Genomic DNA, 144,179 nt, shown 5'->3' on the forward strand with positions numbered 1-144,179 from the left:
TTCCACTGGCTAAGGGCCCTGCTCATGAGCACCTGGGTTACAAAACCCAAGTCCCTTGTTGACTCAGTGTCCTTGAATACAAAGTACCAAGCTGGGGCTTCTAATCTACTTTATATCCTAGGGCAGCACTGTGAGTACTTTTGAATGTTCTTCCCTTGCCCCCACAGGAGCAGACGTAGCGAAAGCTTCAGCACCAACCTAGGCGATGATATATGGTTGCTCCATGTAAATGCCACAGAGCCAACGCTGGCTCCATAGCGCTTGGCTTCTCTGTTCAAGCCCAAAAGGGCTGATGCAGAAGCTGCCTGGGGCAGCGCCACCGAGAGTCATGTCAATCACAGGGTCCCTTTAGTAAAATGTCATTATAGACATTATAGAGAGGTCATCCCTGGGAAAGACTGGCCACAGAAGCCGACACCTGCCAATGATCCCACGTGAAGAAGGAAGAACAGGAAGACCCTTCCAGAACCAGCTTAGGGAATCTTTCTATCCCTTGCAGTGGGAATAGGACATTTGAGGTATGCCCAGCCTGAAGCCATGTTGGTCAAAGATCTCATGGCTTTTGTGCCAAACCCCAAAGCAATTGTCCTGCACTAACGACAATAAATTTGGATTGTGCCCTGTGTCTGCTCTCCCTTCCCCCACTCCCGCCTCCCACCCCCATGCCCAATTCCTCTTTCTTCCTTACCAGGAGCTCCAGAACTACCTGGCGGAAGGTTTTACTAGTAACTTGCTGGAGGCTTTTAGCAGCAGGCAACAAGCTTCTCTCTGGATCTGAGGTTCACTCTACAGGAGGGGACACCCCATAAAAAACACCAATGCTTGTGTAGGGGGGTCATGAGCCCTGGGGGTAGCCTATTACTGTTCTCTAGCTAGACTGACATGGTATTAGACTACCTGCCAAACAAACTTGCTTTATACCCATGGACAAAGACTACTCAGATTTACCCAGAGACCTCTCTCTGTAGTTCACAAGTGCAATTATGGCAGAGATTCGGGGCTGTTCAAGGTGCTGAGAACTTGTTCGGCTCTTTCAGGACACTTATACCATTCCCTCTAAGGCTCAGGGAACACGGAGGAAGAGGGGTCACAAAGAATGTAAGAGCTTGAAAACAGGTGGAAAAGGTCGTGACATGTCTTTCTGTCTGGACTCCGAAACTGCCATCACCATCTCACGTCAGCAGCTGCCTGCTCTGGGCCTGTCAACAGTCAGCTGAGGATGGGAGAGGGGCTCATGGGGCCCTATCCTTCCTTGCTGAACTATGGGCTACTGAATAGGAAAAGGGGAAAGTCATTGGTTCCATTGCATGGTCTCGAACCCATGGACAAAGAGACAGCCCTGGTGAAACTCAGTGGTCCATGAGAATAAAGCAAAGAGCAAAGAATGAGGAATTCCGAGGGAGGAATTCCATTCCATGGGGGTGGAGCTTAACTGGGGTTAGCAAGAGATAAAGGAAGGTTGGTGGTGAGGGTAATTAGAATACATTATGTACGTGCCTGAAATTGTCAAAGAGCAGATTTCATGAATAAAAACTGTAAAATAAAAGCAACAAGTTATAGGGAAGCAGTTGAGACAACAGTCCAGCACTGCTTTGGAGGGACTCCGGATGTGTTCAGCACGATCTTTGAGAGAGCTGGGCTGGGTTATCTGCCTGTTCAGAGTTCCAGGACTGAGCAGCGGCAGTGACCCAGAGAAGCCAGTAGCTGAGGCTCTTGGTGGGAAATGGCTGTCACTGAAGGGACAGAGAGCCAAGCAAATTGCACAGAGAGCGGGTGGGAGAGCCCATTCAAACGCCAGCCCCTTAGCAAACACCACCATTCCCCGGGGCTGGCAACAAAAGTGAGGGGCAGGACCTTTATCATGGGACAAGAGTGGCTAACCAATATGGACACTCTGGGAGAGGCCCTTCTAGCTAAGGCTTAGGAATTCTCATTTCAAACTGGTCCTTCTGGGCTGTGGCTATAGTTCAGCAACAGAGCAAGTGTTTGCACAGGAGGCCAGAGGTCCAAGGTTCAATGCCCAGTATGAATACACACAAGCAAAATCCCTGACTTGCCCCTCCCACCCAGTGAGCTACCGCAGTGGCTTGTCCTTGTCCTGGTTCAGTCCAAGAAAGTAAAACTCGACAAGCCACCTTATTGATGAGAAAAGTTGTGAAAGTTATCAGATATTCAGTACCAAGGCTTTGGTGGGAGATGTGGTAACAAATACTTTTCCTTAGGGCCTAGCCTTTCTTTACATCATCTAAGGTATTGTGCAGGCTGGTTTTATGCCAACTTGACACACGCTAGAGTTATCTGAGAGGAGCAAACCTCAACTGAGAAAATGCCTCCAGAAGATCGGGCTGCAGGCAAGCCTGTAAGGCATTTTCTTAATAAGTAATTGGTGGGGAAGCACCCAGCCCATTGTGGGTGGTGCCATCCCTGAGCTGCTGGTCCTGGTTTCTGTAAGAAAGCAGGCTGAGCAAGCCATAGGGAGCAAGCCAGTAAGCAGCACCCCTCCATGGGCTCTGCATCAGCTCCTGCCTCCAGGTTCCAGCCCTGTTTGTGCTCTGTCTGACTTCCTTTGGTGATGACCTGTGATGTGGAAGGATAAGCCAAATGAACGCTTTCTTCCCTGAGTTGCTTTGGTCATGGCATTTCATCACGGCAACACTCACCCTAAGACAGGGATCCTTTACAGAGACAGTATGTTAATGAAGTCCTGTGAATCTCATCCCCCAAAGTTTATAATCTGGCTGGATGTAGTGCACATACCTTGTCTTCTCAGCGCTCTGGAAGCTGAGACAAGGCAGATGAATTCAAGGCTAGCCTGGCCTATATAATGAGACCCTTTATCAAAAAGTCAAAGACCGGGATGTAGCTTACTGACAGAGAATTTGCCTAGCAGGGGTAACAAACAGTTCAATCGCTAGTACTATATTTTTAAAAAGTTAATAGTCTCGTATTTTACCATATGACAAGGTCTTAATCAGCTAAGCAACAGAGTTGTTCTATATTTTAAATTTAAGTCTGACATCCATCTTAAATTAATTTTGGTATAGCATGGTGTTTGGGGCAGGACTCACTTCTGTATGTCATTGCTCCTCACATACTGTTGAAATTATTCACAAACCATTGGATTATCCCTCCCCCCTTGTAAGACACCAGTTGATTAAAACGATATGCAAACCAGTTGGTCAAATTTGTATGGATGTGTTTTTTAGTTGTTCTTTCTCTCACACACTCCCCCAGCTAACAGATGGATCCTAGATCCCTCACACAGGCTAAGCCAGCATTCTATCACTAAGATTTCTGTGGTCTCTTCCACTGGCCTGTATGTTCTCCCACACCCAACACTACAGTCTGAATTACCGCAGCTGTGAATTAATTCTGATTACTGGGGGGGGGGCTGTTTTCAAAATTGTTTTGGCTGTGCTAAGGGCCATACTTTCCCAAACCAGTTTTAGAATAAGCTTGTTGATATTGCTAAACAAAACTGTGTCTTCTATATTGTTTTGGTTATTTAGATGCATGTTATTTAGGTTAAAAAATGTGAAGATTTTGCTGTTTATCTCTGCTATGGGTTTCCAGTTAAATTACACAGTCATCGCGGATTGTAGCCCATGACTTCAGACTTTTGAAATGTTCGAGGATTTGGTTTATAGCCCATCACACGGTCAATTCTAGTAAAGTTTTCAAGGTGCACTTGAAAATAATCCGTATTCTGCAATTACGGAGTGGGCTATGCCTTGGCGAGATAGTGCCAGCAGTCCTACAGCCTGGAGGTATACAAATCCTTTGATGTTGCCGCACAGGCCCGTGTGCTTGGAGCCTTGTTTTGCATTTCAGAGACTTGGTTTCCTGACCTGTCCTGTGGCCTTGGGCCCTAGCAGAATGGCATCAACCAATCAGCATTCGAGCCTCTCACCCTAGAAAAGCCGCTGTCTTTGGGTTTTTTCGCTCTCTCTCTAAGCTCTCTCTCTAAGCTCTGTCTAAGCTCTCTCTAATCTTTCTCTCGTCCCTGCACTCTCTCTTCCTCTCTCCCTTGCTCTCCCTTTCTCTGTCTTTTCTCTCTCTTCCCTTCTCCCAATTTTCCTCAACCGAGTGCTCTGAATAAAGACGTGATAGGGAAGGAATCTCGTTTTCGTGGCCGTTCATTCCTGCTGGTCAGGAAGCGCGCCGCAGGCTATCCCATATGTGGCAGGTGACTTTTAATTAATAATTAATTTAATTTAATTTAATTAATAACATTAAGTCATTGTTCAAATCTTCCATTTTTACTGGTTTTCCTCTGTTCTAACAGCTGCTGAGAGAGGTGCTCAAGGCAGCCAACTGTGGTGATAAATTTGTTTCATCCTCCTTTTAATTCTGGGACAATGTTCTTTTATATTTTGCATCTCCTGTCAGGTGGGCTTAAAATATTATCTTGGTGGATCCATCTCCCCTCCCTGTTTACTGTTCTCCTTACCCCACTTTGATATTAGAATATTTATAGCAACTTTTAGGATAGGATGGTAGTTTGTACATTGTATCTTTCTCTGTGAGAGAGAGAGAGAGAGAGAGAGAGAGAGAGAGAGAGAGAAACAGACAGACAGACACTGATGGAACCTAGGGCTTCATACAGGTAAGTGCCCTAACTCACTGAGCTAAGACAGGCTGTTTCTATTTTGGCCAGGCTGGCCTTAAACTCATTCTGTCCCCCAAGCAGACTTGTGCTTATACTTTTCCTGCCTCTGCATCCAAGGATCAGGGATCAAAGGCCTTCATGAGCATTCATGAGGCTTTCAACATATCTACCTTCCCAATATTTATACTGCATGTCTTCAAAGCAATATATCATTGAAATGTGATAAATGAAATGAAATAAGATAGTCTAAAAAAAATCTAACCGGGAGCTCCATTTTTCCATTCGGTGCTGCTTCCCGATAAGTTCCCATTGAAATCCCCATCACAGCTGCTGTTGTAGGTTTGCTTCGCCTGTTACTTTTTCTCTTTTCCTGCCTCACTAAGCACTCAGCACCATTGCCTTGCCCTGCTTCTGAGTACACAAAACGGCTACCTGTAATAAACCAGCGGCGTTGAACTGTTCTCTGAGGATGGGGACTCTGCTAAAGTGGAGATCTGTTTCTCATCCCAGGAGTATAAGAAAGAACTGCAGCAGGCAGTCAACAAACTTTTAAGTAAGCTCCATGGACAATTTTGACGGACAGCATATAATCATCCTATAGCTTTTGATGGCAGATATGGAAAATATGGCCATAAAAATTTCTTTAGGACCTACTTATTATCTGTTTTCTTTCCCTTTTTGCACACATGCAGTGTGTGTGTGTGTGTGTGTGTGTGTGTGTGTTATGTTCATGTGCAAGTAAGCATGGAAGGCACCATGTGTCCTGCTTGGCCATGTTACAGCTTGAGACAGGATCTCTCGTTGAATCTGAAGCTACAGTGGTGGCCAGCAAAGCCCCAGCAATCCTCATTTCTGTCCCCCTCCCCTTTCACCCCCCAGCATTGGGGTTACAGGTACACAGCCATGCCCAGCCTTTCTTTACATGGGTGCTGGGGATCTAAACTCGGATTCTGATGCTTATACATCACCTCTCCCCTGCTTTGCTACCTCTCCAGCTTTCTTAACACTTGAGTTGTGTCTGCACATGACCCAGGGGCTATCCCTTCAGGCCCCGAATGGCTCTGTGTCTCAGCCAGCAAGCTCAGTCTTATAGGCACAATGGTAAACATGTGTCTTCCTGTGTCTGAGACACCTAGATTTAGACATGCAAAGGCCCCGAAAGCCGATCCTCTATCCTGTCAGGCCAGGGCTTTGCCAGCTGGAACCCCAAGGCCTGCAGGATAAATGTCTGCACAGGATCCCTTCTCTGAAGCCTGCCTCACAATTCCAGCAGGATCTTTCCAGAAAACTGGTGCGTTCCTTATAGATCCTTAGTTCTCTCTCTGAGGCCATACAATGTGTACGGAAACTACTCAGTCATCACGCGCTGGACGTTTGTTTCCATTTTATTGTAAATCACTGTGGTTTAGAAGTTTACAAAGTCACCTTGCATGTTTCCGAACCCTTGTTCACCATAGGAAAGGGGGTTACCACAGGAGCCCCCAAATACTGTTGTAAAGTGCATCTCTACCTCTTCTGAAGTATAGTGCTTTGAGCTATTTGAGAGCTGAAATTAACATATCAGGTTCACCTTCCACGGTCAAACGCAGAAAAAGAAGTTTGAAGGTACATCAATAAACCATGTTTCACTGTAAGCAAGAAAAGGTTCAGAAATGAAAGAAAACCAAAATAAATCTAGGAAAAATACTTTGTTAACTGGACACATAAATTTTTTTTTTTAGTGTGACCTTTCACCAAAGAAAGAACAATAAACCAACAGCTATGTCCTAAGGTGAGTAGAGACATTGTTCATATGAGATCACATCACAGATAGAATGCACACGGTGGTGTGCTCAGAAAAACAAATACTAATTTGACACTTGTTTTTCTGTTTCTCCTACAATTCTTTAACAAGACATTTTGATGGGAACAGAATTCGGAAGAGTTTCTGTCTGTCTGCTTGTTTTTGCTTAGCCTAAAGAGTTTAAAAACATACCATTTTTACATTGAAAACTGAAAGCCTCAGACCATTCAATGTGACAGGACCCTTGCTACCGAGGGTGCCTGGTGGCCTGCTGGCTGCTTCATTGTTCAACAGTCAGATTGTGGCTTCCTCTTTCTACTCTTCCAAGAATTCCTTCATAGTATGAAGCTCCTATGTCTGCCACCCTGGGGCTGGCTTCCAGAGTGGTACGGCTCAGTGAGCAACCTCACTTGGGCCCCACTCTCCTTAGAGGCTTCAAAGGAACCTTCACAGCCCATGGCATCTCTTCAGGCTGGAGGAAGGGCTCAGGACCGGCAGCATAGGGCAGCTTCCCAGTAATGCTCCCTTCCCTTGGCCCCAGGACCCAGCCAGGAGGGCTCTGGGGTCATCTAAGTACTCCTGGGGGCAACACAGTTATGAGTCCAAATGGAAACAGACGTCTGGGTGTTTGTATCTCTGTGTACCTTATACACTAAGAGCCATTTTTAAATGGGGTCTCTTCACACCAGCTTCAGCTAGGGTTATTTCTTTTGTCAAAGCTGGGATCATAGTGCAATAAGGGCCACCAACAGCTGCAGGAGACACAGGTACCCCACTTCTATGATCTCCCTTGCTCCTTACTCCAGCCCTGTGAGGTAGTAGAGCAGATCCAGTAGAGGCCCTGTGGAGAGAGGAGGCCCTCTGGAGGGAAGCACCTAGGCCCCACGGTGGCCTGTGAGCCCCAGAAGCCTGTCCTCTCCTGTGGTTCCGCAACTGCCCTCTTGCCACGTCAAACACACTTTGGGAAGACGAGGTGCTATGTGTCCTGGAGAAAGTGGGTTTCTGGGCAATTGTCAAACCACCCTGAACAAGGGTGAGTTGAGAAGGTGAGAAAGCTCAGACAAAACGAGTTTCTGCCTCAGATTCTGTGAGGAGGGAACATCTGCCTGGAGAAACGTCCGCAATCCCTGGTCAGCCTGAGCCCAGCTGCTTGGAAACCCATGGGAATTCCACTTTTGAACATTTTATCACAAGGCAGGATGACTGAGTTGGATGCCAGCTTGGGCAACATAGGAAACTTCATCTAAAATAAAACAAAATAAAGTAAAATAAAACAAAATAAAATAAGAAGGGAAAACTGGGGTCGCTGTGTGTCTACAGTAGTGGGCTGGAGAGCAGGCTTCCAACGTCCTGGTGGCATACCGTGCCATAGAGTTCCAGAGCTTCAAGCTAACGGGTGTGCTGACCATTGGGAATGAGATGGCTGTTGGTCCCAAGGCCATTCTTCAGATACTCTGTCCCTTTGCCATTGGTGTCCTCCTCATTTTCGTCTTCCTCTTCCTCTTCCTCCTCCTCTTCTTCTTCACCATCACTTCTCACATCCTGAACACTCTAGGAAAGGAAAGAATGGTCCGTGAGTGACAGCCTTCCTGAAGATTTCATGAATGTGCACACATACAGGTCTAGGTTCGAAAGCTGCTTCCATTAAAGGGCCCTGCTACCCACAGGGCCAGCCTTCACAGAGGCACGCCAGTGCACGAGTCAGAGACAGATGTTACAGACTGAAAAACGTGGGACTGGAGAGCAGGTCCAGCAGGTTAGAACACTGTGACTCTCGCAGAGGACCGATCCCAGCGCCACCATGGTGGCTCACAGTCATCTGTAACTCACTTCCAGGGGATCTGATGCCCTCTTCTGGCCTCCATGGGCACCTGACACACACACATGGTACACATATGTATGAACCTACACGAAGGCAGACCATTTGTAACAAAATAAATCTAAAAATGTTTTAAAAATAAAAATTTGATTATGGCGACCTGAGTTTGATGCCCAGGCCCCACATAGTAAAAGAGGAGAACTGACTCCATGTTTTCCTGGCTCACAGTGCCCACCATGGTACACACCCACACATGAAAGTAATTTTAAAACATCCATTTTTTAAAATAATATATGAATTGTTTTCCTTAGAAAGCAATCATTAAACAAAAGCCTCATCCTGGGTATGGTCTTTTTCCCTTTACGTTATTGGTCAGGGGGTCCCAGATCTGAAAACTACAGACTATGACCATTGTACTTAGTTGTCCATGGAATTTGTGGGTAAGACCCCATTGTTGAAGACAATATAAACTATGGTCACAGAATTGGCAAAACTCAGTCTGGTTCTGATCTGGAGGCTTCCTCCTGGAAGGCCAGCTTTCATAGTGTTGTAAGATGCTAGGCAGGTTACCAGGAGAGAAAGACAGCAACACGCCTGCCTAGTTGTGAATCCCCTGAACTACAAGATGCCAGGTGCTCACTGGCGCACTAGTGACCTGAGTGTCTTGGTGGTGCGGGAGGAACAACTCTCTGATTGGATTTAAAGGTGCTCAACAGGAAGAAACTCATGCTTGCTACTGCAAACTTGGCAAAGGATGCATGGCTAGAGAGGGGAGAGCCCACTACTATCATCTTGCCAAGTTGATAGAGTAGCCAACTGCCTTCTAAATATTTATTCTTAAACCCAAAGATTAGCCCAGCTCACACACCTTACCAGACAGGCTTCTTTTTGCAGTGAATGGAGGTTAACTCGGAAACCCACAAAGGATCAAAGCACAGGGGATAAGTGACTGTGGAATGCTCACATGCAAACATGACACTATATCACAGGTCTTCTCTCCAGGGCTCAGGGACTGTCATAGAACTGACTGTGAAAAGGTCACACGCAAACAGGACACTATATCACAGGTCCTCTCTCCAGGGCTCAGGGACTGTCATAGAAGAGGGTATGGAAAGACTACCAGAGCGTCAGGCAAGAGACAAGGGTCTTCTGGACCTGACGGGCATGCACTCATAGCTCTAAGTAGCTGTGGCTGTTTGCATAAGACCTGCATATGATCTGCCTAGTCAATATTCCAGCAGGGATGGGTGGTGGGGCTCACAAGGATCCACACTTAGTTGAGAAGCTAGAAGCAGTAGGTGGCTGCCAAGGAAGAAAAAGTCAGTTTTCCTCAGGGGCAAGGTCCTTAATAATTTGCCCATGCTACAGTGAACAGTCCTACACCCATGTGTATCATGTGTATATAGGCAATACTAAAAGACTCAGTGGGTTTGGATGGATGGGTAGATAGGTAGGGAGGGAGGGAGAGGGAGAGGGAGAGGGAGAGGGAGAGGGAGAGGGAGAGGGAGAGGGAGAGAGAGAGAGAGAGAGAGAGAGAGAGAGAGAGAGAGGACATGACATTGGGAGGGAGAGAAAGGGGTAGGAGCTAAAAGGAGTTGAAAGGGGAAATGAGGGGTAGACTTGATTAAAAGTATTCATATTTAAAGAAAATTGAAGACAAAAATAAAAGGAAACGATGTTTTTCTAAGTAAAGCATTAGTCACTGGGCATTTAATTGTCGGGATATTTTTACTGCCAAGAATTGGAGTGCTTTCTACTTTTGTTGTATAGAAAGCTTCTTCAGGGACAATCCTTAACCGAGCTGGTGCTTCTTCTCTTAGCTTCTTACAGTAATCCTGCAAGGAGCTCTCCTAGAATGACATTGCTTCTGGGGAACAGCGTGGAGTTTCTATCAATCAGACCTTGGTGTGAAAAATACAATACTGTACACCTCAGTAAAACAAAAGAACCTGCCAAATCCACTGTTGGATGTCACCTCAGGTCACCTGCTTAGCCATTCCACGGTGTCTTTCCTAAACCCAGTTTAGAAGAAGGAGAAAATCCATGGAAGGCAAGCTGCTACCTCACGGTTTTCAAGATCTGCAGATATGGAGGAATAGACCACTGTATTCTGAATTTTCCAGAAATGCAGCTGTGTGTGGTCCAGAGATTGCATTCTGTTTTGTTCAGATCACCCCCATTCCTGAAGACAGGTTACTAAGGACAAAACTGCAGGGGCATCTGAGTCACCAGACACACTGGTGTCAGTCTTCCCTTATAACCCTGCTCTTCGTGAAAGTTTGTGACCATGAAGGCGCAAGTATCTGTCAGATGTATTTTGTCACGTGCACATTTCATATGTCAATGTATGAAGTTGGTGGAAATGTCTTTTATTGCTATGCTTTTATGATGGACGCAGCATGGTGCTATTGTTTGGAATTATGTTTAGCGGTGGATTACAACACCTAGGAATTGAACTGTAGGCTGGTAAAGGCTTGTGAGTCTGGTAGAACTGAGAGTCGCTGACTCTATAAGTCAGAGGCCAGACAGGAGTCCTGTGGATTTCCTGCCCATAGGACGCTGCAAGATTAATATGCAGGTGCATGTGTGCAATACAAGGTCTAACAATATAGACTGGAAAGTCTGCTGTTCAAATAGTAATGATTTTACATGTGCTGACTTTCAAAGGACTTTCGAAGAAGCAGACTGGACTGAGCAGTCCGTATGAACAGTAAAATTCCCCATCACGGTCAGTGCACATAGGAACCATAACCTTGATTTAACAGACAGGTTTAATGTTGGTGAGTGTAGGGGAGCTGGGGCAAGGAAGTGACTTTAACAAAGCCACCACCCAGCTTGGAGCCAGATAGGGCACAAACTTGATACTCTACAGTCCCCTGCTGGACAAGTCAGGTGGTGTAAATACTGGGAGAGAAAGTGGACCCAGGAGGCCTGTGACCCAGCTCTGAGGGGGGTCAGTCTTTCCTCCCTGCCTGGGCACTGGCTGTCTCCTCACCCCCCCTCACACCCATTCTGACCTTGCCCTTGGTACCATCAGGGTTGGCTTTTAGGCAAAAAATTAAAAATAGTGAAAACATTCCCTAATAAACGATTTTTATTAGACTAGACAACCACTGACATGTTCATTATATTTCAATGAAAATCGTTGTTCATCTGAGGATGGTGGAGCACGCCTTTAATTATAGCACTCCAGGAGGCAGAGGCAGGTGGATCTCCATGAGTTCAAGGCCAGCCTAATCTATAGTGCAAGTTCCAGGTCAGCCAAGGTTATGTAATGAGACACTGTTTCAAGCAAACAAACCACTGAAGAGAGCATTCAAGGTTTCGAAGATGGCTCAATGGTTAAAGCACTTGCCGAGTAACCCTCCTGATCTCAGTTTGGATGCTCCAAAGCCTGCTTAAAGCCAGCAACGGAAGTGAACTAGTCTGGTACCTCTATGTTCCTATGGCAAGGTGGGAGTCCCCAGAATCTCGTGGGCCAGCCAGCCTGGCTTATGAAGCAGTGGGTAATTAGGAAAAACCTTGACTCAAACAAAGTGAAAGGTGAGGATGAACACCTGAGGTTGTTCTCCTACCTCCACATATATGCTGTGGTGCACATGCTTGCACGCGCGAGTGCACACACACGCAACACAACATACACTAGCACATATGCATGAATGCACATATATGGACACAAATGTTCAAGATTCAGAGGTAGAATTTGTAGCTTATTAATGATTTACAAGGCCCCATTTGCTAAGACACTGGCTAAGGGATGCTAGAGAAACGGAACTCTTCTAATGAGCTGGAGTTAGAAAAGCTAAGATAAGACCCACAGCCTATATTCTAATAACTAAATCACAACTGTGAATCCTTCAGGCAACTAAAATACCTAATAGAACACAAATCCGAATACAGGAGTGTACCCTTATGGTAAAGATCAGTGTTCTAGAGCACAACTTGTGTGCTTTGAGAGTCAACGCTTGCCATGCATCCTTGGAACCAGCCAGCTCCATTGGTTTCGCCATGCTTCTCACTTGTTGCATTCCAACTCACATGCCAGCTTCTATTTTTGGCTACTAGAACTTGTCTCATGCAGACTGGTGGCCTTGGACCTTCTACAAATCACTAAATGCCCAAGAGAGCGCAGCATGTAGAGAAGAGAGCAGGGTGGATCTGTGCTCCAGCAGCCACACGGCTGTGGGGACTCTGCATGGGGCCTCTGCCCGCCAAGGCATACGGGCACATGTTCCTCGTCTGCCACCCCCACCCCACTGCCTTGGCAATCCCTACTAAGGACTTTCTATTACTCTTCTGTTGATATTCTGACCGTTTGAGATCACTTGCTCCTAGAATTAGCAAAAACCATTCTAGCATTAAGTTGGCCTTTCTCCAAAAATGGTCTGGGTTCTTTATAATAAACAATTATCCACATTCCACAATTTTTAAGATGGATTAAAATCAATTCTGCCAGGTTTTTTTTTAAAAAATAAGTTCCCTGCCAACAAGCCCTTTGTCCCCAGAAAAGGCCCAGGAGAAGTGTGCGGTGAGGAAGGAGCCGCTGACTTCGTCAACTGAGCTCTGCGTTCCTCACATCACTAACCAGGACCAGTTTCTGGCAGATGCATTAACTGGGCACGCCGTGTGGGCAGAGAGGGCTTGCATTCAAAGGACAGACCAGATGGACATGAAATAATAGTCACTGTGAAGGAAATCCAAGGACATGGTCAGAGCATCCCATACAATAGCAGAAAGAAAAAAATCTAAATTTGATCTTCTTGCTTAAGTTCTATCCAAAACAACATTGTTCCTTACAGAAGCAGGGGCATAAAGATGAATGTACTCAAAGACTAGCTCATTCTGAGACCCAAGAGTCAAGTTCCAGTCTTGGGCATGTGAACGTCCAATTTCCCCACAACAACTTGTTGAAGAGGCTGCCTTTTCCCTATTGAGTGGTCTCTAGGATGCGCTAGCAGAGTCATGCGCCCAGAGTGTGGGAGTTTCTGTGCCCTCTGACACGACCGATGGGCGCATCTGCTGCATGTAGTCTCATGCCTGCCTTCCCAGGTGTGTGTCTGAGGTAAGTCTGGAAATGTGGGGGTAACAGCTCCAGTTCCGCTCTTTTCAAGGTACTTAGCTGCAGCATTTGGATGGACATGGCCTCTAGAATGACCTGGTCAAAGTTCCTTATTTGCAGAAGGGGAAAAAAACCCCAGGCAGCTTTTTTGTGCTGGCCCCTGTAAACAAGATGCTTTCTCTTCAGGTTCAGGGGAAGAGACAAAAGTTTCTTTTATACAGCTCCAACTTACTGATGTAAAGGAGGAGGCTTTTATTTTCTTAAATTATGAACAAAACCAAATGAAGTTATAATCAAAATTTCATTTAGCTGTAATTTAATTATTGAACTATTAAATTATAATCTGTTATTTGATTATTTCTAATTCCTGAAGCAGTTCTTTCATTTTACAAAGACTTAGAGACTTTTGCCAATGAGCTTCAAAGATTAGCTTTAGGGCTTGACAGACCCTGAATGGTGTCTTCATTTTCTAAAGCTGATAGAAACTAGAGATTTCAGGTCCTTTCTGGTGACAGCGCAGTGACAGCACAGCCCTGAGCATACTGGGGAGCTTTTGGTTTTCTCTTTCTTTCTTCCTTTTCTTTCTTTCGTTCTTTCTTTCTTTCTTTCTCTCTTTCTTTCTCTCTTTTTCTCCTCCTTCCCTCTCTTTCTCATCTTTCTCAATCTCTCTCTCTCTCAATCTCTCTCTCTCTCTCTCTCTCTCTCTCTCTCTCTCTCTTTCTCTCTCCAAACAAACAAAAAGCACAGGGTCTCTGCACAGCCTTTAGAGGATCTAAAACAGATGACAAAACCAGCCTCTGGGGATCATCAGCTAGTGATCGGGGATAGAATGACTTCACTAAACAAATACACTTTGCTCTGGAGATTAATGCTTAGAATTGCAGTACTCTCTAATTGGCAATACTGTGCTTACTCAAAGTTCTACACCCCTACCCTACCTGGGCAGAGATAAGCAGGAATATTTTCAACAAAAAGAACAAATCTCCTGGGATTTAAGGCAGGAGAGTATCTTGGCACAATAGGATGAAACCCAGAAGTTTTGTTTTAGAACTTAAATGGTACAGTTTGTTCAAATATTAGTTCCACAATTTCAAAAACAAATCCATAGAATCCACATGTGCTATTGAGAATGGAAAACTCCGTCTTGACAGGAAAGCGGAGGGTGTGAGTAGGCAGACTGAAGAGAGCACTGCACCAAAGACTCACAAACTGCACAAGGTGCTCGCTCATGGAGGAATGCAACCATACAAGGCGAAGCCTCTGTCATCAAACTGGCAATCGTGGGAAAGTGTGGTTAAAAAAACAAAACGAAACAAAGCAAGTTGAATTGGATGAAAGGAAGAAGGAAGGAGAAATCTCATACATGGGTCTTGAAGCAGCCATTGGCAGCATCCAATTCCAGGAAATTTGCCTGTCAAAGCCAGTTGAGTCGTCCACAATCATGCCCACGAGGAAGCTCACCAATATGAGTAATGAGGATATGTGCGAAGGACAGGTGCACGGTCTGTACACTAGAGAACGTGTGGAAAATTTAAAAACGCATGTCTGTGCTTATATCCAAACACATTCATGATACAAAAACACGGGTGGAAACACACTGCCCTCCAGAGTGCACACCTCTTCAGAAGAAGGGGGGGAGAGAGGGAACAGGAAGAGTTGGAATGCACTGGAATGAACTAACCTGTCTTTTTCTTTTATTTTCTCCTGAATAATTTCATTGTGTCCATAGCAAGCATTCAGTTATTTAATCAGTCAGTGAGTAAGTGAAGAAACAAATCTATAGCCCTGCAAAACTTAAGCACCATTTCAGTGTAGATGAATTAGAAATTCATATCCAAAACAGGGACCTGTCCGCTGGGCTTCAAATTCAAACATTCAAGCTAGCCAGTTTCTCAGCTGTCCAACAACCTCATCAAGTTCTTTGCTCTCCAGTCAGCTGCACTCAGATGGACACTTTGATCCAAACCCTGCAATCATCAGCTTTCTAGAAATGGTCTTAGCTACTTCTAACCTGTATCAGATCTCTATGGCCAGGTTTCAGCTTCAGAACTGGCCTGTGGCCTTGGGAGCCCTACAGCGGTCAGCTGAACTGAGGAACGGCTGAATGTGTTTTGGTCCCTCGACACCTACTAATCTGCAGACCTTGGCAGTCGGACTTGTGACAGACACTTGGACACTTCCTGCTGGACAGTGTCACGTCCCCGTCTCTGAGGAGCAAGGATGCTATTGTTGGCAAGATTTCTGAATAAGGAGAACTCCAAAATATCATGCCCGGCCATTATTTGAAGTTGGTCTATACCGGAAATTCCCAACCCAGGAGCCATGGAAGGGGTAGAAGTGATGCCGAATTATTAGTGCCCTGGGCACCTAAAGCTGTTGTGCTCATTTCTTTACCCCAGTGTGCCAGATGTGTGTCATTTTCAGGACCACGGGTGAAGGCTGGAGCTACAGTCTTGGGCTCTGACTACAGGCTGAATGTGTTTTAGCAAGAAGAAACCTTGACCCATTTTCTTCTATGAGGATCTCTCCCTCTCCCTCTCCCTCTCCCTCTCCCTCTCCCTCTCCCTCTCCCTCTCCCTCTCCCTCTCCCTCTCCCTCTCTTATAAATGTACCAACTAGCCTTGGAGACAGAAAACTGTGTGGCAAGCAGCTGGATCCTGAGCTCCCTGCAGACAGCAAGGGGCACACATGGAGGGGCAAGTGAGAGTGACTAGCACCAGCGTGACTGGTTCTGCATAAGACCCGACAAGGTGTGACCTGAAGGTTAAGTGGCAGTGGCAGTGAACAGTGGGACAAAGAGCATTTCAGGCAGAAGAAACGGATGTATGCAAAGACGATCCAGGTCATGGTTTCAGATTCACTTCAAAGTTCAACAGGAAGTCATTGGGAAGTACTGTCAGTGACAGGACAGAGAACGCACCTGTCTCCAGTGAACTTCAGTTCCAATGAAGGGACTGCTGTATTTAGAATAGCCACGTGTAGTTTTGAGTGTAATGAAGCCTTTCTTGGCTCTTGGTTGGCTAAACTTTGGGAGGCAGGGGTTAGGGTCCTGAAAACTCAGTGGTCATCAAAGCCACTGAGGCCAGTGCCTTCTAAGTTTGATGTCTTATTCCAAGAGGAATAAGGAAACTCAGATAAGGAAAACTAAAGCAAATGTAGATTTATTCAGAAAAAAGAAGAAAGAACTCCTAAGACTGAGAGGGTTCCAAGGGAGAGAGGTCCTCCTGCGTTGCCTGTCCGGAGTCTCTTATGTGTTGTATGGTGGGAATGGGGTGGGGAATGAAGTATCTCAGTTGGTGTTGATCATCTTGGAGGGTGTATTGTGGGCCAAGCCAGTAAGAAATATGTATACCCAGAGTTATTAGTCCGTTCAGGGAGTTCTGTATGGCACAGGGCTAGCTCATGAGCCATCATGTCCTTGCTTACTGGCTTAAGGAAGCTGGCTCCTGTGCCACTAGCATTGTTTGCTGCAGAGTGGAAACTGTTGGAGAGATTCAGAGTGGCCACAGAGTAGGAAGAAATACTAGTGGCCCGGAGTGCAGTGGTGTCCCGTGAGATGTAGGAAGCATGTTACATATGAAAAGCATTCTTTGGAGGCCTCTGGGATTGAAAGGGACCTTGAAGGTATCCAGTCTATTTCTATCTGAAGTTTCTGTGTTCTTCAGGAAAACCACAAGCAAAAGATGTGCCTAGCCCTGCCCATGGGTCTCCAGGTACCACCAGTCCCTGCTTTGTTCTTCGTGTGTGTGTTTGTGTGTGTGTGTGTGTGTGTGTGTGTGTGTGTGTGTGTGTGTGTGTGTTTAAATAACAGTACTGAAATCTGTCTCCTTTCAGTTTCAGCTCATGATTTCAAGTCCACCCCTTTGGGTTAGCTGGGAAAAAAATTGTACACTTATTTCAAACATTTGTTATTTTTTAAATAGCTAAAGATGGTTAATTTCTCTCCCAGTTAAATATCCCCACTTGTGATTTGGCCGCAGAGCATCCTCAAGGGCTCGTACAAGCGACGGAAGTGGCCTCTGAGTACACCGCTGGAAAGGGGGCTTGCAACCTTTGAGGGTGTGGCCTTCAGAGGGCAGGGGGGTCCTCCTAGTGGTTGGTCTCTGACTTTCAGCTGTTAAACCATAAGCTAAAGAAAGTTCTCTTTTTTCCTAAGAGCCCAATCTTGGGCACTTGTTAAAGCAATGGAGATCAGACTCATACCCCATTTCCTTCCTTTGCGCCTTACATGACAGAGTAACCACATCTCACAGCGCATGGAACACAGCCTCGTCCTTCAGCTACTCCTAGACACTCAATCCTCTTTATCTCTACTGACTAAAATCACATCGGAGGAGTCATCCTTCTGCCTTCATTTCTGGCATAATTTTTAGTACATTTTGATTCAAGAATGTATAGGATTTATTCATTATACATGTTATGTCTATTAGTTAAGACCTGATTGGTATTTCTCAGAAATATCTTCCAGAAAACCAAACCAAATAAACTTACCATGAAAAAGCAGCAACAACAGAACAACCCGCACATTAATGCAGCAGATAGGATGCTCACTCCCAGCAAATGAGTCATCTCTGCTCGCAGGGCTCCCTCACTCTCCGGGTTTGACATCTGCAGCCACGGCTTTACTAAGATCATAGCTGTGCTTTTGAAGCGCTGTAACTAGACTCGGGGCTTGGGAATCTGTGGCTCTGCAGTACCGTCAGGAGCCCAGGAGGCTGTAATGACTCATAGTGTCCCACTGTTTTGTGAATGACTCCACGTCTCAATCTGCACTTGGCAGTGAAACAAAGAAGACTATAATAAGCATTTTATGCTATTTTAAAAGCAAACTCTTAGCTTTCACTGTATGAAAAAAAGGAAACACATTCAGTCAAAGAGTTCAATTTTCCAAGCTACTAGCAAAATGCCTCCCTTTTTGTTATATTAATTCTCATTATCCAAGTTGACAAGGTCACAGGAAAACAGACCGTTGCGTTTTTGCTTTTTATATTCCTCCATGCTGGCACTCCACTAAATTTAAATTGGGTTCTTTCAACCCTGGCCACAAATGGACATTTTCTTTTTGGTGATGTGGAATTTTCTAGACCAATGCTTCTCAAACTTGATGTGCACACAAATCATCTGTGGCTGTGGAGGCTCCATAGATGCTCAGCCAAGAGCCTCCCAGTGAGCCCTGGGGTACTGTACTCCTAAGTCTTTGTAGCAAGGTTATTTGCTAAGCCACAAACCCTCTCTAGATGGTTTTTCTCCATGGAAATAAAATGTTGAAGCCAAGAGTCACCTGGACCCTTTTGAGTTTCTATGATTTCAAATTATCTTGATTTCCTTAGTCCCTACACTTCTTATTAACCGCCTAATCCACAAAAACAATTCAAAATTTGTAAGTATGCTTCACTTTATATAATAAATGGCTCTAAAAACAATGTAATAAGTTAGTCAGAGTGGCTCACACCTGTAATCAGTAAGCTGAGGAAGGAGGATCACAGTTTTTACAGCTAGTTTGGGCCACATAGGGAGTTCAGGGGGTTAGCCTTGGCTACAGAGTGAATTCAAGGCTAGCTTGAGCTTGGGCTGCAGGGTGAGGCTGTCTCCAAAAGGAACAACAAAGTCATCAGTTTCTAGAATGAATCCCGCTCTTCACTACCTAGGAGAACTTGCTCTTTTCCAATTCTGCCTTTCTCTTCTGTGCTCCGGCTGCATTCCGAGAGTTTTGTTGCTGCTGTTGTTATTAAGCGGAAATCCCCTCTGGAACAAGAAAGTGAGGATTTTGTCCAAAGGTCCATGCTTGGGAATCGCTGAAGCTGAGTCACAGAGGTCTGATGTACATACAGCTCCGATTTTAGGAGGGAGACCCAGGAAACGGAAGGACATCCTTGGGCATCTCTCTGTGATGGAGGAGACACTCATAGTCTCACTATTCAATCCAGTGAACCTCACCTGGGATGTAAATTAGCCACTCCCTTGAGGGAGGAGACCGTCAAGGATTCCGGGGTCTGGGTCCTACCTCACAGGTCTTGTTGATTTAATTATCCTGGATTGGGGCCTGGCTGTAAGCATTCTTTGGTCAAAATCTAACAGTCTTTCCTAGTGCACTGTAGTCCACAGAGCCAGTTAATCTGAAATTCTAGAATCTCATGGTATGTGCAGCATACCTTATTCTACATTGTTCTTAAGTAGGAATACATCAAAAACCATAAACACCACATATCAGGGGCTGGGGCTGTAGCTCAGTGGTAGAGCACCTGTCCAGTACGCATGAAGCCCTGAATTCTGTTTTCAATTCTGCAAGGAGAAAAAGTAAGGGCTGACTGATTGATTGACTGACTGATTGATTGACTGACTGACTGATTGACTGATTGACGACAGAGCTGGTAAAATGATAAGAACTTTCCCACAAGCTGCCCAGAAGTCCTTGAGAGGCCCTCACAGACGACTGCTTGGGCCTCTGTCACAAATGCTATGCTTTCCTTGGGTTTGAACAAAAGATTTAAATGACAACTTGGCCAAGCAAAGCAGAGCTTAGCCAGAAGTTGTTCATTAGCTTCCAAGTGGCCAACACCACACACCTTACAGAAAGGCAATGTGGCTGAAGCACAGAGGTCCTCCTCCCATTTCTGACTCGGTATGCACAGACAGCACACGCAAATATGTGTGCATCATTGGTAGCAGAGTGACAGAAAAACAGCCAAGAGATCTGCCTGGTGGTGCATTAGGTTAGATCTCAAAAAGGGGCACAACTCCAGGCTCTGTATAAAATACAGCATCATCAGGGCGGGGCGGGGGGAACTCCGAAGTAGACCTTAGGAGGCATGGCAAACACCATTTGCCTGCAGAAACAGCACTGGGGGTGGTGGAGGGCACCATGGCGCTCTCTGACGGTCTGCCATGTGGTTCTATGTGGTGAAGCCATACACATCTGGGGACACTGTCAGTATGGAAATACTGCTTTCAAGGCAGGGAGTAAGACATCTGTCATTAGAAACGACTCAGGCACAGAGGGTGATTCATTTGATGCCTTCTGGAACTGAAGAATAATGGTGGGATTTTCATTCCAGCTGCTCCCGCCCCTCCCCCACAGCTCTGCTAGAACAATGGCACAATCACCATTGCCATTTTCTTGAACCAGAGAACATGGCTGAGAAGAAGAAAATTGCTTTGCCAATCCCAGCATTGTTCCCACAGCCCTCAGTGGGAGAAGGAAGCTAGAAAGACGTGGAGACAGGCAGAATGAAAGTACAGGCCAGGAAAAACGCAAGGAGAGTCATTCCCAAAGAGAAAAAAAAGCTGTGAATTCCAGGCTTGGGCTGCACTGCTCCACAGGCTACCTCAAACCGCAAGACTGTGATGCAGCGGCCATAGGGAAGCTTAAGGGAGAGAACTTGGTACATCGAAGATACTATCAAAATTAATTTTTGCCTCTTATTATTTTCTTACATCTTTAATCTTTTGCATGTATGTATGTATATATGGCATATATATATGTATATGTATAAGTATTCATGTAAGTGTAGCCACACATATAGGTGCCAGATGTAAATACACATGTGTGCACATGTATGTGGAGACCTGAAGTTGATATCCATGTGTCTTTCCCTTTCCATTTTATTATTGATATAGGGCCTCAAAATTAAGTCCAGAGCTTGTGGATTGCCTAGCCTTGCTAGCCAGCTTGAATGTGGGGACCCCTGTGTATGTCTCCTGAGAGCTGGGATTACAGGCGGTCTCCACACAGGCTGTCTGGCTTTAGCGTGGGTTTTGGGATTCCAAAGTCTGGACTTCACATTTGTTGGCCAAAGGGCTTTATGTACTAAACCGTTTTCTCCCTCTTATTACTTTTAAGCATTGTTATAATAAAATGTATGTGTAGCTTGGAATCTATGTTTATTGGACAGCATTGCCCTAGAGGGAAAAATCAGAAACAAAGAAAGAGCCACTCAACCATTGTACTTCACTGGAACAGAAACACGCAGCCTCTGAAGTACACAGCCATGTGTTACTCAGAAGACAGCGCTTCTGAGTAACAGAAGTGACAGGAGAATGGTGATACACTGCCTTGCCTAGCTTTTTTTTCTAGTTCAAGCAACTAGAAAAGCTAGACAGGCACATTGAACAATGGGTTTTAGATTCAGCCCAGAAAGCAGCTCACACTGAGTCTTGGGAAAGGGAAACTGTGAAGAGTTCTACAGCTTCTTGCCTTCTTAGGTCCAGTTTCCAAGGTGAAGCACAGCAAAGCACCCACAGCCAGTGGTATGGTTGCAATGTTATGAAAATATCTCTTACGTTCAAAGAGACTGGAACTTCTGTTGGACCTCACAGCTGAGTTAAAAATATACCTTGAGGTCATATGAGACATAAGGCTGCCATCCTACTGTGCCTCAGTCTGTCTGTTTAACCTCCCTTTAAGGGAACAGTGGAACAACCAAACTTATGTGCCTTGAATTTCCCATGTAATCAGCTCTTACAACCTAAGCTAATGTATAGCTGGAATAGCATAATATTACATAACGTGTACTCTTCCATGACCTGCTCAATGTGTATGAGTGTTTCCCCTGCTTGTATGTCTGTGTATCATGTGCACGTGCCTGATGCGGGAGGAGGTCGGAGGGCATCAGATCCTCTGCAACCGGAGTCATGTAAAGTTGTGGGCTGGCACTTGTCGGAAACAGCAGATGGGCAGAAAGCAGCCTTATGAAATGACTATCCACCATAAAGACTGGCAGCAACTTTTGAATACTGATGGATAGTGAACATTTGTTACCAGGTAAGTTGAAGTCAATGACTTAATCCCTTGTAAAACTCTGTAAAATTTTCTGTAAAGTATTTTATTCCTTCCCTATGTAATGCTTCCTGAGCTGTTCAATAACAAAGGGAGCACCCTTTGTTAGGGACAGACAGACAGAAAGACAGACAGATACACAGTTCTCAAAGCTCTCAAGTATTCAAGTAGTCACAGATTCAGTCTCATATAACAGACAGAAGACACAGGGGGATCAAAGCAGGGAACAAATTAAAATTTGCCTGCTCTTAATTAAATGACACCAAGGGGAAAATGCTTGGACTTCTGTCCTTAATGCATTATTGGTGACATCACATTATTGGTGATGTGCATTTATTATTAATGCATTCATGGCCACTGCACAGAGGGCCAGTAAGCTGAAGAAGCCAAGTTGGAGTTCACTAAAGGCAGGAAGCAGAATTTTGTAAGGCTAACAGTGTGGCAAGGAGAGGCGGGAGCCGTGTGGGGAGAGAGCATGCCGTCCAGAGCGCAGTAAGGTCTTTTTGGTCCTGTCTGTGCAGATGATGAGGAAACTCTTGGAGGCCAGGCAAGGTCTGGGCAGGCGGGACTTGGCAAAGCCAGCCCTGGAGCTGTGGAGGGCTGTGATGTGATGTGCTGTCCTCTTCCTAGCTACAGGGAGAACTCCTGGGACATGAGCATCTAGGGGAATATTAAGGACTCAGCAGTCACAGACCACAGGTGGTTCTGGACTCACCTCCCCAGCATCTACGTCTTACAAAGATCACAGCTATTGTTAGCAATCAAGCTGCTTTCAAAAACAAAATTCAGCTCCATTTAAAAGAACACACAAAAAAATCTAGCATCTAACAATTAAAAATTCAAAATTGTTAGTTTTGAATTAAAAACAAAACCACAAAATTTGCAAACTTGGAAATATGGCACATACCCAAACAGAAATTCAGTTAGCACAAACAGACCCAGAAATATGAAACTTGAAGGAAAGTTAAACTATTCACAAAATTGTTCAAATAGTTAATGTAAGAGCAGGAGAGGTAGCTCTCAGCAGTTAACAGAATTTATTGTTCTTTCAGAGGACCTGGGTTCAATTCTCAGCACCCACATGGCAGCTCACACTATATATAATTCAAGCTTTAGGGGAACTAATGCCATCTGAACTCCTCCTGGCCAGACACATCTACCTGGGGCACAGATATACATGCAGGCAAGACATTCAAGCACAGGAAAAAAATACATGTCATATATATTCATGTATATATGCACACACACACACACACACACACGTTCTAGTCAAGAAGGCAGAGGAAAACCAAATTAAATAGAGAAATACAGTGGATATTATTTTAAAGCCTAAAATGAAATTTAGAGTGATAAAAACAAATATATGAAATAAAACCTTGCATTAGATAAGATTAGTAACAGGTTAAATGCTCTAAAAGAAAGGACCAAAGGTACTGAAAACAGTCATAGAAATTATTGGCAATGAAGCCCAGAGAGGGGAAAACCCCAAATGAACAGAACGGCAGTGACCTGTGGCTAACGTAGGTTGTAAATGAAGGCACAGGAACAGAAGGGACAGGAGGAAGGACCATAGAAAAACTTGGGGGCTGGAATGTAGCTGGGGGAGCCCTGCCCAGAAACTAGGCTCAGGGTCTGGTCCTCAGCACTACAAGAAAAATATTTTTGAAACCTAAATTTGATTTTAAAAAAATTATGAAGGCAGTTGGGTGGTGGTGGTGTACACCTTTACATCTAGCACTCGGGAGACAGGCAGATCTTTGTGAGTTTGAGGCCAGCCTGGTCTACAGAGTGAGTTCCAGGACAACAGCCAGGGCTACACAGAGAAACCCTGTCTTTAAAAACTAAAAACTTAAAAAAAAACTGAAGGCACAGAAAAACCCAAGCTATATACTGTAGCGAAAAGAGGCGGTGGACTGCTGATAAACAACACTCTAATCAGAATACTATGCAGAAAGAGGGAGGTGGGGGAACTCAGCATTCTAAATTCATCACAGCAACATGTTCAAACAAAGGAAGAAAGTAAGTAATTTCATGTCAACAGAAGCTGTGAGAACCACCGATCAGAAGACCTGTACTTAAAACAAACAAGTACTTTTGTGCACAGAAAAGACCAGGAAAAAGCCCTCTGACTCTTGGGGTCCCTCCCGGTATAGAGAAACTAAATCTTGTTGGCACTGGAACCCAGTTTGAGCAGGGAAAGCACAAGTCACATGGTGGTGCTGCCCAGAAGCCCTTCGGGAGCAAGGTTCTGTTATGCCCCCTGTGGTGGCTGGCGCATGCTGTGTGTTATCCTGGACTGCAGAACGCCATCTTGTCCGGAGTTAGGCTCCACTGCAGAAGACAGCACAGAGCCAGTGGCATTCTAATGCTGGGTTTGCCTCAAAGGGGGCACCTCTGAGCGGCTACTTAGGTGCGTTCTGAAGAGTTGGCTGAGGCCTTTGTTGTAGGGTCCAGTCCAGTGCTCTTTGCTGTCTCAGAGATGTGGGAATACAGAGCACCCCAAATGCTCATTTACACACACACACACACACACACACACACACACACGCACGCACGCACACAGGCACATACACACTCAACTGACGTAAGTAAGAAAACTGCCTTCAGCCTCCTGAACAGTTACACAGTTATCTTCCCCTCATCCTTCTCTTGACAGACGGGCCTTCTTGAAAGTCTGGAGTTCCTTCAAATCCTTCAGCCCATCTCCTGCTCACGTAAGTGGCCCAGTATGTCTGTTTATTTCAGGTGTATTAGAGGCAACCATGCAAGCATTACCTAGGCACTTACTGGATAGTACTGGTTCTGACATTGGTGAATGTTTCTCTACGGAAGATGGACCCTGGTGGAGATGGGTCAGACACAGCTATGACAGAGGGTAGCCAATCCCATGCCTCTGAACAATATAACTGTGTTTCCAGGTTCACATCAGCACAGATGTGCATACTGGTTGTTGGAAACAAACAGCAAGCCCACGGGCCATGGAGTTACAACCCGGGAGTTGTTTTGTTTGGGATCTCCTGATCCCGTGTGTGGTAAGAAACACCACTGCAAGAACACAGCCCCTCAGAGAGCCCAGAGCACCGCAGATGGTATTCCTGTTGTGCCCAGAACAGAGCGCAGGTCAATCCTTCTGCCTCATAAATCACTCAGGCACCAGAGCCCGCATGACAAAGCAAAGCAAAGCTCTTCACAACTATTTTGTTTGCCTTCTCGATGTTCTCATGAAGAACACTTCCTCTGTGCTACTCGAAGCTCTCCCTGAGATTTACTCAGTGGGGCTGGGGAGGTGGCCACAGGATGTGGCCACAGTGTTGACCAGCATGGAGTTTCCCCTCACACCTGCTTTTACCAACTTCTTTGGCCCAAGAGTCCCTTAGTAAAACATTCACACCCTGGTGTGGATGTGTAGATTTATTAACAAGCCATGAATTATGTCTGGTCCCTTGTTTAAAGCTCAGATTCTACAGGAGACATCTGTGTGGAGACTGGCTCTATCTCTGTCTCTGTCTGTCTGTCTGTCCATCTGTCTGTCTCTTTCTGTGTGTATGTAATATGTGTGTGAGAGAGATGTGTGTGTGAGAGAGAGAAAGAGAGAAAGAGAATTTCTCTGCCAAGAAAATTGTGGCCATCTGCTGCTTTCAGAATTAAAAGAAATTCATGGCACTTTTTGTGAAATGATTTTTAAATCATGGGCACAGGCAATGTCAGAAAGTCTCTGACTGCTTTTGGCCTAGGTCTTCTCCGCCCTCATTGTCCTTTCCAGCTGAGTAAGATGTGACCCATGGTCTAGGAGCTATGAGAGACACTAATTGGGGGACCGGAGGGAGAGCCTGGATGTGAACAGCACAACCATCTGTGGTATGTTCGCTTTGATAGTTTTCTTTCTGGCAGCTGCTTAGCTAGCTTCCTATTGGGCAGCTGATTTCACTAGTCTAGTGCCTCTAAAGAACTTCCAACATTAGACTGCTCAGATGGCTCAGCAGGTAAAGGTAACCTGCCACCAAACCCGGGGACCTGAGTTCAATCCCTGTAACAGACTCCTGAAATTTGTCCTCTGACAAATGTATAAATGCACACATGAAATAAACAGATGCAATAATTTTTTTTTAAAAAAAAAAGATCTGACAACACTGGCATTTTGAAACCCAAAATAGCAATAGGCAGGAAGCTGAAGAGTGGGCACACGGAGCTAATGCATAGTAAAGCAAGCACAGCAAACCAGCCTTGCAGCTTGCTAATCTGCAGGCAATTTGGGGGATGGAGGGCTTGTAGATTCTACATGGACACCCAGAAGCTGAAGGCTCCTTGGGGAGCCCATCCCCAGCCAGCTCTGGCATCCAGCTGCTTTCCATAGCGCTATCCCAAGAAGCAGACTGTACTGAACAGGCTAACAGCTGTCCTACTACCCCTGTCCCCAAACCCCCTGGTTTTCTTGAAATATAATCTTTTTTTCATCTGAGGCTGGCTTATTTGGGATTAAGAGCTTCAGAGACATGTGGGTGTTATCAGCAACAGAGACATGCTGCTGTGCCCGCATGTGGATATCACACCGCTATTCCACCAGAAAGAGAAATTACAGAAACAAGCAAGGGGGGATTTCTAGATAAGCAAATATACATACCAACCTGCAAAAGTATACTGAACAAGTCAGTATGAGAGAATGCTGGGATAGTGTTATCCTGAAGCAGGTCACTGTCTCAGCTCCAGTCATGACATGTGTGCATGATCACAGTATCTCTATTTCTTTGTTATCTCACAAGCCCTTCCCATTATCTCTGGTTCCATCTCAATTAGGGGTGTGTGGTTGGGTCCTTCCTCTGTAATTTCTCTCAGAGCCCTGTTGTATGTGTTCCTCTACTACAGGCCAAGGGCAAAGTAACAGAAACGCCAGGGGCTGAGTATTGGAAAGCTGGGAAGCTGGTTGTGGTGGCACACACCTTTAATCCTAGCAGTTAGGAAGCAGAGACAGGTGGATCTCTGTGAGTTTACAGAGTGAGTTCTAGGACAGGCCCCCAAACTATAGAGAAACCCTGTCCTGAAAAACCAGAGTCCTATGAAGAGGTGGTTCCTCCATGAGCACCGCCCCTCAGGCATCATACATTTCTTGTCTTTATTTGCATACATCTAGCAAGGCACTTGTCTCTCCGACTTTGGTTTCCTTAAGCAATTCTACCCTTTAAGGTTTATAAAAACCACAGATTCATGGCTGTTAAGCTGGAAAAAAAATTGTGAATGGGATGGACAGCCTTTATGAAAATTTCTCAAGTGCCCTCCCTGAGGAGCTGGAGTTTGTTCATCAATTGTTTTGTAAAGCAATGATGAGAAAGGCAGTGAAGTCAAAGAACTGAGCCCATCTGGAGAAGCAGGAGAGCTCACCCTTGTAACCAGACTCTAGTTCCTCAGGCTTCACAAGGTCATTCTCCCTGCTGTGTGACCTTGGGCTGCTGTGTAACTTCCTCACCCTGACTTTCTCTCTTCCACTACAACAGGAAGACCACAGCGGCTTTATTAAGTGACGGGGAGACTCCGAGAGCCAAGGTATGTGAAGGTGTGTGGTGCGTTCCTGACGGACAGCAAAGCCTGCAGAACACAGCGAGGTGTCAGAGGGCCCCCACTTACGGTCTCTCTCAGCTCTAAAGGCCTATGGGGATTCTATTTCGTTGTGGAAATAAATATATCATCTAAAATAATTTTTAATTTGAAATTCTTTAAGCCAAGCAACTGAGTGCAGCTATTTATGAATTCACTGTTGTTTCATGAATACTTGTAGAAACAGCTGGTCTGCACACGCATTCAGGATCACGGAAACAGAAACTGAGAGTGGTTTTGGCTATTTTGTTTCAATCATTAGTCTTTATGCTACTTTTAGGAGGCTTTGTTCAACAAAGGGCATTTTTATATCTGTTACTACCCACTAAAACCCTGGAGACCAGGAGGCCTCTTGGATGTTATGGATTTTATACTTCTGTAACTTGATGACATTGAGAGAACGTGTCAGGAGGGATCATCTGGAATGTGAGTCATGAAAGTCACCTGGCCGAAGACCACTTAGGAAACTGTCACTGGAGCCTTGGATGGAAGCCAAGGGTCCTGACATCTGACATCAGCTGTTGCACAGCCTGTAGAAGCCAAATGAGAGACCTGCCTGGGCGCCAACTGCCAGCCGACTTGCCTCACGGCCCTCTGTGTGTCAGTAAGAAGGACACTGCTGAAGGAGCAGCGCCAGTGGTGACGGTAGCGAGGCCATCGCATGCTCCTGGTGACACCAACATGGTGTGAACACTACTTGTGTTACCAGCTCACCAATGAGGACACTGAGGCAGCAGGACCATGGTCAGGAAACGGGAGAGTTGGAATGGACTCTGAAGAGTCTGTGTTCTCAGCCACTTGACAACTTTAAACAGAAGGGATTTAGAATAAAAATAACTAAGAAAGCATTTCTTAGGCTTTTAATAAGTTTAAAAGTAAATTAAAGGATGTGTGATGAATTACATTCTATTTTTATTAGTTTGTGTTTATGGGGTTGTACATTCACACATGTGCGTGTGTGCGCATGTATGCCTGCGCACATGTGCGTGCCCGCATGTGGTCTCCAGAAGACAGTCTTGAACGTTATTCCACAGGAGCTGGCTGCCTGCTTTCTGACACAGGGTCCAATCCAGCTCTCCGGAATGACCAGTGACTCTCGGGAATCTTCCTATTGCCATTTCCTCAGTACCAATTACAGGTGTGTGCTGACACTTTAATATGGAATGGGGGGGGGGGGTGAACTCAGAGCCTTACCCTTGTACAGCAAAATTCTGCCAACTGAGTCACCTCCTTGGCCCTGTGCACCTTTTAATCTCATATTTTGAGGACTTGGTATTTTTATGTGCTTGCTATTTTTGACTCCATGAAAGTATTTTCCCTTATTTTTCTATTACCATTTTTTTACCCTTAATTCAAATGAACACTAAGACATGAGGTGACATTTTACACCATGAGGGACTTCAGCTCCGGCCTTGGTTTTGTCCTGACATCACTGTGAAAATCCCATATAGGCCTCAGTTTCCTCATGGTAACTAACTTGGTCCACTATTCATAACTCAGGACAGCTTACAGAGTGCCACTCTAGGAACTTACCAGGCAGACAGTGTTAGTTTCAGGAGGTTGGGCCAGGTTGCCAAGGGGATAGCATTCCCAACCTGGTGGCTGTGTTTTCTGGCTCCTCCTGATTCTCCTCGCTGTTCACCAGCACAAGATGTCACAGAGACAAGCATGAGTTGGCCAGGCCCCATGGTAACATTTAGAGAGAAGAAACGAGAGCTTAAGGATGATCAAATCCATGTTACACAAGAGTGCCATGTTGTGTTCCACTTTCTCTAAAAGCACTCTCATGTTTTCACGGAGAATGACAAGATGAATGTGCGATGTGTGGGTTGGTAGCTCATCAGAAAACTGCCCATTTTAGCCAGGTGGTGGTGGCACACATCTTTAATCCTAGAACTTGAGAGGCAGAGAAAGGAGGATCTCAGTGAGTTGAAGACCAGTTCAACGTCTACAAAGTGAGTTCTTGGATAGCCAGGATGGCTACACAGAGGAAGGAAGGAAGGAAGGAAGGAAGGAAGGAAGGAAGGAAGGAAGGAAGGAAGGAAGGAAGGAAGAAACTGCCCATTTTATAGGAATCAAGTTTCAATGTCAAGTCTTGTCAAGCAGTGAGATGTCTGCTAACATGGTTTATGTATATCAGAATCCATTATTTTGTAACTTTAAGTTATAACTAGATTCCTTTTTATTCATTCGTGTGTGTATGTTCATGTGTGCAAGGGTGCATGAGTATGGAGGCAGGTGAGTGCATGTGTAGAGGTAGATAACAAACTTCGGCATCATCCTTAGGGATACCATCCTTCTCCTCTGAGACCACATTTCTTTCTGACCTAAAATGTGGCAGTTGGGCTAAACTAGCTTGTCAGCAAACCAAAGGGACCCTCCTGTCTCTGCCTCTCAGATACAGGGATCCTAAGATGTGTCATTGTGCCTGACTTCTTCATCCGGGTTCCAGTATTGAATACAGGCCCTCCTGTTTGCAAGGCAAGCACTTTATTGACTGATCTCTGCCCTCAGCCCTGTAGTGGTATTCTTAACTTTAAAACATTAAAGAACAAAAGCACATAGTGGACATCCCTCATCTGCTATGTACATGCAAGGACTCTGGTTATTGGAAAAGGTGGCCATTACAAAACATGCTGGGTTTCCCTTCTTTTCAGCCTGCTATACAAATACAGGGGTCTAAAATGGGCAAATCACTCTTTTGTAACTTTCCACCTGTTGTGTACTCTTTCCTCTGAGTTTGAAACACTCCATCCTGCAGGGAAACTCCTTAAACAGGAAGGTACCAACTCAAAATATCTTCATAAGTCACTGAAACTGACCAGATTCACTAGGCCCCACCCAGACAGAGTAAGCAATAAAAGTTGAGAGTCCCTCTCAGTCCCAGCTAAGCCAAACTGTAAAGAAGACTCTGAGGCCTGGAAGAAACCAGCCAGGATGCATGGAAGAGGTTTAGGAAAACTGAGGCACCTGGAAAGGACTCTCCCCAACCTGCTGAGTTGCCTGTAGGCTGTGCAGTGTGCTCCCGGCTTAGTTTTTGTGGGTTTGTCACCCAGCTGGGGTGGGCTTTGGTGATGCAGCTGTCTGAATTATTTCTGCTCCTGGAAGTAGTCCCTCTCTCATATTCCTGTAGGCAATCCTAAGAAAATGCACTGGTTCACCCAGATGGACTTCAGTGGTAGCCAGACTTGGTCTGTTGTGGGCTCCCTGTCTAGGGTGAGTAGAGAGGTGTGCTGCATCTCCCCGGGAGGTTTGTCATACAGTGCCACCTCAAACAGTGTGCTTTGTTTCTCTGAAATCACCTTCCTCTCCATATTCAACATCACTTTCTGAGAGTGCCACATGTAAGGAAGCTGAAGGGACAAATTCTTAATCTCCATTGTAAGACTTGGAAGACATTTGTGGAGGTCTATAAACTTCTGACTTCCATTTTTAACGTATTCAAGAATCAATCAGCTTAGAAACAGCACTAAGTGCCTTTGAAACGGCTGGCAGTTGGTGTCCTTGCTCCTCTAGGACTTCCAGCTCCTTCTCTCCCCTTGCAATGCAACGCTGCCTTCAAATGCCTCTTTAAAAGGAGGCTTTATGGCTTTGGAGGAGCTTGCTGGTTTCACAGCCAGTTTCGCCACTGCAGCAGAAAAGAGACCGCATGTGTAAGTCAGCTGAAGTCATGCGCAGCAAGAATTAGGGATGCAGGGCCACACTGCCCTCAAATTGCATGGGAAACCAGGCCTTCTTGCTCACAGTCTCCCAGGCTGCTGCATTTCTAATCCAGCCTGGCACGACCCATTAGACATCAGAATTGTGAAGGTCACAGTGAAACCAAACAAGGGTTTCCACTGGCATCCAAGTATGACCACCCTGGCTTCCTGCCAGACCTGGAATGCTGTCACCCACCAATTAATGTGAGGCCTGTTTCTTTACAAGAACGGGAGGTCGAGGAAGGTTCAGTCAGAAGGGACAACAGGTTTAGCTGAAGGCCCCCCTTTCTATGGAAACTACTGTGAACATCAGTTGTTTAACTGTCCAGCTTGGATTCCCATTTCAGCTCTTCAATTTTGCCTGTCTGGCAGGGGTACTATTTTCATAGGAAAATGCTTGGAATTCCTATGAGCTAGAACACTGATCTAGAACATTCAGTAAAAGTTAATTTCTTGGCACTCCAGCTTTAGGGGGAAAGTCAGATTTCAAGAAGCCTGCAAGGGTAACACGTGTACCTTTAATCCTGGCACACAGGAGGCAGAGACAGGAGGATCTCTATAAGCCTGAAGTCAACCTGCCCTACATAATGAGTGCAAGCCAGCCTAAAACATTAATCCAGATGTGGTCCAGATTTAGAGGCTCTGGACGGCTGAGAGCTCAGGCGCCAGTGAGCGCAGTGAGCATGGCATTGGTCCACTCTTCAGCGCAGTGAGCGCAGTGAGCATGGCATTGGTCCACTCTTCAGCGCAGTGAGCGCAGTGAGCATGGCATTGGTCCACTCTTCAGCGGCCTTTCAGATAAATTTACTAAAGCATAAAGCGAATAAACCAGATGTGATAAAAATGAATGTATCCACTCAGAAGGCAGCTACTTGTTACACATAATTCTTTGTTGGTGAGAAGAGGCTGCCATACACAGGTGGTGGCATCCCAGAGGGGACCGGCTCCAGCTATCATCCTGAAAGATGCTTAGCAAGGTTCCTTTAGTCACAGAGAGATAGGACTGACTTTCTTTACTTGCGTTCAATGTCCAGCTCAAATCCCAGCACTCAGTAGTCTGCTCTGGTCCTGAGTCAATGGCTTTTGCCTGGGACCACTGTGTAGCACACTCCATTTCATACACTGTAATTGTTGCTAGGGAGTGGATTACCTCCCTAAGTCAGTGATTGAGCCTTGTGCATTTCTCAAGCCGTGTCCTTACTGTTTCTGATATAAAGTGCAGATGAAATGCAAAATAAATGTAAACTGCCAAAAATCAAAAAAGGTATCAGGAATTTGTATTCTACCCATGCATTACATAACCACCTTTTGGTCATTTCCAATCACATGTACCCTGCTAGTCCTGTAAAATCACAATGAAGCTGATAAGAGTCCATTGTCAGCCAGTGGGGTCAGTAGGCGTCCTGACACTCAAGCACAATACGTTATCTGCATATGTGGGGTGATGCTGGTGTGAGCAACCCTACTGTACTGCAGTGCACATAAAATTACAGCAGAGACAATTATGCATAATAAATAGAACTTGATGATGATGATGAGTGAATGCTACTTGTTTATGTATTTACTTTATCACTTTCATCACTATAATACAGTGAAACCCTTCACATATTTATACAGAAGCATACTGTAAAAGCATAACTGAATTACATTAACCAAGTCTCATACATTTCAATTTTTAGCATCTCTTATCATTTTTATCTTCTGTTTCAATTAAGTTCATGATGTTGTGTTCATCTCGACCCTAAGAGCTGTAGGTTATACCGTATAGCCTAAGTATGTAGTAGCCACTACCAACTAGGTCTGTGTGACTTCACACAATGACTTAATCATCTAGCAATGAATCTATGAATATGATCTGTAGTCAAGCAATGTGTAGCTGTATCTAGCAAAGCTGTTTTCAAAAAAAACTACAGCCAAATGATGGGCAATATTCCAAAAGCAGAAGCAACCTCATGGAAAAAAGCAGTACATGCAAACTGGATGTTCTGCGGAGAAATATAAGGCTCTGACATATTTATTACTCACCCATCTCAACAAGCTTATCTGGGGTGAGGAGATGGCTCATAGCATGAGAACTTGAGTTCAGATCCCAGCACTCATGCAAAAGCTGCACAAAGCAGTGGAACACATGTGTAATCTCAGCACTGAGGAGACAGAGTCCAGAGCTCATTGACCAAACAGTGTAGCCAAGTCAGTGAGCTCCTGGTCAGTAAAAGACCATGTCTCAAAAAAAAAAAAAAGTTGAGGTGGAGAATGATTAAGGAAGCTGATTGTGATTGATGTGCAGCTGTATACACTCATCTACACATGTGCAGCTGTGTACAAACATATACGCATGTGCAGCTGCATACACACACATACACATGTACAGCTGTGTACACAAATAAACACATGTGCAGCTCCATAATACACATGCCCATGTGCAGCTGCACCCACACATATACACATCTGCAACTACATACACACACACATAAACATGTCCAGCTGCATACATACACATGTGCAGCTACACACACACACATACATATGTGCAACTGTATACACAAAGTAAATAAATGCTGACTCAAGGAATTATTGAAGTAGCAGTCATACTTTTGAATTAAAAAAAATCCAATTATTGGGGCTGGAGAGATGGCTCGGTTAAGAGCACTGGCTGCTCTTCCAGAGGTCCTGAGTTCGATTCCCAGAACCCAGGTGGTGGCTCACAATCATCTATAATGGGATCTGATGCCTTCCTATGGCCTGCACATAAGCATGCAGACAGAGCATGCATATATAAATAGTTTAAAGTTCCAACTATCATACCCTCTAATAAAGTTCGTTTTTCCTCTTCAGTGCTAGAGATGTCTGAAGCACACTCTACTGCCAAGCTGCACCCTGAACACCCAAAGCAAAGACCCACTCACGAAAAATCTAACTATATTGTAGAGAGAATCTTTAGCATAAAACTCAGACAATAGTTCACTGGTGGAGCACCACCCCAGCATGTGCAAGGCCCTGGGTTTGATCCCCAGCACCTCAAACAATCAAGAAAACAAAATATTTCTGGTTAATGATATGTTCATAGTTTTATACTCACTGACATTCACTGTGCAGTGATACAGCCTCGCTGTAGAACATAACAAGATAAGGGCCTAGATTCTATTCCCGATCAATCAACAGAGCAAACAAAATGACGGATGAACACAGTGCTCCACTGTCTGGACCTCACCTTTGCTGTGGCCGTTGAGACCACACTTCAGGAATGGCTCAGACTGGCTCAGACTTACCTTCATGAATATGCATCGATTGAGCATCTTCATTATGAAGTAACCCCAGTAGAGGTGAAGGCCCTGCAGGATCATGAGCTGGAGGTTGAGGAAGATGTATGAGAAGAAGGGTTCGAGGTAGTGCAGAGGCAGAATCAGGGTGCAGTACAAAATCCTGTGGAAAGACAGGTGGGGAACCTCACTTTAGCCAAAGCACTGGTGAATTCTCAACAAGAAAGAACATTTGTCCCTCCCCCAATATACACCAGTACTTGATTTCAAGTGATATTCAGGAAAAAAGGGTCAATATTGCCATTTATATCAAACTTAGCTGTTTGCCTAAGAGAAAAACAAAAACAAAAACAAATTCATGCCACTGCTTGCTTGAGAGTCCCTGGGTCTCAGCTGCCTCTGTGTAAACAGAAAAGTTTTCATGAACCTTTTTATCTTCTAGGAAGAGAGAAGTTATGGACGCAATTGAGACAACAGATTTACATGTGGCACCTTATGACATGGTTTCATTTACCTGGTGTCAGTGGTGACTTGAGATGGCTGGTAGGTCAGTGAGAGCAGGTACCTAGTATGCACAAGGCCAAGATTTGATTCCCAGTACTCCTTCCCCAAACACTCATTTCATGATTGCCTCCGCTTCCTGAAAGGAGCTCCCCACTGAACCTGTTGCACACACAGACTGAACACTGCCCTGATGCAGAGCATCTCCAGCAGTTACTCCAGGGCAAAAGTTCTTTCAGCAATCCTCACACCACGGTGATGTTAGAGCATTAGAAAGGTCAGGTTATAAACATATATTTACTTACAAAAATAATTTAAAACAAAAAAGACAAAAAATTGTCCACAGAATCCTACTCTTAAATGATACTGTAATTTTAGTGCCTCATCTTCCATTTTTTCCATAAATTATTAATTTTTAAACTAACATACAGCCACTTTAGCTGGGGTTTGGCACAGAGTTCAGCGAGCTGTGGGCCATAGAACAGGCCCCTGTGCCTAGGATGCAGCTCTATCCCTCTGCAGTCCCACCCACGCCACTCTTAGCACGCACACCCACCTTTACCCACGTAGCTCTTCTCCAGCCTCACTGAACGTCCTTCCCCAGGGTCTCTGGGAGACTGTTGTCTTTTACTTGCCCACTACTTTTATGATTCAACCAAGTCCTGTTATGGGATAATCTTTTCGTACACCGTGAGACGATGTCACTGTTAGAAGTTTAACAAAAAGGTGAACGGCCAAGAGCCAGGCAAGACTTCCAGGCAGAGAAGAAGCTGGGAAGAAGAAAGGCAGAGATGCCAGGAGAAGACAGCCAGATGTGGCATGAGTTGGACCCACAAAATGGGACAGAGGTTAAAGTTACGAGGTAAAACACAGACTAATAAAAAATACGGGTTAATTTAAGTTATAAGAGCTGGTTAGGGACAAGCCTAAGCTATAGGCCAAGCTTTCATAATTAATGTCTCTGTGTCATTATTGGGGAACTGGTGATCCTGATTTAAAAAAAGTCCAACTACACAGTCCCCATGGGAATCAGTAGCATTCCTTTGTGCCTCTCGGTGTCCCACTGTATGAACAGATCACACTCATCTGCTCACCCCACTCGGTGTCCTGCTGTATGAACATATCACACTCATCTGCTCACCCCACTCGGTGTCCTGCTGTATGAACAGATCACACTCATCTGCTCACCTTCTGAGGAGCACTGGAGATGTTTTCCATGTTTGACCATTATGAAAAGAATCATTACATACACTGGCACATGTTCTTTGTGCGAACGGAAGCTATCGTTACCAGCTACAGAAAAGTAAGTGAGCAGGTGAAACTGTTGTGCGGTGTTTGGCGAGTGCATGGTTAACTGTACACGTGACTGAAGCATTGTTCTTTGGAGTCGATGCTGTGAATCCTCCTCCCATGTTCATTGTTCACATCTGCCTCAGCTCTGCATATTGTCTTGTAGAGATGTCTGTCTCCATGTGAAATATGGTCCTCGGCAGGTTTTACATGGGTGGTAGCTTGAATAAGAAGGGCCCCACAGCCTCATATATTTGAATGCTTAGTTACCAGCGGGTGGCACTATTTGAGAAGGATTAGGAGGTGTGGCCTTCTGGAGTATGCGTGGCCCTGTGGGAGGAAGTGTGTAACTGAAGGAGGCTTTGACGTTTTTAAAAGCCTATACCAGGCCCAGTGTCACTCTCTTTGTCTATGAATCAGGATGTAGAACTCTTAGCTCCTCCAGGACTATGTCTGTTTGCATGCTGCCATGCTTCTTGCCATGATGATAATGGACTAATGCTCTGACTCTGTAAGCAAGCCTCAGTTAAATGCTTCTTTTTATAAGAGTTGCCTTGGTCCTGGTGTCTCTTTATAGCAAGAGAATAGTGACCAAGACATCATTTACATCATTTATTCCAAAATTATTTTATGCTGTTCAAAAAGCTCAATGTATCTAGTCTTTTCCAGAAGGAAGATCTTAGAAGTGTATGTTCATAAAAGAGAGAAACATCTTTCAATGTGTACTTCAAAGATGCAGAAGTCCAAGGAGCATATTGGAGAGGGCTAAAACATTACCACTATATTCTCTAAAATCACATATTATGAGGCCATCAGAAATTTATGAATAGCTTATTTGGGCCTTCACCAGATACTGGTGGGTTTAAGGTTTGCTAATATAAAACTCAAGACAGTTTAAATAGGCCTTATATTGCAGATCTTTGAGGGTCCTCTAAGTCAGCTCAGCGGCTGGTTCCTCTTATAAGAGTTACCAACTCAAGTTCCATCTGCTCCAAAACTCATTGTAGAATTTACCCATCTTTTTATGCAGACATCTCTTGTTTGCATTTTAACTTGAAAAGGTAACTTTATTGTCCATTTAGGATTCAGAAAACATACAAAATGTGATGAGGTTTAAAAAACACCCAAAAGTCTCACAACTTATGGATTTTAGCATATGACCTTCCACCCACATGACTTTACACATCAGGGATAATATTACACCTGTGCTTTGGGACCCTTATTTTTCCTGCTCTGTATCACAAAGTTTTCATGTCAATGAATGTAGCTGTGCATTAGAAGCCAACAAACTTGTCTGCTCTACCCAGGGCTAGTGATGGCACAGAGAGTGAAGGAGACCTGTAGCTGACACTTCACTGAACCATACGGTCCCTAACTACAGTCTAGAATCTGTCCTTATACCCACAGATGAGTAGAGTTCTTAACCTTTATCAAGGAACTTTCTCTTTGCAACGGATGGAGATCATGACCGACAACCACAACCAATCAAAATGCAGAGTCACAGCCCCAGTGGACACACCTACAGGACAACTCCCTTAGCCATCCAGGGGGTGGGGAGTGTAAGAACTAGAGGACAAGGGGTTGCTGTGAGAATGTGTCTTCTAGTATGACAGAAGCTACACCCCTAAAGTCTCACAGACCGGCATGACGGACCAAATGAGCTGAACAAGGACAGCACCAACAGACACATTAACGTGGGCCAAGGAAAATCACAAGGCCTCAAGCCTATGAAAAGAACCACAGACAACTGAAAATGCTGACAGCTGGAGACACAGTCTTCCCAGGAAGAGCACACCAACTGGTTACCCAATACCAATGATCAGGGCTGAAAATATATGTGCATACAGCATTCTACTGACTGAGCAGGTTGTATTTATATATTGACAAATATATATACATATATATGTATGTATGTATGATAATACATATATATAACAGTAATTAATGAAAAAGAGATCATGAATTTGAAAGAGAACATGGGAGAGTTTGGAGTGAGGAAAGGGACAAGAGAAATGATGCAATTATATTATAATCTCAAAAATTATAAGTAGTAATAAAAACAAAAAAGGAAAAGATAATGAATACTTTAGGCCACTGGTCCTCCCGTCTCTGTTACTTAATCCTGCCATTGTAAGAGAAGAGCAACCGCCTGGCACCTTGCATGTAAGTTAATGACTGTGGCTGGGTGGGTGGCTCTAAAGCCTACTAACAAACCAGACTGTGAGCTGGAGTTCACCCTAAGCCATAGTTTACCATCGTCTGCCACACACCCTTCCATGGAACAACTGCACAAATCCATTTCACAAACACACTGCAACTTAATCCCCCAAAAGACAGCTAAGTTCTTCCCAAATCTTCATTGTTATTAAAGAACATGGTGGGAACTACTTGAGATACATGTTGTTGAGATTGCTTGATTCCCCTTTCAGATCCTTTTAGCTGAGATCTGGGACCTGAGTCAAACACTACACTCATTGCACGTGTAATATAAGCCTCAGCTGCTTTCCTGCAAGACCACACAGCTTCATTCTTGTGCCCAGTGAGACAGCACCACTCCCTCTGGTCCTGAGCAATGTCATGTTTTGTCAGTCTCCATGGAAAACACCATTGCCTATTTTTATTGACATTTTATTTTAGAAGAAGCCACTATGCTTACATGTTATATTTTTATTTGTTCTTTTGTGAATTGTTTTGTATATGATACCTATTTTCCTTTAAGAAATATATTAGCCTATATTCATAGTATAAAATGATGAACTTAAATACAGTGACTCTCCCTCCACATGGGCATGAGATTATTTACTGTGAGCAACTTACAAGAGGCTACACCTTCTTTTTTCCTTCCAGTGCTGTGGATTGGACCCAGGGCCCAGCACATGTGAGGCAAGACTACCACAGAATAACCCCCAGCCCACATCATGACATCTTTATATTTCTGTGTCTGATCGCCCCTCTGGAACAGAAGTTTCCATGCTATTCTGGTTACCCTTGAATTTATAATGTTTCCCCTGGTCTCTGGACTGACTTCAGCCTGCTTTGTGGTCACAGTTGCCACATGGATGTGTCTCACCAGCAGACAGATTCCCAAAGCCATAGCCATCACCTGTGATCATCTGTGGTCTCTTTTCTTCTCCAGGTCCTTGCCCCTTACCCAGTTCTTGGTCAGAAATCTGTCAGTGTCAAAACTGACGAAGGAAGATACTAAAAAAAATGCTCTTTCCGCACTTCACAGATAATGTGAACTAGCAAACGTAGGTTGCTCACTTCACACAAGGAGAGAGGAGGGGTAGGGATGGGAGAGACTTCCCTGTGGAAGTGAAGGCAGAAGATGGGCTCTGGTGGGGCGTCCTTCACTGCACAAGCAGAAACCCCTAGGGCAGGCAGCATGATGGGAAGTTCAGGGGTTGAAGAGCCTCAGGCGCAGCTTCCTCCATATTAAGAGTTCTGCAGCTTAATGCTTCTTCAGGGGAGAGGGGCCAGAGGCGGGTGGAGACATTCGGGTAGCCTTCCACGTGCGAGTAAGTTTAGGGTGTGGCTCCTTTTAAGAGCCACAGGAAGATGCCTTTAGATTGGAACACTTGGCACAGTTCTGCAGAGCTGGATCCAGGGCACTACGCCGTTTGTCCTGCTTCCTTAGTCACAGGGTGGAACTCGCCGCACCCCTGTGGCCTGGAAGCTCGGGGAGACCCACAGCCTGCCTGGCAAACTTGCAGAGCTCCTTTCAAACAAGAACGTGCCCTGAGTTTGCTCTAGGGGAGCTGGCAGTGGGCAGAGAGGCGGGGACTAAGGCAGGGCTCTGGATACTGTGAGATGCTGGTCAGAGGTCACAGATTTCAGGGAGCATCTCCACCCCGCTGGGTCCCAGTTATTCTGTAAAATGAAAACTCCTTGCCCCCCTCCCCCGCCATCTCAGAGTTACAGCACTGACCTTGGTGCCTTGAGAAAGGCTCAGCACACAGTGAACTCTCAAAACATGGCAACTAAAGCCAATTTCCTCACTGCCCTTTTGACTTCAACTGCTTCCCGGGCCTCCCTCTCCTAAACAAGAGGCTCAACCATTAGAGCAGCCCCATCTCTGAGCGGCAGAACTGGCTAGACTCTGGAGGGAGGCACCTGAGCATGGAGATCAGGCAGGAGGAGGGCGGAGTGGGATGTGCCTTCTGAACATCCTCTGTAGGACAAAGGGCACGGAGCAGAAGGCATTGGGAGCCTGGCCTTGGTCTGTCACTTTTCAGGACCTCACAAAAGGATGGTCCAGTGTCACTGTGTGCTGCTTCCCTGCTCAGAGAATATGAAGGAAGGCCATCACAGTGTTGCTCCTCCATGATAGTCTCCTGACATGCGCGCAGACATGTATGCTGTTTGCCCACTCGCCACGTTTTCTGTTCCTGCTTTATAGCACCCCGGTGGAATGTTTCTTTAAATGGGGACGGGGGCCAAAGGACGTCAGGCTCCTGAGTTCCTACACACAGAGTACTTTACTCTTTCCATATTGAAAAGCTGCTGCTGTGGGTCTGACTGCGGGGCTCTGCCGTTTCCTTGGATTTGGTTCTGCTTCTTCTCCTCACTCTTTTAGCCAATAGAGTCGACACAGTTTGAACAGGTCACAACTGTGGTATAAGAGTAGCTGGTTTTGCCAACACCACCCATAAGTTATTTCTATTTTCCAAATGAAAATTTCAGATTGTAGGTGTCAGATATTTTGTTGCTGTGTTTTTCTTACTTATAGAGGGTAAGAATTCTGTGTTCTTATAAGGCCAGTGGCTGGATCTGGAGACGAAATCATGCTCGGCATGCATGGCATGTCTTGGGTTTCTGGGTAATGATGCAGATGAAGACAACGTAATAGACACTCAGTGAAGACAAACTCTGAACCATCCGGTTCAGTGACTGGAAAGGTGTGTACTGCGCAGTGGGTTACTGCTCAGTGGGAGAGAGCTTGCCTGGATCCAGCTCTACATTCAACCCCAGTTCTGCCTGGAAAGAGCAGATTTCTGCTCTGTATTCTAAAGACTCTACTTCAGCTATTTCTGGTTGTAGTTCTTTTAAGTGTGTGTGTGTGCATGTGTGTGTGTGTGTGTGCATGTGTGTGTGTGTATGTGTGTGTGTTGTACATACACATGTTCATGTTTTCATGTATGTGGAGTTTGGGGTTGGTGCTGGGTGTCTTCCTCAATCACTCTTCTCTCTACTTATGGAGGCAGGGTGTCTCACCAGACCCAGATTGCCATGGGAGCCTCTGCCTCTCCTGTTGAGATTACGGGCAGTCCCACATGCCTGCCTGGTTTTTCTGGTCTTACTGTGTTCAGGGGCTGGATGTTCCAAACTGATCATCACACTCACAGGACTACTTTACCCATGGAACATTTTCCCACCCCACTCCTGGTGTTTGCTCCCTCATCACATACTGTCAGGATGGGTCTAAGTGCTGCAGCAATCACATAAGAAACAAAGAACTGGTTTAAAAAAAAACTGTTCTGGATAAATGTCTTCTGCACATAACACATGGCTTGACTACATGTTGTGGTAGAGGGGCAATAAAAAACAATATAGGGTTATTAAATTGAAATATGGAAAGTGGGTTGACATATTTTTTGCAATTAATAACTATGTTGTGATTCTGTAAAAGAGTGTCCTAAGAAATGCATGCTGAAGGATATAGGGCAAAAAGATTATTAAGTTGATATTTAGAACTTTCAAATGATTCCAGTGTGTGTGTGTGTGTGTGTGTGTGTGTGTGTGTGTATGTATGTATGTGTAAGGGGAGAGAAGAAATGAGAAAATAAATGGGGAAAACTGCTCACTGGTAAGGGGCAAATACAGGCTGCCCTGCTACATACTCCACGAGATTTCCAAGTGAAAAATGAACAAAGGATTTGGACTAATTGTGAATAGGCTGGCCCTTGTCCCTGTCCTTAAGAAAGCAGCAACAGAAGGCAACAGGGGGCACAGCTGGTCAGGAGTTCCTCCCAGGGTGCCTGCTGAAGGAGCCAGCAAGCACAGCTAACCAAAACTCACACCCCCTCCACAGGCACAACACTCTAAAGTCTGGTCCCAGAGTCTCATTTACAGTGGTGGCTCAAGTACCCTGGGCTCCAGAAGGACCTTGCTTTCACTACAAAAGTCCCTTTGCTCTGTGGCAGCACCAGGCCATGAAGCTGACCTCAGGGCCACAGTAGCCTTGCTTCGCCTTTGGACGAACCAGGCCCCAGCCTTCTGATGAAAAGATCCACATGGCCTCATCCTTATTTGTCACTGATAAGAACACCAACTAGGAGCACTTTCATGCTTTTAACAGGTTTTGTTTTTTGTTTTTTAAATCTTCTTTCTCCACTAACCATTTCAAGCTGTTACATGGTCCCAGTGCCCATAACATTTCCTTTCACACATAGGTTTCAAACCCAGGGTACCATTTTCTTCCAAACTAGTGATGGCTGGATCATTAAAAGTTGAGATCTGAAATCCAGTGACCAGTAGGTAGTGAGGAAGAAAGGTGGCCGAGTGCACAGCAGCTTCTGGGGACAAGGAGATAGCATCATTACTAATGGCTCGATGGGTATTTCTCTTTCTTTCAAGGACATATGAGAGATATAGGTCACTACTATATCTACATAGTGTGTAGAACTATGAATAAAGTATCTATTGTGTGGTGGGGGGAGCTACAAAGACCTCTGCTACTATTGGCCATCTCTCCCACTTCTGGTACTCTGCCACACCTAGAGAGACAAGTTGAAGGAAAGTCACAGCAAACAGGCTGGGAGGACTGTCAGCATTTGCACATCAGAGTGGCCTTTCTTACAGATCAGCCAGTCTAGAGGACATTAATACCAGCTCCTGTGACTTACAAGGGAATCTGTCAGGGGCCAGGGAACATAGATAACATATCAGCTAATTCCAATAAAGTTGGGAGGGAGATGATACAGGGAAAAGGTAACCTGAGAGGACTTGGAGAAAGGTTTGAGGGGAAGAAATGATCCATGGTACACAGGTATTAAATCTCCAAAGAATAAACATAATTTTAAATGTCATTATGTGTACACAATGGTTGGAAATACAATGTGAAAAAAAAACACTAGTCTGTGACTTAAATAGTTTTGGTAAAAGCACAAACAAATGGAGTTTCCAGGCAATGAATTAAAAGCAATTCTGCCAATGCCAATTTGGATTTCTGACTAATGAAACAGTATTTGGGAACCAACGAGAAGTCTGATTAAGGCCTAAATGAGGCGAGTCTAATTATTAGCTTCAAAAATGTTTGAAAACGATTTTCAAAAAAGTTGGCATCCATGGTTGCCAGTGCACTGCCATTCCTCCACATCTGGACAGCCCTTCCTGCCCTCCGCGCTGCATTCTCTTTGCTGACTGGCTTAGCTGCTGGACTCTCTTCTCCAAGGCCAGCTGGAAAGCTTCCTGAACTAGAGAACCAGAAGGGCTCTCAGTAACTGACTTTTTTCTCATTTTGGGGGTGAAGGCTATTTGGAGCTGCCTGGAAGCAGCTCTACCTTTCTGCTGCCTCAGGTCTACCTCTAGTCTGCGTTGCCACGCCTCAGCCTCCCGCAGCACTCTCTGGTCAGACTCCAAGGAGAAAGACTCACTCGAGTCACACTCTCTACCTTCTCCTCTAGCAGGTTAACATCTCAAAATGGGGATTGCTGATTTCTCTTCCTTCAGTGAGAATGAGCCTCACTGGATCCTCAGACACAGCAGCAGGGATGGAGGTGAGCATAGAGTTGCAGAAAGGCAAGGGGAGTCACGTCAGGGGAAAGCAAACCTGCTTTGGGGAGATGATGGAAAAACCAGAGAGAAGGAAAGGCGAATGGTAACTAATGGATTCCTGACCGTCTGCTCATGCTTCCAGGTGAACTGTGGGCGGCACAGCTCCAGCAGTTTTCTCCTACCCCGCGCTACCACAGAATGTGCTGCAGAAGACAAAGGGCCTGGACACAGATGCTCCCCACAGCACCTCTAACACATGGCCGAGTCTAGAGGCAGGTTGTGAGTCACCTTCCAGCGGCACCTATTATCCGTGCACTGCTTCATTCGTGGTGGATTCCCAAACAAGCTGTGCCTGGGGAAGACTTCCAGAGACGTGACCCCACAGAGCTTGGGACAGGTGGGTGGGACAGCAGAAATGAAAATGTCTCCTTTGGCACTACCGCGGTGATAGTAAAGCAAAGTCTATGGGGACTAAACTCGAGCCGGGCACTGCAGCTGGGAGCAGCATCTGAGTACAACCACTGAGCTTCTCTCAAAGGCCCCTGTGAAGAGCTGTTCTCCACAGTTCCAGGGGCTGGTGCAGTTTGGCTCAACTTCTGAACAATGGGAGTCGATGTCAGCGTGGAATATTGCCACCAGCAGAGTTTTACAGTCCAGTCTGTCAGAACTGGTTTATTGCTGTCTAACTCCCTGAAGATGGTGAAGATCGTCTTTGCTGCCCTCTGTGACCAGTGGGTGAATCCAGTATCAAGACCAATAGGTCAAATGCTAGTAACTGATTAATTTAGAAATTCAGAAATGCCAGCAGGAGCAGGAATTCTTAAATCTAAAACTTTCAAAGTTACCATGGGCCTGGCTTTTGATGTCACCATAGATACCATAGGTCATGTATCTAATAAACAAGCAAACAGCTAAGTGCATGGTAACTTTGAGAAGCTTCTCAGACAGAGTTCTCTGAACCAGGGGCTTCCCTGGAGTCAATGTGGCTGCCCAGGCTTTAGAAACAGTCTTACCAAGAAACAGTATAGTTTTCTTTCTTCAAATAGTGTTCCAACCTTGGGGGTGTGACTCCAGTGCACATTACATGTCAAGAAGTGACAGGATGTGACTTCGGATGTCACACTTCAAATGAGGAGGCCAAGGGCAAGTGAGGGGGCCATCTGTGGGCATTCAGACAAGAGCCCAGCTCAGGACCCAGACAATGATTGTGCCACCAAGTAGCTGGTCTTTCATGGATTTTTCAGCTGTCGTCACTGATAGCTACCTGGCCTCCTCCTGTAACCACATGAGAGACTCTAAGGAGAAATGACCTAAGGCCAGTCACTCATGAGAACCAGGAGAGGCAATGATGATTAAGCAGTGATTTAAAGGATTGCCACAAGCTGGCCTGTGGCTGAAATCTAGTCAAAGACATGCATTTCATTTCCAGCCTGCGGTCTAAGTATATCTTGATACAGTTTTAAACAGTTGTGAAACAAAACAAAGAAAAATATGCAACAAAGAAAACAAAGACCATGTTGTTTCCCCAAAGTCTAAAATCCTTGCTCTCCCGACCTTACCGGAACAAGTCTGCCCAGCACTGACTTAAACCACTCAGTGTCAGGATAGGTTCCTAGGCACAAACAGCTGTGTGCAACATGAGAAGCCTCTGGAACATGAGAGGCACCAGGGAAAATGGAAGACTTTGCAGCACCATGGACAACTCTGAAAAGTCCACCAACTGTTATCTGTAAGTGTTTATTCCCTCAGTAATGCTCGAGGGCTGGGGTGTGCCTCAGTGGGAGAGCTAGCCCATCCCACTTTGTTTGAGGAAGGCCATGAATATGGGAACCATAAAGATAGTGCAGAAGCCAACAGCTGATTTTCACAAACAAAAATGACAGTAATACATTTACCGAACACGAGGCATTTGTCTTTCTGGGTCTGGGTTACCTCACTCAGTATAAATTTTTTCCATTTTCATCCATTTCCCTGAAATTTTCAAAATTTCCATGTTCTTTATGGTTACATAAAATTCAATTATGTATGTGCTCTACGTTTTTAATATCCATTCATTAGCTGATGGACATCTGGGATAGTTCCATTGCTTGGCTATTGTGAACAGAGCTGTAAAGAACACTGGCATGCCAAGTGTTTCTGTAGTAGGACAGAATCCTTAGGGTGCATGCCCAGACTGTAAGGCTTGGCCATATAGTAGACCCAATTCTAATTTTTTTGTTTTGTTTTGTTTTAGGCACCTCCATAGAGGCTGCACTAAATTGTGCCTCCACCAACAGTGTAAAAGGGTTCCCCTTTTCCCACATCTAGCACTGGTTGTCATTTGCATTCTTGATGATGGCCATTTTAAGGGGATAAAATGAAATCTTAAAGTGGTTTTGATCTGAATTTTCCTAGTGGTTAAGGGTATTGAACAGTTTCAAGCATTTCCAAGCCATTTGCAGTTCTTTTGAAAGCCATTTGTAGTGACACAGCCCAGTTTTTAATTGGGTTGTTCATCTTATTTGGGTTTAGTATGCTTGTCTTGGAATATCTCAGGCATCCAAGACACTAGAAAGGGAACAGTGAGGGAGAGGTTGTCTTAAATAGGAGATACAGGGTGGAGTGGGCTAGATGAGGGCACAGAAGGGGAACATTGGGAGTAGAGCGCTTCGAGCAGGAAGAGGGATGAGAGGTGGGGTGTTGAGGAATGCAAGTATGAGAGTGAAGAAGATATGAGAAAACCACTTACAACCGACTTTCTGGCAACCTGGCTAGAAGACTTTATAAAAATTCTGAAGACAAATACCTTGCAAAGACTAGACAACGCAGGTCTAGAATCAATGGGTCATTAAACAAAAGCTCCAGTAGGAGCCATTGGTCAGGGAGGTTCCAAATCCCCCCAAACACTCCAGGTTAGTCACTGCTCCTGGTCACTCTTGAGAACTAGTTGGTAAGACCCTACTTCTATAGACAGCACATACTTTAGCTGCAAGATGTAGAGGAATCAAGTTGAAATTGGGCTAGAAGGTTCTTCCATACTGAATGGATCTCATGGTGCCAGATGCTACTATGAAGGTTGATGTGGGGGTAAAGACATTGGTTGCCTAATCCAACTCTGAACTCTATGAACTATAATTCCAACCTTCTAGGTAAGATGGACCCAGGGGTGTAATGGTAATGTGACTATTACATGGATAACCAACTGCTCTCTGATTGGATTTGGGGCTTCCTCTACAAGATGGAATCCATACCAATAATGTTACCTTGGTCCAAAACCCATGGATGAAGAGGTCTTAGATCCTAGGCCAGGAGTATGGGAAATTTAACATGGCTGCTTAGCTGAGCTGACACAACATCAAATCATCTCCTAAGTATATGCATATGTTTATACCCAGAGACAAAGGTCATTCTCAGCCTTAAACAGAGAATCTGCTCCTTGCAGGGAAGAGAAATAAAGGCAAAGGCCTGTAACTCTACAAAACAATAAAAGAACGTTGAGGGCTCAAGCCTAGGCATGCCCTTTACACTACCTCTTAAATCTCAGGGACCACTAGGGAAGAAAGGTGGAGAGAAAGTAAGAGCTGGATGGTGGAGCGAGGGGCTGAAGAATAGCATCCTCACAGTGGCTATGCCTACTGGCATTGGGCCCACAGAAGTCAAGTCTTCCTCATAGTCAGCTATGGAGGGGGAAAGGGCCTCTGGGACCCAACCACACACTGCAAATTAATTGGCAACTGGCAGATTTTATGAAGGAACATATGGCATCAATTGTGTACCCAACAGTGAATCCACCAAGTTCAGGTGATTGGTTGTAAACTCAGGTCCATACAGACAGCCCTGATTAAACTCTGGGAGACACCAACTAAAGCCAACAAATACAGAGGTGAAAGAAGATGATCTGAAGGAGCAGGGGAGAGGTGGAAAGGGACGGAAGGGGAGGATGGATGGAGTTCACTATACACCAAAATGCATAGTGCACAAGCATAAAAAAGAAAGAGAAGAATTTACTAACAACAAAACAGAAAGTCTACTAAACAAGCAGTGTAAGAGGCATTTATCTTGGATTTAATTCTGGATTAAACTCTCAATTTTGGAATTCTCATGAAGAGTTTTAATAAAATAGGCATCGATTACTAAGTCTTTACTAGGTAGCAGGCAGTTTTCTAAAACTCTCTTGTGTGTGGTATCTCAGGTAAGCCTCTGGTTAACTCTTACTTCTATTTAACAGATGAGAAAGAAAATGAAGGCAAAGAGAGATGCTCTAACCTGCTCCAAACTACACAGGTAGCTAAGTGTGGCACAGGATTTGATTCCGACCTGATTCCCATCCTTGAAATTAGCCACTGCACTGGACCTCTGCTTTCCAGGAAATACTAATTCAAGACCCCTAGTCTACAGTATGTGGCTGGCTTCCTTGGCAAAGACAGCTCCAATGACCACTCTGGATGCTGGTCAGGGTTGCTGTCCATCTACCTAAGGAAGAGGCATGGAACTGGAGTCTCCATTTGTTTCTGCATTCTCCTGTTGAGAGGAGTGAACAGCTTCCAGGCTAGCTCTAAACTAAGGTTATTTCTAGGCTTTCTGTTCCAGGCCCTCTGAGGCTTCCCCATGTTTAAACTTGTTTCTGCCAGTCAACACGTGGGGAATTATGACTGTTGAGGACGGACTGCCATGGGAGATAGCACACCAGTGAGCACCCTCAAGTCACCCCATGGCACTCCGAGGGTAGCTGTGACTACTACAGCTCAGAGCACCCTTTTCTCCTAGAGGCCCAGGGTCTGGCCATTGGCTTTCACCGAGTGACCAGAAAAGCTGCTGACCACAAAGAAAAACCCACACTCCTGAGGCAGGATGGAGAGTGGCGGCTGGTGCCCACCCGCTGAAGCCCCCTCCGTGGCAGCTCCATGTTTTAGATAATTGTTTCAGCTAGTTATAAAAACATAAGCTGTAACATTTTGTTTTTATAGTAAAGCTATAAAAATGGTCCCATCACATTGTCTACCCAGCTGAGTCTGGCAGAAATCACCGGAAAGAATGGAATGAGGAGGGGATGGTGCTGTGATATCACAAGGCAGGACATGGTGCTTGTCTACTCACCAGAATGGGAAGATGATGAATCGGCTGATGAAGAAGACAATGGAGAAGATGAGGAAGAGGGTATTGCAGGTCTGTTTCCATCCAGCATAGGAGAACATCTTAGCAGACTGAAAATGAAACTCTCGTCAGTTAAAATGCCCATGGAATGAATTTTAAAAATCACTGAATGAAGACATGTTTGGAAGCAACCTGGGGAAGGTCTGGGTTGTGGACAGGGACACAGATTCAATGAGACTAGCCATAAAGAAAACCCTTAAAGGTAGAGGAAAGCCCTGTGCCCCAATGTTTGAAAATTTCTACAATAGAATGCCTTAAAAGGATATACAAGGGCCACATCTTTCTAAACACTAGAAGTCAGCACAATGACTCCTAGCGAGCATTTTATATCTCTGTGTCTTTGAGAGGGGAGCTGGTCTGGAGAAAGCCTGGACAGGAGTGCAATGTGAGTTTGGCTAGACCGTTGCAGCTAAGAGAGCCATAAGGATGCTCTGTTATGTCTCCCATGAAACCCAAGGATGATGATGAAGTGGAAGGTGAGGTACAGGTAGGAGTTCCCAGTGTCCAGGCCACCCATTTAGGGAGTATGGTGGTTTGGATGGAAGATGTCCCCCATAGGTGCATCTATTTGAAAGCTTGATCAACAGCAGCATTATTTGGGGACGTTACAGAGCCTTTAGAAGATCTAGCCTTGCTGAAGGAAGTGCAACACTGTGTATAGGCTTTGGTGGTTTATACCCTTGGTCCACCTTTTGTTCTCTCTCTCTCTCTCTCTCTCTCTCTCTCTCTCTCTCTCTCTCTCTCTCGTGTTTTCTGTGTGTACTTGAGATGTAATCTCAGTTTCCTGCACCTGCTGCTGTATCTTCTCAACCACATGGATATGTAACCATCTAGAACCACATACCATGAACTTCTTAAATGGCTCTTGGTCATGGTTTTTTATCATGCCAACAGAGACATCACTAACACGAGCATGACTTAGACTTGGAAGGCTCAGAAATTACATCCTGAACCAGTGTCCTAAAGAGTGGGGGTTGGGTAAGAGGCAAAGCCCAGAGTCTTGGAATGACTAGAATGGAGGACATAGCTATATTCAAGGGCAGAAGCCAGACCAAGACGAGAATTTGGATACGCGCACGAGTATCAGAATCTCTGTGTGCCAACTCTGGATGGCAAAATGGTACTGTTGGGCAGAAATACCTCCAACACCTTCTGGACTGTGTAAAGAAGTACCAGATGGTAGCCCCATATCAATGCTAAGTACCAATCAGGATACATAAAAATGTTGGGTTCTGGGTCTGAATTTGGACATGGAGAATAACAGAGGACCAGCAAGAGGCCATGAGGAGGCAACAAACAGGGCAAAAAAAAGTGTAGGTGTTGAGGCTACCTATCTTGCAGCCTCCAAAGATTAGCAGGCTCCGTCTCAGGGAGCGTCTACACAAGCAAAAGTGGGGCCAGGTCTGGGTTCAGTTAGAGCTGGAGTGAGAAGGCAAATGGGACGACTGCTCAGAAGAAGCACTGGTCAGACATCCTTGGGGGAATGCCAGAAAGAGGCGCCTGCCACCAGCACACGGGGCTCTCTCTACCCCCAGCTATTGCTGAAAGGCACTAGCCTTGTGGAGATCATGACTTGTGGGTCGAGAATGATTCATGACTAGTAACAACGTGAGGCCGCGCTGATATTTTAACCATGAAAGGACCTCTAAGTCTGACATGCCATTTTTTTTCTGTGTTTTTACCCAAGGACTTGGAAAATTTTCAAACAGTAATGAGCTAAACATTATAATATACCATAAGGGACTGACATGGCTTCTCATGTTACAGCTGGGGCTAGAAAACAAAACAATAAGTAATTTGCCCACATCTCTTAGGGAATTATGCTATGTGTATGAGAAGCAGAGGGAAGGCTGGGAAAACTAAGCATCCAGACCCAGCTTTAACATCTCGCTTTCCCTTAAAAACACAATGGAAGTACTTTAATGCTGGACACACACCAACGCTGAGCAAATGAGTGTGTGTTCAGAAGCAAGACATGCGTGCGTAATTCTTAACTCAGACCTAATGTACCCTTCCTTTCTACCCAAGGCCACTGGGATGAGATCAGAGAAACGGGTGCTGGTGGCAAAGGTGGCTGTGTTCAGAAAGCAGCATGACACAACCTGGACCAATCCTGCTGTGCGGAGCTGCCTCGACACACACATGACAGCCTACCCAGCACTCTGGCTAAAAATACTTGACAGATGCCAGTTGCTTTGACGTGACTTCAACTGACTTCTGGTTACTTCTTAAATAGGGTTGGACCGACTACCTCCCAGTCCACGGGCTAAAGCTAGTCAGGCATTAAGAATGGTTTTCATATTTTTAAATGTGCATAAAAACAGAGAAAAAAGAAAGAACATATGACATAAATCACACGAAGCCCACAAAACAAGATTTTCTCTCTGGTCCTTTATCAAAAGCTGGCAGAACTCCAACCTGGAAGAATGAAATTCTATTAAATTTCATTTCTTCCACATCGACCCATATTCAATTATTAGCACTCCAAGGAGCAACCCCGAGTGTAAAGTAGTTTAGCATTGCTTTCCCTGGATTCATACAAACGCGCACACTAACTTGAGTCAGCTGCTGTACTTAGGGGATCATTCGAGCACAGCCCCACACCAAGAGGAGCTGATGAGAACAGCGAGATGGAGGAATAGCCCGGCCATGCCTTTGTTCCTCACAGTTTATGTGATGTAGAAATAGGAAGGAGTTTGTCTCAATGTTCCCCATTTCAAAACACTCCAAGCCCTCTTTATCCCTTACAAAAGGAATGCTGTTTTCCAAACATCAGTTGGCATTCCCTAAAGCAAGAAGGACTAGAGGCATTCAACAGACAGCCCGCCACTAGCTCAAGTAGCAGAGGGAGCTGTCCAACTCTGAGGATCCAGGAGGCAAAAATTTCCAAGTTTTGCCTCTATAAACCTTGCCCTGGTTTCTCATGTGAGAATCTCATATCACTCCCCGAGTGGGCAGTGGCATGCAGCTGCCAGGAGCCCAGCCCCCCCCACCCCCAGAGCAGCCTCTCACTCGCACAGCACAGAGTGCAAAACAGACACCAAGAAGCTGCATCCCGAAGGGTCTGGGAGCCCGTACCTTTTTAGATTTCGGGTATTTTCAGGACAGAGGGCCCTGCCAAATCACTCACAGATAATTCTTTCTGTGAGCACTTAGTGAAAAGCAGGACATGGCACTGTTATTATTTTCTAAATGGCAGCCATTTACCTCCAGCCAAATGTCAGACACATCGTGCACCAGCATCACGAGGGTCCCACTGCGGATGTAATTAGCACACCAGGAGAAGCTCATCAGACTAATGGCAGCCAGGTGGTGGATGACATGAGCAAGGAAATCCTACATAATGAGAGAAAATGGAAGCCATTAAGCAAAAGTGGTTATTTCCCAGTGACTGGAAGAGAGAATAATAATGGTACCAGTAACTTACATCAGGGTGTTTTGACATTTAGCACAATAGACATATGTGTATATATGCATTGTGTATATATGTATGTGTGCATGTATGTATATATTATGTATGTATATATGTATGCATGCACTGAACATTTGTCATTTGACTATAACTTCTGATACTCTTTCCATGGCCCCATACACTATATTCTTAGATTCCGAGAGGTTTTTTTTTTTTTGAAGATATCTGTGGGCCGCAATGTACCCACTAGAAATGGCTACATCAGCCTTCAACTCAAAGAGCATTTAATCAAGGCAGCTCCATTTAACCTAATATTCAGCAGATCTTAACTTCGTTTATTAAACAAACATTTCTGCCTGCTAGAATTTGACACTGGGTTAGTATAGGAAGATGTGAGGCACAATAGTCTTTTTGATTCGCTTTGCTGAGAAAATCTTGTGGCTGCATTGAGGGTCTCACATGACAACTGGCCTAGTGATGCAGTAAGCTAGATAGCCCTTAAATGAATAACTTTGTGACATGAAGAATACCTGTGACTCAGTTTCCCTGAAAATAAAGCAAAGCTTTGTGTGCTTAAAACAAGATTTTTCACATGGATGGCTAGGGAATTAAGGGGTGGGCAGTCATTCATTCTTTAAAAACATTAGGAAGGATTTTATAAAGTGGTTTGCCATCAAAAAGATGTAGTGTGGAGGCAAAGTCCTCACATAACAAGGTTTTCCTGTGTGTGAGGGGACGCTGCCCTCCCAGGCAAAGAAAACAGAAAGGAGAACTATTTTCTTATTTATCAGGAATACAGCTTAAAACATAAAGTTTTTGCTATAGAAATTTATCAGGACATAACGAAAGCATGAGGATAATTTGAATGGGTCTATGCACTATCGAAAGCAAGAATAGTCAATGAGTTGAGCTAACTATACACAAAATACATTTTAAAGGTAGAATAAGAGGCAAAGGAATGAAAAAGAAGAAATGAATAAAAGATGTTTTGTGAACACATCACTTACCTTCCTCTTGATATCAGTGCCGAGGCTAAATACCAGAGACCAATAAAAACTCATCTCCAAAATGTAGTACCAGTACTGGGACGGCAGCAGAGGCTGAGGAAAGGGGGGACAGTTAGTGATCTAAATGAGACCTCACAAGCAATATATTTTCATTTTCTGAGACCCATTTATATTCCACAAAACGGCAGGAAGCCGCAACGACTTCAATTCCCCAGAGGAGTCACTGATAAAATGTCAAGGTGTTTAATTCCTGAAAGACTAAAGAAGCATTCTAAACCAAATTAAATGCTTTGAGTAAAAAAATTTTTAAAATGCTATAGATGTGACTGCCTAATTTTAGCTTAATGTGAGCAATATTAGATACGCAATTGTTTGAGAAACTCTAAAATTGTCTTCTGAATAAAAGTAACTAAATTTCTACTGCTAAAATTGTTCTTAGCACTGTTATAGTAGGGAATCACTTGAGACTCTGAGGCAAATTGAGACGTGAGGTGTGTTATTCAGTGTGATGGACGATTATCAAGTGATGCACCCACTGAATGCAGCCTTTTAATATCTGCGGCCTTATATGGTCTCCTCCCACAATGACTGGGGCTTTAATCCTGGTACTTGGCCAATGGGACAGTAGCCAATGTAACACAAACAGAGCCTTCATGAGCACTGTATAAGAAAGCTGAGCTATCATACCAGAGACCACAAAAAGACCATTCAAGTGCCAGCTGATAAAACCATGAGTATGACCACCAATTGACTTGTAATGTATTAATGATCAGCTGAGACCACACGGAACAGATCTGCTTCCCTTAGCCTAGGCCCAATTGCCAACCCAAATCATGAGTTACCAATGGCTGGTACTTTATAGCACTAGGCTTGGGGATAGTTGTTATGCATCAGAGATAACAGTGCTCTTGAGAAGAGCAATGGGCTAGCATTGACAGGACGAGGTTATGGCCTGGGTAATGAAGTAGACTTCTTTCTGAGGCTTTCCTGTCCCCTTTTCTGTTGTCTCATTTCCTTTATTCTTATTATCTGCTTTATGTGTATGGATGTTTTGTCTGCATGTATGTACGGATCACATGTGTGTCTGGAAGAGGACACTGGATCCCCTGGAACTGGAGATGTGGATAGCTGAACATGACCATGTGGGTGATAAGGCTCAAACTTTGTCTTCTTGGAAGAACGGCCAGTGCTCTTAACCACTGAGCCCTCTTTCCAGCTGACTTTCTGTTTCTTGTTTGTTCGTCTGTTTGTTTATGCTGAAACTAGCATGCTAAAAAGGCTAATTTTAACCTGTTAGTTTGGAAATGGAGTCAGAGGATTACAAATTCAAGGACAGCCTGGGTATGTGCTGAGTGTAAGGCCAGCCTGAGCTCCCTAATAAGAGTTGGTCACAAAAACAAAACCAACCAACACACAACAAACAAAGAAACAAAACACCCCACACTGAGATCTGGGTCGGATTAACATGGTGCTGAAGTCAGGGAGAGGCCACACTAGGGAGGACATACCTGCTTAGGATAGTCACGCCAAACCTCCCAGAGGTCATACGCCCAAGGTTTCTGAAAAAAAAAAAAAGAGGATCCAAGAGATGAGACACAGCTGTCAATCAAACACTGGTTTCAGCAGGAAGTACAGCTCTTTATGGGGTTATTTCCTGTCATGCACACTCACTCGTGTGTCTTTTGTTGCACAGACTCACTTCGGTTTACTTTTGTACATTCACTTGTGTTTATTGTTGCACAGACTCTCTTGTGTTTCCTGTTGCACAGATTCACTAGTGTTTACTGTTGCACATATTCACTAGTGTTTACTATTGCACAGACTCTTGTGCTTACTGTTGCACAGACTCACCTGTGTTTCCTTTGCACAGACTCACTAGTGTTTATTGTTGCAGACTCTCTTGTGTTTTACTGTTGTACATACTCAAACAAACAAAAATAAACTTGGGTTTATTGTTGTACATTCACTTATGTTTACTGTTACACATACTCACTTGTATTTGGTGTTGCACACTTACTGTGTTTACTATTACACAGACTCTCGTGTTTACTGTTACACAGACCCACATGTGTGTTTCCTGTTGCACACTCGAGGTGTTTCCTATTGTACTGACTCTTGTGAAGAACCTGTTTCTTCTGTTGCATCTCTCCCCCGTGGGCATTCACTTTCCTATACAATACTGTGAATCTCACTACTTACAGTGAATCTGGGGTCAATAACAGGACTACCTTGATGAAGGAACTCTTTTGAACAAACAAATATGCTAGCAAAATAATTTCTGGATCAGTTATTATCTCTGCAGCACGAGTCAGATAGTAGCAAATGCCCATAATCTCAGCACTTGGGATGTTGAGAGGGGGAGATCACAAGTTTGTAGCTGTCATGGGCTATATAGTGAGTTCTAGCCCAGCCTCAGATACATATTGAGAACCTGTCTCAAAAAAGAGACAAAAATAAGCAAGCACATAATAAATAAATAAATAAATGAAAAAGACCTTGAGCAGCTATAGCTAAAGCACCAGGAGGCCTATTCTGGGCCCTGCTCATGCTCGGCAAGGGTTCTGCCACTGTACAGCTGTGGATACCCCGCTTTACACTGACCTGTCTGTCTGGTGTTTCCATCAATGTATCTGAAAGGTGTTTTCATTATCATTTGCCTTGTTCTGTTACTATAAAACTTCAGAAAACCATCTACACTGGAACATGGCATTTAGGGTAACCTGTATCTGTGTTCCTGGTCACGGTCACTTTTACTTGGCTCCAGAACAAACTCTCTCTCTCTCTCTCTCTCTCTCTCTCTCTCTCTCTCTCTCTCTCTCATCCTTTTTGAGGTTAGAGCTTTGCATTGATAGAATTCATAGGCAAAAATATTTTTAAATTAAAGGTGAATTCCAAAGATATGAAAACGACAACTTACATCATAAAGAAATGCAACTCCAGCCACAGTTATCATTAAGTAAAATGTAAACCGCCAGCTGCCAAAAGAAAGAAAAGGCTTCATTCCTCTGCAACAGTGATTGACATGTGAGGGGAAGGGACCCTGGTACGACAGGCTTGGAAGAAAATATATCCTAGAGTATAAGTTCTCCCTGGCTGTCAGTTCATCCTAAGCCCACATGGAAGAACCTAACAGTGGAAAGAACAATGCTGTCCACATCATAATACCCGATCTCAAATTGTTCTCCAGGACCCCAGCTGTAAAAGCACCGTGAGACTCTCAAGACCAGACATGTAGACCAGTGCAATATGAGAGTGTCACACATAAAGACAGCTACTTTTTGGCAAAGATGTCTAAACTACACATTGGAAAAAAAGACAGCCCCATTGTAAATGATACTGGGGAAACAGGATAGCCACATTTAGGGCTTAATATGATTTCTATTTCTCACCCTATACAAAAGTCAACACAAAATTATCAACGATATTAATGTGAAACCCAAAACTTTAAGACTCTTAGAGGAAAATGTATGTAAAAAAAAAAAACCCTTCAAGATACAAACAAAGGCAAGGACTTTCCTGAGTGGACTTGATTAACTCAGGCCACTAATAGAAATGAGAATTGATATATGAGACAATGTGAAATTTAAGAGTTTCTGTACAGAGAGAAACAACATAGGGGAGAGACAGCTGAGGGAATGCCAACTACACACCAGACAGATGACATAAATATTTATAAAATAAACATAATAAAAAGAAAGAAAATAGAAAAAAAGGAAAGGAATCTCCTCCCACGAATCAGGTCTCAAATCCAGAAAGCTCCTGGTCATCCTATGATCCATGGAAGGGAATTCGCTCCCGGCTCTATAAATCTAATCAAAGGCCTATGGCTGGAGGAGGGGCATAGGCCCTAGGGAGAAATCTGCTACTGTTGCTTTACTGAATGGACAGGTTATAAAACGCCCTCCAAATCTTTGTTTACACCCATAGTTTAGTGCTGTTCTCAGGATTGGCAAGAAAACTTTCTTTTTGCAGCGGCCAGCAGTTAATACCAGCCACTAAGTGATTGCTGTGTATTCCCAGCCCTAACTGGGACATCTATATCAACCCTTGCTACAAGGCTCAGTGGGCAGTGCTGCAGAGGAGGCTGAAAGGCAGTAAGATCCACAGGCCAGGGAAGAGTGCTGGGAAGTACTGTCTTCTTCCTTAGACAGGGCTGCTGTCTAAGCATTAACTCATTAACTCATAGCAGCACAAGGACACTGCGCAAGATCAAGCTGGCCAACATTACTGCATGGATGGAGGAGAGGCTCGTGAGCCCCACCCCCACCTGAAGAGCCTGTCTGCAGATGACAGCTTCAGGAGAAGCTTCACTTATCTCAGAGGTCTGGCCACTGGTAGGTCACCCAGCTCAGGTGCGCCCACACACCTGTGGGCAGTGCTCATTGCGCTCAGAGGCTCGGTGCAATAAAGAAGAGGACATGAAGGGGGGAAGGTGGGAGGGAGATGTGTTGGGAGAGGTTGGGAGAGGGGAGGAGAAGTTAATGGCATGATCAAATATTTTGTATATGTGTATGAAATTCTGAGTGACGTGCACTAGGATGGATTCTCACACCCCTGCTCCTACATATTAAGACAGCACACACGGGAGAAAGAAAGTCTTGAGACTTTCTAACCTCAGTCCTAGAAAGAAGAAACACCAGTTAAGTCATGTTCATAGATTTTCTAGGCTCAGGCCAAGCATATAATGTCTGTACAGGGACTGGGTCCACCTTAGAGTGTGGGGGTCTCATCCTCCCAGAAGAGGGGAGGGGAAACAAGGACAGTTAAGAGAACATCTTTCTCCACATTTAAAAAGAACTTTCTTAATAACAAATGTTTTCCTTATGCTATTTAACAATGTACACTGTTTAAAATGGAATTCAAACCTTAGGGTTTCTCAGCAGCCATTCACTACATTTTGCACTAATTCCAGGTGTTGGGCTTCTTGTAAGATTGCACGTGTTTCAGTTATTTAATGAAGCCTTTCAAATAAACCAAACTTGCTTTTGTTGGGAAAAAATAAAAGATCCTACTGGAAAGTGAAGAATGCAATTGGACCCTTCCTTCCCTCCAATGCCAGTGTGCTGTGGGCCATGATCACAATACCCTTGGTTATGACGGCATCACACAAACTGCCCATCCTCCTCCTTACCAAGATTCCTGGAATTTCTTCATCCTGCAAGGCCTGTCTTGATTCCGCCGACTCCTAAACCATCTCTCAACCTGGCGCTCTGTCAAGTTACATTTTTTTGCCAGTCCATAAACATCAGTCTGAAAACAGATGAACAGAATAAACAAATGATACACGGCAGAGGGTCAGCAAGGCATTTCAGCAGGGAAGGGAAGGACATGGTGGAAGAAGGAAAGCCTCCACGGGCACACTCCTCCTGGTACATGAGTGCACACTAGTGCGCGCATGAACACACACACACACACACACACACACACACACACACACACACCTGTAAGAACTAAGGCAAAGAACCGTCAGATGTCAAGCAGTTGAGGGACAATGAGACTAAATGGCAAAAGCTTGTAGACCAGAGCAGACGGGCACCAGACCAGGAGCCAGGGAACGTATTTCTATTGCTTATGAAACCACATTCATGTACACAGATCCTCGAGCCAAGCCAAGCAGACAGAAAACAGAAAACATGAGGATTCTAGCTTGCTAAGTACTAAGACCAACCAGCTATACGTTAGCAATCCATATGTTTGACCTGTATATATGAGCTCGTTAAGATTCACTTAGGGCCTCCTAGGTACCAGGTAGAGTAGTAGAGTTTAAAATGTTAATCATCAAGGATGATTTCCTACAGAGACACAGAAGCTTTTCTGAGAACTTCTAGGACTTGTGCAAGATGTGAAAATAGTAACCACGTGCAAACAAGACCTGGGCTAGTGGGCTTCCTGCTACTTCCCTCCGTCCTTTCGGTAGTCACAGAAGGTGAGCCAAGAAAACCCCAGCAGGTGTTGGTTGTCTGCTTCTACAATCAACCTGATACACAGCCTATTTCAAAATAATACAAACTATTTCCGGCCATTTAAAATAATGATTGTAAAGTATAATAATGATGATTGCTTCTCTTCTGGGAAGCGGAAGTTTTACAGGCTACGACTTAAAATAGGAAACAGCAAAGATGATAAACTACTGCCCAAAGGTGACAAATTCCAAAGTCTGCTAGAGTCAGAAAGGAAACACGAATGGCCAAGAGGGCCAGGTCCATTTTGCAGTGAGATTTTAACAGGTATGTTCTGTCCATTAGACCCACGGTAACTAATGCTCTCTGCTTTCACAAGGAACATGCTCTATACCAACTTTTTGAAATGGCATTGATCTCTTGAGCATTCATTTTCTAATATAAGAAAATTTTCTCTTAATTCTGTTATAAAAACGAACAAAAAATCAAATTGCCTAAAGCTGTCAGCTTCCAGCCCAAGACAGAGCTGCAGCTGATGGACAGGAAAAAAAAACATGGCCCAGCAGATCCCACGCCCAAGGACCAGCTAAGACCAAGCTGTATTTCCAGGGAGGAAATACAGTCCTAGAATTTTGATGTGAAGCTACCTTTTATATTATTAATCAGAGCTTTACAGTAAATTTAAGCTAACTGCAAATGAGCACTCGGGGGGGGTGGGGAACAAAGCCTATTTGTGGGCCAGACAGCTGCTCACCCAGCAGGTCAGGACCAGCCAGATGACCTCTGCTATATCACCTTGTAAGGACCACAAAGTCATCTAGAGACCAGGACTACAGCGCACAGTCACCAGAAGCCATAAGCTGAACACCAGCAGAAGAGTGAACAGTTCTGTACCTCTACTGAGTGGCAGGCCCTTCACTAACCTGAAGGAAAGGAAAGAGAAACAGAGAACAGAACACACCAGTATTACTGTTTCCCCACAGAGTAGCCCCTTTCACACCTTTTTATCGGTCAGGGATTGCGTTACTGTTGGTTATGGTTTTGTTTCTTTGAGAAGACTGAGCAGACAGCTGTTCACTGATATTTACTTCTGCCGGCATAATAATGAATGTGCAGGAGGGGGGCATCCCGCTTGTCCAGGTGCCCATGCTGCCCTTCTAGGCCGGGCTTCTGCTTTCCACAGCAAAAGTCTCACACCCCAGGTCAGACAAGATGTCAGATGATACTCCAGCAACACAGGAGGCACCAGGTTCATACTCTCCGGATAGAGAAAAACGGTATTCCAGGGATCCAGGCAATAGAAGGTGGTGGCAAAGACAGGAAGCTGAAAAACCAAAGACCTAACCCTGCTGCCCCTACTCAGGGAGCTCTGAGCACTGCACTCTACCATGTGAAAAATGGCATCTGCCACCTGCCTCACAGAAGCTTGAGATCATGAGAGGAGCATGTGCTATACAATAGCCCAGCACTGCCAACGCCGGAAACCTTTATATCCACAACAGAAAAATGACCGTGGGCTGAAAACCACGTACTAAATAAAAAAAATACATACGTCCTTACTTCTAAAATAACCTAAAAGCTTAATGATTTCCCCAAACAGGTTGTAATTCAAATGCTGATGCTTCGTCCATCTTCTGTCACTGGCCTGTTCTGAGTAGCCAGCACACTATATTCCATGTTCTTACAATGGAAACACATTGGGTCTTACTTTATCACTTAAATATTTTATTCAATCACTCACCCAAAAACACTCAAAGAACCACTCCTTAGTGGTAAACCAAGCACAATTTTAGGTGTTAGAGATTCAGCAGTGAGCAAAGCAAACAAGGCATTGTCTTTTTTCTGGAACTTTCCCAGATCTTACACCAATCACACCGGTTTGGTACATGCATCTAGAAGGTAGCGCCCATATGTGGCTGAAAAGTGTTCATTCTTGTTTTGGAATACGGAGGCGCCTAGCAGAAAGCCCACCTTGACAATAATGGCCCCCTATACTTAGATCTTTTTGAGAGAGGAGACTTACACACAAAAGCTTCAAGACATGTTCTCTTAACACACAAAGCATGCACCTAAAATGCAAATAAGAGTTCAAGTTGCAACAGGATGGAAGAAAGCACAATCAAGAAGCAATCGTTAGTCTCTGGAGATAGTCTGTGTTGAGAAGGCATCTTTTAAAATAGTCCATAGAACTCTGTGTGTGACAGACACAGAGCTGATAGAGAAGACTTCACATTCTTATCTTTGACCTTTACTTCTGTGTGACATCATGCAAGAAGGTGAATCAAGGAGCCCAAGATGGATACTGTATACACTGCACATAACTCACTGCAGCTTCAGGGCTGAATGTGTCTCAAGAAAACTATGAATAAGCCCTACATATTTGTAGATGACAATGTCACATCACAGGCTAGACATCCCTAGCCACTCTGAAATGCTGCTGCTTTCATTGGTACAATCTACAGCTGGAGAAGCAGCCTCAGGTTTAGGTGACCAACTGTTGGAATAAACCCAGGTGTCCCCCTACAGGAATGACTACTCTGTCATCTGGGATTAGCAGATGATTGTGTGGTTACACTCATATCTTGATTACATAAAAACATTTTTAGTTCATTCAGAAACTTGCTTTCAATTTCAGCTAGAAATGAAGAAAAAGCTATCAGTATGATGCCGACAAAAGCCCAGGACAGTCTCGTGATAGTAGTTTGTTTCCACATCTGCATCACTAGCCAGGCATGACTTTGCCTTCCTGAGAGTCATAGTCTATCTTCCTAAGTTCTGGAACCTTTAGGAACGGGTGTTTTTCTTGCTATCAGGATCTGCTACACAAACACATGTCTTTTTATGAGCCAGGAGCACTGAGAATCAGGAACCTTTCCCATCATCTCCATGGTCTAGTAGATGAAGCTCGGCAATACTGTGGGGTGATGTATGATGCCTTTTCTCGCACTTGATAGACATGCTCTGGACAGGTGACAAAGTTCCTGGGAGTTGAAAGGGCCCTGGGGGAGTATGAGCTGTACGGGCTGGGCTCCTCCTGCTCCTGGGACGGCTGCTTATTAGCTGCAGGGCAGCTGCTTCCCTTTGCTGGACCTTCACTTCCTCAGCTCAGCCATGAACATCACCTTCTCTAGTTCTCTTCCAACTTTCTTTTAACTGTGCACCCACGCACACATGCACATGCACATATACATGCACCCTTTCCAATGGCTTGAAGAGTCCCAATTTCTCACATATCACCAGTGAAAACCAAAGGATTTAAATGGGTGACCATGGTCAGTTAGGGCACATGGAGACAGAAAACAGGCAGCTGCAGGTTGTCAGATTGTCCTTGTTGATAAAGTAGTTGCATACTACACTCTAGGCTTCACGTGGAACATCAGCACACCTCCCTGTGCAAGGACACCACCAGAGCAATGACATCCCTAGCTGACAAGCACAACCTGATTCATCAAATGAAGTTTAAATGGCTCAAAACTCCCCCCTACATGGTTGATAGCACACAGTCTTGATTTTCAAAATGATAGGTGGTAGTTGTCTTTATTTACTGAGTAGTGTTGCTTTGGAGGAAAGCCTGCTTTGTCTGCCATTTATCTATGCAATATAATAAAACTGAGGTGCCTGGCCATGACTTTATAACTAAGAAATAAATTGTTCTGTGACACACAAACTGCACCACACAATGATAGTTTGTATTGTGAAGTAATCGTGATGCTCTTGAAAATTGTACTTCTGGAGAGAAATCAGAGCATCTGCATGTTTCTGGGTATGCTGAGGCCTTGGATAAAAGAGGGGCAAGTGTGAAAAGTGACGTCACAGAGACTTCAGGCTGTCTTTTGATATAGCCACAATCATCAAAAGTATCAGGTGTGGCTTTCTCTATGAAAATGTTTAAAATCTAACATTGAAATGAGATTTTAAGGTTGGGATGTAAAATTAATTAACTAATTAATTAATTAAAATGAAATTGTGATATTATGACTTATTTACTTATTCATGATCTTAAGACAGGGTCTCACTGTGTATCGCGGACTGTCTCTGGAGTCACTTGACAGCCCATGCCAGGGCCAAACTCATGGTGATGCTTCTGCCTCAGCCTCTGCAGTCCTGATTACAAGTGTAAGCCACAGCACTTAACTCAAATTGCTATTTTTATATAAACCATGGTATTGACTGCTAATGTGTGATACTACAGCTGAAAGCAAAACTTTAACTATTAATGTCTGATTTTATAATACATATTTAGATTTTCTAACATTTGAGGTGTTACAGAATCTATCAACAGCAATAAATCAATGAATCAAATCCTTTGATGGTTAAGTGGAAGCTATTTTTGTATGGACAAAGTAAATCAAGATGATTAGCCCATTAAGAACGCAGGTCCTTAAGTCTACAAGCAAAGAGTTTTTACTTACATGTGACGGTTGACTTGTTGAATGCTTGAAAAAATTCTCTAAGATGGGATTTGGCTTAATTTTATGCACTGCCTTTCGAATGCCAAAGGCATTTGCTAGAGGTGAGGCAACGAACCTATAAAATATGAGAAGAAGGTTTGAGAAGTAAGAAGCCCATGACCGCACCAGAAAACCCAGGCTGTTCCTTTAGGTGTCCAGGGAAAGTCCAGGCATTTGCTTGCACTGTTCTAGTTTTGACATGGAATATTCCCAATGGTCCCCACTAAAAAGCTTAGTCCATAGGGTGTGCTATTAGGAGCTGTGTTAAACCATCAAGAGACAGGCCTTGTGGGAAGGCCTGAAGTCACGGGTCTTCCAAGGGGATCGCAGCACCTCAGACTCTCCATTTGCTTTCTTCCTCTGGAGATAAGCAGTCCACTCCACCATAGTTCCTGCTATGCTATGCTACCTCACCAGAGCCGAAGCACTAAGGTCACCCAACTTCAAGCTGAAACACACGTTTGCTTTATAAATTAATTTCTTTGGGTATCTTGTTACAGCAATGGAAATCTGACTAATACACATTGTCCATGGAGCTACGTGCACTCAATCTCTGCTCACCAAATGTTCCAAGGAGAAAGCTAGGCATGGTGCTTATGACTAGAACCTAGCACTTGGGAGGGTAAAGGAGAAAGATTACAGTGAGTTTGAGGCCAGCCTGTGCTACAATACACAATGAGTTATAATGTAGCTTAAGCTACAGAGTCTCAAAAAACAAACCATAAAACGATAATAAAACATCCCACATCTAAGTTCAAAGCGAGCAAATTTTCAGACCTATGCACAAGCAAAACTTTAAGAACACACAATGCAATACACAGTTCAAAATTCATTTCATTGTGAATCTGAATACACATATTGCAAGATTGGGGACTGGGACGAACCACTGTATTTAGAACTTCACTTTAAGACCACCAAGGACTAAATTTAGTGTTCACTGCTTTCTAATAAATTGAATTTTGCTTTCCAAAGTAGCTGCACCTTTTCACACTCCTGTTAATAGTATGTCATGTTTCCAGTTACCCCAAAATCCCCCAGGAGATTGGTTTTATGGGCTGCAGAAATCATACCGGGTGCGCAGCTGCTTCTATTCATTTACAATAGAATTGTTATTACTCCTAACTTCTGCTCCAATTTGAATTTCATCTTATTTTTCTAATTTCTTAAGGTGGAAATGTATTAATCCTTCATTTTTAAATAGAAGATCTTGAAGCTAAAAACTCCTTCCAGACCTACTACTTCCACATTCCAGAAAGTTCTAGTACAGTATGCTCTTTTTCATCCAGGTAAAAAATATGTCTAGTTTACCTTGTGATCCCTTCTTACACTGGTTATTAAGAAGTGTGTTGTTGTAGCTTGGCTTGCCGAGGACAAGATTAAAAGAACCTTCTGGATATTTACCAGATGATCCAATTAAGTATAAATATAAAGCTAAGTGTATATGGCTAATTGAAAGCTAGTAAGAATAGTTAATCCAAATGCAGTATTAATATTAAGATTCAATCATTTTGTTACTGAATACAGCTAGGATTACATGTACATTTATGATGGAGATTCAACATATGGGCCTTTAGTAGCTGTGCTTAGATCGCAAGCCTTAAAAAGTTTGCCTGAAGCAACCTCCACAGAAGCAGCTACAAGAGAGTGACCGCTGAGGGAGCAGGCCTGACTGAGAGGCTTCTGCAGGACCATGCGTGCGCAAGGCAGGGACCTCCACCACAGCAGGCCTGAGCCACCAACCTCCGCCTGAGCAGGCCTGAGGCAGCTACTTTGGACATCAGTATGGCAATTTCTCAGAAAATTAGGAAACAACCTTCCTCAAGACCCAGAAATATCACTTTTGGGTATATATCCAAAGGATGCTCAATCGTGCCACAAGGACATGTGCTCAACTATGTTCATAACAGCATTGTTTGTCATAGCCTGAACCTGGAAACAATTGTCCCTTGACTAAAGAATGGATTAGGGAAAATGTGGCACATTTACACAGTGGAGTACTACACAACAGAAAAAAAATAATGACATCTTGAAATTTACGGGCAAATGGATGGATCTAGAAAACATCATACTGAGTGAGGTAACCCAGACCTAGAAAGACAAATATCATATGTACTCACTCATAAGTGACTTTTAGACATAAAGCAAAGAAAACCAGCCTACACATCACAATCCCAGAGAACCTAGACAAGAGGAACCTAAGAGAGACATAGGATCTAATCTGTATGGGAAGTAAGATCTCCTAAGTAAATTGGGAGCATGGGGACCATGGGAGAGGGCAGAAGGGGAGAAAAATCTATAGCTCAATAAAAACAATAAAAAAGAAGTATGTTGTCATTTTCACTTATTTGCTAATCTTCCCGTGTCTTTCTGTTACAAGTTTCTAGCTTCCCTCCCTATGTATGGTCGCCACCCCGTCACGTTCACAGAGATTTGGGTTTGGGGCCTGGTACATGGCATGCCATGGGAGTGCCCTCTGTGCACAAGAGAAGAGCATGGACCTGCTGTTGTTGGAGGGAGTGTTCTAGAGATACTTGTTAAGTCTGATGGTCTATATTTAAACCTATTTTCTTCCCAATCTCCTGCCTAGTTATTCTAGCTATTATTGAAAGAATAATAGATGGAGCATGTTTTTCTGTCTTTTCTCCCAAGCATACTTCTCAATTACAACATGTAATTGATTTACATTTTATTACTGATTAGAAAGAATTTTCTCCTTGGCCACTTGTTGTGTGTGTGTGTCAGTCTCTGTTTCATTAATTTATTACTCTCCTCTTTCATGTTAGATGTTTTCTAGTATGCCATTTAAATCCTCTTATCTCTTACTATTTTTAAAATTATTTTCTCAGTGATTATTTTGGGATTATAATATACATCTGAATTTATAACATTTTGGTTCAAATTGATAGCAGATTACTTTCAGTGGGATACAAAAATTCCATTCTTTCCTCCTTTGTATTATCACATAAATCATATCTTTATATACTATGTTCTAGTCAACACATTTACTATTATTATTTTATGCAAATAAACAAAGAGTCTAAAAAAGTTTTACAAATGAAAATAGAATCATATTAACTTGGTAGATTTTTAAGGCCCTTAAGCAGTATAACTTATCAAAACTCTTTACAATCTTATTTTTCATTTCAGTCATACTTTTTTTAAATGTTACAACCTCTCAGTTCTTTGTCTTTGATTTATAATTTCTATTATTTTATTACTATGGTGATTTGGTGAGATATTGTCCTCCTGTTTTTCTTTTGCTCTCAAGCACAGTTGTCTCTAATTCTTTGAAAATGTTTCAAACAGCAAATTTTAAATTCTTAGCCTAGTAAGTGCAACACCTGGACTTTCCCAAGGACACTGTCTTCTGCATTTGTACCATGATTTCCCAAGTTTCCCATGACTGCTCGGGTTTTGTGGTGTGTTAGGTGGTGACTCTTGGCCTCATGTCGCCTACCCATCACAGTTTACTTTGTCCTGTTGGCCTTTTTGTGTGTTGAGTCACTTAAAAACCCTAAACTATATGTCCTGTCCTGTGTCGTGTGTGGGTGCTGAAATCTCTAGCATGTCTGTTTACTACCCAGGTAGTGACTGAACAAAGGCTTCCTTCAACACCCAGGGCCAGCAAGTCTCTTGGGCTGCTGCAGCTCTGTGCGTGTAGTGGGCGGCAGCATCCACTCGCAGCCAGGCAGCAGGAGTCTGCCTTAGTGTGCACTCTTTCCTTACAGGGAGCATTGAAGTCATGTGGAGGTGAAGCTTAGGGACTTCTGGAGTCTTGCCTGGACCCAAACAAATCATTAAACATCAAATTGACCTTCAAGATTTCCAAAAATATGTCAGAGATTTTCAAGGACCCCCACCCTTCCAGACATCTCAATTCTCGGCCTTTCATTTTGAGTTTTTTGCTTAGTCTAATTTTTGAACCAATTATTATTTCTTCAAGCAGTCAATTACCTTTAATTGTTTCTGATAACCATATTCTCAGGGAAATACCCTTAAAAATACCAGGAGTAAACTATGAGGAAGGTCTAATACAACAGCAGCATTACAACTTGTACTTACTAGAAAGTCAGGTGATGACAGTTCTCTACAATAATGTTTTGAAAGACTTCCAACTCTCCTTTCAGAGGATGCCACGCTGCAAGGGTACACTCTACATGGATTGTGCATGTGAGCTCTAGGTTTGTTTTTGGTTTATTTTTTTGGTTTGAGTGTCACTATATATCTCTGTCTCTCTGGAACTAGCTATGTAGACCAGGCTGGCCTTAAACTTACAGAGCTCCTCCTACGTCTGCCTCCCAAGTGCTGCGATTAAAGCAGTGGACCTCGACACCTGCCTGAGCGCCTAGTTGTTCTCTGATATGACAGAGACAGGAAGGGCAGGTAAAATTCCACACATCTCACTGTTCTTGCCAGGACTCGACTGTTTTTCTTAGACGACACTCCCTGTGTTGTCATTAATCTTTGCAAAATCATCAAAGTGTTGACTCTGAATATTTTTGCTAGTCTTTTGGTTGGTTTTATGCAGAAAAGAATTTCAGAGTCCCTTACTTCTGAATTTTTGTTAACTTCCTATGTGCATTGGGTGTGTGTGTGTGTATGTGTGTGTACACATGCATGCGTGTGTAGGTTCCTGTGGGTGCACAAGTGTGCCTGAGTGTACACGCACACGACTGTGGAAGCTAGAGAAGTATCTCAGGTGGCTTCTCAGGAGCCATCCACCTTGTTTTCTGAGACAGGTCCTCTCACTGTCTGGCTCACTGATTATGCTAGGTTGCCCGTCAGCAAGTCCCAGGGGTCTGCCAGTCTTTGCCTTCTCAGCTCCGGGATTATAAGCAGGTGCCACCATACTATCACGTGTGACATTTTTATGACTGAACTCAGGTCCCCATGCCAAAGCAGAACTATTATACTCACTGGCCTATCTCCCCAACTTTCCCCACTGTGATTTTTAATTTGTATTAGTCCAATGATTGGTGATACTGATTAACTTCTCATGTGCTTACTTTTTATTGGTATATTTTTTGACTCAAATCTTTTGCCGATTTAAAAATACACTTATTTATTTACTAGTCATTTACAGTTTATCTCATACCCTAAACTTAAATTCTTCATAAGAAACATACATTTTCTCCCAGTCTCTTGCTTATCCTTTAATTTGATTTATGTCTTTAAAAATAATTATGAATTTTTCTACATATAAAAGTTCAATTTTTCAAATATAGCTCAGTGACTTTCCATTTTTCCTCAAACTTACCCAAATAATTATTAACTTATTTTCCGCCCTTATATCTTAACCTTTACAGGATATTTGCTAAGTGGAATTGGGTAATACATAATTACTCAGACCCAGCTTCTTTCACCGAGCATGCTCTAGGGTCTTTTTATGTCACAGCCTGTGACAGGACGTCTGCTCCCTTCTCTTGCTGAGTGACAGCCCACGGTGCAGGCACACACAGTGTCGTTTAAAAGCAAACATTTTAGATCTTTCCCAGGGGGAATGAAAGTACATGTTCAGCTATGTTCTCACACTCAGGTTCATGGTTTTTATCCACAATGCCCTAACACCACAAACAGCACACATTCCCATCAGCTAGATCAAATATAAATATCTGTATGATGTATAAGTATGTTCAAAGACTAATCAGGAATAGGGAAACCTTAATACCTTGATACATAGGCATTATACATGGAAAAAAATCTCAAACGTTAGTTAAATAAAAGAATTCACAGAAAATGTTACAATCTATACTTCCAATTATAAATAAACTAGCAACTATGAAGTTAAGATTATAGAGAACAGACAGAGACTGCCAAGGAGAGCAAGTGGAAAAGAAGAAATTAAACTGCCAAGTTGGTGACATTTACACCACTGTCCTGGTGATGGAAGCATGACTATGTGCATCAAACTTTTAAAAACTGTATGAAATTAAAACCTCAATAAAGCTGAGTTTCAAAATACTAGTGTGTGAAGCAGGTGTGTGATTCCTGCTGCCATTCCCGGCTACCTGTAGGCTATGTGCGGCGGATCTCTGGAGCTGAGCTGGGCAACAGAGAGACCTCAACCTCAAAGGGTACTAACAGATTAAAAAAAAAAGATTCAAATGAGGGGAGGGAAGGGCTCACTGGATAATGCACGTGCTGTGCCAAGTATGAGGACCCATGTCTGGGTCCTAGGAGTCCACGTAAGTGCCAAGAGAGCAGGTGCCTGCCTGCCTGCCTGTAAGTCCAGTGCTCAGGCAGCTGAGAATTACCATGAGCAAAGGCAAGTGAGGGGGAAAGCATTTGTTTTAGCTTACAGGTTACAGCCAATCATTGATGGATGTCAGGGAAAGAGCTCAACAGGATCCTGAAGCAAACAAAGAGGCATGCTGTTTGCTGGCTCCCTCCCTAGCTGGTGCTTAGTGGTTTCCCTGTATTGCCCAGTACCATCTGCCCACGTAACTATCAAGAAAATGCCCCAGACATTCCCACAGGCCATCCCCAAAGCAAGTTAGATAGATAGACTAGTAGCATATTCAAGCTCTGGGTTCAACTGAGAGACCCTGCCTCAACTAGTAAGGTGGAAATCAATTGAGGAAGATTGCCATCAGTCTCAGGCCTCCACAGATGAGTGCACATATATCTGCACATGCATATGCATCTACACACATACAAATATACATACACACACAAACATACAAATGTAATGAGTTCAGTGTGGCTCGGTTAGCAGAGGGCTTGCCCAGTAGCATGTCTCTAATATCAGCTCTTGGGGGGCAGAAACAGGAGGGTCATAAGTTTAAGGTCATCCTCAACTACATAAAAAGTTCAAGGCTAGTCGGTGCTACATGAGACTCAGGCTCAAAAACACACCAAAGGAAGAAATAACAAAAGCCTATACAGGAAAAAGAAAAGAAATAAACAAGTACATGTCCATTTTCCTCTAGTTCTGACAAAGACTATAACTTCTGCCAGGTTTGGTGTGTTCTAGTACTTAGAAGCATTTCTGTGCCTAAATAAAGTCTAGAAATTTAGTTATGAATGATCAGATGATCATTTATTTCATTTTTTTAAATGTGGAAGTTAAGTAAAAGTTTCATAGAACGATGTGAAAAGCATAAGTATTCCAACTTCCAGACTAATAAGTTCCTGTGGAGAAAGCCCATGATGCTGAGAGGCACAGAAAGAGAGCAACTGTGCACGGACGAACAACCACACAGTAGACAGATCATAAAGCATCTGTTGAGTTTTTAAGGAAGGAAGGAAGGAAGGGAATTAGCGCTCACGATGTCATGTCATTTATGCAGCTAGCAATCCATGCACATGGCGTATGTGTTTTCTGGAGCCACAAGAATAAAGAAGAACACCATCATCAAACTCTCTGCTCTAACACGACGCTCACGTGAGCCCATTTCCATCCTCCCTAGAGAGTAAACAGTGGATCCTCTTTCTCAACTCCTGAAAATTGTTGTGGATGGATTTCTTAGGACTATGGGACAGTGGGAAAGGGCAGAAAGGGGAGTCTCCTCTGTGTACAGCTGAGAAAAGCAACTGACCGGATGCTGTATCTTCCACCTCCGCCTTGGCCTCGGGCTTCCAGGGCCACACTCTACACTGTGTAGAAATTGTTCATCTCATGTGCTGAACTTTGAGATCCTACTTCAAACACATTAAAGAATGTGTAGAAGGAAAACTAACTAGAAACTACTATTCTTAACCAAAATAATGAATGGTCTGACAGTATCAAATATATAAGAACTGTTAAGGTAACCCTGAGGATTATAGTCTGACAGTATCAAATATATAAAAAATGTTAAGGTAACCCAGAGGATTCCACATTTGCAGAACACTTTCCAAACTGTTTTCTGATTGCCCGAAGATATTCGTTTATTTTCTTCTTCTATCTCTTGCATTGTACTGTGAGGTCCAAAAACTATCCACAAAACTAGAAAAAAAAACCCACTCAAGCCAACACACTGGAACCTGATGTCACAGCATGTATGCTGAGAACCACTGAGAGCCTGGGGTCATTAACCTCCTGTATTCTCACCTGCAAACTACTCACGGCTTTCATACCATCTAAACTCATGGCTTTTATACCATCTAATCTAAGTACTCATCAAATGAAAGGAACAGCCATTTTTTTCTTTAGGGTATTGGTGGTTTATTTTATAACATATAGAGAATTCCAAGAAAAACATAAACTTCTAACGTAATGAATTTCGAATGTTGAATATTCTCCTTATCACACAGAAAGAAATACATTCATGTAGTATTATAGACTAGAAAATAAGGGTGAGTTGTTAGGAGTTAACATAAGGAACTAGTAGATAACAACTACCCTTAATCCCTTGAGGAAGCAAGAATGGCCCTAGGAATTAAAAGAAGGGATTTCTTCCTCACTGTTGTTAGCCAGGCGAGACCTAGACATGGAGACTTGGTCCTCCACAGCTGTAATGCTCTGGCAACCAAAAGGATCCTCTGTCTCACTGCCCCATCAGGCTGGAAACAACAATTGCTCACTCAATTGTAAAACAGGCAATCTGCAATGGAGATAAGCAATGGCCATCGGTACGATTTACAGCCAGTGCACAGTCCCAGGCAGCCATAGTTATTTCTTAATCTGGATGTGCACAGGCAAATTTCATTTTCCTTATGTGTTATCTGGAAAATCAAACTATGTCTGTAGAAAGTATAAGTGACTATTAAGAAGAAGGACAGGAGCTAGAGAGAGGGCTTGCTGCTTGACCCAAATTCATTTCCCAGCACCTACATAGTGCAGGTCACAGGTACCCCATAATTCCAGCCTCAGGGGATCCAATACCCTCTTCTGGTCTCTGTAAGCACAAAGATACATGTGCTGTAAACATGTACACATACAGAAAAATAAGTATTTTTAAGAGAAGGATGTTTTCCAATATACTAAGCTACAGTTAAGTGGTAGGTCAGGGTCTCTTTTTAATAGCAACAGTGCATTTTTAACCAAGAGAAGCTACTGTTTACACAGAAAGCTTTTGACAAGTCCCAAGCTAGAACTGGTCAAACAAACTCTCAAGACAAAGACCCTACAGATGGTTATAAACAAGTGGTCTGTGTCCCATGTGATCTTGGACTACGTGATCTTTACCAGGCTGGCTTCACTTTCTCCATCTCTTGCCATTCAAACAGTAATGTGCTCATAGCAGAGTCCATGGCAGAAACTACCCATGAACATTTGTTTCCTGTTGTCAGAACACTAGTACAGTTTTAGTACGAGGCTGGAAGAACTATCTATAAAGTTAAGCCAAGAAAAAAGTTTACTATTTTTGGAGAAACCAAATTAATGTTATGTTATGATTTCCTTATGCTTGGGAAGAAAGGGCAGCTATACAACTTAAAATTAAGCTTTGCTATTCAGAGGCATTTGGTTTGCTCCTTAATGAGACACTTCGGACATTTTCCAGGCATTCTAGAATAACGGCTTCTCTTCAAGAAAGAGATTTGCCTAGCACTGTCCCTTTGGGAATCCGTCATTAGTAGTGCTAATTGTACAATCAATACAATTCACTGGTAAATTTCTATATACACCTGGACCATGCACTCGTCATGGCCATCTACCCTGCCCACCCTGTCTCGACTGTGTTTTATTTTTACTGTAAAACACTCAATGGTATTCACACCTCTAATTCTTCAGCTTGCAAATGATATTCATGTGCGTTTTATTGCATAAGTTCCACCCAAATCTGCAGCCTCTGAACAAGAGACTCAATATGGACCAGATCTTAGACTTGGCCAAAGTTAGAAAAGAAAGGGGAGGGGGTTGGGAAGGGAAGAAACATAAGTGCCACTTACTTTTCAAAGAAGTATCTGACGATCATCAAGAGAAGGGCATATGGAATCGTCATGTACAAATGGGAGGCTTTAACAAAGACGAGCCCATCATGATCTTCAAGATCTGACCACTTTATTGTCGGAGGAAGCCAGAATTTCTCCAGCCAGAACCAGTCTTTAAACGTCTGAAACATTCTAGGCAAATGAAGAAAAGAGTGCATTAGACTCGTCAAATCAGCACTTAGAACTGTGATAGTGTTGAGCGCTGTCCTTGAAAACACCTAAAGCGGGATTCCGAAAATAACAAAGGGAATATACCAACTCCCACGGTCCTCTGCTGCATTTAACAAGAAAATCTCATCCCGTGCTCCCAGAAGTGCTTGGACTATGAAGTGGAAGACTGAAGCTTAACACACTCTCCTTCATAGTTCAGGAAGCACACATGCGGCGGGCAGTGCAGATATTTATTTTCCTCTTATATCACTTATGATATAGAAATGATTCACTAGGCTCTACAGCTTCAAAGCACCGAAAGTCAATGCCCTGAAAGCTTCAATGTGTATATAAAATTTGACTAGCACCCTAAAACATTCCCTGGGAAACAAGGGACAGGAGTTTAAAGGAGGTCATGGCTGCAATCTTTCTATTTTTATTTTTATTTTGATGGTAGTAGGGATTGAACTGAGGACTTTATTAATGTTAGGCAAAGACTGTACAGTGAGATTCGTCCTCAAACTTCGGTCATGCTAAGCAAGGATTCTACAGTGAGATTCATCCTTAGCCCCCCTTTCACTTTGAAGCTAGTTCTTACTAAATTGTGTAGACCAGCCTTGTTCTCATTTTGTTGCTCAAGCAGGCCTTGAACCTGTGATGCTCCTGCTTCAGCTTCCTAACAGCTAAGATTACAAATCCTTGCCATCAGTCACGGCTCTGTGTTAATAATTATATCTATGGGAACTTGGTCATGACTCCACGTTAATAAGTATATCTATGGTAACTCCATTATCTACGAAGCACTGCGCTAGGTTCTGGGTGCACAGCAGTTAATAGATAAGACTTGATCTTAAGAACCAAACAGCATTGTAGGTAAGGCAAGTCAGACTAAAACAAGTAACTTTAACACATATTTTTTAGGTGCCCATAAAAATTATCCAATTCCAAGGTGTTAGTTTTGTTTTATCTTACTTTTTAAATTATATTATTATACCTTAGAAGCCTGTTCCTTTTTTAAGGAGAGACAGGAAGGGAGTGGATCCAGAGGGCAGGGGAGGTGGAGAGTACCTGGGAGGAGTAGAGGGAGGGGAAACCATAATGAACATATATTATTTGACTCTATTTAACTTTCAATCAAAGGAAAAGAAAAAAGGAAAGAAACTTAACTAGAAAAGGAAGAAAAAACTACAAGGTTCTGAGAGGCAAGGACGGACACTGGCCCAACAAGGGTAAGTCCTAGAAAGATGACTGAGCAGGAAGTTGAGTGGATTGGAGAAGGGAGAAGAGCCGGAGAGGAAGCTGACAACAGCAAGCAGCGCTGAAAGGCAACTTGGATCCTGTTGCTTCCCTTTACTGTTCTAACAACCAACCCAGAGACATTTGTGACCACAGAGTGCAAGCAAGCATCCTTCTCCATCACTGAACACCTGCTGGGCCACCTCTCACCCAACTCAAGTCTGAAATCACTGCGGGCTCAACCCCAAATCTGCTGTCTCCCTCCCAGGTCAGATGTCAGCCTCAAGCCCCAGGTTATTTGACTTGTGCTTTTTGACAACTAGCTACACTTCCAGGGGCACATAAAACCCACTAGACTCAGGAAAAATGCACTTACATTGGTTTATTATCAATGATGCAGAGAAGACATGTATTGGACAAAGCATGTAGGAGGGGCACTAAGCATCTCTCCATGTGGAGATACCTGAAGCCCTTGGAAACGTGCCCTCTGTTCTTACTGAAACTTCACTGTGTAAGCATGATTAAGCTATTTGACCACAGGAGAGAATTCAACCCTAAGCCCCTTGGCCCTTCCCAGAAGTTGAAAGGTATGACTGATGACCAAACCCTTGAATCCTGCCTTGGTCTTTCTTGGGTCTTTAATCCTGCCAAGTGCATCAACTAAACATCAACTCATTAGCATATAAGAGCATATTGCCATTTTAGAGATTTCAACCATTTCCTGTTTGCCAAGAAATGTGTACTTCATGACATCATCAGCATGTTTTAACCTCACCATTGAGGCTATGGCCATTTTGATCCTAGCATTTTGAAACTGAGACTGTTTTGATTTTTTTTCTAAAACTATTTAGCCAGAAACACAGGTCACACTGTCCTTAGATTTCACAACCTTATGCCTAGTGTTGAGAGGGACACCAACCCAGTGAAAATCACACCTGCACAGCCAGGCCCTTGGAGAACAGTGACTTTGTTTATGGATTATCATTTCACTATACTTTCTAACTGGAGCTGCCAAATCATGCAAACATAGTTGACTATTTCCACCAATACCTGTACATTTTCTGTTGGGGTTGGGGACTGAAAAGAAGGAAGGAATGAGGGAGTGATGCTTGAATTCAGGGAGATTACAGCCCAGTCAGAGTTGATGTGGTCTGAACCAGGGAAGGGTGGCGACAATTGATAAAACAGCCGGCGGTGGGCAGTGGTGACCAAGTGTCAACAACCTATTCGGTAAAGTAACTAAAGAGTCAAGTTTAGTTGTAAAGGCAAACATATCTTTTAAGAAGTTTGCCTTGGAAGCTTTATGGCATTACTTGCTATGATAATAATAAAAATACCAGGGCTGGGAGCAAATAGCAATGCTATAAGTTAGTTTTTTTCTAATATTGCTTAATAATCACTACATAAAATAAGTTGCTTGCTCCTATAACGCAACTCAAAGCAACACAGATTTTTCTATCTCGGGAGAAGCAGCTTATAAATTACACAGGAGCAAATCCTTGTCGTGACTACAGGGCTGTTGAAAACAACAGTAACTCTAATGCCCAGTAATGCAAAATAAAGACAGCCAAAGAAAGAGACAGCGTAACAGAAGTCAGAAAGGATGTAGAGGACAGACCCTGAAAAATGCAACTTGAACTTAAAAATGAAGCTAAATCAATTCATATTACGCACTCTTTCCTTGAGTGTTGCTGTCAAACATCAGTGACTGCAGAATCAAGGGTCTTAGAGCCCTTTGTTCACTTCAAAGACAAGAAGGACTCAAAATTATCTAAATGTAGGAAGCCAGAGTTATACAACTCTTAGAATAAAATGCTGGCATGAACCTTGGTGACCCTGTCTCAGGCTAGGCCTTTGGAGATGGCACCCAAAGCATAAGCAACAAGAGAAAAGGTAGATCAAAATAGATCACGATTAAAGTCTTCTGTGCATCAATAGATACAACCATGAACACGAGTAAAGAACCTACAGAACAGGAGAGAGTGTCTGAAAAAAATGTATCTAATAAGGGTGTCTTAGTCAGGGTTTCTATTGCTACAACAAAACACCATGACTAAAGAGCATCACTGAAGGAGTGCACAGGGCAGTATCCTGGAGGCAGGAGCTGATGCAGAGGTCATGGCAGGATGCTGCTTACTGACTTGCTACCTCTGGCTTATTCACCCTAACGTCTTATAAAACCCAGGGCCAGCAGTCCAGGGATGAGACCACCCACCATGGGCTGGGCCCTTCCCCATTGATCACTAATTGAGAAAATGCCTTACAGCCAGATCTCAGGGAGGCATTTCCTCAACTGAGGTTCCTTCCTCTGATGACTCTAGCTTGTGTCAAGTTGACACACAAAACCACCCAGTACAAAGGGATTAACATTTCAAATACACAAAAATCCCTTACAACCTACTAATAACAAGACAAATAGCCCATCTTTGTAAAGAATCTGAATAAACATTTTACCTGAGATATGCATGTGACCAATAAGCACAAGAAGGGATGCTCGACGTTATTGGCCATGAAAGAAAAACAAACTTTACTTCACAGCACTGGGTGTGACAATGAAGCCTGATAAACACTGATCAGAGAGATCAGAGCCCCCAGCACTGCTCCTGCGTGTGCTCCAAGGGGGTGCTGATGGGGAAGACAGTCTTTAGAACGTCAGAGAGTGCATGTGATCTGCAGTCACTCCCAGATAGCAGGAGATTGAAAGGATTGAAGTTACAATGTGGACGACTCTTGAAGACTTAGGCAAAAGGCCAGACACAAATGGCATGGACTATATGAGCTCATGGATATGAAACATTCAAAATAAACAGCTCCATAGAGACAGACAGTAGGTTAGAGATGCCTTGGGGTGGGACAGGGGTGGCATTACCAGTTTGAGGAGACTGGAAGTGATTTCTGAGGGAGGAGTTATGACAGTTCTTTGAGAGTAATGAAATACTCAAAACCTGAATACACAAAAAAGCATTTAAGTGTACACTCTAAATTAACTGTAAAATATGTGAAGCTTACATCAAAAACCAAACAAAACAAAAAAAGAGTAAAATACCTCAGGCAGGAAGATTTCAAGTTCAAGGCCAACCAACCTAAACTGTATAGCCAGAGCCTGCCATGAAATATTCAACAAAAACAAACTCTCCTGAGGAAGTGTGTCCCTCAGATGACAGCCCCTAAGTATGAAACTGCCCACCAGATCTCCACATGCCAACACGGAGCTCCAGGCAGGAGCCTACATAATCCAGTTTCTTTCCGGCCAACTTTCCCACCATGCTTTTGTTTTCTCTCAAGATGTGTGTACGTGTGTGTGGTGGGGGAGGGGGAAGAGTCTATGCTGATCCTCCAAGTCATTGAGCCATTTCAGGCTTTTAGCTGGAAAGAAATCATAGTCTCCTGACTCCTTGGTAAGGCTCTTAAAGCTACAACCTGCACTAGCTGTAAGCACAACTCTGGCAACCTTCAGAGTAAGAGTCACCTCGCTCTGACCCTAGTGTACTTGGCAGTTCACTTTGAGGGTAAGACAGTACTCATCCCCCACAGAGAACATGAAAACTCACTACCATATGTGCCAGCAATACTGTTAAAATGGGAGCCGGTTGGGACACCTCTATTCATTAGCATGAGGATGTAAATGGGCATCCTCCATCTGGGGCTTTCCTCGGGATGTCCATGCCTGCAGCAGCCAGTGCTGTCCTTCACTACTGTCCTGCATAAGCTACTGCAGCCCCGAAAATGCAGTTGCTACTTCTCAGTCCCACGGCCTGCCTCATTTCCTGGTTCCACTGTCATCCAAATCTGGCTCCTTCAGGAATGTTGAGTCGTCTCCAATAATGCCTTCTGTGTAAGACACCAACAAACAGGTAAATCCTCCCATCTGTGGCCGAGATCCCAGAGCCAGCTGGCAGCCTCTCCCGCACCCTGCTTTAGTAGAACTGGAAGCTCCAATCTGACTTGGAGTCTTACATTTGGTGTCTGCAGTAGAGATTTCCTCAACACACTACATGAGAAGCAAGAACAAGCAAGAAACCCCTGCATAACTGAGGGGGACAGGCCAGCTAGCGTGTGCCCAGTTTATGGTCCCATCACACTGACAGGAGGATCCTGATAGCCCTTACCCCTATTTCTTCTTCCACTTGCTCCTGCTTTGTCTGTCCCTAACCTGATAGTGGTTATCATGACCACTATGTAAGGTCTGAGTCTTTTGTTTCTGTATTTTGTTCAGCACAAGAGGTTGCTGGATCCCGACATGGCGTTTTATAAAGATCCTTGGTAACAACTTGACATATTGCCTACACAAGGGGCAGGAAGAAAACTCTGCACTGGATAGCTGCTACAATAGTTCACTGATCGATACCTGAGTGGAAAGGACAGCGGCAGACTATTGAAGTGGGAAGTCATCTGTGTTAAACCTTCCTATGCTGCTGCTCTAAACAGAAAGGCGGGGCTGGCAAGGTGACTCAGCCGTAAAGGCTCCTGTCACACAAGCACGGTGACCTGAGTTAAATCCCTGAAACCTGTATAAAAATGGAGAGAGGAGCCAGGATCTCTATGGGTCTGGGCATGAGTCTGGAACCTCTGAGGGAGAAGGCCCAAGCCAGGACCTCTGCGGGTCTGGGCATTGGTCTGGGACCTCCGAGGAGTAGGCAGAAACCAGAAACCTCTGCATGTCCGACATGAGTCTGGGACTTTTGAGGGAGTAGGCCTGAGCCAGGTCCACTGATGGTCTGGGCACACCCGAGTCTGGGATCTCTGAGAAAGAAGATCAGAGCTAGAGACCTTTGCAGGACCAACCCCAAGTCAGGGACCTCTGCAGGAACAGATCCAGACCAGGGACATTTACAGAAACAAGTTTGAGCCGGCAACCTAGACCAGAACAGGCCGAGACAGCAAACTCCACAAAAGTGAAGCAAACCCCAGGAGTGGTGAGCGACCTCCAGGAACAGGGAATGACCAACAGGATAACTAGAACTGTGACACTGACTGAACCACGAGGAACAACCATCTGAGCCTTGGATCCACTGGCACCTAGAAGATTAATCACCAGAGTCACAGACAACCCCAACCACACAATTAGAGAAAAAGATGAGTAGACAAGGTAAGAACATATGCGAACCACAAAGAGCAACATAATACCAGTAAAATCTAGAGACCCTAGAACAGCAAGACTTGGACAACAAAATATAGATGAAGCAGAAGAAAATTATCTAAAAAGTAACTTCAGAAGAATGTTAGAAACTCTTAAAGAGGAAATGAGAAGTTCCCTCAAATAAATGGAGGAAAAGACAGACAAAAAATTGGAAGACATCAGCAAATCCCTTAAAAAACAATAAAAAGCAATCAAACATATGAAAGATACTATTCAAGACTTGAAAACTGAAATAGAGACAATAAAGAAAACACACACAGAGGGAATTATAAAAACAGAAATCATGAGAAAACATTCAGCAACCACAAATGCAAGCATAAACAGCAAAATACAGAGATGAAAAGAGGGAATCTCAATCATTAAAGATACAATAGAGAAAACAGACTCATCAGTCAAAGAAAACATTAAATCTAACAAAAGCTTAACACAAAATATCCAGGAAATATGGGATAGCTGCACCAGCTTTTTTCTTAGGTCTGTATGTTTAGTGTTATGTGGTGAGGGGACTTTTTTTGATACAGTCTATTCGGTGTTCTGTATGCTTCTTATGTCTTCATAGGCATATCTTTCTTTAGGTTGGGAAATTTTTCTTCTATGATTATGTTAAATATATTTTCTATGCTTTTGAGTTGAACTACTTTTCTTTCTTCTATACCTATTATTCCTAGGTTTGGTCTTTTCATGGTGCAGCTATCCTAATATCTAACAAAATAGACTTCAAACTAAAATCAATCAAAAGAGACAAAGAAGGACACTTCATATTAGTCACAGGAAAAATCCATCAAGAGAAACTCTCAATACTGAACATCTATGTCCCTAATATAAGAGCACCCTCATATGTAAAAGAAACATTTCTAAAGCTTAAATCATACATTAAACCCCACACACTAATAATGGGAGACTCCAACACTCCACTCTCACCAAAGTCAGACAAAAAAAATTAACAGAGAAATAAGGGAACTAACAGATGTTATGACTTAAATGGAATTAACAGACATCTATAGAATATTCAATTGAAACATGAAAAAATATAAATTCTTCTTAGCACTTCATGGAACCTTCAGAAAATTGATTACATACTTGGTAATAAAAGAAACCTCAAAAGATACAAAAAAAATGGAATAACCCCATGTATATTATCAGATGACCGTGGATTAAAACTAGAATTCAACAGCAACACTAATTCAAGAAAGTCCACAAACACATGGAAATTAAACAATACTCATCTGAGTCATCAATGGATCAAAAAAGAAATAAAGGGAGAAATTAAAGACTTCCTAAAATTCAATGAAAATGACCACACAACATACCCAAATTTATGAAAGCAGTGTTAAGAGGAAAGTTCATAGCACTAAATGCCTACATAAAGAAGCTGGAAAAATCCCACACTAGTGAATTAATAGAACATTTGAAAACTTTAGAACAAAAATAAGAAAACTCACCCAAGAGAACTAGATGGCAGGAAATAATCAAATTGAGAGCTAAAATCAACAAAATAGAAACAAAATAAAACAATACAAAGAATCAATGAGACAAAGAGTTGGTTCTTTGAAAAAAATCATCAAAATAGACAAACTTTTATCCAAACTAACCAAAAGGCAGAGAGAGAATTGGAATTAATCCAAGTTAACAAAATCAGAAAAGAAAAAGGGGACATAACAATAGACATGGAAGAAATACAGAGAATCATCAGGTCATATTTCAAAAAACCTGTACTCCACAAAACTGGAAAACTTCAAGGAAATGGACAACTTTCTGAATAAATATCACTTACCAAAATTAAATCAAAACAAGATAAGCAAATTAACAGACCTATAACAGATGAAGAAATAGAAACAGTCATCAAAAGTCTCCCAACCAAAAAAATCCCAGAACCAGATGGTTTTAGCTCAGAATTCTACAAGAATTTCAAAGAAGAACTAATATCAATGCTCCTCAAAGTGTTCCACACAATAGAAACAGAAGGAACCTTGCCAAACTCTTTTTATGAGGCTACAATTACCCTGATACCCAAATACATAAAGACATTACTAAGAAAGAGAATTACAGACCAATCTCGCTCATTAACATTGCTGCGAAAATACTAAATAAAATACTGGCAAATCAAATCCAAGAACACATCAGAATCATCATCCACCATGATCAAGTTGGCTTCATCCCAGAGATTCAGGGATGGTTCAACAGATGAAAATCTGTCAATGAAATCCACCATATGAACAAATTGGAAAAAAACCCCACATGATCATCTCATTAGATTCTGAAAAAGCCTTCAACAAAATACATCTCTTCATGATAAAGGTCTTGGAGAGAGCAGGGATACAAGGAACATACCTAAATATAATAAAGGCAATATACAGCAAACCAACGGCCAACACCAAACTAAACAGAGAGAAACTCACAGTGATCCCACTGAAATCAGGAACAAGACAAGGTTGTCTATTCTCTCCATATCTAGTCAATATAGTTCCTGAGGTTCTAATTAGAGCAATAAGACAACAAAAGGAGATCAAGGGGATACAAATCGGAAAAAAAAGAAGTCAAACTTAGTATTTGCTGATGATGTGATAGTTTACATAAGTGCCCCCAAAAATTCTACCAAGGAACGTCTAAAATTTATAAGCACCTTCAGTAATGTAGCAGCATACAAGATTAATAAAAAAAAAAACAGTAGCCCTCTTTTACACAGATAATAAATGGGCTGAGAAAAAAATCAGAGAAATAACACCCTTCACAACAGACACAAGTAGCATAAAATACTTTGGAGTAACTTTAACCAAACAAGTGGAAGACCTATATGACAAGAACTTTAAATCTTTGAAGAAAGAAATTGAAGACTACACCAGAAAAATGGAAAGATCTCCCATGTTCTTGGGTAGGTAGAATTAACGTAGTAAAAATGGCAATCTTACCAAAAGCAATCTACAGATTCAATGCAATGTCCATCAAAATTCCAGCAGAATTCTTCACAGACCTCAAAAGAATAGTACTAAACTTCATATGGAAAAGCAAAAAACCCAGGATAGTCAAAACAATCTTGTACAATAAAAGAACTTCTGGAGGTATCACAATCCCTGACTTCAAACTCTATTACATAGCTACAGTACTGAAAACAGCCTGGTATTGGCATAAAAACAGACAAGAGGACCAATGGAACCGAATCAAAGACCTCAATATTAATCCACACACTTGTGAACACCTGATTTTTGACAAAGAAGAAAAACTATCAAATGGAAAAAAGAAAGCATATTTAACAAATGGTGTTGGCTTAACTGGATGTCAACCTGTAGAAGAATGAAAATAGACCCATATCTATCACCATGCACAAAACTCAAGTCCAAATGGATAAAGACCTCAACATAAAGCCAGCCACACTGAACTCATAGATGAGAAAGGGGAAGTACACTTGAATGCATTGGCAAAGGAGAACAATTCCTAAATATAATACCAATAGCACAGACACTGATAGAAACAATTAATAAATAGGACCTCCTGAAACTGAAAAACTTCTTTAAAGCAAAGGATACAGTCAACAAGACAAAAATTGACAGCCTACAGAATGGGAAAAGATCTTCACCAACCCCACATCAGACAAGGTCTGATCTCCAAAATATACAAAGAACTCAAAAAAAAAAAGTCAAAAAAACAAATAATCCAATAAAAAAATGGAGTACAGACCTAAACTGAGAACTCTCAACAGAGGAATCTAAAATGGCTGAAAGACATTTAAGGAAATGCTCAACATCTTTAGTCACAAGAGAAATGCAAATCAAAACAACTCTGAGATTCCATCTTACACCTGTAAGAATGGCCAAGATCAAAAACACTGATGACAACTTATGATGGAGAGGTTGTGGGGGAAAAGGGAATACTTCTGTATTGCTGGTGTGAGTAAAAGCTGGTGCAGCCCCTTTGGATATCAGTGTGGTGATTTCTCGGAAAATTAGGAAACAACCTTCCTCAAGATCCAGAAATACCACTTTTGGGCATATATCGAAAGGATGCTCAACCGTGCCACAAGGACATGTTCATAGCAGCATTGTTTGTCATAGCCAGAACCTGGAAACAACCTGAATGCCCCTTGACTGAAGAACGGATAAGGAAAATGTGGTACATTTACACAATGGAGTACTACACAGCAGAAAAAAATAACGACATCTTGAATTTTGCAGGAAAATGGATGGAGCTAGAAAACATTATATTGAATGAAGTAACCCAGACCCAGAAAGACAAATATCATATGTACTCACTTATAAGTTGTTTTTAAACATAAAGCAAAGAAAACCAGCCTACAAATCACAATCCCAGAGAATGTAGACAACAATGAGGACTCTAAGAGAGACATACATAGATCTAATCTACATGGGAAGTAGAAAAGTAGAAAAAGACAAGATCTCCTGAGTAAATTGGGAGAGACCTTGGGAGAGAGCTGAAGGGGAGGGGAAAGGTGGGAGGGGAGCAGAGAAAAATGTAGAGCTCAATAAAATCAATAAAAAAAGTAGAGAAAGAAAATCAACTCTCTGAAGTTATCCTCTCACCTCCACGCATGTGCTATGTCAAGTGGTCAAGTGTACACACACATTCATACACCATACAGTTAGAGTAGATAAAGATGAAAGAGAGAGAGAGAGAGAGAGAGAGAGAGAGAGACCAAGAAAGAAAGGGAAGGGAATGAGGAAGGGAGGGGAAAAGGGAGGGAGGGAAAAAGGGAGGAAAATCTTTAAAAAAAATCACAATGGTTATTTTGTTACTTAGGGCTCCTGACTGTGATCCATTGACTTTTTAGTGGTTCTGAGATGTCCAATGACTCCCACACTAAGACCTTGTACTCTTTCAGTTTAACTCTAGACTTTCTGGAAATTTATAAAAAACAAAAACTATTAAAACAGAGTCTCATCTACTCTAAGATTTTCAGACTGGCATCAAGACTATGGCTTGAGTTCAGGAGTTCAAGGTCAGTCTGGGCAACACAGATAGACCCCGCTTCAAGTTACAAAGCCAAATGAATAAACCCAATCGACAGTTCTTCAGCATGTCTGTCTGTATGTCTCCCAGAAGCAGGGACAAGTATTTGCTACTTGATCACTCCAAGTTCCTCTTTGCCTGAGTATCCAGTGAAGTTATAGCTGGACAGATTCTCCAGGAGAGAATGTCTGCTGACTGGCAATAACACATCTACAGTCTACACAAAGCTGCCCTATTCCGAAACTCTAGAACTGTGAGCTACTAACTGAAGCTAGAGAGCGTTTTAGAGCAAGAGGAGCGATTGATTATACAGCCAAAATGACATCTAAGTTAATTATCTACAAGCAACTTCAGTCTTATAACCACAAAACAATTTTTACAATTTGGGTCTAGGGTCAGGTAAACGTGTCTGTCTACATTACTGAAGTGGGTTTTCTTTGGAACTAATGCTACCGATTCAGCCCTAGGAACTGGTTATGCCTTTAAGAGAAAGCACAAAGGAAATCATCAGCAGCTCTTTGCTTCCTGCGAACCATCCTGGAGGAGCTACTGTAGAGTCTAACTCTCAAAGCACCGGAAGTCATGGCTGCTGCGAGCAAGCAAGTAAGACCATGCACATGACACAAGCACTCAACCCTAAAGGACACTGACTGTGATTGTGAATGTGCATGTGAGACACACACAACACGACATACACACAACATGGCATACACTCAACACGGCATACACTCAGCACAGCATACACACAACATGGTATACACTCAACACGGCATACACACAACACACACAACACGGCATACACACACATGGCATACACAAACACAACATGGCATATATACATGCACACATACAATACCAACAAAAAACATAACTGTAACCGCTTTAGCTTATAGCTATTGAAAAACATAGGAGAAAATAAAAAACAGGAAGAGGGGAGACCTCCCACACTTCCTATAGAGAAGCAAATAATTTACACAAAGGGAAAAACAATTTAAAGCAATTTTCTTAGAACACATTGGCAATTATATCTATTTAAAGCCTCAAGAAATTTCAGTACAATGCAAAGTCAAATTGCAGAATATATTTGACAAAAATGTGGTATCACCTAAAGATTTCCTTGATGGGTATTGGGATGTCCCCAATTAGGCATTCATTTAATCTTAGTCCCAAACTTCCGTTCCCGGCCCTGATTACCTGGGCCTATAGCTGCAAGTAGGGTGATAAGCTGAAGTTGTTCCCATAAATCCCAAAACTTAATGTCCCATGAGCCAGCTACCACTTTCTGTCAGGGACAGTCTATGAATCATTATTTATCATGTGATTTTTTTCCCCAGAAAAACTCACAAGCCACTGAACTGTCAGCTGGTACCTGGAGTCTGTGTGGATCAAATTCTTTCCAGGAGAGAGTGATTCTCTAGAGCTCTTCTCTTCAAGCTGTGTCAAATGACCTCATAAAATACCTGGCAACGACTCTGCTTCTTAGAAAGGCTCTGGGCAGAATTCCCATCTGCAGCTGTGTGAAGAAGGACTCCACCTGGGCAAAGTTCCCTAGAGTCCTATTGTGCACAATGCCGTTAGCCTATCTGGAGCCCCACTTCTCCCTGCTGAGTCTCCTGAAGCTAGCTAAGATGCTTGTAGGAGTTCCCTGGATGGTGAGAGCTTTGTTACTTCTCTGGTCACCTTGTGCCTGCCCTGATGTGGGATTCCCCTCTGTATGCTATGAATACCATTGGTGAATAAAAAAAAACTGCCTTGGCCTGTTGATAGTGCAGAACTTAGGTAGGCATGGAAAACTAAACTGAATGCTGGGAGAAAGGAGGCAGAGTGGAGGAGAAACCATGTATCCCTAGTAAGGCACAGCCACATGCCGATACACAGATTAATAGAAATGGGTTAAATTAATATGTAAGAGCTAGCAGGTAAGAAGTCAGAGCTAATAGTCTAAGCAGTGATTTAATTAGTACAGTTTCTGTGTGATTATTTTGGGGCTGAGCAGCTGGGAACCAACAAGCGGTCCCTTCCTACCACACTGCCCTCCATACTCTGGGATCCTGTGACAGAGAGTGGGTCTGGTCTCCCATCCTTGAGTGAAAGAACAGGTCTTTGTAGCTTTAGAACACATGCATTTCTTCTGCTGAGAATGTTCTTCCCATGTGTGTTTCTTTCACTCATCCCATCTATCTCCTCTCTCTTATGTTTCTAGAAAGCCTCCATCCAATATTTCCAGGACTCCTCTGCCCTGCTGGCCCAATGCTAGATAAAGGAAGGACTTCTGTGAGATGCTATGATTGCTCTCTGCTTCCCCCAACCCACAGTCTTTGTCAAATTTGTAACTGCCTATTTCTACACTGATTGGAGTTTGAGTCTAACTGCTTTCCCATTTCCCAAGAGCCGCAAGAGCAGAAGATACCCTCTAGCGGCCCACAGTAGCACCTAGAACTTTAAACACAACTAGCAAATGACCAACACTTATCAGAGGAAGTAAAATGACAGAGTGGCCAATCTTGGGGACTTCAGAGCCAATGGGAGCACAGCTTAGTTTTGACAGTACACTAGCCCACTAGCCATGCGCCTCTGGACAATGACCCTCTCTCAGTCTCCCATCTATGAAATGGGAGTAGAACTGCACCTCTCTGTAGGGCTGTGAGAACAAGCCAACAGCAAACACTTGTGAACCTGTTATGATAAACTGTAGTCAGTTAGTGTCCTGCCTGGTTTTGGGTCAACTTGACACAAGCTGGAATCATCAGAGAAGAAGGAGCTGCAGTTGAGGAAATGCCTCCATGAGACCCAGCTGTAAGGCACTATCTCAATTAGTGATTGAGGGAGGCAGGCTCATCCCATGGTGGGTGGTGCCATCCCTGGGCTGGTGGTCCTGGGTTCTATGAGAAAGCAGACTGAGCAAGCCAGGGAAGCAAGCCAGTAAGCAGCTCCTCTCCATGGCCTCTGCATCAGTTCCTGCTTTCAGGTTCCTGCCTTGTTTGAGATGCTGTCCTGACTTTTTCCTTAAGTGACGAACAGCAATGTGGAAGTATAAGCCAAATAAACCCTTTTCTCCCAACTTGCTTTTTGGTTATGGTGTTTCATTGCAGCAATAGAAACCCTAAATAAAACAATTATTAAATGCCATGAAGTTATCCTGGGAACAAGAGGAACTAAGTGAGCTTCCAGATCCTAAAGTTTATAATTGATATCTGTTAAATTAGAAATTATTTAAAATAACATTTGTGCTACTGCTCATACAGTAAAACTCTTATATTTATTTGTTGGTGGTGAACCATAAATTACACCACCTTCTTAGAAATTAAATAATTTTAAATCTCTAAAATGTTGAAGCCTTGCCTAGGAATATACATTAAAAATTGATTGAATTCTTTTTTCTTTTGTCTTATTTTTCTCCTACTGTTGCTCATATCAATGACCTTTTTCATACTAAGAAGTCTTACTTATATGGCTGAACTCCACACCCAGCTCCAAAATTTTTCTTTAAAAAAACTATAAAACTATATTTCCAAATAACTTCAGTGTTAATAATATTAGCCTTTTTGGGTTTTTGTTGTTGTTTTGTTTTAGTTTGTTTTTGTTTTGTTTTTGTTTTGTCATGACAAGGTGTCTCTGTAGCTTTGGAGCCTATCCTGGAACTAGCTTTGTAGACCAGCCTGGCCTCAAACTCACAGAGATCCACCTGTCTATGCCTCCTGAGTGTTGGGATTAAAAGGCCTGCACCACTACCACCCAGCATAGTAGGCCTTTTTAAAGAAAAAATATTTAGTTGGCAAGATGAATCAGATGATAGAAGTGCTTTCTGTGTAGGTCCAAATGATTTCCTGAATCCCGGCTGGCAGGAGAATCAACAGCTGAAATCCAGGTTCTGACCTCCACATGAGCACTGTTCCACTGTGGTGGAACGTGTGTTCCCACACAAACCCTGGCACCACACACACATGCGGGGGGATTGTCTATATTCTGTCAATTATATTTTATTTTAAATAAATGCTGATTGGCTGATAGCCAGGCAGGAAGTATAGACGGGAAAGTCAGGCAGGAAGTAGAGGTAGGGCGATGAGAACACGAGTATTCTGGGAAGAAGGAAGCTCTTTCCTCAGTCCTACCCATATCACCGAAGAAGCAGGATGTGACCTGACCCACTGAAAAAAGGTACTGAGTCATGTGGCTAACATAGATAAGAACAATGGGTTAATATAAGTTACAAGAGTTAACAAGAAGCCTGAGCTAATGGGCCAATCAGTTTATAAGTAATATAGACTCTGTGTGATTTCTTTGGGGCTGAATGGCTGTGGGAACTGGGCAAGACAGAAACCCCAACAAGCCTGGCCCTCATGCTACATACACACACAATGTTTTTTTAAAACAAATTTGAAAATTAATTACATTTACATGTCTGTGTGCATGTGTGTGAACACATGTCCACTCGTGCCATTGTGTATGTGTGGAGTCCAGAGGATATTCTTCAATCAAGAGTCTCTCTTTCCATCCATCATGGAAATTCTGGGGGTCAAACTCAGGTCTTCAGGTTTATATGGTGAGTCTCTTTACCCAGTGAAACAATGCAAAAATGTCTCCATTTGGAATGTTAACTCTGAGGAACAATAGGTAGTCAATGTTTAAAATTATGAAATTTATCACATGAAAATGTTTATGAAATATAAAAATCACACACAAATTCAAAGTCACATCTCTGTTTCCTTATAATGGCATATCTCACTGTGGTAGATTATTTTTGTACCTTTACATATATTTGTAAAGATAAAAATTGAACAGAAATAAGAAAAATAATTGACATCCTACCATTCTGGGTGATTTAAAAGTTTAAATTTTGTTGCTGTTGGCTTAATATTTGAATTATTTCTCATTGGTTTATTGAAGGGTTCAAATGAAAGTCTTGTTTTCTTGCTTCATCTGAGGAACCCAGCAGCTGGGACTTTCGTAGGCATCCAAGTTCCCTGACTAATGGGACCGCTAAGAGGATCCATCTCACATGAATATTTTTACAAGATGCTAACTTTTAAAGTAAATATTTCATTTACAGAAACGAATGGTTGACTTGAATGAGCCATATTGGTTACCTATGTAAAAATGTGTCACATCCCTTTTATACACATAGAGTTAATGACTGCTGGAATCTCGTGTTCTAATGAGATCAGAACAAGAGAAAATGTAAAGTGTGTTTCCTTACTAACCTGGACAACACTCTCCCGGGATCTACCTACAAACCAACGATTGAACTCATAACAAGGACCTGAAGTTCAAGAGACTGTTTTCCCAAACAGTCCTCCTGCGGGTCTTCCTCCTGTCTGCTTGGAGACTCTGGCTCATTCCTGCCCTGTCATTAACTGGTCAGATGCCAGCAGAGTCCACTCAGGACTGAAGGAGATAAGTGAGCCATAGACTGAAGACAGGAATAGAAATCTGCAGAAAACAGGCACTAAGGAACCAGATGTGGGCAAAGCCAAATTCCAGAGCAGAGCAGGCCCAGGAGGACGTAAATACCACAGTTCAAAGACAAGACAAGCAGAGTGACTCTGAGCAAGTCCCACTGGGCCGGTGGTTCTGCTTTGGGGGCAGAGCTTCATTAATAGATCTTCTTGTTTTCTGCCTGTTAACTCCAGGAGGACTAAACTGTAGATTAGTACCTGGGCAGCCAGACGGTGGTGTTAGGGCATTAGCACATCCCAGTCTGAAGAACAGCATCTTGTCAGCATTTCCTTTCCCACACCTTGTCCCTCTCTAGCAGGCCCTCCCTTGCCCTGTGAGTCATATCTACTTTGCAGATCATCCTGTTATTAGGCTCTGGCACAGAGAGTGGGTCAGGCAATGCAAGGGACCAGGAACCTGCTGCCTGTGACTCACACGGGGCCAAAGGTGAGTCACCCGGCTCCGCTTCCATTCTCCAACCTGAGAGACTCCAGATCTACTTAATGTCTTGTCCTCAGAGATCCTGGTGTGTGCTCGAGGGTGTTTCCCTTCTGTTAGGTGAGAAGGAGCTCAGGCAGTAAGGCTACCATATAAAAGGCAAGTTGGTAACATGAAAAGTTGCAAACAATCCAACAATAATAAAACTGTTTGACACACAACCTCAAACAACTCACTGTCTTTCTTTCATAGAACCTACAAATTAAAGAGATTTAAACTCTAAATGTGAAATCCCCCACCCCAGGGGAAGTACAGTTTTAGGGCCAGGCCTGTTATTGAGTAACTTAGTAAACCCGAGTAGCCCCATCTCTCTGAACTCTCATTTGCTCAACTGCTAAATGGGGTTAATTCTACTGTTGCAAAGACCTAGTGCAGGACCAAAGGGGGTTACCTATGCAGACAGGCCTGTACCCCTAAAGTGCGGGATGAATGTTACCTATACCAGCAGCCAACTGTTCTAACCTACTGAATATGAGAGAGAATCAGCTGTAAGTTTAGTTAAACACTAAGATTAGACACTAAGTTTAGCAAGATTCTCAAGCAGAATGATGGGACACCCCGATTCTCCATATCTCTCTGGCTGGGAATAGATGACTGATTTTACATTCTTCTTACAGTAAGGGAAGCCTACATAATGGGTACCAGCTGTGTTAAGCAAAAAATCTGGGCTCAAGTCCTGGAGAGACTGCATATCACAGTATAATGAAGTTTCAATCCTTCTAATCAGTGGACTTATTGAGGAGGGGTGCTCAGACCTCTCCACCCAGCAAACTGGAGTAGACTTGTCAGAAACCAAGGCCCAATAGCATCTGAGAAACACAAACACGGAAACTTGATAGCCACTTTTACCTCTTCCTAGCTCTACAACCTAACACACGCGACATTTCCTGAGTTTTGAATTACTTATCCATAAGATGAATGCAATTGTGTCTGTTTTTAAGATGTGGGTCAAGACTACAGAGAAGGCCACCTGTCTAAATCACTTAGTGTAATGCCTGCCATGTAAGCATCCTATCTCGGGGTAGCACCTGGCTGATGTACTAAGGGCCCAGTAAACTGTAGGGGTCAGTATTGTGATCCCTCCCACCCTTCCTCAACAATGGCACTGTGGCCTGTCCAAGGGCACAAAGGCCAGCCATCATCTCTGGTCTGGGGAGTAACCAGGCCCGAGTTTAAGTCAACCATACTGGGTGTTGCTGGGGGACAACTTTTTTTTTTTCTTACATCTGGGGGACAACTTTTGAATGACTTTCTAGTCACTTGCTGTCAATGGCAAGAAGACATTTCGTATCATGGGAATTGTCTTAGGCACTGTCACCAAATGTATCCTTTTATAAAAGAGACAAGGACCCAGAAGCAGATGTAGGGGTACACCTTGATCAAGCAGGAATAGCAGCATCTGTTTTCAGATCTCTTACTGTATAGGAAGCTGAGTCATTTTCAGGGACTGGATTACTGAGGCACTCTGATGAATTAAGTCCCAGTTTTAATGTTTTAAAATATGGGCTTATGCAATGCTTAAAGGCAGGGTTTCCTGCTGTACAGCCTGCTGTCCCTGCAGAGTGAGGGGCCCCCTGGAAAGGAACAAGATGGCAGACTCTAGTTAGCTCTGACTGAGGATGATGTGGAGAGTGGACCCAAGAGGGAAGGCAGGAAAAAGAGAGGGGGGTGGAGGGGGTAGATACACGGTTTCAACTGCTTTCTTCTTGGTCTGCTAAATCATAATAAAGCTAGAAAATGAAAAACATGATTTTCTTCTGACCCGAATCTCTGGCGTTGGGCCAAGGGACTGGGCTTCTGCTGGGACAGGGGAGGACCTGCCATTTACTTCTTTCCCTTGGCCAGGCAGCTGCTGCCTCCATCAGTGGCCCCGGCCATTAGTATTTATTCGCCAAGTGAAAATAAGAAGGCTTGCTTAGAAAGAGTTCCTCCCTCCCGACCTAGTTTTAATGCAAGAATTCACTTAAGGAAGAGAAAACACTCAGATTTTAAGAAGGTACAGGCAAAGAGGGACAGGATAGAAATGTTAGGGTGTTCTAAATAGCCTGGCGTATAGCTGATGTGTTTCCTGGCTCAGTACTCTTGGGAAAGGTCAGATCTATGGCTTTAAATTTAAAAGAGACTTTGCATGCAAAAGTGCAAGAAAAAAAAAAAGCCTGGGTATTCTGTTTAAAAACAACTTATTACTTAAGAAATAAACGTTTTTCTGGGTTGCCAGAATTTCTAAGTATGCACTTATTTTTTTAAAAGGAATCCTTCAATTTTATTAACATACATTTATATAATTTTTGTTTCATCTCTCTGTGGTCTGCCTATTAATGAAAATCAGCTGGCACAAATGGGGCTAATGCTGGGCTAACAAAGAGAATTCCCAGTTCAGCACATCCTGAACTTTACCAAGGCCCCTTCCCCGGGGAGCAAGCAATACAGTACTGTGATGTTCTCATTACCACTCCATCAATACTGATTGGAGTCTAGAGGTCCCCATGTTTTCTTTGCAAAATTTATTTTTGGACTGAAGGTATATAGCTTATAGATAGCACATGTGCTTAGCATGTGTAAGAGCCTCAATTTCATCCCCAGAATTCAAAAGAATTTGCTAAAATAAAAGTGCGTCTTTAAACAAACACTTAGGACTTGAGGAACAGCCCAATGTGAAAGAACACTCACACTCAGAGAGAACTGCAAATCCATTCCCAGCACTTACAACCACCTACAAGAATCCAGTGCTCTTTTCGGGCCTTGATGGCCTTGTGTGTGTACACATGGACACACACACACACACACACACACACACACACACACACCATTAAAAATAAAATAAGGCCAGGCAGTGGTGGTGCACACCTTTAATCCCAGCAATTGGAAGGCAGAAGTAGGCAAATCTCTGAGTTGGAGGCCAGCCTGGTATAGAAAGCGAGTTCCAGGACAGTCAAAACTGTTATACAGAGAAACTCAGTCTCAAAAAACCAAAATATAATAGATGAATAAATAAATAAAATCACAAACTTACTGAGTGTCCTTGAATTTCTTTTTCTGCCCAAACAGAGTTGGCAGAAGAGTGAAGACAAATGACTACTGTCAGTTTTGCAGAGGAGGGACCTGTGTGAAACCCTTCTAGGGCTGGTCTCCCTCCGGGAAGTTACATCATCTCATATTTCCAGGCCGAGGGACAGCCATAAGAAAATGGCTGGGGAAGAGAAGAATAGAGTGCGCACACACACTGTGTATCAAGCAAGAAACAGTAGCTGGGGAAAAGCACAGGGCTGGGTATAGGCTTTAAGCTGACATTGGTGCTCTGGCCCTGAGCTCTCAATAGTTTTTATGGTGGGCCTGCATAGAGGGCCCCCAAATTGATCTGCAACTCCAGAAGTCTCAGGAACTTGGGATCAAAGATCAGTGCTATGCTCCAAACCCTCAGACTCTCTGATAAGCCAGATAAGCTACCACTTCCCAGAGAAAATTCCGCCAGGTCATCAGGAGTCCACTGCTCGCTCTGTGGCTTACTGGTGCCTCCTGGATCTTCAGCATCCACCTCCTCACCATTTACTCTCACTTCCACCAAAAAGCAGGCAGGGAGACAAGAGGCTCAGGGGGCAGTGCATTAGGTGCAGGTCCCTTCTGTCTGAGTTCTTTATTGACCCTATTAAGGGTTAGTTATCCTTGAACAGTGGGAGGTGAAACGTAGCTCATGTAAACCTGGGACAGAAGGCAGAGGAGAAAGTACAAGGCATGATTCAGCTCTCCAATGCCATCCAAACCAGTTTTGCAGCTGAGAATGTGGAACAATAACAAACTGCCTTTCTACAAACTACTAGATGATCATTAAATGATAAGGAGGCTACAACACATCGCAGATACCAGTTCCCCAGAGTGTTCATGCGTTACACCCTCCAGTAATAATTATTCCTACAATTTGAAGGAGAAAATAAAGCTTAGAGCATAGAAGGGACATGCTTACGGCACAGATCAAATTTAGAAATCTGAACAAATTTCATATTTAGGCACTAAATATGACCTCTTTGTACATTACCCAATTTTGTCTTTCATTAAAACAAATATCTGCATAGCTTTATACTGCACAAAAGACTGTTTTTGTTTTTCTTTGCTTGGCTTGTTTGTTTTGTTTTGTATTATTATTATTATTATTACTATTACTTTTATTTGGTGACAGCATCTCACTATGTAGGCAGTACTAGCCAGAAACTCAGTCCTCCTGCTTTAGCCTCAGCAGTGCTGGGATTACAGGCAGGCATCATCATACCCACCTCAGAAGATCAGTTTTAATTACCACATTGTATGGTTTTTGAAGAAAGTTTTGAATGATCTTCTTGACAGATTAAAAACTGAAAGTCAGAAGCCCCCTGAGCACAAAATGCCCTTTCTGCCACAAGTTCAAGAAGTTCTAATGGAATACTGCCATTAGTGTGGTGGGGAGGGGCGGGGGGAGAGCTCAGAGCAGTCAAATGTCTACCTGACATCTCCCCTTTGAAAAAGACCACAAACTTCCAGAACCTCAGAGACAATTTCGGGTAGTTGCCTGGTCCAAATATCCCTCCTCCTCAGGATCTGAAAAGTAATGCTAATATAATCAACTTTTGAGTCATACATGTAACTCCCAAGAGTACCTCCAAATAGATACAACAGAGGTGAAATAAAAATGCAAATTATTATAGTTACCTTGAGGGTATGTGATAACATTCCACCAAAGTATGTAAGCAGTGTGTGTATGTGTGTGTGTTATACATATGTATGTGTGCATGCTTTAGATATCCCGTTTAAATTCGTACCCAAAGACACAGAAAGAGAAAAATGTAAAAAGTTATATTATACAAAGATATCCATAAGTTGCCTCCTCGCTTTAAAATTTTAAGTCAGAATTCCGAACTGATGGTAGAACTTGATGTGAGCCGACATTTCAAGCTCAGGGATTTTCACAGAAACCCAGAACTGCAGGAAATAGCCACCTGAGTAACAGGCCCTAAATAGGGCAGGCACGCTTTCCTAAGCAGACCCAATGCTGACTCAGGGCCTGCAGTTTCCCAAGGCATTTAACACTGTGAATCCTTACATTGCAGAATTTCTCCCTGTGGACAGTGTCCTCAAAGTCAGAACTTGAGTAACAGAGTCTTGCACGCCCAGGTATTACAGTGAGGGATTGGTCACAGCCGTGGGCTTTTGAAAGACTGGTTCTCAGTCTCAGCTCCATGTGTGAATTGCTGGCAGACATTTTAGAACTATGCTCTTCCCTAATCTAGACCAATGAGATCATGGTTTCTAACTGTATAGTCCCAGAATCAGCAACATAACTGTTGTAAAGCAATCAGAGACGGTAGTGTTGCCAGCATCCTGCCATTCCCTTCTGTGCCCCTGTCCCACACTACCCCATCCCCCTCCTCATTTATCCCATTTCAACTCCCAGCATCCCTGTGATGCTGACTGTGCTGAACACGCTAACAATAGAATCCTACTGAAACCATATCTCAGCTGTGAGGATTGAGATATATATTCTGTGTTGCATGCAATCACATGCAACAGTTGGTCCATTTCACTGGTGTTTCCTATCTCACTATGTAACTTTATTAAAAACAGTTTCCCACACCTATTATTGGTGCAAATTTGGACTTCTCTGAGTTTGGGGCTAAAACAATTAATGACAGTATCTATAAATATTCTTAGATATTTCTTTAGGTACACATATGTAGACATGCCCACAGGACATTATGCTCTAGAAACAGAAATTCCAGGGCATAAATCATTTATATATTAAGGTCATATAGATATGTCTAAATAAAAGCTTTATCCACAAGTGTTACTTACACTGCCACTTGAGTGTCCCAGAGTTCTGCAAGAACTCCGTGGGACTTTTAGACGCAAGCCTTTCTAGTGGGTGTACTGAAGTATAGGATGGTGGTCTTCACTTTCAGTCCCAGTGATAACACTGAGAATGCTTCAAGTTCTCAGCCATGCGGCTGCCTGTCTGTGGTGTATGTTTAAATCTCCTGCTTACTTTCCTGTTGTGTTGACCTTTCAGAACGGATTTGTTTAAGGGGTATGTCAGCATGAGCAAGTGTGAACGAAGCCGTCATAATGCAGTCTACTAGTGTGTGTGGATCTGAAAACAGTCAAATGTTTGGAGTTGTCTGCATACCTAGGACATGAGCCTATTGCTGTATGTAAGATACACATCTCCTTTCCCTCTGCGGCTCAGTGTTTTCTCTCAGTGGTATGCTTCAAGGGTCTGAACTTCTTCATCCTAACATAGTCCAGTCTGTAGGGTTTTTTCATCATGCCATTTTGTATCCTATTTAACAAGCCATGGCCCATGCCAAGGTCATAAACATACTCTACTTTTGTCATCCAGAATAATGCTGTTCAATGATAATAATGATGATAAAAATGGAGGACATGTATAGTTTAAAATTTTCTATTATCTATCTTTTCAAAGTAAAAATAAACTGAAATTTATTTTAACATTTTATATTGCCCAATACTTCAACAATATTATCATTTTATGAGCAATCAGCATACAAATTATCAATAAGCTCCTTTGTGTTTTCATCCATTTACTATTATATATTTTTATTCCTAGGATGGGTAAGTATGATGTCTGCGCATGATCATTCTGTGATATGTCTGTGGAGGTCAGAGGACAACACTCAGAAATTGGTTCTCTTCTTCCACCACGGATTCCAGGGATCAAACTCTGGTCATTGGCCTGTTCAGAAAGTGTTTTATCACTAAGCCATCTTGCCAGTCCCATGTTCTTTCTCTACAGGAACTTTATAAAATCTGTGTTGTGCTTTTTACATTTAAGCAAGATCTTCGTTACTGGGTCAATCACATTGTTAGACCCACATAGGTCTAGAGGTTATTCTGTTTGGCTTGCTCTGCATACATTTTAGCATAACAATCTTTCTTTCCACATGGATATCCAAACAGCTCCTAATCTCCCGTGGTACTGAGGTCATGGATCACAAACACCGATATCCACAGATGGCCCTATAACACCCAGTCCACTCTAGTACTATGCTGTACCTCTCCCCTAATCCCCCAGCAGATGTCTCCTTCATATCTATTGCTAAGAACCATTTCTATGCTGAGCAACTTTATAAAGTGGAAAGGAAGATGAAAGTTAAGATCACTATGTATCAAGTGCCCCTTTATGATACGATTTCAGGAAAGTGTTGGGGGAGGAGAGACCCTGGGTTGGTGAGTAATTGAAGTACCACCTGCCTGAAAAGTATCTCTTATTGTCAATAATGTTTAAAAACATTTGAAAGTGACAGCAACAGTGTATCCTATGAAACAAATGCTTGCCTGTTATTTTTCAGTCATCATTTCGGGGAGCTACTCTGTTTTGTTCCCACACAGTTCACAGACAAGAATTCCACTTCCAGCAGACAGTTCTTGGAAACCATCCAGGTAAAGGCAGTTGGAGTTAATGGAATGGGAGGAGCTCATTAGGGGATCCTATAACTTTGACCCAAAGTAGAACATGGCAAGGGTCCTGTAACGTGCACAGCATCACAGATGAGCATAATTTAAGTTTTCGTCGCATCAGCATATTTCATGTTTTTATAGTTTTATCCTCAGGTCAAATAAGAAAACAAACTTTGAAGAGAAGAAATTGAAGCCAATTTAGATATCAAACTTGAGTAATCTTCATTATTTAAAAAAAAGAACTGTTCTGAGAATTTTTGCTTGAACCTTGAAATGATTAGTTTACTGCTAGCCTGTGTCAGGCTCAATATAATCAACAAGTATTTATTGACTGTCTGAGAAAATAAGCCTGACAGAAGAATCAAAATAAGACAAATGGGCCTTGTTCCAGCAGACAAACACGCCACAGAGAAATAAACGGTTTATCACAAAAGCATTCCTCATAAAGTACTTCATTTTAGAATGTAGATATAGCAAATAGTGTCTTAAGTCCCTAAGTAAAATAGAATAGTATAATAAATAATTACTATCTCAAATAACCTTGTAGCAACCCTGCTTGTAGGTTTTATATTCTTCTCATCAATGAGAAATATACATATCTTTGGGGTTCCTTTTCTAATTGTATACACACACATAGGTTGGGCTTGTATATACCAATATTGAGCAGAAAAATTTGAGAATTTCAATTCAAAAATCTTAGCTAGCAGTAGTGGTATTTGTTTGTTTGTTTGTATACTGCAATTTGTAGAAGTCAACAGGCTGAAGCAGGAGGATGACAATAAACAACAGGCATGAACTACATAGCGAGGTCAAGGCCAACCTTAGATACGTGGTGAATCCTTCTAAGGAAGCCTGCATGTGTGTGTGTGTGTGCGTGTGTGCATGCATGTGTGTGTGTGTGTGTGTGTGTGTGTGTGTGTGTGTGTGTGTGTAACTCAGAAGTACAGGAGAAAGTTCATTGTCAAAGCCATGCTTAGCATGTACCAGGCCTTGGGTTTGATCTCCACCTTGAAAGAAGTGGGAAAAGGACAAAAAGAAAAAGAACGGATGAATTCGGGGACAGTCCAAGGGAAGTTTCCCTCTCACACAGCAGCGCAGGTCCTCTCTCTCCAAAGACCTCCAGCAGGAACACCAATGAAAAGGCGAATGGCTGTGAGAACAAACGCACACCCCTTAGCTTTACGTTCTGAGGAGCATGTAGGCCCAGACAAAAACATTTTATTCTTATGCTTAGGAAAGGTAAAATCTTTTGAAGGTCCCTCAAGGCATGCTCTCTTCTTCCCCCAGCTGTCTTATATTCGTCATCAGACAGTCTTTCTCGGGCTCCCCGGTGTGATGAAAACTCTGGAGAGTATGCACTAGCTGGTGAGTCTGCCATCAGCAGAAAGCCCCGGTTCTATATGAGGTCAAAGAGTCTTTTTTGTTTTGTTTTTTGAGACAAGGTTTCTGTGTAGCTTTGGAGCCTGTCTTAGAACTCACTCTATAGACCAGGGTGGTCTCCAACTCACAGAGATCTGCCTGTCTCTGCCTCCTGAGAGCTGGGATTAAAGACATATGCCACCATGGCCCGGCAGAGGTCAGAGTCTTAACTTCTCCACCCCATCACTAGCTGGGGATCATAAGCACTATTTACTTACTTTAAGTAAGTTTTAGTTTAGTTTAATATGCCGCAATTTAAACATGTTCAGCTATATGGGCACATCTTAAGTTGACAAGTATAGTAAGGCAGGGAAATGGTAAGTGATGGCTGTCCTGAGCTTAGGGAACGAAGCCTCCCTATCATACGGGCCCGCGTTCATATGGTCAAATGTCTGTGAGCCTGTCTAGAGCAGCACAAAGCTCTAGACTTCCCTAGATGACTGAAGTAGGTGAACGGCACACTTGGCCTATGTGAGGGCCGTGTGGTAGGTAACACTATGGAGGCTTTAAGGAGAAGGGAGAAAAGCAAAGTCGGACACTGAGAGGATTTCCCCATCTTCCCCCCTCTGTCTTTTTGACATGATATCTGCTGCAGCTCCCCAGGAGTTCACGTTAGGAACAGACTGCCAAAAGTACAATTCGTCAAAATATATTACATTTACTTACTCGTGTGTGTGTGTGTGTGTGTGTGTGTGTTACACACTCTCAAATACATCACAGTGTATTTGAGAGGGTTCACAGGACAAAATGCAGGGTTTGCCCACTCCTGAGTGCTAATGGTCTCAAGGTTAGAGCACATGGAAAACATTCACCAATAATGACAAAATGGGAAACAGGTACTGTTTATCAAGCGTCACAGTCGCCACGGAGAAGACACCTAACATCTTCCTTTCTGTTCATCATAACACCCAACCTTACGTGATAGACATTAAAATAGTATGCTTACAGATGAGGAAATCAGAGTTTGAAGAATTTTACTGGCCTGGCTAGGTCACAGTTAGCAGGAAACAGTGACTCACATTCAAATCTTTCTTGTCTACATTCTGTTGAGCACACCACGCCTTCACCCCAATCTATAACAAAATAGGGTTGATGTTTAAGCTTTTTTGAATTAAGCTACCAAGTTAGAATGTTTTCTTATAATACTCCAATATCTCAAATAATTGACAAATGGGATTTCCCAGAATTGAAAGAGCTTCTTCACAGCAAGAAAACTATAGGCAGAATGAACAGGCAGTCTGAGGAATGTGAGAAAACCTTTGCCAGCCATATTTCTGGCAGGGCTAGTGTCTAGAAATATAAAGAACTGAGGAAGCCAAATACCACAAAAATGTACCAATTGATAAGTGGGCTACGGAATGAAGCATACAGTTCTTATAAGAAGAAATACAAATTGCCAATGCATATTTCCTAAAAGTAATCTTAATCCTTATCGATCGGGGAAATGAAAATTAAAACTACTCTGAGAATCCCTCTTACCAAACCAGAATGGTTATCAGTGGGAAAACAAGGGACAGCAAACACTGAGTATGTGGGAAAGCACAAGGCTTACTGACTGCTGTAGGAGTGCAAACTGGTGCGCCACTGTGGAAAGCAGAGTGGAGGGTCTCAAAAGGCTAAAACCAGAATTGAGATATGACCCAGCTTCTGGGCATGTACTAAAGGATGCTATGTCCAGCCACAGAGATGCTTGTGCATCCTGGTTCATTATTGCTCTATCCACAAGAGCCAGGAAATGGAACCAGTTGAGGTCTATCAATATATGAATGGATAATAAAAACTGATTCATACACACAATAGGATTTTATTCAGCGGTTAAAAAAATAAAATTAAAAAATTCACAGGAGGAGCTAGTAAGATGGCTCCACGGTTAAGAGCACAGACTGCTCGTGCACAGGGCCCAAGTATATTTCCCAGCACCCATGTCAGGTGGATCACAACCACCTAGGCAATCCAACACCCCCTTCTGGGCTCTGTGGGCTCCAACAGCTACACAGCATACCTTCATACAGATGTATGCACATGAACATAGTAGAAATAAAATACCTCACTAAAAAATGTAGAGACAATGGATAAAACCAGATAATACTACATTAAGTAAGGTAACCCAGACTCAGAAAGACAAATACTGCATGTTCCTTCAGATGCACAACCTAGCTTCATTTCTTATTTACACAGAGGTATTTTTGTGGGTCTGGGTGTGGACAGAGGGGTCAGAAAATTAAAAGAGCTGCATGGGAGAGGAGAAAGACTAAGGTGGAAGAAGGACACGAGAACATACGTGATATGAAGGGGAAGGGGAAGGTGAAGGTGGAGTTACTGAGAGCAGAAAGGGACAGTTCAGGAGAGCAGGGAGATGGCAGAAGGGAGCCAACTCAAATTAAATACTCATAAAACCTTTACTTCTCATGCTAGTTTAAATTGTTTTTGAATGATTCCAAGTTGGGATGTTTAAATGTTATCATGGGCTTTGGAAATTTCAATGTTAAGGACACAGGGAGGCTAACAGACTAAAGAATGAAAATCCTTGAATTTTGGAATGTAAAAAGGCACAAAAACTTTGCTTTCCTGACTGAGTGATGCCATTCTAAAACACACTGAAGTTAAACTTTCTCATGTAGAAGGTGCATATATTAGAAACTCTATCTCCTTGAATTAAATGAGAAAATACATATACATACAGCAAGGACTGAACAACAAATAGAGATTGTAGCCAATGCAACTACCAATGTTTAGAATTAATAAATTAATTAATTTATTAATTAACAGTAAATATAGACATTACCAAGAATCATCTTCAAAATTGTGTTACTCGATTTGGTTGCTATTTTAGAAATATTTAAATAGTTATTACCCATATGTGTCTACTATCGCCTTTAAGTATTTTTCTTTTGGCCAGCAATCCTACGAATAAAATTACAATTGAAATTCCCTTTTGAGGTATAAAAACAAAAAGGGTTTTAGGAAGACGAAAAGTAAGAAAGCTAAAAATTTGAACTCTCTGGCATGGTAGAGAAAGCACACACAAGGTTGGGATGTAGCTCAGTGGTAGATCATTTACCCTGCTTACATAAGGGCTTGGGTTCCTTCCCCAGGAAGACAGATAGACAGAACACACAAAGAGAAAGGGTCAAAGGTAGAGAAAGGGGACATTGAGCATCAATGGTTAAAGAATAAATTAATATTCATCACCTAGACAGTCCCAAAGGTTTCATTCCCTAAAGCTGTGTAAAGATTTTCCAGAAAATGAAAATTTTTTACAAGAACTTCTTTCCTAAGATTTTGTTCAATTTAGGAAAAATAAAGTTTTGCTTTGCTATGTTGCATGAGGCTAACTGCTTTAGTCTCAGCTAATTTCTTTGGAGCCTGACAAGGAGTATTACATCCCTAAAGTCAGGTCCAACTTAGAAAAGTTTGTCACTGGGTTGAGCAAGTCATGCCTGCTCTAAGCTGAAGGCACTGTGACATGGTTTGAAACGGATTTGACAGGCCACCCAGTCGGCACAGTGGCCACACTGTTCATGCCGTCTTGAGTCAGGTTTTCCTAAAACCCAGCTGTGTGCGAGTTCAGTGCCTAAGCCACTCTCCCCATCCCTTTAAGGGATCAGCTGCCACTCAGCCGACAGCAAAGTGAGAGAGCCAGGAGCTTGGTCTGGACTCCAAGTTTCCTCTCCGCTGCTAAGCGCTGCTGAAGTCTGTCTTCAAGCAGGAGGCTCCAAACCCCTTTCCGAGTCTCTCCAAGAACATCACGGCAAAACCAGGCATTTTCATTCTTTCTCTCTCTCCCCCTCCCTACACTACAAGTACACACACACACACACACACACACACACACACACACACACACACACACAGAGAGAGAGAGAGAGAGAGAGAGAGAGAGAGAGAGAAGAGAACTTTGTATGGAAGTTCCCCAATACCATCACAGAACTGATGCCTACCTTCCCAAAGCGTCAAGCTGCAGAAAATGTTCCTTGCCTATGAGAAGCAACCAGAGAGGCTTCCCGTTCCAGCCAGCTCTGTTCTCATCAGAGAGCAACACACCTCATCTGTACGTAAGCCCTGAAATTCTTGCAGAGACCCACCCTCGAAAGTTGCGAGTCAAGATTTCTGACTGAGGGCAGTTAGTCACGTGAGGCAAAGTGACTGGATGGCACCGTCAGGTTCTTCCAGATGGGATGTCGCTTCCTGTTTCACCAATGGGAGAAGCAAAACCCAGAGCCTGATCAGACACTGACTTACAAATGCATCCATTGCCTCATCGCCACTGCCTCTGGTGTACACAGGCATTAGTCAGCCACAGAAAAGGTGGTTTCGCAGTTTGCACTGAAGGAAAGGAGCTTAGGCTGCTGGCCACAGAGGAACTTGAAATACTGCCGACAGGTTGCACTCTGCTAGGAGCTGGTTTGACAACTATAGAACACTCCAGTAGCTGCAAACCCTAGCAGAGCTTTCAGACAGCTAAACCATCACCACTAACACTACTACTGACCATCAGACTCTTCCACGGAGGAGAGCCAGACACAGAATATGGTTTCTCTCTCATATTCTAGTGACGGGAGCAAAATCTATTTAAAGAAAAAAATACAGCAACCAAAATAAGTAAATGGAAAGAGGGAAGAAAGGAAAGGAGAAAGGAGTGAAGGAAGAAGGGAGGAAAGAAGGAAGCGAAAAGGAGGGAAGAAAGAAAAGAAGAAAGGAAGGAAAGAAATAAAAAAGAAAATAGTCTAGCAATGCTTTCTATTGCTATTCTATTACTTTTTAAGCGGTCAGATGTAATTCGCCTTGTTTTTGTTTCGGTCTCATAGAGCAATTACCATAGAGAAACGGGAACCTATTAACAGGGATCAGGACAGCGACACTACGCCTGAAGTGCACACATGGTAGGGGTTTATTTGAGGTGGCTACTGTGGGGGGCCGCTCCACTTTCTCTTGTGCAAGAGGAGCTAGCTCTGGGCTTGGGCTGTTATTTAAAGGTGCTCTCACGGGAAGAAAGCTCCAACAAGTTGATTCACGTAGCCTGTAAAGCAGCACCGCCCCCCTCTGCCAGGGATCCCAAGAGCACCTCACCAGCTGCCAACTGGTGAAAGCCTTTCCCCTTTTTCTGTCAGCTGCTTAATGATGAGAAAACTTAAAAAATCCTGAAGTGGAGAAAAGGAGATGCCAGTTTCAAATAAACAGAAACTACAAAGCTTCTTGGATTTACTAGTGGATTTCGCTCCCAGAAAGAGAACTGACAGAGCCCTTTCATTCAGTACTTGCTCACGCAATTCTTCCAAGACTTTCTCTGTGCAGACGTTTCCTATTAAAAAGTTAATGAATTTAGCGCATTATTAGGGGTGGATGTGGTTTATGCCTGTAATCCAAGCATATTAAGGGCAAGGGGATCAACTATGTTCAAGGCCAGCCTGAGCTACACAGTAAGTTTTAGGCCAGGCTGGGCTACAGAATGAGACCCTGTCTCACATGACCAAAGCAAACAAACATCTTTAGATAGGAGGGCTGAATGCCAGACGGTCACTGGAAGGGTAGACGGTCAATTAAGTCTTCCTCAGTTGTCCTCAGGAGACTGCTGTGGACTTGCCTGACTCTCTGGCATGCATGCCTTTCCAGATCTAGCCCAACTTCCCATTGCTCCCTTGCTCACTTTCCTAATTATTTTTTTTCTCATCACTCACTCTTGCTGATAGCCTTGACCTTCCGTCTAGAGGATCAAGAGCAGCCTGCTCCACAATACCCCTCTGCCCTTTGCTCTCAGGATGCTTAGGGCTGCTCTTGGTGCTCTCTCAAGCTCTCCTAGCCAGCAGTCCTGCTGTGCTTAGACCTGTATTTCCAGACCAGCTGCCCTGCCTAACTGCTTCCCATTATATCAGGGAGCCTCAAGCGCCAGGCCTTCCAGCTCTTCTATTCCCGAGGCTGAGAACAGTGCCCAGCTGGTCAAATAACCAGAAGTAGCCATGCCACACTCATCTTCACGCCAGAGACATCTGGGGGATGACAATTTTCCTAAATATTATGCTGGATCCTTCCCCCAGTTAAACAAACCAAAAGAGAATCACATTTGTGTCTCTTCTATAATAAAATTCACATTATCTCCTAATGAAATATAATGCTCACATCAAGCAGAAATTATTTCACATGTTCCAGTACATCCTATATAATGAAAAGAATCTTATTAGTGCTATTGTCTTTGGGGGTGGTGCTTGGGATTGAACCCAGGGACTTATATATGCTAAATATGTTGTCTACCAGAGTCCCAGGCCAGCACCAAATCCTGCCTCTTTTGAGTCACTGTCAAGGAGCAATCCTGTCTTCTGCAGGAACACACTGCACACTTCACACTAGAGGGAGGAGACAAGAAGACCGACCATGAGGGTTTGTCAATTATGACCTCTCTGAGGCTGAAGATCTAAGTGTCAGGGTCCTTTGCTGTTCAGCTCCTCTTGAAAGATGCCCCCAGGGCACAGGGGGAGTGTGGTGTGATGTGGGATTCTCCTCTGTATTCTGTGAATATGGTTTATTATCATTGGTTAATAAAGAAGCTATTTCGGCCAATGGCTTAACAGAGTAAAGCCAGGCGGGAAATCAGAACAGAGATATAGAGAGAGTAGGCAGAGTCAAAGAGATGCCATGTAGCTGCCAAAGGAGACAGATGCTGGATCCTTACCAGTAGGCCACAGCCTCATGGCAATACATAGATTAATAGAAATGGGTTAATTTAAGATGCAAGAGTTAGTTAATAAGAAGACTGAGCTAATAGACCAAGCAGTGTTGTAATTGATATAGTTTCTGCGTGATTATTTGAGTCTGGGCAGTCAGGAAACGAATGAGAAGTCTCTGCATTACAGGAGTGCAAAAAGAAATGGGAGCCTCTAAAAGTATCCCATGTGTTTTCCTTTCTTTATTCAATTTCTCACTTATGCCCTACCACAGTGTATTCAGTAGTTAGCTTACTGTTAATAGAAGAGAGAACCTCCAAATAAAGACAGACAGAACAAGGTGCCCATGGAGGTACTGTGGCTTAAGGGATGCTCAACTCTCATTTTATGAGTGAACTTTAAGAGTGGAGCCACTAAATCCAAGTTCTATTTTGAATTGTCAGTAATAGATATTAAGTCATGAAGTCAAAGAGAATATTAATGATTTTAGAGCACACTTTAGAGGCAGCTATCATACCTCTGACAAATGAAATGTAAACAATGATGCAGGCTCTAGTGGGTCAATTTTACAGGAGCAAAAGGAGACACACTACAAAACTGCCTAGTTCTTACACAGAGAACAAGCCAATGGTCAAATGCCAACTTAGTTACTCGTGTGATAAGTATCTACCTAGTCCATTTACATAGTGAAGTAGGGAAGGAAATAGGCGAACCAGAGGCAAACCCAATGAAGTTTCTGGCGGGCCATTTTTGAACTCAGAAGAATAGGACACAGATGGACTCTGGGATCCAACAGGAAGAGGACAAGAGAATGCACCAAAGGCTCTGCGCAGGAGCAAAGAGGAGCAGCTTCAGAAATGAGCGCAGGAGAAAGCAGAGGAGCATGCCTGCTAGCTGCAGGTGATGCTCTGAAGCAGAGGAGAATATGAGAGGTAGAAGGCATCCTTGTTTCCCTGCCAAGAAGCTCCATGGAGGCAGCTTTCACCATGCTCTTAATCTAATGGGGCACATGTTCGGAACTGTCACCATCAACAAACTTGATCTTCATATAATGTTTAATCTTTTCATGTTTTCACACTTTTCAAATGCTAAGGTTTGTGCATAGACAAGACTTTAAATCAAAATGACAGAAGCCCCTGTATCCTGCAGTGCACACATGTGTGCGGCTCCTCCAAGACATAATGAAATGAACACTCTTACCATTAAGATTTAAAAATATTTACATTTAAAAATATTTAAAAATATTTTTATGTTCTCTCTCTCTCTCTCTCTCTGTGTGTGTGTGTGTGTGTGTGTGTGTGCTGTGATGTATGTGTACAAATCAGAAGACAACAAGCACAAGTCAGTTCTTTTTCCTTTCTACCACATGGGTCCAGGGATAAAGCCCAGGCCATCACGATTGCTGGCAAGCACCTTTACTCACTGAAGCATCTCATCTGACCACAGGATTTCCTCAAGGACATGCTTAGACACTTAACCCTTGGATCAACATCTACACCAAAGAATCGAAAGGTTACATGATATTGGCACAGACCAGTCACCTGTCCCATCATGACTCACACAAATCCTCAAACAGATTACAGGATTATAAAACCTGAATTTTGTCTTTCCCTTCCCACTGCACCCTGTTTCAGCACTTCCCTGGCCTGGTGGTGGAAGGCTCCCTAGCATATAATCCAATAGGCCACTCTTTGAGGAAGATTACCTACAGTCAATGAGCCCCAGGAGAGAAAATCTAACTCACTCATCCTCCCTGGGGCACCCTCCCCGTCCCTCAGTCCCTCAGCACAAAGCCCACCCACTCTCCTGCACCATTTTTCCCTAAGTTACCTAGCCCCATCTAACTTACCCTCTTCCCAGTTTATTCATACACTCCCCATGTAAACTCTAGGAGGGCTGGGATTTCTGGCTGGCCTGCCTATGGCTGGATTCCTGGGGAGGGAGGAATTAGAGCTATTCCTGGCAGCCCTAGAGTGCAATGTCAACAGAGTAGTGTATTTGTCTGGGTATTTCCATTGCACCCCTTCCTCTCTACCACAAAGGTATTTGCTTTTTCAAAGGTAGCCACTGGACTCTTTCAAAACCTGAAGAGAGTATTACACATCATCGCAAAAAGGGCCAGTTCTGCTCTGGGTTTCTTAGGAGGTGGGGAGATTTTATCCTCAAAGAATTAAGTCTATCACATACTGAGGACTTGAGAGAAATAATTTTTAGCATTGCTCTTCACATCCTCATGTATACGGCCTGTCAATACAAGCATCTCTTAAAGGCCAGTGTTTGGCCAGATGATCACAGTCCCTTGTGCACTCAGCCCTTGGCCATGTGTGGCCATCATGACTGAAGAAGACATGGTTTGATTTGGTTCCTCTAGAAAATTTTGGCTGCTAAGGCCCATTTGAAACAAACAAACAAAAAAATGTCTTATTTGTATTAAGTGTGTGAGTAACGATAAGCTGCTTAGTTCCTCATCCATTCATGTTTCCCAACAGCAAACCAGTGCCAACAGCAGCATCAGTGCTGTGAAACATCAGTCAGTCTATATAAAATAAGCTCCCAAATGGTACTGTATGAACGGGAGCTGTGATTATAGCTATCATAATGATTGGTACTCTTAATTTATAGGCTTTTAGTCTTATGGTATTTTGTAACAGGTTTTAGTTTGTGCATCAAGAATTAGTTTATCCAGTTAAATCTTGAGTGTAACAACTGTGTAAAGTCTCCATGTTGCAACCACTTCTGGTCTCTGAATGTCACATTCACTTGCTAGTTCCCTTGGCTAATAGTTATTAGGGTCATACTATGTGCCAGACACATCGTCTGTTTTGAAGGAGTTATAGATCTCAAGAATAAAAATAGAGTATGACTACCAAACTAGACAGACACACAGTTCCATAGATAAGCAAAACATTCACAGATATTTTATACAGAGGTGTAGAAGAAAATGTCCATATGTAATTGTGGAGTGCATATATTTTTATGCTCCAACACAGCTGTGAAGATGGACTCTCCAACATTTGTCACCTTCAAATCCCAACTGAAAAGCATGTTTTATGAGCCATGGACTTCAAATAAAGAACTAGGATTATATAATATGGAATCAAGAAACAGATGGAAGAGGGCAGATAAAGTTTCACCGCCTCAAATAACCAATTCCATGACTATCTCAGTATGTAGATGGAACTGGTTAGGGTGAGCATCTGTGGTCCCTCTCCCTGACTTGTGCTAAATCATCCCAGGAAATGTTCCTTGTGCTTTGGATGGACTCATGAGAATTGCATAAACACTAGCCAGTAGGAGAAATAGGTGCTAAGCAAGGATTAGCGCTCAAGTAAATATTTTTGGATACTCAATGCCATGTCATGTGTGAACAAGATGAAGAAACAAAATACATTGTATTCATTGTATTTACCAACCCATTTTCACGCAGCACAATGTACAAGAGGCCTTTAATACAGAGATCAACACAATGACTTTGACCTTGAGGAGATATGATCTATCTCCTCCCTCATCTTCTCATTCTACCTCCTATTTAGTGTCCTATTATGCCACCTACACGCACCCACATCCCCTACACACACAAATCAAAAACAAACCAAAAACAACCTGCTTGAGAAATCAAAGATACCTAAAAACAGATACCTCTCTCTAGCCTATGAATTCTCTAACTAACAAAAACCATGGAGAGCCTTATGAAAAACACAAATAACATCATGTGTCATGATTCAAGCCATCCAAGATCTATTCCCAAAAACATGGCACCAATATCTGTTGACTTCTGACAAAGGCTGTGGTTATGCCAGAGGCCCCAAGAGAGCTTCAGATTCAGACTGAGCACAGGGGCTGTTCAGTGCCTTCTCTCACTTTTTGATGATCTCCAAACTTTCAGGGGAGAGATCTCATTCAAACCTTTTCCCTCATTGGGCACGCTATAGCTTTTAAATATATTTTTTAATATATTCATAGTGATCTGAACATTCGAAGGTGAGTGGAAGTGATGCTGAGATAGATTCCAATACACAAAGCTGTTTCCTCGTAAAGCTGCCCACACTTAAAAAACAGCTTCTAGCAAATTGCTTACTACTGTAGAAGTTAGGCATCTCTCTATCTTTTTCTCTTTCTTTCTCTTTCTTTTTTCTTTCTATCCATCCATCCATCCATCCATCTTCTATCTATCTAGCATCTAATATCTATTGCCTATTTCTAGTTATATCTATCTATCTATCTATCATCTATTTATTGCATCTATCTATCTATCTATCATCTATTTATTGCATCTATCTATCTATCTATCTATCTATCTATCTATCTATCTATCTATCTATCTATGGTGCTGGGGTGAGAATCCAGAGTCTTGCACATGCTGGAAAATGCTCTATCACTGAACTATATCCCATTCCCAAAGTTACTGATGCTCTATGTCAGTTGCATTAAATCTAAACTTCTAGGATTGCTTACTTCTTACCACTTTATGTGATTTCCACCTTATTCCCAATGAGATACCAATACTAATCTCCCCTTTAGTTGATTCAGGGGCAGTATTCACTCTGACCTGGAATCATCTCCCATAAGGGGTCCTTATCCAATACCCTACCATTTCTTCTAGGACAGTGTCTCTTGATCACCTCTCCCTTCCTTGACTATGTCTTACCATAGACACAATACATTTTAGATCACCCTTGAGTACTACAGAATGAACTACTGTTGTAACACAACTTGATCAGAGGGGATGTGTGTGCATAAATATGTAGGCATGTGCCCTGTCTCTACTAGGCCGTCATTACTGAACTCAAGAAATCTCCCCCAAGAAATATTACAGAATTTGTAAGACATCCTAGGCATACATCAAGAGTATGAAAACAGACTTCTACCTAAGACAGTGTCATCTGTTATTTTATTTCATGGTAACCCATACATTCCTCCCCTGTTTGGAGCTTTATATTCTCCTTTTTTGTTTTCTCTTTTCAGTATATTTTCATTCTTTTGAGAACTATTTATTGAATGCTTCCCATGTGTGAAGGTAGGCAAATCCTACAGACCATACATTTAAAGTCCCTGCTTTCTACCTGCTTCAAGCTACAGCTTTGCCTGTGCCAATGAAAAGCAATTGAGTTTCTTAAATGGAATTGCCTTGTTGAGCCTATCAACAGGCCAGGTGAAAGCCCAATACTTTGGAAGAGGCTAAAGTATTGGAACAGAACTCTACATACCAAGTTGATTATGAGGGCTTCCTTATTGCTTTTCATGAAGACCTTAAGTAAGGAAAATCTGTTCCATGAGACTGATTTTGACAAAGAAATTCTGACATCATCTCACCTGTTTCCCTGTGAGCAGTGATAGAAAGTGTTCTGTGGGGTAGGATGATATATCTTCACTTATCTTTTTTTAGATGGATGATTCTCAGCTTTCATGAAATAATGTTGCCAAATAATAGCTCTTCATAAAAGAAACCAGATGCAAAAACAAAGTTTATGAAGAGTGAATGTTCCTAACTTAGTCCAATAACTTAGAATATTTACTCATTTATACACTTATTACACTCCTGCCTCAACAGTTATAGTAGTAAAAAGGAAAATATAAAAATAGTTTGTATGTTAAATTGTCTGTAAGACCCTTGGACATCACAAGATATTATATCACAAGATATTAGCCATCAATTAATAAAGTTCAGATTGAACAGGGAATAAGTAAATACGCTACAAAATTATCTTCTAGAGATATGCTAGAGAGTGTTATTTAAAATCCTTAACATCAAAATTGATCGATGAGTCCATTAGTAAGTGAAAATATAGCATATGAAAATAACTAGAGCCAAAGCCTTAAGTACATTAAACTTTAGTAAAAATTAGAGCCGTCTTTCATTCATATTGATGTGAACCAGACACTCAGAAGGGGCACACAGAAAGATCATGAGTTCAAGGGTAGCCTGGGTTACCTGCTAAGGCTTTGTTTCAAAAATAAAATGAAACAAAACAACAAACTGAAATAAAGGGGGTGCAGGTGGGGCTGTCAATAGTAGAGTCCTTGCCTAGTATGTGCAGGCCCCACCCGAGTTCAATTCTTAGCATCAAAGCAAACCGACCAAAAAAATTAGACTGTCACCAGTGAAATCCCTTTAGCCTCAAAGCTTCCTGTGAAAGTAATAACTGGAAAGCAAAATTCTTGGAGTACTGAACGCCTTTACTGGGTTTCAGGGGAGACAAAACAGAGCAAAGAGGCTGTATGGCCACACATGGCAACAAAAGAGGCAGTGTGTAGGTCATGCATACTTTCACGGTAACAAAGATGGCTCACAGCTTCTGGAGTTGCCGACCAGCACAGTGACTCACACATGCAAGCAGTTCTGCCATTCATTCCTTACACGTCAGAAATGGTCTGGACTGATGGTAATGGGTCAGATAACCAAAACCATGCATGCCAATGCTATGAAAAGTCAGTATAAAGCCTGGAGTCAGCTGCAGACAAAACACCACTTAACTCTACCTCAGTTTCAATCAAGTAAACATAAAGAAGAGGATTACTACTGTAGAGGTACTTTCTGCACGTGTAATGTATTTATTCTGGTCTAAACAAATGACTTAATGCTGAATGCCTTAATTTCTTTAAAAAAGGTTTAAAGCTATTAAGTTTACCCACGGTTGATGAGAGGTGATTTATAGGGGATTAATTTAACGGCTCTCCAATTCTATAAACCAACTAGACTTTTTCTCACTGATTCCAGTTGAGTTTAAAACATTTTGCTTTCTTTCTCTTTGGGGGGTGGAGCGGATGGGGCCCTGGGGATCGTATCCGTTCTGAAAAGGTGAAAGAAAGAATTGGGTAAACAACAAGTCTGGGGATGATTCAGGCCTCTGCACTGGGACTACAAGCAAAAGGGCACATGTCTCCTTTATCTCAAAGGTCCCAGCACCTAGAACTGCAGGATGTCCCAGAACATCTGGGTCTTGATGCATTTTGAATGAAGGAGTATGTGTAGTGGTGTGTGGAGCTGTGGGCGTAGGGAGGCTGAAGTGAGGAAATCAAAGCTCACCAAAAGAGGCTTCGGGGCTGGATTGAAAGGCCATTGGTGGCTGGAAGAAAAGGCCATTGGTGGGCTGGAAAGGCCATTGGTGGGCTGGAAAAGGCCTTTGGTGGGCTGGAAAAGGTCATTGGTGGGCTGGAAAGGCCATTGGTGGGCTGGAAAAGGCCATTGGTGGGCTGGAAAAGGCCATTGGTGACATGTAAATTCATGTAGAGTTTAAATTCAGTCCACCTCAGTCAGTTTCCAGGGCTTCCCACTAGATTCCATTCTTTTAGCAATCCGAAGAATTCTGGGTTAGATCTGCTAACCTAGATGAAGACACAACTCAATAACATTTCACGTCATAGGAGCCACAGCAGGTGCAGCCAAAATTGCAAATCCCCAGGCACAATAGCCTCAGATGTCCCAAGGACTTTCACAAGGTTGCCTGTGCAGTGGCGACACAGAGATCAGGAGAGTAGCCCCTGTCCCTGCCCCTACTTGGGGCTTGGAACTGAACCCCAGCTCCCCCTCTGCGGCCACAAGGGCTTTTAGTCTTAGAGTGTATGTATTGTGGGGCGTAATTTAGCTTACAACGGGCTGGGGCACAGCTCCTAGCTGTTTAGGGAACAGGGGTCCTGGCCAACATGGACACAGAGCCTAGACTTTTAGGGGGCAGGGACCCTGTGGTGGTGTGCGTGGTTCCAGTAATTCCTGGGCCTCTAAGGAATAAAGACGCAATGTTGGCTTGTGTGAGGACAGGAATCTGCCTCATCATCTTGGATCCTAGGTCATCTAGGCCTTTATAAGGACAGGATTCTTGCCTTGACCTGTGCGGGTTGGGGGCCCGAAAGCTGCCTGGCCAGCACAGGCCCCAAAGACTTCCGGCCCTCTAGGGAACATGGACCAAACCCTGGCCTGGCCCGATATGGGAAAAGGGAAGCATCAGCCCCAGTGTGGGTCTGAGCTGCACAAATACAAGTAGGAGGACCTGCGGGTGGCCCGTCGAAGCATCTCACCTGCTCTAAATCCCTCGGCCTCCTTCCTCACCTCTCTCCTGGGCCCTGAGAAGATGCGACTTGAAAGCCTCGAGGCAGGCTGTGCAGCAGTGCATTCTGGGAAGGCCACCGGGCTTGGAAGGGAAGTGTCTGCACTGAGTTTAAAGAGGAATAGCTTGGTTTGTGGGTGCTCCCTGATGTCAGTTACTTTAATCATCCCAATGGGAACCTGATTGGTTGACAGAGGCATCAGGCGTGGAAGCTCTTGCTCAAGCTACCTGTGGAGGAAGGGATGCAGCAGGGTTTAACGCAGTGTTGGTAAGTAATCTATTAGAGGGCAAATAACACTGTCAGTGGTCTATACTGGTGAGAAGAGGAAGGGAAGACATTCTAGAATAATTCCATAAGCATCTGTGTGCTCTCTTGCCTGACAAACTCGAAAATCTCTGATTACAAGGTTGAATTAACAGAGACGGGGATAAACAGAAATGGCTGCAGCCAAGGAGAGAGTATTATTTCACTTCATATTTGGTTAAAATTAAAATCCCAAGCTATTTATGCAAGAGATAGAAAGTGTAAGGGGAAATCAGGGTTAGAACATCTAAATTCTGACTTCACTAACTTTAGACTGTGCTGACCTCCAGCTTTGTAATGACCTTTTAAAATGACAACTTCCTCAGTAAAATGAGAGCAACTAGTTTTTGTATGTCGGGAGGGTTAAATGAGATAATGGTTAGAAAGCCTTAAGAATAATATTTGGTGCCGGGCAGTGGTGGCACATGCTTTTAATCCCAGCACTCGGGAGGCAGAGGCAGGTGGATCTCTGTGAGTTCGAGGCCAGCCTGGTCTACAAGAGCTAGTTCCAGGACAGGCTCCAAAGCTACACAGAGAAATCCTGTCTCAAAAAAAAATTGGTGAAATTGAACACTCAGGAGACAGCTACTTTTGAGATTAAGAGTATATAAAACATATCTGCTTTCTGCTATGTTAATAAGCAGCCAAATTATGGAGTCTTGTTAAATCTCTTCTTAAGTTTGCCATGAAATAAAAAACAAATGTTAAGTGGAGGAGATAAAAAGACAAGAAGCTGGATAACTGAACAGACATGTCTGAAAAGAAATTATAAGGAAGTAGAAAACTCATGGATTTAAAACCTGCTGGGCTGGGGATGCAGAACAGTTGGTAGAGTGCTTGTCTAGCGGGGTATGAAGTCCTGGGTTCCATCCTCAACACCCCATCAAATGGGCTGTGGCAGCGCATGCCAGGAACCCCAGTGCTTGGTCGGTAGAAGTGAGAGGCTCAGAGAATTTAAAGTCATCATTATGTACATAGTGAGTTCAAGATCAGCCTGGGCTACAGGAGACCTTGTGTTAAAAAAAAAAATGCAAGATTAACCTGCTCAGGAGGGGACAAAAGGTAGACCGTGGAGATCAAATGACAATGGGTTGTCACTGAAGATCAAACTAGGAATGAGGGAATGGAGTTGAGACAGCCTCCCCAAACACAGGCGGGAGATCATCGATGAAGGTGAGTTTTAAAGGTTGGGGGTTAGAATGCAGAAACAGTCTACAAACAATAAGTGGATTTTAATCTCACTCCAGCCAGAACAACTCTAAACAATGAAATAAAAATACTGCTGAGAGGGTAAAAGCACTGACAAGCAATCTCTGGCGTGACACATACAATACTTGTCATGTTTTGAGTGGTTCTCAACTTGTGGACCATGACCCCTTTGGGTCAAACAACCCTTTCACAGGGGTAGCATAATAGATTTCTGTCTATCAGATCATTACATTGCAATTTATAACTAATGAAATCACAGTTTATGAAGGAGCAATGGGATAAATTTATGGTTGGGGTCACAACAACATGAGGAACTGTGTTAAAGGGTTGCAGCGTTAGGAAGGTTGAGAACCACTGATGTAAGGCATGAGTTCTCAAAAGAGAATCTGGTCTAGACATACCTCAGGACAATTTGAATCTCAGGGACAAGAAATTAGGAAGCAGAAATGCACAGTAAACTTAAAATGCCCACAAGAGGTTGGCCTCAATCATCTTTTTAGTTAAAGATAGTAAAGTCCAGAAACAACACAGCAAGATGGCAGCTGCTAGAGGAGAGCTAAAAATAAAAACAAAAACAAAACAAACAAAAACTAATCCCAGGGTTGGGAAGATGGCACAGTGTGTTAGCTGGGGGGTGCCAGCTTAGATTCCCAGCACCCACATAAAGACAGACAGGCACACACCTGTCATCTCAACACTGTAGAGGAAAATCAGGAGGGTCCTGGGGGGTTCCTTGCTAGCCAATATGACTGATTTGACAAGTTCCAGGCTCAGCAAGAGACCCTGTTCAAAAATTAGGGTGGAAAGTGATAGAGAAAGAAATTTGACATCAAATTCTAGCTTCCACTTGTGAACACATATAACTATGTACACACACACACACACACACACACACACACACACACAAAGAGAGAGTCTTCAGACAACTTTTTCACTGAGAAAAACAAAATAAATGACAAACCAAACATATATTCAGATGTAGAAAAGCTCAGGAAACCTATTCTTTTTTCCTGGGAAAGCAGGTAGGGAATACTGGGAGGGAATACTCTCAAGAGAAAAGTCAAAATAAGATTAACTCTATGGACATTTTATGAGTTAAGATTACATAGTCATACCATAATGGTAACAAAAATGTTTTTTAAAACCCATAAACACAAAAAAAGAAATTTAAATAAAAATATGTATACTATAAACATTTGTGGAAATAGCCATTTGGTCATGAAAGTACAAGTGATCGCAAAGCTGGAGAAGGTAGAAAGGTGGATGTTACTAAATGCTGCAGACAAGGAGGTCTATGTCTTCAGCCTTTGCCTGAACTGGGACTTGTGGAAGGTTGTGTAACTGAATGAGAGATTAGTGAAAAATTTTAACAGTAACAAAAGGTTTCTGAATGGGCATGGGGCAGAAACTAGTCCAAAAGAAATGAATCTAAGATGTTTCTGGCAGCGCATGCCTGTGTTGCAGCGTGAGACTCCACCATGGCCTTGTGCTGCATACATGTGTCCTTTGCACAGGAGTGCATGCCTGCTTACCCCATAGCACTAATGATCCCTACTGCAAACACCTTGGCTCAGATTCAAAATCTTGTGCTGTAAGTTACACTGTCTTAACTATATGTGCTAAAATTTCTGTTCTAGAATCATAATGGTTTAATTACAGAAAACAAATACTTTTTAAATATTTTCCTATCATTTCTTAGTATTACCAAATCAGCATAATTTTGAATTGTATTGTGTTGGAATGTTTAATTTCCAAAATTGCTGTCTGTATTGCTAACCTTTCTTTTAAAAAAAATGCTAAATGAGTTTTGGCTTTGGTTTGATTCCTGAAATGGGTCTACTATTTTTGTTCTGTGAGTTTATATGAGATGGCATTCTCAGCACTGCTGATGATATAAACAAAACATTGATCAACACAAAATGTTGACGCTGCTATGCATTCTGAAGCCTTATTCAGCCAAGATTTATTATATTGTGTATGTGCTGCTGCGTGTGTGCAGGTACATGCACGCATGTGAGCAGAGAGCAGAGGTTGGTGCTGGGTGTCTCCCTCCGTCATTCTCCACCATCTTTCTTGAGCCAAGGGGCCAGGGTCTGTCACTGAGCCTCAAGGTCCCGGGTTTGGCAAGACTGTCTGGTCTGTAAGTCCCTGGGTCCCACCTTTCTTCCCCTTCTCAGCTTTGGGGATATAGCCATGTATTACCATGCCTGGCTTTTCAGTGGGTGCTTAGGCTAGGACTGGGGCTCTCATGCTGAATGACTAACACTTTAATAATTGAGCCATTACCCCAGCCCCCGGTAGTTATTTATATTGAAATAAATATATACAATCATCTCATTTACACCTGTCTGCTATAGATGGTAAAACACATACACAGCAAAGAAGTCTTTAAAAGTAAGCTTATGATTTGTTATCAGCAAATATGTGATCTGTATTCCTATTTTATACATCTAGATATTCAGAATCGCGTAAATATTTCTTGGGTGAAAGGGGGCTATGAATAAGAAAGAGCTTAAGAAGTCTGAGGACCCTTGGACTAGGAGAAAGAATGTTAAGCTCCGTTTGTTGTTGTTTGTGACCTGGGGATTGAACTCAGGCTTTGAATAGGCTAGATAAATATATTACCACTTGAGATACCCCACCTGTCTCAAGCATGGTTTGTTTGTCTGGAAAAAGTATAGAAAAGTAATAATTTATACAGTTCAAAATGGTTAAACATATTTTCCAGATAACTGTCCCGAGTCGGCTTCCACAGCTCCTTGGTATAAAGGCGGTGGAAGTAGTGGCAAACGAGAAGCTCACGCTCAGCCTTCATTCCAGCAAGGAGGTGAGCCTTAGCGCAAGTGTCACGTAGGGTACTCCACAGCAGTGCGGATTTGCAAAACGCTTCATTTCAGTCCTTTTCCTCTTCAGGGAGCAAGTATGAAATTCACAACAAGAAAAAAAATTAACAGTTTAAACATATGTAAAGATAGAAAATAATTCAATGAAATTTTTTGATTGTGCTTATAATATACAATGGGTGAATTATGTAAAATGGACTTATCAGCTATTTCTTCTAAATGACCAGACCAAAGAAATCATATCAAGACACTTAGTCTGAAGGTGATAGGCAAGGGATGTAGTTTAGTGTTAGAGTACTTGCTTAGCATGCCTAGGGCCAAAGGTTCAATCCATAGTGCTATAAATTCATTAAATGGACAACTGTGATGTAACGTACTGCAGAATCTTAAAGCCTTGTCCTGGATTATCCCAATGCCTTCTCTAGATACCATGGTATTGTGTCCCCCCACCCCAAGCCCAAAGATGACTCACAACCCAAGCCGTATAGCCTGTACCCATCTATTACATTAGGCTGGGTTTCCAGCACCACCTGCTTTTGCATGTCACTATTTCAAATGGCATGCTGGTGTACTTACGAAGCCAGCCTCCCACAGTAGGTGTGTCACCCAGCTCATCTGCAACAACTGTGATGATCCACTGTCTCTGGAGGTGGCCCTTGGCCACCATAGCAGACTATTAACAAAGGAAATAAGCAACACTGTTTGTTTGCTTTGGACATGGAATCCTGGCGACCCATCAGGAACTCAGCGCTCTTTTCAGATCTGTTTCCTAACCTAAAACGGAAGGCAGGCTGTTTGGCTCATATAGACCCTTCAGAGACTTGGGTTGTTGTGACCACCTCCAGACATCCTCCTGACTCAATTATTAATCTGCAATAGACGTCACCAGTGAAGGGGAGAAAGACTTTATGCTCAGCTTCCTCTCTGCACGTATACCACACCATCTGCTGTACATAGAAAAGTGAAATACGGGAGGGCACATGCCAAGACTTGAGGTGTGACTTAAGGGGAGTACTTGTTTGCAAGGTACAAATCCTTGGGTTCAACATCCAGCATGTCCATTCCAAGGAAAAATACTATATGTCACACCCAAGCAAGGACTGCTACTTACCAACAACTTACTAAAAACTTTTATCTTTATTACACAGAAAAGTAGCAAAATGAGAAAAAAATTAAGAAGAATGTTCTATACAGGCATTCATTTGTGGTTTATAGAAGCAGTTAAACAACAAAAATATCCAGAGATTCAGAGATAGAGAAACCTGCCCTTTCTTGCAATTTACTGGATAACTTTTTAACAATGTCACTAGCAATCACAAACGCGCTGGGCTTCAACAGAGATTAAAACATTTAAACACACAACCACTCTAACAGTAAAGATATGTACATACATACATACATACATACATAGAGACAGACAGATAGACAGACATATCTTTGTTTGCTTAGTGCTACATGCCTGTAATCCCAGCACTTAGGAGTCCCAGATGGGAGGACGATGTATTCCAGGCCAGCCTAGACTACACAGTGAGGCAAGATCTGTCTCAAAAAACTCAAATTAAACCAACCAAAAAAAGTAAGACACATATAAGCCTATCAGTATTCTTACCTTCCAGTGTTCTTCATGTAACTCGTGCTTGAAAACCTACCACCTTCAGCAACTAAGCTCCTAGCTTAAACACTAAGCTTTGGAATGAAGAGATGGCTCAGGGACTAAAAGCAAGCACTGCTGTTACGGAGGACCTGAGTTCAGTTGTCAGTTGGTGGCTCACAAGCTCTAGTAACTCCAGCTCCAGGAGATATGATGCTCTCTTTTGGCTTCTGTGGACACAGGCACTTATATGACACACACACACACACACACACACACACACACACACACACACACACACACAATAAAATACCTCATAAAACAAACAAACTTGAGCTTTTCACGATGGAAAGGAAGTGAACCAGAGAGCACACACAGTTTTCAATGCTTCTGTTTAAACCAGAGACCTAAAGCGCAAAACAAACAAACAAACAAACAAAACCCCAAATCCCTGAAAAGGAGAAACGTGCAATCTAGAATCTTGATAAACAGCCATTTCACCCCATATGGAAACCGGGTAACAGTTAAGTTCAGTAACTTCATAAAACTCAGTATCAACTGCAAATTTCAACAGGAGCGGCTGTTGGCTTCCACTGTGCTTAAACACTAAATACTTCCATGATGCCATTAGATTGGGGGGCGGGGTATGTGGCTTTAACCTCAGGCCTTGGTCTGAGTTTCAACTCCACCATTCTGAGAATAATCAGAACATTCAAAATTAGTTTGCTATTCTGATCTATGACAACAGAGTCAAGAAAAGCATTTTCCCCACCAACAAAAGAGAAGGAAGGATTTTAGGAGCCAGAGAGGTCAAGGACAACCCAAGAACACCCACAGGAACAACCAAACAGGGCTGATAGGGGCTCAGAGACTGAACTGACAATCAGTGTTTGTATGGGCCTGACATAGGCCCTTTGCATATATGTCATGGTTGTGCTTGCTTGTGGGACCCTAACAGTGAGAGCAGGGGCTGTCCCTGACTCTTTGGTCAGCTTTTGGGATCCTTTTCCTTACTGGGTTGCTTTGAACAGTCTTAAAGTGAGGAGAGGTACCTAGTCATGTTGCCACATGCTATGCCATGCTTGGTTGATGTCCCTGGGAGCTCAGCCCTTTTCTGAAGAGCAACAGAAGAGGAGTGGATCTCAGAGGAAATGGGGTTAGGCAGGAGGAACTGGGTCAAGAAGAGAGAAGGGATGGGAAACTGTAGTTGGGATGGAATCTATGAGAGAAAGAGAAACTAAAAAACCCAAACAAACCAATAAATAAGCATTCACTGGGTGTGGAAGAATATGCTTTTAATACCAGCACTTAGGAGAAAGGTTAAATTTATAAAATATGTATGTATGTATGTATGTATGTATGTATGTATGTATGTATGTGTATGTGTATACACACACACACACACACACACACACACACACACACACATATGTGTGGGGCATGGTGATACACAACTTTAATCCCAGCACTTTGGAAGACAGAGGCAAGAGGACCTCTGTGAGTTCGAGGCCAGCCTGGTCTACAAAGCAAGTTTCAAGACAGTCAGGGCTGTTACAGAGAGAAACCCTGTTTTGAAAAACCAAAATTAAATAAATAAATAAATGAAAATAAAATTAGTTATTTTATTTCTGTGACAGTAAAGAAAGGGTTTTTTTTCCCCCAAGCTCAGTTTGCAAATGGCCATTTCAGTAAAGCAAGGTAACTTAGCATGCTGTCATGAATGAGGCCGGTCATAGCTCAATATGTAGGTCACATTTCCAAATACCTGTGCCTCGCAGGTCTGCTGAATGGCACCTCAGTGGGTTGTGTCATGGGATAGGGTATGGGCCCCACACATTAGAGGAAGAGGTGGGAAGATGGGCGGCAGGTAAAGTGGGTGGGCAGAGTGATGTCAGTGGACTGGAATTTCCCTTTCAATGACAGAGTTAAACTGTTTCTGATTTGGATGGCATGTTACTACCCTGTTATACTAGGGTGGCCACTCAAGATTCCAGTACTTTGATGGCACAGAAAACACAGAGGTTGAAAAACACTGTCCTTGTGTGGACCACCTTCTCCTTTTCCCTGTGTATTTGGGTCTGACTAAATTGGCTTCCCCAAATGTACCAACAACTAAATCATTTTGAATTAATTTTAATCCTGTTTTTCCACCCCTACTGCTGTAATCTTCTATTTGGTCCCCGTTCTAAAGACTTTCATGCCTTTGGCTGTGTATGTATGTGACCAACAAATTTAATTAGGCTTACTTGGTAGCTTATCAGTGACCATACTACCGAAAGAAGACAGTCTTCCCACCCCCTCCACCCCACCCCCCCAGAGGCTAATAACCTGCTATCGATCCTTGGAGAAAGGAGCTTGTAAGTCTCCTCCTCATAAACATTAGACGAAGAACATTTGTATATTGCGTGGATATGTGTATTTGAATGCTCCTGCAAATGTGGAAGACAGAGTCCAGCCTTGGACTTGGACATCATTTTTTTTAAAGAGAGTTTTTTTTTTTAAGATTTTATTTCTTTATTATGTATACAGTGTTCTGCCTCCATGCATGCCCACATGCCAGAAGAGGGCACCAGATCTCACTGTAGATGGTTGTGAGCCACCATGTGGTTGCTGGGAATTGAACTCAGGACCTCTGGAAGAGCAGCCAGTGCTCTTAACCACTGAACCATCTCTCCGGCCCCCTCAGACATCATTCTTATCAGTTTACCACCATACCTTTTGAGACATGGTTTCTCACTGAACCAGGAGCTTACCAATTTAGCTAGACTGATTGGCCAATGAAGATCAGAGATCCTCCCATCTCTGTCTCCCAAGCACTAGGTTTACAGGCTTGAACCATAGGGCCTAATTTTTCAGGTGAGTGCTGAGAACTGGCCTCAGGTTTGCATGCTCGCATGGCAAGCACTTCACTGAGCCGTCTCTCCAGTGTCCCAGTAGCTTCCTAGTGATCTAGATGCCTAACAGGCAGCCCTTCTCAGACTGCTCATCCTTGCTCCTGAACTCCACGGGTAGTTTTCTTCCCAGCTCCTGCTGTTTCTCCTTCACTTCCCTTCTACTCGGACCCTCGACACCCCTCTTTCCCTGTTGTCTCTGATGTCTTCAGGGCAAGCAGATCTTCAACGACTGCCATATCTGCATGTAAACAGCTCCGTGTCTTTTTCTAATGGTGACCTGATTTTCAGCAGAGGTTTTCTGTCTGATGGCCATCATCTTGTGCTGATGACAGTGCTGAAAGTCACTAGGTGAAAATTTAGTTCATTATTTTCCTCACAAGACTCGTTCTTCATTTATTTAGTGGTCATCACTATCACCACCACCACCATCACCACCACCACCATCACTACCAGCACCAGCAGCAGTGCTGTGTATGAACTTTTTGCAGGTAGATTCCCCGTTCAGTTACACTCGCCCATTGTTTAGACCTTCATCTCTCAGTGCTAACACATTTTTCTTGAACTCTTTCACACCTTTCTTTCCCAGCTTTTTATTCCCCTTTCTTCTATGCCCAGAGGGCTCATTTCATGCTTTTTTTGCTGGCACAGACTCATGGTCCATCACACTGGGTTTCATGCAGGCATTTTGTACATCTATGTGGTGTATTTTTACCCTATTCCCTTCATACCTGCTCACTCCCCTTTCCTCACCCTCCCAACGTTGTACTCCTCCTAATTCAACTACTGAACCTTGTGAACTAGTCTTTAGATTGTAATCGTGTCTCTGACCTGTTTTCCAATTTCTTTGCCCCTCTGCTAAACTTTCTAGGTTTCAGATCAGGATCCTACACCTTTCTCTTAAATTTTCTCAGCTTCTGTTACTGTTTTACAAGGATTTGTTCCCTGCTTACTACCTTTTAGTGGCATGTTGCTTATATGCTTATCTTGGATGCTATCGGGTCAACTCCGTCCTCATTTAATATGCTGTGTTGGCTCTGGTTCCCACTTTCCCCACCACCCTTCCCAGGGCCCGATGATTGGACTGTTCACGCTTGTATCCCCATTGATCTCTGTGCACATAGGGAGGTTTGCCACTGTGGGCTTCACTCGGCAGGACTTAGTTGAGGCATTCCTTCCGGTGAGCCTCCACTGCCAATCTCTTCAGATGTTCTCTTGCCTTGGATTCCCACCCCCACCACATTTATTCCACCCCACCACACTCATCACACCCCCACCACACTCATCACACCCCACCACACTCATCACACCCCCACCACACTCATCACACCCCCACCACACTCATCACACCCCCACACTCATCACACCCCCACCACACTCATCACACCCCACCACACTCATCACACCCCCACCACACTCATCACACCCCCACCACACTCATCACACCCCCACCACACTCATCACACCCCACCACACTCATCACACCCCCACCACACTCATCACACCCCCACCACACTCATCACACCCCACCACACTTATCACACCTCCACCACACTCATCACACCCCACCACACTCATCACACCCCCACCACACTCATCACACCCCCACCACACTTATCACACCCCCACCACACTCATCACACCCCACCACACTCATCACACCACAATTATCGCACCCCCATCCCCACCACCACACTAACAGCTGCACAAATTTCCATTTCCCCCACATCCATGACCCTGTACCTCAACGACAGGAAATAAATCACAGAAAGGTATGGGAGGATGTTGGGGCCAGAATACCTGGATGCCTCCACTCGGCTCAGCCAACGGCTTTTCCAGCTGGTGATCTTGCAAGTGACGTCATTGGCAAAACAGGACCAGTCACAGTGCCACCATCCCTTCTGGGAGTTGAAGAGCACTTTGACGAGGAGCTGGCATCTGGGGAGTGCGTATAAGCCTCAAGTTCTAGTTCTCTACCCGTCCGCCTTCCCCAGGACATTCTCCAGCTCCCGGAGAGGAATCTCCCCTCGTTTGTGGTGTCTATGATGACAGCTGCTGGACACTGGGGACAATGTAAAAAAAACCTGACAAATGGAAAGACCACCGGCCGCTGACTCAAGTATAATGTGACAGATGCTACGCTAGAGACAGAATCAAGTACAGAGAACACAGGGCTGATCAGAACTAATGGTCCAGAACCAACTGGGACAGCTTCCTGAACCCAAAACATGGAAGGCCCTTGCCCAAACAAACAAACAAACAAACAAACAAACAAACAAAAAACCATATAAGGGCAAGCAGCTGAGTGGGTAACAGCCTTGGGGAGGCTGTCAATGAGGCTGGGCCTCGCACAGCCTGCTTGAACTCTATACTTTGCTGTGTGACCAGTATATACCGAATTGAACAACCCAGCACGCTAGGTGTACTAGATTATGGGGCACCAAAGCATTTTTACTAAAAATAGCTGCAGTGTGGCTACTTGACATTTTAAAAACAAGTAAGAATACATTTCCAGCAGTGGGCAAAAGGTAGGGGAAACAAAATGCCTTTTTGTTCTGCATGGTCAGAGAATGATCTATAAAAGCCATGTTTTTGGTTTTGAATGTGTTTGTTAAATACATAGCACACATAAGAGTAAACAGTGAGCAGCAGATAGAGAGACACAGCAGATACTCAGCAAAGCATCAATCAGACAATCAAAACACCCAGCAGAACATCAACCACTGGAATTATCCAAACAAAAGTAATGCCATCAAGTCGGGGCCTATCAATGTCCAGGAGAAACCATCTGGGGAAAGTGAGCATGAGCTGGAGTTCCCCATTTACTGAGAGTCCAGGCAGAATGCCGCCTCCAGTGACGCTTCCAAACGAAAGAACAAATACCAGCAGTACAGATAGCATCAGCAAATCTGGATCTCTAAGCACCCAGCAGAGGCTAGGGAAGCTGGGGCAGTCAGCTGGAGATCCCCCCCCCCCCCCCCCCCCCCCCCCGCCACCGGGTCTCCACTCCATGGCCCTGCAGGCACTTTTATAGCACGGGATAAACAGTAATCACTGTCTGCACTCTTGGGCTGTGTGGCCCTCCCTGACAGAGTTAGAGGGACCAGGGCATCTTCAGACAAGCGACATTTTGAGATACACACGCGTGGGTTTGGGGAAGGAGGTGGCAGACTTCTCAATGCGTTCATATACTTGCCTGACAGTAAATACATTTACCTACTGAGCCATCTTCTAACACCATATATACTATAAAAAACCATTACAGGACAAGAACTCACATGGTGTGAGGTGTAAGCGACCTGGGTGGATGTGTGTAGATAAATGACAGGGGCATGATGCAGTATAATAAGAAAATATCCATGAATTTTGGCTTCGTGGTTGGGGGGGGGGGCAACACGGGATCCTGGAAGTCACGACTTTGAATACCAAGCGATAATCACATATATAAATGCATGAAGATGTGAATATGTGTTGTTCCTGCCCCAATACTTTTCTTAAACAAATGGAGACCCAGTATATTCCTTTCTGGTTTTTGCTGGAGAAGTTTCATATCTCCAACAACACAGATGCAATGTACTTTTACAGGGGTGTTGTAGTCAACATCCAGCCTTGTCTTTTACAATGTATAATCTTTGATTACATAGTCTTCCGTCTGCTAATTCTTTGATCTGACTAACTATGAAAGAGGCTGAGGCTTAGTGGACCAGGACCCAGCTCCTGGGGAGACCCTCTTGCACACAGGACTGTGAGAACAAACAAATAGCAGATCTAAGAGTAAGCGGGAACAGAGATAAAGCCCAGCAATTGCAAGGCCTTGAACTACAACAAACCATTGAAATTGTTAAAAAGACAGGCAGCATTGTGGTAGGCGCTGCCAATCATATTCTTGCCAACAACGTCTCACTAAACTTGCTGACATTTGCATGTCTATTTGACAACCATCTTACTGGTTCTTTAAAGTTAACATTTCTACCTGAATAAGTATCAACTGTTTTGATTACTACACGCAATCAAATATTTGCATCTTGTGTGTGGCACATGAGTATATAGGTGTTTACCTATGCACCTGTTATGTGGACAGGGCAGGACATCTGGCATGTTTCTCCAGCACTCCGAGCTTTTCTGCCTTGACATACGGTTTCTTCCTAAACTGGAAACTGACTTAATGGCCAGGCAAACAACTAACAAGGGTAAGTGTTCGATGTCAAGAATCAGGACACTGCAAATCAAAACTACAATGAGATGATGCTACTCCAACTGGGAAGCTACGTTCGAAACAAGACAAAAATAACCAAAGTAACAAACAGGGCACAGGATGCAGAGATGGAGGTGGCATTAAGGGTAGGATGTGTAGTGGTAAAGTCCTGGGGACTCCCAAACTGAAAAGAAAATGGTCATACACTCCAGCAACCTCATTTACTGAGTAAACACCCAAGAGAAACTGGTAACATTCTGAGGAGCTAGACATGTTAATTACCCCAATCTGGTCATTGCATATTAGATACACATAGTAAAATAATACTAGAACCACAAGTACAAATATTATGTCAATTTTATTGTGAGGCATGGCCTAACTTTCAGTCCAGGATGGCCTTGAATTTACCATCTTCTGTCTCCATCTTCCAAGTGTGAGACTATAGGCATCCACAATCTTGTCCACTACTTTTTTTTTTTTTTAAAGAATCATGTTCCTAGAGTAAGTAGATGGAGCTAGTTATCTCTCAAGTATTTCTGATATGGGCATGAGGACACACACCTCTAATGCCAGTTTTACTGATATTTCATTTGCATTTTAATAAACAAAGCTTGCTTGAAGACCAGAGAGTAAAACTGTGGCCATACAGACCAGGCAGTGGTGGCCCACACCTTTAATCCCAGTAGCCACACTAGTTTGCCATAGAGACTGGGTGGTGGCAGTACACATCTTTAATCCCAGTACTATAGAGGACTATAAGATGTAAAGAGAGAGGTTTCAGACTCAGTCTTATTCTGAGGATTCCTGGACGCAGAGTTTCAAACTGAGGTAAGAGCCAGTGGATGGCTGGTTTGCTCTTCTGGTCTTCATGATGAACCCTAATGTCTGTGTCTGAGTTTTTATTAACTGTGCCCTGGGGAGGCCAAGGCAGAAGGAGGGTAAGCTCAGGGCCACCCTGGGCTACATAGCAAGTTCAGGGCCAGCCTGGGATACACATAAAGACCCTGACTCGCAAAGTTTTCTCTTAGCCATTGCTGTATGTAAACACTTCACAGAAATAAAATTGAACTGGGCTAATGTCTCCCCCAAATTCATATCCATCTGGAATCCATGAATGTGGCCTTACTGGGATGTAAGATCTTTGCAGGTGTAAAGATGAGGTCATATAGGATTCAGACATGGAATGGATAGACACGCACACAGGGACTATGCCACATGAAGCGCTGGCTGGAGAGACACAGTTACAAGGGACATTCAGTACTGTGGTGACCAGCAGCAACAGCAGGGAAGACATCCGGCACCACTGACATCTCGGTTTAGGCTTCTGGCATCTAGAGCTAAGAGGGTACAGCTCACTTGTTTTAGGCTACAAATACGCAGTCACCTGTCACGGCCATTCCTGTGTAGTCTGAACTAGCAGGCTTTCAGTTGTTGCCCAGCTGCACCACGTGACCTGTCATGGAATGGACCGTTCTTGGGCTGCTCCGTAAAGCAGAGACTCAGGAAACCATTTCTGCAGCTTTGGTTTGGTTTATTTAGCTCAGATATGCAGTTTTTATAAAGAAAGCAAACCCGAGGACCAACTGCCACCGTCACCCAGTGCTGACGCTTTATCACACTTCGTCTCCACCCCTTTCAACAACTTCAGGAGCGCGGCTGGATTGTAAGGAAAGAGATTTTTCTCCTGCAAACGGTAAATAGCACCCTGTAGCTCCTCCAGGCATCTCACTGTTCTAGAAAACAGTCCCACTTCCCAGACAGCCCCATTGGGAGCAACTTCCCCAGCAGCACAGAAGGGAGGACAGGACTCTTGGGGAAGCAGAGGCCTCAGCTGAGGCTCCAGGCTAAGCTCTTTTTGGTCCTTACATGTCCTAGGCAGGCCTTGAGTTTCTCTGCTCATTTCTGGACATAAAGAAGTCTGTTTGTTGTTTGCTAAATGCTGATTTGTGGCTTCCTCATCAGAATCTTCCGAGCTGTCGTAATCTACCAGACTCCGTGGTGTCTGGGAAGATGGGCCATGAGCTGGCACTGTGTGAGTTTCCTTGGGCATCATCACCTGACTCTGAGGCTCAGAGCGGGTATCAAAAGCCCATGGGACCCATGGGCAACCATTGCTGTGGCCAACAGGAGAAGCCAGAGCATGAGGTCCTGTGTGGCTGGTGCTTCTGTTGTGGACAAATGGGGGGACAGGATCCCGAGGATTTGCTCCACATTGTGATTCAGCTTCATCAAAGAACTTGCAGATGGACAGAAAGTGATGCCAGTCTTTCTGCAGCAATTTCAAATATTTAACAAAATATTCAAGGAAACAGGTTTCGGAGGAAATCAAGAAGTCAAGAAGAACTGTAGAGTCGAACACTATGTTCTTTAATAAGAATAAGAAAATACAGTGTGGATTACAGCCATTTCTGTGAGTGCAGTGGATCCATGCTTCATTTTCTTGAGTCAGGCTTCCAGAGATGTCATCCTTGTCTCTGCAAACACAGACAAGGGAGAGCTCAGGATGACGGGGCTTCGCAGACACACTAGCACTCACTTGCCAATCACTTCAAAAGGAAATCAAAACCAAATCTGCTCATGACCAACCAGTTTCAGATTTTGTCTGCACAAGTCTCTGTCCTTTCCTTAACATCAGCAGGCCCTCTTCATGAGGGCAACCTACTCCATGTTTAAGGTGGCGCTCAAGACCACCACAGCAGGGTAGACATGTGACCCCAACTGACCAATCAGAACACGGCTTCACAATCCAAGAGATCTCTTCTCTGAGATATCTCTATGGCTAAGCAAAATTACGACTTAAGATTGATGAAAAGGAAGGGTGAAGCTTCTGTGTTCTCGTGGCCAGGCCGGAGAAGGAATCAGGCTGTGAGATCAAAAGTAGGGGAAATAATGGCTGGCATGATTTGAATACATGGAATACACACACACACACACACACACACACACAGACAGAGAGAGAGAGAGAGAGAGAAAGATACACAGACACACAAACACAGAAAGGCATAGACAAACAGAAACACAAACGCACGCACACACACACACACACACACACAGTGCTATATCTGATGTCAGTTTGATGCCCTTGAAATTCTCAACTGGCTGGGTGGTGGCGCACACCTTTAATCCCAGCACTCAGGAGGCAGAGGCTGGTGGATCTCTTGAGTTCACGGTCAGCCTGGACTACAGAGTAAATTCCAGGACAGCCAGGGACATACAAAGAAACCCTGTCTTACAAAACAAAACAACAAAAAACTCTCAACCAGGTCTCAAAACATTCTATTTTTGCTTAAACCAGTTTGAACTGGTTCCTGTTATTTATAAACAAGAAAACCTTAACAGGATGGTCTCTTTTTTTTCTTTTTCTTTTTTTTTTTTTTGTACTCGTGGTACAAAAATCTACCTCTCTGGACACAGACACCTGAAGGCAGTGAGGCTCACGTAGAACAGGCAGGCATAAGAAGGCAGTGCTGAGTGAAATCAATACATACTCTTGAATATGTAGTCTAAACCTGTAGAAAACCTTCACTATCTTTGAGCCTAACTGAAATCACATGCAGGAATTCTGGTTCTCAAGTAGAACCTTTTGAAAACTGGCCCCAAATACTCAGTCATTGCCAGCTGAGTCCTAATGTAGCAAGCACAAGACCGAGGCTGCGCCGCCAGTCATCAGTGAGACAGCCCTTCTCCTAGGCCAGGGGACAGGGAAATGAAGCCGAGCAGACAGCAGGGAAGGGTCATTGGCTGTCAGCTTCAGAAGTCATTCCAGACACTGCTGCAGGTGTAAAGCAGAAGCAGAACTGGGGCAGCAGCGTCCCAGCAACGCACCTCCAGAGGGAGCAGCCTGGAGGAGTGGAGCTGGAAGTGCAAGTCTGGAGAGGCTCCGCTGGCTATTTCCATTTGTGTTCTCTTTGACAAAGGCGAAGGTCACCAGCTAGAAGCTTAATTCAAACAAGCAAGTCTCGGAGGCATTAAGAACACGGTTCTTGACCAGCAGCTGTGGTTCAGAGAGGGCACTGGCTTACCTTGACCCCCATAGGCAGCACACCAGAACCCAAGGGTTCTGATCTTGCTTTATTATCCCTGTGCTGCTCAGTCAGCCAGCTTCTAAGGACAATACATATAGCATCCATTTTCATGTAAGGTGGAGTTATAACGGGAGGAAACCATCTATCCAAGTAGAAAACAAAAATAATGCACCAGGCAGAAACACATTTTCTGATGTGCATGTCTCCTGATTCTCTGGCTTGTAGGCAGTCCAAAGTACTTGAAATACACAAACCTGGTGACCTGGAGGTAGATGCTCAGGGATGCTTTGGCAGCCTCCAGCATGTCATCGTCCTGCTCTATGAAGACCCTGGACAGCCATTCACACGGGTTGTGTAATTGTAGAGAGGGCTGAAGGTGAGGCTTTAAGAAGGTCAGTAACTCGGACATGAACTTCTGCAAGTCAACTTCAAACAACAGCAATTTCAAAGGGCAGGTAATGTTTACAAACACAAATAGCATGTTGTCTGTATGCAAATTTGTTAGTGCATTATCCACACTTTTGGGTCCTAGAGTCGGGATTAGCTTTTTCCCAAGTGAAGAACTGAGAATAGCAAGGTGACTCATGTAGGAACACTTGTTCAAGACATATAGTCAGGGTGTCCATCTGCCAAGAAACTAGTCACAGTTTCTCTAAGAAATAAGTATGTGATTTCAATATGAAAGCATGTTAATTGAGTGGACAACAACAATCTCTTTATTGGCAAGCACAGCTTTCTGCTAACTATAGACCACTAAGACATAAAAAGAAATGGCTTCAAACACAACAAAAAAATCTTTCTTTTGCTTGTTAAAGAACCAAAATACTGCAAAAACCCAGACAGGTCCTGGGAGTTTAACTGCAATGCAAACCTGAGTTATGTAACAGATGCCACCTAGTGTTATAAACTATAATTGCGCTAATGAGAACATTCCTAAAAATGATGTCTAGGAGAGTCCCAGCAGTCAAGGCAGCTGGCTGGAGACAGCCACTGCCTGCTCCCCTCTAGAGAAACTGAAGACAGATCCTCTACATCACCCACTCTGAGAGCTGCTCCTCCAGTCACGCTGAACTTGTCACCCTCAACTTATGTGCTACAAGTCCTTTATCAACAGAACTTTCCGTGCTAGCTTCAACAAAACTTCTAATTATCACTAATGAACAGTCATAGAGCTTTTATGAATAATATAATTAAATATCAACTGACTTCTATTTGCTTGGTAGTGACTCAAAAGCAACTATTTTTGTATTCATTATCCTATGCATATTAATTATACAAAAAAAACCAAGAAGCTTCTTAAAATTCCAGTCCCCCACAACCCTGCTCCCTTTGAAAAAGTATTTACTAAATTTAATGAGGAAAATATAAATAGATTGAGGAAATGGCACTAGCCTTAATACTCAATAATCATGAGTCACTTTTCTTAAGGGAACAATTAATTGCTTTGAATGAAAAATGAGTCTGGAGAATTACCTTTCATTTCAGTTGCTGAAGTACAATTCTGGAACTTGATTTCCAAGGATTTCAAAGTAATTAAGCTTGCTGCTCTCAGGGTGACGTGATCAGGGCCAGACCTGGGTCGGCATCCAGGTTGAACTTCGTCCCCTCCAAAGCAGCAAGGCTTTCCAGGAACAGACAACTCCTTCCACAACCCCAGATGTACCCTGTGCAGAAGTGCCTCAGCTAAGGCCAGCACATCACTGTCCAGAAGATAGTCTGGTAACACCAGGGCAGGCACCGATCCACGGCAGAGGTCCTCGCCCATTTTACCTAGAAGGCACTTTTTGATGACTATAACCAGCTTCCTCTTAACAAAAGCTGGAACAGGCCAGGCAAGAATATCTAGAACACGGGGTTTCAAAAATAGTATCTTTTGGCTTCGAAAGTCCAATTTCAGGTGAACTCTGGAGGCGGAGAGAAGCTCCAGCAGCTCCAGGGAGCACACCAGGATGTTGACTACGTTAGAGAGATTCTGGAAGTTTCCAAAATGCTGAGAAAATAAGGAATTGTAGAACACTTCAAAAGTAATGTCAAAAGGAGCCAAGAGCTGCTTTAGGATTTCTGAAATTAGAAAAATAGTAGTTAGAAGAAACAGGAAACACAAAAGTTTTCTCTAAACACAATTTTACAATCCAATTGGCATGTACATCACTTTGTAAGATAAAAATAGGTTTAAGAACAATTACTTCTAGTAAGACCACATGAGGGTACACAGATTAACAGTTAATCACAAAAAGTTAACGTTTGCTTTATAAATATGGATAGTATTAGACTATATAAGAAATATTAAATGACTAAGTTTTAATTTCTTTCTAAAAAGGAAAATCTTCAGTGTTGGGGAGATAGTTTATTTGGTAAAGCGCTTGCTACATAAGCACGAGGTCCTTGATTAGGATCCCTGGCACCCATGCAGAAGCCAGACAAGGTGGAACACATCTGTAACCACATCTGGGGAGGTGGAGATGGAGCTCATTGGCCAGGCAGCCTTGTCTAGTTGATGAGCTTTAAATTCAGTGAGGGATCTTATCTCAGCAAACAAGGTGGAAAGCAGTGAGGAAGACACTTGACATTGACTTCTGCCCCCCCCCCACGTCCACACACTAAATACGTACACCACACACACACCAAGGTTATGTCCAATTAAAAAATTCAGGGGAGCAATTCTCGCATTCTTCCATACTTCCAGAGAGAAGAGGAATAACATACATTTTATTCTTCACTTTAAACACACTGCTGCCGAGAGAGGTGTTGAGCATTAGAACAGTGCCATCTCTACCTGCTTGCTGGGACTGTGCATCTTTAAAGACTTCTTTTATTACAACTGTGAGAATCCAAAGGCAGTGCACTGCTTCTCCACTCTCAGAGGATTCAGAGAGATGTTTCTGGCAAAACGTGACCCAGGAATTACTTAACATCATCTGCAAATGAGAAAACAAACGGGTTGTTATAATTGTTTTGCTTATAAAATTAAAAATTACTTATTACACAACATAATACTACAAAATGTTTACTTGTTTATGTGAAAAAAGCATGAAAATATTTGACAAAACAAGGAAAAATATTCCAATATTCTTTCAGGCAGGAAAATAACACATCATGTAAGTGAAGGATCAAAAAGACCATGAAAAGATCCACATTATTTATAAATGGTGTAGCAATGTGTACACCTTTCTTTAACACTCTATCCTACTTTCCAAATATTCTACCATAAACAGTATTCACATTCAAAGTACTATTTTATTTTATTTTTAAATATTTATTTATTATGTATACAATATTCTGTCTGTGTGTATACCCGCAGGCCAGAAGAGGGCACCAGACCCCATTATGAGATGGTTGTGAGCCACCATGTGGTTGTTGGGAATTGAACTCAGGACCTTTGGAAGAACAGGCAATGCTCTTAACCTCTGAGCCATCTCTCCAGCCCCCTCAAAGTACTATTTTAAAAACAAGCAATCAGAATGTGAAGTTAATAGGTACTGAATCTGTGCACATTCACAAGCCCGTGTAATCACATGCGTGGAAGTGCACCAGGCAACCAGAGGCCGAAGCCAGGTGTCCTGCTCAATCACTTTTCTCCTTATTGAGACAGGATCTTATTTTATTCTTATTTTTTGTTGTGATCCAGCTGCTCTCACTCCCCCTGACTGACAGCAGAACTTCCTTGTGGTCTGTAATTGACAAGAATGTTTGTGCTCTTTCTGGCTGGAGGTTTTCCACAGAAGCAGTAGAGGTATAAAAGGCTTCAGGTCAGGGCAAAATAAAGGTTGCTGTTCTTCCACCTGAAAAGAAGCCTCTGTGTCTCAATCCTGGCACCCCTGCCAGTCTTGGCTATCCAGGCTGCGCTGGTGCGGCAAAGTGGAGGTCCCACTTTTCCGAGATCTGGAAAGTGGGGATTTGTAAATGGGGTCTTTCCGTCTGCTGGCTAAATCGAGGAGCATATTGGGGAAGGTAATGTTTTATTTTTCCATCCCCAGAGATACTCTGAGAGACACCCTCCAAAAGACTAGCAAGTATAAAGAGGCGTGAGGGTGAATTGAAGGCCTCAAAAAGTAACTGAAACTCTTAAAGCAACAAGGCACGGAAGTAACAAGGAAGACAGCCAAAGATTTTGTACAAACAATAGCTCAAGTTAGCCCCTGGTTTATTACAGGAGGGGGTTTAAATGTTAACAGGCCAAGTCAGAGTATTTGTTTCTTCATCCCCAGAGATGCTCTGAGGGATGCCCTCCAGCAGTAGGGAAGTAATAAAGAGAAGGCAGGAGGGTGAATTGAAGGCCTCAGAAAGACAGAATGTGTACAGATGTATGTTATTGTGTTGATTGTGTTGTCTTTTGTGTTCTGGACTGGAGAAAGACATTTGATTCTGGGAACTGCTAAGACTTTAAAATATGGTCCTAAGGATTTGATGCTTTGGAAAAGAGGTTCTGCTTTTGTCTCCACAGAGGATGAGAACCTGTAGATTCTTGCAAATTTATGTGGTTTGACTCACCAAGACCTCCTGAAATGTTGATGTAAAATAACCCCAAGAATGCAGGAACCCCGCTCAGCAGGAAGTAGCCAAACAGGTTGAGGATGTCCAAATTCCCTAAAAGATTGCTAAAGTGGGGCCGCTTCAATGGTTCCAGAGCAGCAAGCCTGCTTCCCTGAGTTCCACTCCACTCCATGCAGCAGTCTGGACCCAGAGAGAGTGTGTCTGGGGCCAGAAGGCAGCTGGAGCAGAGCTTTGTTAGGCATGTTGCCCTGGCCCAGTTGGTGCCCGGCCTGGGGGACACCACGGCAGTGTCAGGAGTATCAGCAAATATGGCAACAAGTACTGAACCATAAAAGATGGGCAGAAGAGAGACCTTGGAATCACTGCAGCTGTGATTGCTATTATTGCTATCTCTGCCACGGCAGATACTGCTGTTGGAGTTGCTCTTTCTCAGACTGTGCAGACAGCTGAGACTGTCAACCAGCTAGCTGAAAGAATCAGCAATGCTTTGGATATTGACCTTAAACCAACAAGTGGCTCTGGTTTAGGAGCAAGTGGACTATCCTTGGACTTTTCAATGGCTAGCTCTTATCATGTTATGTGTGTTGCTCATGGCACTGTACTGCATGCTTCTGCTACTGTTATGGAACTCAACAGTCATATGAGAGGGATTTGGAATACTGCTTTTGTTAATTTTACCACCCAGTTAGTGCATGCTAGATGGTTGCAGTGCTGGTCTGACTTGTTGGCGCTGTCAGTCCTGGGGATACTTGGTTTAGGGCTATGTGTCTGGGTAACCATGGACGGGCAATACTTTGGGGGCAGGATGCCACCTAAGACAGGGAATATTAGAGGGCTATTCTCCATGACAGACAAGATATTCCACCCAAAGTAACAATAAAATAAAATGGGGGGAGTTGCCCTCATTCCCCCTGACTGACAGCAGAACTTCCTTGTGGTCTGTAATTGACAAGAATGTTTGTGTTCTTTCTGGCTGGAGGTTTTCCACAGAAGCAGTAGAGGTATAAAAGGCTTTAGGTCAGAGCAAATTAAAGGTTGCTGTTTTCCACCTGAAAAGAAGCCTCCACGTCTCAATCCTGGCACCCCCTGCCCCAGGCCAGTCTTGGCTATCCAGGCTGCTCTGGTGCAGCAATTTTTGGATTTGCACATTATGGTGGGTGCAAATAGCTTACTAATTCGACTATTTGAAGGAGTAAAGTCAATGCTAATGAGCAACTTGAAAACTGTAAAAGAAATAAATATGCTCTGATTTACCTGACCTTCTCTCTTAGCTGGAAATAGAGGAGCGATGAGAGGCACTTCGCAGCCATGTGAGACAACAACTTATCCGAGTTCTGGAGCATGCACACCTGCAGCAAACAGACACAGTTCATCACACTGCTGACACCTTAAAAGCCTAGACACAGCATCCAAATCACTGAAAACGTGGCGTACCAATTTGGAATCGACTCCAGCTGACTGCAAAAGGGCTTTAGTCAGCTCTCCGTACCCCTCCTTTGCATGGGCCTCAGTTTCAGTAGACAGCACTCGGCTCAGGAGCAGGTCAATCACTGTTAACTGCAGGAGTGCCACCTCCTGGGCCCTGCTCATCCGGAAGTGTCTCTGTGCACACTCCTGTGCTTCAGGAAGGGTGGTAGACTCACTGGAGGATGGTCCATGCTGGCCTGGCACACCATCAGGTGCACCATTAATATTTGACTGCGCTAAAGAAGGGGTTGTATAGCCAACTTGCTCTGAGAGGTTTGGGCTGAGATAAAAGATGTAACCATGGATGTCATCCTCAAGCGTGGCTCCAAGAAGTACTTTCTTATATAACTGGTCCAAAATTTCTTCGACATCTTCCATTTTGGTTTCCAAAATGTGTATGGTAAGAGGGTCAAAAGTTCCAAGGGGTAAATATTGAAGACTTAGAAATACAATGACTCTCTAAGATATCACCTCACTGAAGCCTGAAATAGAAACAGTAACATGATTGTAAGTATTAAGCTGTATTACAAGTGAAAGGAAGCTGTGTTCACTTAGTTTCAAGTTAGAGATAATGCTAGTTGCTGAGCTCTTCGGGTGAAAATTTTAATAACACTCTAAAATCGCAGTGATAAAATGCATGTTTTATATGCACATATAAGAGCATAAACCTATTTGCAATGTAGTGTTGTTTTGCTTTTGGTGTGTGTGTGTGTGTGTGTGTGTGTGTGTGTGTGTGTGTGAGCGAGTGTGTGAGTGTTTCTGAGAAGTGAACCCCAGATCTTGGGCATACTAGGCAAGCACTCAACCTCTGAGCTTCATCACCAGCCCTGTCTATCACTTGTTTTGAGATAGGGTCTGTAATCTGCCCACAGTAGTAGGCTCACCTTGATCTCACTCTGTGGCTTAGGGAGACCTTGAACTTGTGGTCCTCCCACCTTAGACAAGTGAGTCTCTAGGATCATGGGCTAGCATCACCAGGTCCAGCTAAAAACACCAGCTTTTTTCTAACAACTCTAGGTAGCTGCCTCATTTCTCACTCTTAGCACCACTGAAAGTGGAACCAGACTCCTCTGTATGGGGAGCAGCAAGCACACTTTAAGCAACCCCCACCCCATCCCCAACCTACCAAGCCCAAATCCCTACCCTCTCCCGGCCAAATGCTTCCAGCATCATCCAACAGATTCTGATGACCAGAAATGTCTGCAGACACTGTCAGATGCCCCAGTTCAAAACCACTGGGATAAATCAAAAAATTTAAACTTCACTCTGATTTATAGATTAAAACCTGAAGTTACATTGCTATATGGCTATTAACTATTAAATTCCAACTTAAAATTATATATCACATTACATAACAATGATATTAGGATCCTAAGTCATCTCCTCTGTAACTAAGTAAAAACATTTCTTTAAGTGCTATCCCAAGAAAGTCAAGAAGGGAAGGAAAAGCAACCCAAACTGAGCAGACTGTACTTGTAATTGAACAGAAATGTATACATTCAGGTTGTTCTAGAATTCTCTCGCATGGTGGAGACCAGGGGTGAGATACACATGACACATTTAGGAACAGACGTGGCTTTTAAAGCAGAAAATAGGGGCAGTCAGTCAATGTCAGAGGAAGCATGCTGTCACTGGTATAAGCAAAACAGAGGACTCGACCTTCTTCCAATGGAATGCTAGAGCCTCTGGGAATCTACCGGATTACCTTAGACCTCCTAAATATAGAGCTTAAAGCCACACTGACTCCTTATATTTGGACAAGCAAAGAATCCTCTCCTACTGGGGAAAAAGGAGCTCTGTGCTTCTTTTTGTAAGCTCATTTGAATGCTCACATCCTCCATATAAATTCATAGTTCTCTTACATTAAATGGGCTGTGACAGCTGCCTGATTCCCTAATCAATTCCTAAGTTTTTTAAAACCACAACAATTTTACTCACATAGGCATTTTCCATGGATCCTGACTGTCCTTTGTAAAATTTTACTTTAATTTTATGCATATGGGTGCTTTGTCTGCATGTATGTCTAGGTACCATGTACATCACTGGTGCTCAGAGAGATCAGAAGAGAATGCCAGATCCCCTGGAAATGAAGTTACAAATGGACGTCAGCTGCTATGGTGGTTTGAATGAGGACGGAATCTAAAGACTCTTGCATGCTTGGTCAGCAGCTGGTGGAATTGTCTGGGAAGAATTAGGAGGCATGGACTTATTGGAAGTGGTGTGTCATTAGGGGTGATCTCTGAGGTTTCAAAGTCCACGCCGTTGTCAGTTAAAGCCATCCCCATGCTTGCAGATGGAATGTAAAGTCTTAGCCATTGCTTCAGCACCACGCTTGCTGCCATGCTCTTCATGACAGTCATGGTTCAACCCTTGGGAATCATGAGCACCCAAACTAAATGTTTGTTTACAAGTTGCCCTGGTCATGGTGTCTCTTCACGGCAACAGAAAAGTAACTAAGACACCTGCCACATGGATGCTGGAACTCAAACCCAGATCTTTTGGGTGAGCAGCTGGTGCTCTTTACCACTGAGCCATTTCTCCAGGCCCTGTTGAGCCACCTCTGCACCCCTTGACTTTGTCTTAGAAAAATATACTAGTTAACAAAACCCATGGACTCTCCTTCCCTACCTAACTCAGATCCAACTGCCCTGACACGCTGAACTTCCCTCCTCAGAGGAGAGCTTATGAGGGTGACCACTCAGACTGCGCCTCCCTTCTACAGCGTGGCCCATGCATAGGTCCTGACTTTCTCGTCTTTTATGAAATCTGACGTGTGGGTATTTTGCCTGCAGGCATGTCTCTGCAGCACATGATATTTTTGCTCTTTTGTTTTCTTTTCTTTCTAGCTGGCTTGATTGATTGTTCTGTAGCAGTCTCATTGTGTGATCCTGGCTGGTGTGGAACTCGCTATGCAGCCCAGGCTAGTCTCACACTCACAGAGACACGGCTGCCATTCCTCCGGAGAGCTGGCATTAGAGGTATGTGCCACCACACCCAGCTCAGCCTTTACCACTTATTCCTTCCCTTTAGCACTTATGGAATCTCAACCATGGCCACCTCACAGACAGTTTGGTTATAGAGAACCAAAATACAGCAGCTAAGTATTAACAAACCTATGGATTTCAAATGTATGAACAAAACTTGTGGCTAAGTTTTCTCTGAATGCTATTTTAAGATTTATTTATTTTATCTTTATTTATGTGCACGTTAGTGTTTGCATGTGGAAATTTGCACCACAGAAACAACAGGCTCTAGAAGAGGGCATCCGCCCCTCTGGAGTGTGGTTATGAGTGACCAGCATAGGGAGCGGGAACTGAACTCGGGTCTACTGCAAGAGCAGCAAGCGTTCTTCACTCCCGAGGCGCCTTCCCAGCCTCTGAACACTACCTGCAAGCTGTAAGGTGCATTTCATACAACTCAATAATCCAGACTTCCCTAGCTCCCTTCCATTTGACAGTTCTGAGCTTTCCTGTACTCACACAAGCAGCAAAGGTGAAGAAGTTCTGTAACTTCTGTATGTAACACATAGCTAGCCAGAAAATAGCTGGGATGACAGGGTCTTACCATCCCTTCTTTCTATGGCCATCCCTATTGAGAGGTTTTCCATTAGAGAACTCTCCCAATTGCAATGGCCAGAATAAAATCAGCTATTGGCATAGTTTCCCAGTTACATGTCAGGAATTGACTTTCACATTCTACTTTAAAGTTGAAATCCCTTTTTAGAACCAGTTTCCTTTCTTAGTAGTACTAATACTTAGAATATTTAAGGCTTTAGTTATTATCGTACGCTCATCTCTTGCCACTAAAAACCTCAGCAACGAATGTATTTTCATTCCAATTATTTATAGCAATAAAAATACTTAAAACAATATTTCTGTTACCTCAGATTTACTAAGCAAGAGTAAAACCCCAACTTGGTCATTCTTCACTGCCATCACCTCACACCAGGGTGAAGTCAATGCCAGTGAGTAACAGTATAGGGGGTGGCACAGCCTGTTTCCTGGCGTGGTAAGACCCAGGTTCCTTGGCAGGAATGGATCCAGAAATAAGATTAAAAGTTTGTTAATTTTAAATTAAGAAATACATACTCAGGGATAGTTATATAGTTATATGGCTATAGATAGTCTGGAGAGTAAAGAAACAGTCTTAGTTACTTTTTCTATTGCTGTGATAACACACCATGATGAAGACTTATGAAAGACTTCATTGGGTTTACAGTTCCAGAAGGATAACAGCCCTTCATGGCAAGAAAGCTTGGCAGCAAGCAGCAGACATGACAGCTGGAGCAGAAGGGCTCACATCTTGAACCCCAAGCAGGAAGCACAAAGAGCAAACTCAAAACAGTACGAGTCTTTAAACTGTTAGAGCTTGCTCCCAGTGACATACTTCCTTCAACAAAGCTATACCTCCTAAACCTACCTAAACTGCGGACCAAGTATCGGAGCATCTGATTGAATGGTGGACTCAACTCATCCAAAGCACCCCTGGTGTCTGCTACAGGTGCCTACTGCCAAGCCTTAAGGTAGAAGTCAGTGCCTGGGTCCCACAGGAGAGAACTGACCTCCACAAGCTGTTCTCTGACATCAATGTATGCATGCTTACACAAATAAATACTACAGTACTAATGCATACCTGGTTGGGAAATGAAGCTCGGGAGTAGGGCATTTACTACATATTGGGTGAGGTCCTGGGTTCAATCCTCAGCACATAATAATAAATATTATAAATTTTTATAGTTTTTATTTATAATTTTACTTACAAATAAAAATATAAGTATTTATAAAAAAATATTCAGATGGGTTTTTTACAGATGAAAATAACAAAACACAGACACCAAATACTCAGGGGACAGGCAGGAAACAACCGGCTGAGAACAGTTAAGAGCTGGGATGCTTCAACTGGGACTGGCACAAACCTTCAACTGCACTTTTCATTCACAGTAATCAAATACACACATGCTCCACAATAAATGTCTGCAGGCTGCCTGTTAAACTTCACCCCAGAAAAAAATGTATTAAAGGAAAATCTGAAAAAGCAGACTAAGGGATCAACTGGTTGTACTATGTCCCTCAAGTGATTGCTCATGGGCTGGTTCACTGCAAACTGAAATGCCATGCTGGCCTGGAAAGACATGTGCCATTGAGAACCATGTCTGTTAAAATGTGGCCACAGCTGGCTGTCTAGTATGAGGCCCTCTGTATGTGGTGATGCTTTGAAACACCTATACAGGGTCTAAAAGTGAAGCCACTACCATGGAAAAGAAATATTTTGAGATGTTTAAATAGGACATGATCATAAAGAAATTATTCCTTAGATGATGTTGACTGACAACTGTTAAATTTTTCTGATGTTAAAAAAATATCCTTTTAGAAAAAGATGTAATAAAAAATCTTTGGGATCAAAGACCTTGGCCTCTTCCAAAAGTAGGGTACATAAAACAAAAATTGACATGCTAGACTCCAACAAAATGAAAACATTTGCTCTCTAAAATATTCTATGTAGAAGCTGAAAGATCGCTGAGGGACAGAGCTGAGTGATAGAGTCCTTAGTCAGCATGCGTGTGGTTAGAGATTCAATCCCGGCAGAGGGAGGAGAAAAGAAAGAAAAGGTAAGTTACAAAGAGCACCATCAAAACTCTCAACAATCATGAATGTTGTACACGGCTCTTCTTGGAAAGTCAGTTCTTCAAATGCAACCAGATGGTTTTGACAACTGCAAACTGACTCAAAGATACTGACACTGGGTGTTAGCAGATCTGTAGAACCAGAACCAGATCCCTAGCAGCCTTGCCCGCGCCCCCCTCAAATGAGGATCACACATTTGCTGGTGCTTACCTGTCTAGGAATTTGCAGACGCTAGAGGAACAAATCGGTTTAGACACAGAAAGGAGGCCACAGAAACAGACTGATTTTGTAGCTGAAGGCGACACTGCACATGAAAGACCCTAATTTCTAGGGTTTAGGAAGGATCCCCCAGACTCAATAAGCCATGCCAATGCCAATGGATGCAAACAGCAAGAGGATTCTTTATTGTCGAAGGCGCCAACAGGTGACTCAGTACTCCAGTGAGATTGAGCCCCACCCCCACCCCCGTATATTTTTCCAGCAAGCATTTATAGGGTCTCAGGGTTACAAAACGGGGAAGCATAGCAACATCATTGATCAATTCAAATTAACATATGGGGTGGGTCAACATCAGTACAAAAACAAGTCTAGTTTAAGCTAGCTTCAGTCAGTTTCTGCCCCCTTGGTTTCAATACACAAAGGACTAGGTGTTTTTCTCAAGACTGTTCCTGCCACCCACAGATATTC

At 43.2% G+C, this 144,179-nt stretch overlaps 2 protein-coding genes and 2 long non-coding RNA genes across 4 annotated transcripts; 1 reads left to right on the plus strand and 3 right to left on the minus strand.

The window, feature by feature from the left end:
- Positions 1–5,978: 5,978 nt before the first annotated feature.
- LOC148117987 (uncharacterized) lies at positions 5,979–8,172 on the minus strand. The gene is made up of 2 exons (XR_015736327.1): positions 7,755–8,172; positions 5,979–7,635 (listed from the first exon to the last, which is right to left on the minus strand). It is a non-coding gene; the product is annotated as an uncharacterized LOC148117987 (long non-coding RNA).
- Positions 8,173–32,037: 23,865 nt separating this feature from the next.
- On the minus strand, positions 32,038–114,908 carry Cers3 (ceramide synthase 3). Its single transcript, XM_087901355.1, has 11 exons — positions 114,821–114,908; positions 73,820–73,993; positions 63,968–64,082; positions 58,787–58,905; positions 56,573–56,630; positions 55,164–55,214; positions 53,656–53,748; positions 52,444–52,572; positions 49,180–49,286; positions 34,606–34,759; positions 32,038–32,127 (listed from the first exon to the last, which is right to left on the minus strand). The coding sequence occupies exons 2-11, from the start codon at positions 73,990–73,992 to the stop codon at positions 32,038–32,040; spliced, it is 1,089 nt and encodes a 362-aa protein (XP_087757481.1). The 5' UTR covers position 73,993; positions 114,821–114,908.
- Positions 114,909–129,392: 14,484 nt separating this feature from the next.
- Lins1 (lines homolog 1) lies at positions 129,393–138,246 on the minus strand. The gene is made up of 6 exons (XM_048434784.3): positions 137,836–138,246; positions 137,661–137,750; positions 134,684–134,825; positions 133,381–133,968; positions 132,162–132,333; positions 129,393–130,356 (listed from the first exon to the last, which is right to left on the minus strand). Exons 1-6 carry the CDS (start codon positions 138,244–138,246, stop codon positions 129,438–129,440), a joined length of 2,322 nt encoding a protein of 773 aa, XP_048290741.2. The 3' UTR covers positions 129,393–129,437.
- LOC146889917 (uncharacterized) lies at positions 135,686–138,550 on the plus strand. The gene is made up of 2 exons (XR_014999443.2): positions 135,686–135,858; positions 137,673–138,550. It is a non-coding gene; the product is annotated as an uncharacterized LOC146889917 (long non-coding RNA).
- Positions 138,551–144,179: the final 5,629 nt, after the last annotated feature.

The sequence above is a fragment of the Myodes glareolus genome, chromosome 24 (assembly GCF_982192425.1).
Source record: "Myodes glareolus chromosome 24, mMyoGla1.1, whole genome shotgun sequence".
Lineage (NCBI taxonomy): Eukaryota > Metazoa > Chordata > Mammalia > Rodentia > Cricetidae > Myodes > Myodes glareolus.

Bases quoted from the DNA above. Each gene is read 5' to 3' on its own strand.
- Lins1 (XM_048434784.3), bottom strand. From the start codon at position 138,246: ATGGAAGATGTCGAAGAAATTTTGGACCAGTTATATAAGAAAGTACTT. The intron at 134,826-137,660 runs GTCAGGTAAATC...TCTCATTTGCAG, and splicing joins ATTTCCAGCTAAGAGAGAAG to ATGATGTTAAGTAATTCCTG. The intron at 133,969-134,683 runs GTAGAGATGGCA...TTCTAATTTCAG, and splicing joins TGCACAGTCCCAGCAAGCAG to AAATCCTAAAGCAGCTCTTG.
- Cers3 (XM_087901355.1), bottom strand. From the start codon at position 73,992: ATGTTTCAGACGTTTAAAGACTGGTTCTGGCTGGAGAAATTCTGGCTT. The intron at 52,573-53,655 runs GTAAGTGATGTG...CTCATTATGTAG, and splicing joins GCACTGATATCAAGAGGAAG to GATTTCCTTGCTCATGTCAT. The intron at 49,287-52,443 runs GTAAATGGCTGC...TTTCATTTTCAG, and splicing joins TGTCTGACATTTGGCTGGAG to TCTGCTAAGATGTTCTCCTA.